Source organism: Phyllostomus discolor, chromosome 2 (genome assembly GCF_004126475.2).
Source record: "Phyllostomus discolor isolate MPI-MPIP mPhyDis1 chromosome 2, mPhyDis1.pri.v3, whole genome shotgun sequence".
Lineage (NCBI taxonomy): Eukaryota > Metazoa > Chordata > Mammalia > Chiroptera > Phyllostomidae > Phyllostomus > Phyllostomus discolor.
The window spans coordinates 102,316,810-102,460,988 of NC_040904.2; the positions used below are offsets into that span (position 1 = coordinate 102,316,810).

The 144,179-nt window shown below is 44.2% G+C and overlaps 2 protein-coding genes across 2 annotated transcripts in view; one reads left to right on the forward strand and one right to left on the reverse strand.

Moving 5' to 3' along the window:
• Positions 1 to 22,501: 22,501 nt before the first annotated feature.
• SEC22A (SEC22 homolog A, vesicle trafficking protein) lies at positions 22,502 to 90,950 on the forward strand. Its single transcript, XM_028505034.2, has 7 exons — positions 22,502 to 22,599; positions 33,104 to 33,304; positions 49,552 to 49,715; positions 50,783 to 50,977; positions 65,757 to 65,872; positions 78,464 to 78,529; positions 88,609 to 90,950. The coding sequence occupies exons 2-7, from the start codon at positions 33,123 to 33,125 to the stop codon at positions 88,807 to 88,809; spliced, it is 924 nt and encodes a 307-aa protein (XP_028360835.1). The 5' UTR covers positions 22,502 to 22,599; positions 33,104 to 33,122; the 3' UTR covers positions 88,810 to 90,950.
• A 9,905-nt stretch (positions 90,951 to 100,855) lies between these two features.
• Positions 100,856 to 144,179, reverse strand: part of ADCY5 (adenylate cyclase 5) — a 147,413-nt gene continuing 104,089 nt past the window's right edge. Inside the window, exons 6-21 of the mRNA XM_028504568.2 lie at positions 144,063 to 144,179; positions 143,086 to 143,227; positions 141,023 to 141,163; positions 134,673 to 134,695; positions 133,566 to 133,710; positions 132,245 to 132,342; positions 129,043 to 129,134; positions 121,813 to 121,928; positions 121,268 to 121,432; positions 118,488 to 118,663; positions 116,968 to 116,997; positions 115,818 to 115,950; positions 109,429 to 109,692; positions 108,161 to 108,365; positions 104,948 to 105,072; positions 100,856 to 103,217 (exon numbers count right to left, since the gene is read on the reverse strand). The exon at positions 144,063 to 144,179 is cut by the window's right edge and continues 42 nt beyond it. Of these exons, the coding sequence (XP_028360369.1) occupies positions 103,089 to 103,217; positions 104,948 to 105,072; positions 108,161 to 108,365; positions 109,429 to 109,692; positions 115,818 to 115,950; positions 116,968 to 116,997; positions 118,488 to 118,663; positions 121,268 to 121,432; positions 121,813 to 121,928; positions 129,043 to 129,134; positions 132,245 to 132,342; positions 133,566 to 133,710; positions 134,673 to 134,695; positions 141,023 to 141,163; positions 143,086 to 143,227; positions 144,063 to 144,179 (2,101 nt within the window). The 3' untranslated portion in view covers positions 100,856 to 103,088. The remainder of the gene's footprint in view (positions 103,218 to 104,947; positions 105,073 to 108,160; positions 108,366 to 109,428; positions 109,693 to 115,817; positions 115,951 to 116,967; positions 116,998 to 118,487; positions 118,664 to 121,267; positions 121,433 to 121,812; positions 121,929 to 129,042; positions 129,135 to 132,244; positions 132,343 to 133,565; positions 133,711 to 134,672; positions 134,696 to 141,022; positions 141,164 to 143,085; positions 143,228 to 144,062) is intronic.

Here is a 144,179-nt window from a genome sequence, read left to right on the forward strand (position 1 = left end):
AGAACAAATACAACTAAGTGACAAAGAGATAGCCAACCTATCAGATGCACAGTTCAAAATACTGGTAATCAGGATGCTCACAGAATTGGTTTGATTTGGTCGCAAATTAGATGAAAAAATGAAGGCTATGCTGAGTGAAATAAAAGAAAATGTACAGAGAACCAATAGTGATAAGAAGGAAACTGGAACTCAAATCAATGGAGTGGACCAGAAGGAAGAAAGAAACATCCTATCAGAAAAGATTGAAGAAACAAGAATTCAAAAAATGAGGAGAGGCTTAGGAACCTCCAGGACATCTTTAAGCGTTCCAACATCCAAATTATAGGGATACCAGAAGGAGAAGAGGAAGAGCAACAAATGGAAAAGTTACTTGAACAAATAATAAAGGAGAACTTCCCCATTCTGGCAAAGGAAATAGACTTCCAGGAAGTCCAAGAAGCTCAGAGAGTCGCAAAGAAGTTGGACCCAAGGAGGAACACACCAAGGAACATCCTAATTAAATTACCCAGGATGAAACATAAGGAGAGACTCTTAAAAGCAGCAAGAGGATAGGAGAGTTACCTACAAAGGAGTGTCCATAAAGACTGTCAGCTGATTTCTCAGAAGACACCTTACAGGCAAGAAAGGGCTGAAAAGAAGTATTCCAAGTCATCAAAGGCAAGGACCTACATCCAAGATTGCTCTATCCAGCAAAGATTTCATTTAGAATGGAAGGACAGATAAAGTGCTTCCCAGATAAGGTCAAGCTCAAGGAATTCATCATCACCAAGCCCTTATTTTATGAAATGTTAAAAGGACTTATCTAAGAAAAAGAAGATAAAAAGAATGTATAGTAAAATGACAGTAAACTCACAATTATTAACAACCACACCTAAAACAAAAACCAAAAGAAACTAAGCAAACAACTAGAAGAGGAATAGAATCACAGAAATGGAGATCACATGAAAGGATAGCAACAGGGGAATGGGAGGAGGAGAGAGGGGGAAAAGGTACAGAGAATAAGTAGCATAGATGGTAGGTAGAAAATAGACAGGGGGAGGGCAAGAGTAGTATGGGAAATGTAGAAGCTAAAGAACTTATGACACATGGACATGAACTAAAGTGGGGGAACGTGGGTGGAAGGGAGTGTGCAGGGGGAGGGGAGTGAAGGGGGAAATGGGACAACTGTAATAGCATAATCAATAAAATATATTTTAAAAATTAATAATGATTGCATCTCAATACTAGAATGACAAGTGATTTTCACTTGTTATTTTTTTTATGTTAACCAGTATTCATAATGGACATTGTCTAATAAAGGGTATCAATAATTACTGTGATAGATCATAAGAGGGCCAGTGAGACAGAGCTACTTAGCACTTGAGAGCTCTGTTGCTGACAGACTTGCATCACTATCCTTGCTCCAGGATACTATTAACTTGTAGTAAGTCACCTGACCTCTCTGAGTTTTAGTTTCTTCTTCTGCACAAAGGTCCTCATGATGACCTCATCATGTTGAGTTGTTTTGAGCATTGACTTAGAAAGTTTGTTAAGTGTCAAGTACAGTGGGTGGTGCATGGCAAGCTCAATAAATGCAAGTCAGTGATAGAAGCAACACTAACACTGGTATTGGTACTCATGGCAGTAGCAGTAAGGAATCCTTAATGCAAAAAAAAAAAGGGCTAAGAACCACCATTCTTGATTGGAAGGCCTTCTCTCTGCAGATTGGTCAGTTATAAGTGAGGACGGCAAGGAGGGTACCTCCCCAACTCAGCACTTTTGCAGAACATATTTAGAGAAGCTGTGTTTGTTTGCTTTTGTTTTTTGTTTTCCATTTCTGGGTATTTTGAATTCCTAATACTGTTTTTTTTTCCTCTGAGTTTTGTGGAAGCCAGAGTGAAGCCAGGCAATGGTAGAGTATTTTTCCAAGTTTTGCTACTATCTACGATCGATCTGTGCATTTTCTTTCTTCTTTTTAAAATTGACGTGCAAATAAATGATAGGATTTTGATTTTTTTCTACTAAATGAAATTATGTTGAGTTGAAACATTACATTTTGAGAGATGAGGAGTAATAGACCTTAATGGAATATGAGGTTGATCAATCACTATTAGATCTATCTCATCAGGAGAATCATAAATTCTACAAACCATGTTACTGAGCTTTTGCACAACAAGGGAAAAATTAGGCTGGACTTTTGATTTTTTACATTTAGATTTTCTGTCAAAATCAATCTGAAGATCAGGATTAGTTGTCTTATCAGTTTTCATTTTGTGTCTATAAATCTCCTAGTATTGTCTATTGTCATAGCTTGAAAAGGTAGCAATTTTTAAAACGCTTTTATTGTTATTCTATTACAGTTGTCACAATTTTTCCTCTTTGTCCTCCTGTACCCATCTCACCCTCTGCTTCCACAGTCAGTTCCCACACTGTAGCCCAGTCCATGGGTCATTCTTACATATTCCTTGACTAGTCCCTTCTCCTTCTTTTCACCATTATCCTCCTCTCTCTCCCTTCTGATCACTGTCAGACTGTTCCATGTTTCCATGCCTGTGGTTCTGTTCTGTTCATTGAAATCCTTTTATAGGTGAGATCATATGGTATTTGTCTTTCACAGACTAGTTTATTTCACTTAGCATAATATTCTCAGTTCCATCCATGCTGTTGCAAAATGTAGGAGTTCCTTCTTTCTTTTTGCTGTGTAGTATTCCATGGCATAAATTACCACAGTTTTTTGATCCACTCATTTACTGATGGGTATGCACTTGTCTATTGTAAATAGCACTGCTATGAACACAGAGGTGCCTAAGCTCTTTTGAATTGGTGAATCTAGATTCTTAGGGTATATTCCCAGGAGCAGAATTGCTGGATGAAAAGGCAGTTCCATTTTTATTTTTATTTTTATTTTTTGAGGAAATTCCATGCTGTTTTCCCCAGTGGCTGCACCAATCTTCATTCCCACCAACGGTGCACTAGGGTTCCCTTTTGTCCACATCCTTGTCAGCACTTGTTTGTTTATTTATTAATGATAGCCATTCTGACAGGTGTGAGGTGATATCTCATTGTGGTTTAATTTGCATCTCTCTGAGGCTAATGATGTTGAGCATTTTTTCATATGTCTATGAGCAAGGTGAGCCAACTCTATGCCCACCTTGGAGAAGTGTCTATTCAGGTCCTTTGCCCATTTTTAAATTGGATTGTTTGTCTTTTTGGTGTTGAGTCATATGAGTTCCTTATATATTTTGGAGATCAAACCATTGTCTGATGTATCATTGGCAAATATATTCTCCCATACCATCAATTTCCTTTTCATTTTGATGATGATTTCTTTAGCCATGCAGAAGCTTTTTAATTTGATGGAGTCCCATTTCTTTATTTTCTCCTTTATTTCCCATGTCCTAGGAGTTATATCAGCAAAAAAAATATTGCTATGTGGGATATCTGAAAATTTTCTGCCCATGTTTTCCTCTAGGACATTTATGGTGTCACAACTTATATTTAAGTCTTTTATCCATTTTGAGGTTATTCTGATATATGGTATAAGTTGGTGGCCTAGCTTCACTTTTTTGCATGTACCAGTCCAGTTCTTACAACATCATTTATTGAAGAGGCTATTTTTATTCCATTGTATGCTCATGTCCCCTTTGTGAAATATTAATTGAATATAGAGACTTGGGTTTATTTCTGGGCTCTCTGTTCTTTTCCATTGATCTATGTGTCTGTTCTTAAGCCAATAGTAGACTGTTTTGATTACAGTGGCCTTGTAGTATAATTTGATGTCAGGTATTATGATCCCTCCTACTTTGTTCTTTTTTCTCAAGATTGCTAGGGCTATTCAAGATCTTTTTGGTTCTATATACATTTTTGAAATATTTGTTCTAGATATGTGAAATATGCCATTGGTATTTTAATAGGAATTGCATTTAGTGTATAAATTGCTTTGGGTAGTGTGGACATTTTAATGATGTTAATTAATTCTTCCAGTCCATGAACATGGTGTATGCTTATATTTATTTGTATCTTCCTTAATTTCTTTACTCAGTGTTCTATAGTTTTCTGAGTACAGGTCATTTACCTCCTTGGTTAAATTTATTCCTAGGTACTTTACTTTTCTTGTTGCTATAGTAAATGGACTTTTTTTTCTTAGTTTCTCTTTCTGATATTTCATTGTTGGTGTATAAAAATGCCTTCAATTTCTGAATGTTAACTTTGTATCCTGCTATTTTGCCAAATTAAATTAAGTAGTTTTTTAGGCGGAGACTATAAGCTTTTCTTTTCTTTTTATTTTATTTATTTATTTTAGAGAGGGAAGGGAGGGAGATAGAGAGAGGGAGAGAAACATCAATGTGCGGTTGCTGGGGATTATGGCCTGCAACCCAGGAATGTACCCTGGCTGGGAATTGAACCTGGGACACTTTGGTTCCCAGCCCGCGCTCAATCCACTGAGCTACACCAGCCAGGGCAAGAGTATAAGCTTTTCTATGTACACTATCATGTCATCTGCAACTAATGAAAGTTTTACTTCCTCCTTTCTCATTTGTATGCTTTTTATTACTTTTTCTTATCTAATCATTGTGGTTAGAAAACTTCCAGTCCTATGTTGAATAAGAGAGGTGAAAGTGGACACCCTTGTCTTATTCTTGAGCTTAAGGGGAAAGCTCTTATCTTTTGCCCTTTGAGTGTAATATGGTTGTAGGTTTCTCATATATGGTTTTTATTATGTTGAGATATGCTCCCTCTATTCCCATTTTGCTGAGTGTTTTTATCATAAATGGGTGCTGGATTTTATCAAATACTTTTTCTGCATCTATTGATATGATCATGTGATTTTTGTCCTTCATTTTGTTTATGTGGTGTGTTAGGTTTATTGCTTTATGAATATTGTACCATACTTGCATCCCTCAGATGAATCCCACTTGATCATAGTGTATGATCTTTTTAAAGTATTGCTGAATCTGGATTACCAATATTTTGTTGAGGATTTTAATATTTATGTTCATCAGAATTCTTTGATGTGGACACCGGCCAGCAGTATTTGCAGCATTGTGGATGAGACAAGACAAATTCACATGGACTACCAAGTCCTGTGGAGGAAAAGGGATGACATGGCTACTCTCTCAAGAGCAGAGCATGCTGACCCTCACCTTGACAAGCTTTTATTGTTTTTCTGGGCACATTACATTGAGGATGGTCCTCATTTACTATGCACGGGTTCGCTTTAGGTGGTTACCTTTTACAGAAAACAAAGGAGAGGATGTTGCTAACTACATCAAAGAAGAATGATATTTGTAAATGCAAAGGGAAAAGTGGTTGAACTGGTTACACTCGTCCTTGGAAGGTTTAGCATAGATTTTAGGAAGTTACTTCAAATATCTGCAGTAAATGTTTGCTGCCTCAATTCATGGTGAGACAGTTTTAGCAAAAACAAGTCTCAAAGTGGCCTAGGTACAATGTGGGCCTGATTCCCCACAGGAGAAACTATCCATGGGCGTGGGTCCTGTGTAGCGGACCTCACTTTCCATTGGCCTTTCTGAGTGGGAACTGGGCCCATGCCATGCAGAATAGTCTCCTATAGTTATTGGCCTATAGTTTTCTTTTTTTGTTGTGTCTTCACCTGGTTTTGTAATTAGGATGATACAGACCTTGTAAAAAGAGTTTCAGAGTCTTACCTCTTCTTGAATTCTTTAGAATAGTCTGACAAGAATAGGGGTTAGTTCTTCCTTAAATGTTTGGTGAAATTCACCTGTGATGCCATCCTGTCCAGGGCTTTTGTGTGCTGGGAGTTTTTTGATTACTGTTTCAGTTTCACTAGTTGTTATTGGTCTATTCAGGCTTTCTGCTTTTTCTTGATTCAATTTGGAAGATTGTATGTTTCTAGAAATTTGTCCATTTTGCCCACGTTGTCCAATTTCTTGGTATATAGTTGTTCATAGTAATTTTTTACAATCCTTTGTATTTCTGTGGTATCAGTTGTAATGTCTCCTCTTTTATTTCTGATTTTATTTATTTGGGTCCTCTCCCTTTTTTCTTGATGAGTCTGGTTAAAGGCTTGTTGATTTTGTTTATCTTTTCAAAGAACCAGCTTCTGGATTTATATACTTTGATTGTTCTTTTAGTCTCTATGTAATTTAATTCTGCTCTGATCTTGATTATTTTCTTCCTTCTACTTGCTCTGGGCCTTGTTTGTTATTGTCCCTCTAGTTCTTGTAGATGTAAGGTTAGGTTGTTTATTTGAGGTTTTTCTATCTTCTTTAGGTAGGCCTGTATTGCTATGAACATCCCTTTTAGTACTGCCTTTGCTGTGTCCCATAGGTTTTGGGTTGTTGTGTGTTCATTTTCTTTTGTTTCTTGATATTTTTTGCTTTCTTCCTTGATCTCATTATTGACCCATTCATTAATTAATAACATGTTATTCAGTCACCATGTATTTGAATGTGGGCCTGATTCCCCATAGGAGAATTTTCTTCCTTGAGCTTGGTTTCTACTTTCAATCCACTGTGATCTGAGCACATCCTGACATAATTTCAATTTCCTTGAATGTGTTGAGGCTTGTTTTGTGTCCTATCATGTGACCTATCTTTGAGAATGTTCCATGTGCATTTGAAAAAAGTGTATGTATATTCTGCTTCTTCGATGTGAAGGGTTTGCATATATCAATTAAGTTTATTTGATCTAGAGTATAATTCAGTGCCACAACATCCCTGTTGATTCTTTGTTTGGAAGATCTATTCATTGTTGACAGTGTGATGTTAAAATTCCCTATGATTGTGTTGTTGTCAATATCTTTCTTGAAGTTCTCCAAGATTTTCTTTATACATTTAGGTGCTCCTATGTTGGAGCATACATGTTTACAAGGTTTATATCCTCCTGTTGGACTACTCCCTTAAGTATTGGGGACCTCCCTGCCTGGTTTCAGAAGCTGTAACTGCCCCCCATGGCTAAGGCTGAGTTGAGCAACCCTCAGACCATAAGCCACTAAGGAGACAAAGGTTATCTCCCTGGAAGAGGCACTGCCTCTGCCCCTTTTACTTCACCCTGCCTGGCCCCCAATGCGTGATGGGTTAGCCAATGATGGGTAAGATTCCTTAAGGGAGGGATGACCTAAGACAAGCATAATCATGGGGATCCCAGGGAAGGGCTTGGGGGGCTATAGCAAAAGGGGGTGATGGGCTCTCACCCCTTGGCTTTGACATAGCCTGAGTCCTTATTCTGTCTGCAAGAAGTCTCCTAATCTCTTGCCTGCCTTACTTCCCCTGCCTGATTGAAGCCTGAAACAATGACAGAGGGCGATGCAGCCCTGAGCTGGAAAGGGTGGGTTTCCCAGGTGATCAGGCCTAAGAAAGAATATGTAAAATCCTGTGAAATCTGCTTTGCCAAGAATGCTCTCAATCAAATGATAAGGGTCCAAGCAGGAAATGAGTTTGTTTCCCCAAGTTTTGTAGCCCTTAGCTAACACACCCTGACTCAGAATAAGCCCTTATAGTTCTTTCTATCTATTGTTTGATCCTTACTGCCTGACAATGATTAATGAGCTTTACCTGTATTCCTGTACAAAATGAACCCAATAAAAGCTCATGAGGGAAAGGCTCTTGGTCCTTCTCCTTTGAGAGAATGGCCACCTTTCCTCCCCCCACCCCCCCCACCCCCACAAGAAGATCATGGCTTGGTAGGCTTATTCTCATCCATGGCAGACAGGGGGCTCTGTGGGCAAAGCTACCCCACACTTAAGTATTATGTAGTGAGCTTCTTTGTCTGTTTTTATAGCCTTGTTTAGAAGTCTATTTTGTCTGATATAAGTACTGCTACCCCAGCTTTCTTTTTATGTTGTTTGCTTGGAATTTTTTATTCCATCTCTTCCCTTCCAACCTGTGTAAATCCTTTGTTCTGAGGTGGGTCTCTTATAGTCAGCATATATGTGGGTTGTGTTTTCTTATCATTTCAGCTACCATATGTCTTTTCATAGGAGCATTTAATCCAGTTATGTTTAAAGTTATTATTGATAGGTACTTATCCCTTGCCATTTTTTCTGTACCTGTGTTCCTTCCCCCACACCTCCTTTTTATAGCAGTCCATTTAGCATGTCTTTCAGTGCTGGCTTGGTGGAGATGTACTCTTTTAGCCTTCTTTTGTCTGGAAAGCTCTTTATTTCACCTTCCATTTTAAAAGAGAGTCTTGCTGGATAGAGTAGTCTTGATTGTAGGTCCTTGTTTTTCATTACCTGGAATATTTTGCACCAATCCCTTCTAGTTTGTAGTGTTTCTGTTGAGAAATCAGCTAATAATCTTATTGGGACTCTCTTATATGTCACTAGCTGTTTCTCCCTTGCTGCCTTTAAGATTCTCTCTTTGTCTTTAAGTTTTGCCATTTTAATTATGATGTATCTTAGAGTAGACCTCTTTTGGTTCATCTTGATTGGAACTCTCTGTGCTTCCTGAAATTGCATGACTTTTCCCCTCAACAAGTTAAGGAAATTTTCTGTCAGTATTTTTACAAACAGGTTTTCTAGCCCTCACTCCTTTTCTTCTCCTGATATTGCTATGATGTGAATGTTGTTATGTTCCATGTTGTCCTGAAACTCCCTTAAACAATCTTTGTTTTTTTGTTGTTTTTGTTTTTAGTCATTTTTCATTTTGTTGCTCTGCCTGGGTATTTCTTTCTACATTGTCTTCCAGCTTACTGATTTGATGCTCTGCTTCATCAAACCTGCTTTTAATTCCTTCTAGTGTATTTTTCACTTCAGATATTGTTTTCTTCATTTCTTTCTGGTTCTTATTCATAGTTTATATGTCCTTTTTCATGCAGCTGTAGTTCCCCTGAAGTTCCTTGTAGTTCCCATAAAGTTCTTTGTAGTTCTCACTTGAGCATCCTTATAACACTTATCTTGAATTCTATGTCTGATAGATTGCTTGTCTCAATTTCATTTACCTCTTTTTTTCTAGGGATTCCTCCTTTCCTTTTGATTGAGGCTTATTTCTTTGTCTCCCCATTTGAGGTGACTTTTTATTTTTGCATATTAAATTGGTCTACTTTAACTCCCTGTCTTTGTGTGGGGAACTTCTGTGGTAGGACTTTTGTGGGACTCAGTGGTGCAGTCTCTTCGACATCTTCATCTGGATGTTCTAGGATTTATGTGGGCTCTCTTGTCCTTGGGCTTTGATTATTTTGGGCTCACTCTTGGTGGGTTCTGTCCCCTGGCTGGCTGACTGGGAGTCACAAACCCAACCATGTCTTTTATGCATCCATTGTGAAGTGTTCTCTGTACTCCTTGGCTTCCAAACTCCATATTAGCTGAGATTTCATTGAATGTTCAGTTTATTTGTTGGAAGACCAACCAAGTATCCAAGTTGGGGGTCAAGAGCAAGTAGACTCAGCTTCCACTTATTTGGTGGCCATCTTCTGGCAGAGGGCCAAAAGGTAGCAATTTTTTATTTCTTTAATCATTTTCCTGATGCCAATTGTTTGGTCTGTTCCTCATTTTGTTTGTTCTTCTTGAGCACTGGGAAAGACTGCATTTCCAAGCCTCATTGCTGTTAACCTTGTGGGCTCCACGGCTGGCTTCTACCCAGCAAAATGTTGAGGAGCCAGGTAAGCCACCTTCAGTTTGGCTTTTAAAACATCCTCTATGACTTTCCAGCTCCCTCTTTCCTCAGATGCTCAGCATTGTGGAGGAAGGAACCAAGATCCCTGAGTCTTCTCTGGAAAGGAGCTGCTGAAGAAATGCCCGAGGCACCAGACTGTGACAGGAGTAATAAGTAAACCATTAATGGATTAAGCCTGTTCTGTCTTTTCTAAACAACTGTATTTTATAAGAAATCCTTGAGTTCTTTTGTAAGAAGCTGATGTCACATCATTTTAACTGTGAATAATTCTGGTATATATATATTTTGCTTTCAGTAATGTAACTAGGATCAGATGTTTTTGCAGCCTGTGTCCTTATGTGTCACATGTAGCATCACTTGGATTTTTGCTTTAAATTTTTTTTTCATTCTGACATGAAAGAGGGCTCCTGTCTGCTCAGGCTTCTCTGCAAACAGCATGCCTTGGTTTTTTATTTGTAGCCAAATGCAATAGTTCAAAAGAGCTGAATGCATAAAAAATGATACTTCCAATGAACATGTTATAATATTCTTTTTCCCCTTTTGGAAAAAAAATTGTTTAGTAATCAAATTACTAATGCATTAAGACAAATAAACTCATGAGTTGAGAAATTATCACACTGTATCTTTTGCCAGGATTCCAGAAGTTCCTAGCACCTTACAAGTTATCACATTTATATTACAAAATCCTTTTTTCCCTCTAATTTAAAAGAACCTCAAAGACAAGGGACCAGCTTTTTTTTGTTGTTGTCATTGTTTAATAGCAAGAGTTGAGAGTTGGGTTACTCTTACTCCTTGATTATTGTAAATTCTCATTATTAGTCCATGTTAGGCCCCTTTCTGGTTTTATATCATTTTATTTTATTTCTACCTATTCATCTTTACTTCTTAGATAAGTCATCCACTGATGTTTTTGATATATGTTGTTAAATATGCATGTATCCTTATGAAATACATGTTATGCTGGAGTGTGTGTGTGTGTGTGTGTGTACATGTACACAAAATCTTTGCTTCTTCATGAGCATTAAATGACATTGTACAAAGTCTGATGCAAAAGTCTGGGCTAGTTTCTGGAATGTTAAATAGAGCACTTCCTCCACAGACTTTTAGATAACATGCTGATGATTAGACTATGCAACTTTATTACATTTATATGGTTTTCAATGCCCTTTGAAATGTGATTAATTCTTTTAAGGATCGTGGACCCTTATGACACTTGGCTCATAAATAATTAAATCCATTTAATACTCCAGACCAGACCAAACCTATCAGGACTCAGGTTCTCAGCAGAGTGGGCTGTCGTTCACTAATTTTGAAATACTATCACTGCTTTATGCTATCTTCACTTCAATTCATTTGAATAATGTAATAATGGGACAAAAGAGGGGAAGTTATGCATGTAGAGTTATTAAAATATGCAACTTTATTAATTTGAAAAAACTTCAAAATCTGGAAAAATAGAACAATACAATAAACTACATGCCTCCAAATTTCTTCTTTTATTTTTTATTTTTTTGAAAATTTAGACATTTAATGATATTAAGAAATTATTGGCTTTTTCTAGGTGTGAAAAGTTTTGTGATTATATTTTCAGCCCCCTTGTCTTGGAAAGATGCATTCTTAAATATTTACAGAACAAATAACTGGATGACTGAGATTTGCTTCAGAAAAACACAGGAAGTGGCAGGACTGGTTGTGGGTAATTAGTGGTCAGAAATGGGTAAGTACTCGAGGTTCACTGTACTATTCCATGGATTGTGTTGTATGTTGGAAATCCTTCCTAATTCAAAATCATAAAAATGGTACTAGGCAAGGTTTGACTTCCTACTCCTGCTTCCAGTCCAACCCCAGACTTCTGCCTCTGGGCCAACCCCACAATTGGAGGAGCACTCATTTTTGAGTTATCCAAACTCCCCACAAAAACAACTGCAGCCAGAGAAATGCTTAAATGATGGTGGTGGGGGCTCCCATTAGCAACGTCATGCTCAATGGCTCAATGTTCTGTAGCTCTTGAGCATGTGATGAAGGATTACCTGGACACTGGCTGGCATGCCCAAGTGCTTGATCCAGCCTCACTTGTGTGTCTGTCTGATGTTGCTTGGCTGGTACTCATTCCTGAGCATCTTGCCACTGCTCGGCTGCTTGGATGCATGGTGGGGAGTCCTAGGCATGGGGTAGCCCCAACAAGGCCTGGTGCTGGAGCTACCTGACACCCTGTATTGCCACTGACCTACTGATAGGACACAAAAGGCAACTTGGGGATATGCCCAAGAGAGCTGCCGATCACGCTGTCACCATGCTAGCTATTCCAAAACCCATCCCAATTTCTTCTTTAAAAAGTAATTTATTTCACATATTTTAAAAACATGAAAGTAATACAAAGAGCATTACTCTGTCCATTCCTCAGCTTAAGACCTTATACAGTTGAAAGCACCTGCCTGACTTCATTCCTCTCCGTTCTTCCACCCCTGAGTCACCATTATCCTGAATTTTGTGTTTATCATTTTTATGTTAGTCTATGCATTTACTACTTGTACACACAACTGAAACAATAGTATTGCTTTGCAGATTATCAGCTTTACATAAAAGATATCATACCCTTAATATCCTTTTGTAATTTACTTTTTTATTTAATTTTTTTTGAAAATTTCTTTTTGTGTGAATGTGTGTGGTGCTAATTCATTCACATTGCCCTGCTGATCATTCTGAGGAGGACAGCCATGTCACAATCTCTGCTTGAATGTGATGCTGAGTGTGAAGGGATGCTCCCTCTGGTCCCCCTCACCTTTACTGTTCCTCTGATGTGCCCTGTCTACTCTGGAACCCAGGTTCTCACCACACCCTCTGGACAAACAGTGTGTGTCCCCTGTGTGTGAGTCCTCTGGAACATCTGGGCATTGCACCCATCTCAGCTCTGGCCTCTTCACACTCGCTGTCTCTCTTCTCTCCCTGCACCCTAACTTCACTTTCCATTCACTCCCTTCACCTGTCCCACCTTCTCACTGACACCGCTCTACCATTGCTCCTCTACCCTCACTTACCTTTTTCCACTCCTACCAATGTCCTTATTTCCTCTGCCTCAAAAACCTCCTTGCTGCAGGGTTCGTTTTATTTTCCACTTATACTTTTTTAACCTACATCTCCAGCTTTTTCATCTTTGTCACCAGCATCTTCTCTATAGCTAGACCTACCTTCCCCAACTTTCTTTTTTCTCCCATTCAATACAGACCTCTCTCTGTCATAATAGCCCCTTTTGTCACCAATCCCAACCACCCTCTTTCTTTCCTTCCTTTTACCTCATCATTGGCCACTTCCCCACCACCAAATCACTTTATTCTGTTGGATCCCCCATTCTTTTTTTTTAAAGATTTTATTTTATTTTTATTTTTAGAGAGGGAAGGGAGAAAGAGAGAAAGGGAGAAACATTAATGTGTGGTTGCTGGGGGTCATATCCTGCAACCCAGGCATGTACCCTGACTGGGAATCGAACCTGCGACACTTTGGTTCGCAGCCCGCACTCAATCCACTGAGCTACGCCAGCCAGGGCTTGGATCCCCCATTCTTAATGGACAATCTTAATGACCTTTGCTCATTAATTTACCATTAATTTGCCTTTTCTTTCCTGTCCTTGGAACACACTCATATCCTAAATCTTCTTCATCAGTTTGATCTCAGTTTCTGTCACTGGACCCTTCCCTGTCATCTGACCCTCAATGTATATTACTTTAACTATGACTCAGTCTGACTCAGTTCCAGTCCCACTGATTATTGTCCCATGGAGTTCATTTCCATAGAACCCCTGTTGGTTGTCCTCTTCTGTCCTCACAATCCCAGGCATTGCTCCCCCAAGCCTGACTAAGAAGGTAGCTCCTCTGTGCCAAGTTTCCATGTGAGGACAAGGCTGTGGGAGATGAACTGAGCAATTCCTCCAGGGGTCAAAGAGTCCAGGGAAATAATCAAGGCCAAGCTCCTCAGCTACAATCAAGAGATGTTCCTAGAGCCAGTAAACTGAGAACACCTCAGAGTAAAATGGATATTTTTGCAATGACCCAGGAACACCCCCCCGCACAAGGAATGTTGGTTGCCATGCCTTACAGAGCAGCTTGTTAGCAGTTTGAAGACCAAATTTGAAATAAAGCCACAGAACCAGTCATAGGTTTGCCCCTTGCTCAGATACTTCTTAGGTCCCACTGGCCCATGTCCAAAGTGTGCTCAGTGGGAACATGGTAGCTTCCCAGGTATGGGGTGTCCATATGGAGGCAAGAGGGAGCTGCTTGGGGCAGTGGGAACATGGTCTCTGAGATGCTAGCCCTAATAAGGATCCAGGACAAGTACTTAATCCCAGTGAAAGAGAGAGAGGACTCTGAGAGCTCTAGTACAGTGAGCAAGGGGGAGGGCAGGCAGAACCGAGGACCTCCCAAGCCAGAAGGAAGATCCAGCTTGCCCACGTCAGGGCAGAGGTTCTTGTAGGCAAGACTCCACAAATTCCTGACACAGAATGAGTAGGCTCCTTCAGAAAGAAAATTGAGAAAAAGGATGGGATGCTTTTTACAGTTAACTTATGCCTGGAAAAAAGGCAATGAGCAAGAAAGTGCCTTTCAAAAATCCAAGTCTGTGTGGGCTTCTGACAGAGCCAGGCTCCAGGCTCAGGTGAAGGGAAAGATGTCTTCGTGAGCAGTGGGGATGCTGAAGTTCAGGGGTGCATCACAGTCATGGGCCTGATCCTAAGAAGAAACTGGAGCTTGGGCATGGACTTCACATGTGATAGGAAGGTTAGGACAAGGAGGAATTCCGGTCCTGGCAGAGCCTGGATTTGGGCATTCCTGCAACCACAAGGTTCCCTTCTTCCCAGAACAAAGGAAAGTGATGAGTGCCACATCCTGTAGCCATCAAGCAGGCTTTAAGGGTCAGGGTTGTCCCAGCAGAAATAAGCAGTAAGTCACCAAGAATAAGACGTATTGACATCTCATACCCCTCAATGCATGGAAGTACACAACATGACTTCTGGAATATTATTGCATATATATATATTGCGAATTTTAGATTGCAAATATAAAATGCGTAAGTTCAACCTAACCAAGAAAGTGCCAATCACATCCTAATTGAGGGATGTTTTACAAAATAACAGTACTTTTCAAAAGTATCAAGGTCATGGAAAACAAGAAAAGAATGAGGAAATGCCATAGGTGGAAGAGGCTAGGCAGATGTAATAACTAAATGTGATGTGGGATCCTGGGTCCAATCCCAAAACAGAAAATCATTTGTGGAAAAACTAGTAAAATTCATTAAGTCTGTCGTGTTCTACTTATTGCACCAATGTTAACTTCTGTGTTTTGATTATTGTACTGTAGTGATGTAAATTAACATTAGGGGAAACTGGGTGAAGTTTATACAGGTATTCTGTACTATTTTTGCAACTTCTCTGTAAATCTAAGATTATGTCAAAATAAAAAGTTTTTTAAAAATCCAGATTTGGTGCTTTTGGTGTTAATTTTTGATCCTTGATTCAATTTCTTCATTAGTTATTGGCGTTCTATTCCTTATGTTAGACAATTTTGCTAATTTTCCTCAAAAGTTTTCCATTTTGAGCCCTGGCTGGCGTAGCTCAGTGGATTGAGCGCAGGCTGCGAACCAAAGCATCACAGGTTCGATTCCCAGCAAGGGCACATGAATGGGTTGCAGGCCACAGCCCCCAGCAACCGCACATTGATGTCTCTCTCTCTCTCTTTTTCCCTCCCTTCCGGCTCTAAAAATAAATAAATAAATCTTTAAAAAAGATTTTCCATTTCAGCTATGTTTGTGAAATGATTCACATGATACTAATTTGTATTATTATTCTTCAATACATTTTGAAATCTCTACTGGGTATATAGTTACATCATCCTTTTCATCAATGATATTATTCATTTGTGCTCTTTCTTGCTCTGTTTTCCCCTTTGATCAGGACTGCAAGAAGTTTGTCTTTTTTACTAGCCTTTCAAAGAATGTTTTGATTTTGTTAATCATTCATTTTTATTCTCATAATTTCTGCTTTTATTTTCATAGCTTTCTTCTGTTTTTAGTTCATTCTACTATGCTTTTTCTAACTTCTTGAATTAAATTCTTTACTCATTAATTTGCCACCTGTCGTGTTTTCTAAGATAAGCAGTCATGAGGAGACGGTTATGTTTCTGGTTCTATTTGACAGCATCCCTCAAGCTTTCATATGTAGCATTTTCATTGCACAATTTTAATGGCCATACTTTCTGTTGTTTTTCCTTTAACCTATGGGTTATTTATAAGTATGCCTTGTTATTTCAAAACATATTTCAAAATTTGTTATTATTACTAATTTTATTTTATTAAACCATGGGCATTTGTAGTCTAAATTATATCATTGTCATTTGCCACAAGGCTCAATACAATTTTAATAAATACAATCTTCACTTTTCCCTCAAAACAGTTACTGGTTGCCAGAAATGAGAAAATGTTTCGAAATAGAATACATGTAATTGAGTGATCTGAGGTTTCAACTTTGGCCCGCCCTCCCCATATCTTTCCAACCATTTTCTACCCTAATGAAGAGTACTGGAGCACACCTTTAGGTTGATTTGTGATTCTGTTCACCAACTTCAAGCAAATTACAGCCAATAAAAGTTTTCGAATTAACCTCTTCTCTCTGGCACTTGCAGGTATCAGTGACATTTGTCTTTGGATAGAGGTTATGGAGATTTGCGATTGTGCAGAAGAATATGGGTTCAGAATCAGTACTTATTATTGCTGGTGTTAAAGTATGACAAGTAATATCCTGGTGAATTTATATATTCCTAGGATTTAAACACTGAGCTAAGCTGGAATCTGAAGACAAGGTCAGGAAAGTCACTCTGTAAAATGGAATCTGATAAGATTCCACAAGGGAAAGGAGTTTTGTAACATGTCTTTTTAAAAAAAATTTTTAAAGCTTTTATTTATTTATTTTTAGAGAGGGAAGGGAGGGAGAAAGAGAGAGAGAGAGAGGGAGAGAGAGAGAGAGAGAGAGAGAGAGAGAGAGAGAGAGAGAAACATCAATGTGCGGTTGCTGGGGGCTGTGGCCTACAACCCAGGCATGTGCCCTGACCGGGAATTGAACCTGCGATACTTTGGTTCACAGTCTGAACATGTCTTATTTTGTGGTTTTGAATGCTCTTTTCTATGAGGCCAAGATGTTAGAAGTAATGGTCCTAACTCATCTAGACTAAAAAGAGAATTTAGTAGTAGTTATCCATCACTGCCTATATTAGTCAGGGTTGTACAGATACAGAACTGATAGGATGTATATGCGTATGTGTGTGTGTGGAGAGAGATAGAAAGAGAGAGAAAGAGACAGAGAGGGAGAGAGACTGAGATTTATTTTAAGTAATTGGCTCATAGGATTATAGAGGCTGGCAAGTCCAAAGTCTGATGTGTGGGCCAGCAGGCTGGAGACCCAGGGAAGAGCCAATGCTGCAGTTCACTTTAAGTCTGAGGGCCACCTGCTGGAAGAATTCCTTTTTGCTCAGAGGTCAGTTTTTGTTCTATTTAGACCTTCTACTGATTAGATGAGGTCCACCCACATCTTGGAGGATGAACTTCTTTTCTCCAAGCTCACAGATTTTAATGTTAATGTCATCCAGAAACATCCAGAATAATGTTTGACCAGTTAGTAAACACTGGCCCAGCCAGGTTAACCCACAACATTAACCCTCACACTGCCCAAAATGGATAGGGACCGCAATTGGTGGCTTCTAGTATTTTAGTCCCTGGGAGACAAGGTGCCCAAAAGAAAAGTGGCCTGACTTTGATTACCAATTGTGTCCCTTCTTAGTTTGGAGATCTTATAAGCAATTTAGTTAATCTCTTGGATCTTTAGATTCTTTTTATCCCTCAAAATAGGGTTGTGAGAATTAAATGATATAATCCTATAAACATCCAATGGTCTCTTTGTAGGTGCTCAGAAATTGTTCACTTTCTGAGCTTCCCCAGGAAGGTGCATTCTCTAGCTGCTGCCTCAGCCTGATTCAAACTTCTCATGAGATGACCCAGGGCTGTGACACTTTGAACACATGGCCATGTTCCGATGATTAATTCCATTTGCCATGTAGGCACTTCATGGACTCTCTAGTCTACCTTCCACATGACATTGCAGCTCCACGCACACAGCCTCTGACCAACTCATTCTTTGTGTTTTTTAGGTCAAATTCAGAGAGTCCGACTAGTTGCTGGCCAGCTCCTTTGGGCAGATGGTCCAGTCAGCTGTGGTTAAGTGGGAATGGATCATGTACTTTGATAGATTAATGCTTGCAGGAATCTCAGTCAAAAGCTTAAACTGAAAGGTTAAGTTGGGTGTGCCAAGCAAAATAGCCTACAATTTAGTCTCTAATGTGGTTGCCTTGTTAGGTTGGTCACTGCATCTGAAAATGTGGCGCCTGGCATCTGCTCCTGTACCTCCAGCCCAGAGTTTGCCATTAACTCCCAGCTAGCCTTCAGGCTTAAGCAGGCTGGCTTCCCACCAAGTGGGAGAAGCCAAGGCTTTCTGTCTCTTGTGGCTATTTGTGTAGCCCATGGAGAAACTTGACCTCTCCAACATATTTTTCCCAATAGACCACTATGATTTCTGGCAAGGATGGACAGGACATTTCCTCTTGTTCTGCTTGTGTATCCTTGTCTCCAATCTCAGTGGCTACGCTGTCTTTGATTCTTCCTCTCTCCACACAGCCAACTCCTCATTTCTGAAATAGGCTTTTCTGTTCACTCCATGTATCCTACAAGGTCACTGCCATATGGGGTGGCAAAGAAATGATGGGTATATTTATAGCAGCTAGGGAAACTGTATTTTGGATTTGGAGAACTTCCCCCACCTAAATCCTCTCCTATAATAAAAGTTTAAAGTCTTTTCCTTGCAACTTGCCTTGTTTTTTCTTAAACCCTAGCAGCAATGTCACACTGAGGTTTCTCTTTTTGTGCAAGCACCACTGTACTGAAACATATTTCTCACTAAATTTTGGCTGAAAGGAAATTTACTTCTAAGTTATTTTTTTTCTTTAGCCAAAAAGTATACAGTAATTAAAACATCATTTGTAAACAGGAACAAGAAATGATTTCTAGCTTATGGGTGATCACTTTATTCTTTCATGACTTACATATTTATGTGTTTGGATAAAACCTATGAATACTAACTGGCTTTTTATTCCAGTAAATGAGACTGGTTGGGAGTGAATTGGAGAAGGAAAGCGTGGGGCACATAATTGAAACATAAGATGTAATGGATGGATTTGAGATCTCTGTCTGCCAGTGAATCATTTTGTGACTTTAACTAAGTGCCACACTGCATGCTCTGAATCTCCACCTGGAAGATTATGATAAAATGACTGTCTGGCAAGTATGGAGTGCAAGTCTATGTTTTTTAAGGGAGAACATTAAAGAGATTATTGGATTTTGGATCCAAACAGGCTAACATTCAAAACAGTAGTATGGGAAATGAGAATCCTTGTTAAGCCTGAAACATTTTATCCTTGGTTAATAGAGTTTGTAATATTTGAAGAAGCTTCTTTTAAATACAGAGTTTCACCAAACTGATAGCACTCATGCAGTTTCGCCAAAGAGACAGATGAATGAGTAATTGACAAACGATGAAAAACATTTGGCCAAGAAACATACAAAACAATTGTCATCCTCACTAATAATATAAAAACTGCAAACTAAACAATGAGGCAACTTTTTTCACTTTTCAAATCAGAAAAAAAGTTAAATAGTCTAATTACACAAGCCCAGCTTTGGTGACGGGGCGGGAGAAGGTACGCTTGGTGAGAATGTAAGTCGGCACAGGACTTTCTCCTTCTCTTTTCCTTCACTGGTGCCAAGAGGGTAAAGATCATTCCAGTTTGGGAGCTGACACCCACAGCAGTTACTACCACCCAGCCAGAACCTTCCATGACATGGATCTCTGTACAAAAAAAGAAAAAATAGAAGGAGTGGTATTTTTTACACCTAGCCATGTGTTGGCATGAAATACGAACTTAGAAAAAAAACCCAATCTGGCTTCCTTGCTCCCCATGAATAGCAATATACTCAGCAGACAGTAGGAAAAGGGCAAGAGTCGGACCTATTTAAAACAGATGAAGAAAATTGAGGGATAAGGAGAAAAATGTGTCTATCTGCTTTAGGGTGAGGCTCCTTCTCCCACAACTCACCCTCAACCAGCAGAGCCCCTCCAAGGCCCCTATAAGCACTTGCTTCATCCATAACCTCTTTTAAGTTACTTGATGTCCTTGTATTCGACTTAATAATATGCTATGGTCCCAGTTGAATCTGGAAGGAAATGGGTCAGGGCCAGAAGAGAAAGCAGGATCTAGATCAGGTCCCTGTGGCCTGGCTGACTGGGGGGAGGCAGAGTAGAAACAGGGTGACCACAGGCCATACCTGAGAGCAACATGGGATCTCTTTCCATGGACTTCTTGGCATGATTCAATTCCCCAGTTAAACAGCTCTCATCAATATTGCGATCATTCTCCTGGATCAGTACTCCACCTGCTGGTGGAAGATCACCTAGTGCACAGAGAGGAAGGGGCTACATGGAAAGAAGGGAGGAAAGAGCCTGGTGGAAGGTGGGGACCACCCAACCCATGTTAGGGCTGCCTCCGTGGCTCGATCTATAGGGTCCCCAGCCCAGGGAGTACTTGGAGAGCCTTTGAAAGACAACTTAAGCTTTGACACCTGGGACAAAACTCCTTTCCAGGTATCATAAATTCAAATAATTAATGATCCCCAAATTCCCTCCCATAGCCTGAACATTATCTATAATTTTAACAGGGCACAAGGCTGACAATCTTTTGGGAGAGTTTCAGTTACTTCTTTCCTTGAACTTCCTTCCCACAACTTCCTTAAATGCTAATCTAGAAGTTAACACTATCTAGGGTCATATCTAGAAGCTTTATTTAGTTCTTTTTATGTTTTCCATTTCTTTCATTATACTTATGTTTTCCTTTAAATCTTGACTATATATATATAATTGCTGTTTTAAAGTCCTTATCTCCTAATTTCATCATCTGTGTCATTTCTGAGTCTGTTCTTATTGACTGATTTTTCTCCTGTTTATGGTTTACATTTTCCTGCTTCTTCACATATACAAGGTGAGGCAAAAGCAGATTTACAGTTGTTCATAGGGAAAATAATACAATCATTAATAAATAAAAGTACAGGAATCAACTCTGTGAATTCATGTACTCATAACTGTAAACCTACTTTTGCCCTACCCTGTATAGTAATTTTTAATTGAATACTGGACATTGTGGACATTACATAGTTTAGTACCTGGATTTTGTTGTCTTTCTTTAAATATTATTAAGTTTCATTCAAGCAAGCAGTCAATTTACTTGCAGACAAGCTTTTTCAGGTTTGTTTGGGTGGGGCTAGAATAGCCTTCACTCATAGGCTACTTTTGCCTTATCTCTGTAACCTGAAAAATTTGAAAACATTTATTTGCAAAGATATATGCACCCTTGTGTTCATCACAGCTTTCTTCACGGTGGCCAAGACAAGGAAACAACTGAAGCGTCCTTTGTTAGATGATTGGACAAAGAAGATGTGGTGCACATATACAATGCAATACTACTCAGCCATAAGAAAAGATGAAATACTGCCATGTGCAACAACATGGATTGATTTTGAGAATATGATGCTAAGCAAAATAAGTCAGGCAGAAAAAGTTAAGAACCATATGATTTCACTCATGTGTGGGATATAAAACTGGAAGCAACAAATGAACAAACAAGAAATGCAAACAAAAACTCACAGACACAGACAACAGTAGGGTGGTTACCGGGAGAAAGGAGGGTGGGGGTAAAGAGGGTCAAATATATGGTTATGGAAGATTAGACTCTGGATGGTGGGCACAATCCAACACATACAGATGATGTATTATAGACTTGTACACCCGAAACCTATAAAATCTTATTGAGCAATATCACCCCCAATAAATTTAAGTAGAAAACAATATATGTGGAACCACTTTAAAATGGAGTCAGAGCTGTCATCCGGAGGAACTGCCTTGCACATCTATCTTATGCCTTAAACCTTTGGAATGCTGTTGAAACGGGGCAAAACAACCTCTGGCCTGCGCAGAAGGCAACATTGTGTTCCAAGGAACTGTTTGCAAAGATAACAAGAAAGCAGATATTACAAGAAGACTGAAAAATTAACTACTTTAGCTTATTGGCACCAATAGCAATGTCGTCATCTTATTGATGTACCCGTGATCGCTTTCCTTTCTCATAAATACCCCTTTGCCTTCTAGTTGTAACGCAATTTGGGTTTCTGCCTGAATCAGTGCTTTCCGATTCTTTTTTATTAAACCTCAAATAAATACTTGTTGTCTCTCGCTTCGGCCTTTTATTTTTAAAATAACATCTCTCAAGCGTGGCCTTTCTGAGATCTCTCTACGAAATGGTCCAGGTGTTTAATAAGGTTTCTCTATTCCGGTTGGTCAAAAACCGAACGTTTCCTGACTCTGTTCAAGCTCTAGTAGTTGTTCAACTTATAGTTCCCCAGTAGTTTTCATTTAATTGTCTCAGGAAGTCTATCCTTAAACCTACACCAAATATTCAAGGAGACTCTTCGCTTCTTTTTTTAAAGATTTTATTTATTTGTTTTAGAGAGAGGGGAAGGGCAGGAGAAAGAGAGAGGGAGAAACGTGAGAGAGAAACAGCAACCGGCTGGCTATACCTCTCGCAGGCGGCAGGAAGAAGATTCGTCTTATTCGCGAGGGACTGCACAGTCCGACAGCAGAGTGGGCGGTCTCCCGGCGCAGGTTCGTGAAAAACTGCCGACAGCTCCTGGAGTGGGCGGGCCTACCACGCCCCGGGAGGGCACAGGTCAGGGAGTCCTTCCCACAGAACCCGATTGGCTTGGGCAAGCCCAGAGAATGGGGGCGGGGCTTGATCCTGGGCTGCAGCCACGTTTTATACGCTGGGTTCATCCCACAATGCACTGCGTGTTACGTGACTTGGAGCGGCGGGTCCCGGCTCCACAGGTACGGACCGGCCCCTCCCAGTCCTCGTTTCTTCCTTCTTGGGGTCGCTCTATCCCCAGGCCGGTAGTTGAGCTCACCCGGCCTCCCGCTACGGCTCTGGACCCTAGGCCTCGTGTCTGCAGACTTATTCCAGGACAGGAGCCAAGCCCGAACCGTGGGGGCGGGAGCTGGGTGTTGATGGAACCACGGGGCTTGGGCGGAGCGGGATTGCGAGGACTTCGTCCCCTTCCACTTGCAGGGTCTATGGGGCCGCGCGGGCGGCAGTTACCCCTCGGCTGGCCTTCCAAGGGTATGGAGCAGCCGGGTCACGGGGACCCACTGGGAGTGACAATCGCTCTGGGCAGTCAGTAACCGAGAGCAGTTCCTGGCGCCCAGGTGTCAGAAACACCGGGATCCACTAGGCTGCTTAGGCGCCCCAGAGAGCTTGACGTCACATTTTCTGTATCTTCTAGGCGGGGTGGAATTTGAACTAGTGGCGAACTTTGCGTTTAGTGGGGGTTGAATGAGCCTTGAGCTCAGAGAGTTGCCCTTGTTGGCTCTCGGAAACCTCATCATCAGGCCCTGTTAATGGCACTTTGGGAACCAGATGGCAGAGAGACCTGATCAGTTGGCTTGACAGATGGAAGAGGTCTTCAAAATAGGAAGCCAAGTCCCAGCTGGCTTGACCCTCTCTGCCAGTGAGAGCAGCTTTGGGATTTGGGGTGCTCTACGGCTTCCTGGGTCATCTATCTGTGGGCAGTTAGCTAGCTTGAGAACCAGTCCTTCCTATGCCTGTTCGGCCAAGGCAAAGCCCTCAGCTTAATGTCAGCCATTAGACCGGAGACGCTGGGATCCCAGCTGACAGGTGGAACAGCCACTTCTAAAACTCCCTGAATCACATTCCACATTACTGGTATTTGCTCGTGTGTTGAGATACAAGGAATCAGGCAGTAGGCACTTAAATAGTACCACAATTTCAGGCATAGGAAGGTTGTAGTTCAGTAATTGGATTTGACATCTGTGACCATACCCTAAGTTATAATGGGACATCTGGGCATTTCCTATGTTGAGAACCCATGATCTCAGTTTAGTGCTTCTTTTGGTGTATAACTGATTTTAAAAAATCTAAGTATATTTTATATTGGTATATAAAAGAAGTCGAGCTTTTATCAAATGGCAGAGGGATGGGGCAGGTGTACCTGTGACCTTGCTCTACATGTAGTTAAGAAACTTGGTTGTGTTGAGAGGCGACGTCTCAGAGGGTGTTTAAAGTTAGGCCTGAGTTTAAATCTGTCACTTGCCAATTTAGGGATTGAATAAATTAATTAACTTTTTTAGTTTGGAATTCCTCAAAGTAAAATGGAATTGATAATACATATCTCACAGGTTATTGGGAGACTTACATGAGGTAATTAATGTATGTAAAGTGCCTAGTACATAGAGGGCAGTCAATAAATAACAACAACAAGTAATATTGTATTTAGTCTGCAAGGCAGTGCTTCAGGTCCTTTACATGTTCCTGTAAGGTAGATACTATCAATATCTTTAAAATAACCCTATGAGATACATAGTAGCCACAGTTTACAGGTGAGGAAATTGAGTATAGAAAGGCTCAGTCAGTATATGGTGGAGCCAGATTTTGAGGCCAGGCAATCTGTTAACTACTATATTGCCTCTTAAAGAAAATGTAAGCTGGTCTTTTATTATTATTTCAAAATTAGTAGCTAGTTTCTGTATCACTAGGTTCTTGTCTTTTGTTTTGTTGGTTTTAGGAGACTGGTGTAGCACAGTAATGTGGAGATAGAAGAAACTTGGGTTCAAGCACCAGTTCTGTCATATATTAGCATTGTGACATTGAGAAAGGGAGCCTTCATTTCCTCGTCTGCAAAAGGTTGTACCTACCCAGTGTTTGTAAACTGTGAGGTACTACACAAATGTTAAGACTGACGCACTTGTGCGTGTGTCTGGGTCCCTGTTCCTAGATGTGAGGATAATGTACTCTAGAGCCTGAGGTCTTACACATACCGCTCAGTGCAAGGACCTATAATAGGAGTGTCAGGCTCCTGGAGAGGTTGCATGTGCTGCAAGGGAGGGGCAAACTGCAAAATAAATTCTGGTTGTCCTTGGTACCCTTTCTGCTTTTGTTCTTCAAACTGTTTCCCAAGTGCCTTCTTCCTATCCTATGGCTGTGCAAAAAACTCCCTTTTCACTCAGTTTTTCCCCCACCCTGTGCTATCACAGTTAGTATAGCTTTCTCCCCAAATACACCCTTCCCAAATTCTCAGATCACTGTTAGCACTTTTAATAAAATAGTATGCACTAAGGTAGTGCTTACCAAATTTTGGAACCATCAGATCATTTTATTAAGTTAGGAGAAAAATATAGATACTATCACTAAGGGTAGGGCAAAAAATAAGTTAATTGAAAGACATATTAGGTAGATAATAATACAGGTGGGATGCAGATGTGATAAGAATTCTGAAAGTGGTGCCTAGATGACTGAAGTTTGGAAAATAATGAACTGAAACAAAATATGAGTGACTAACCCAACATGAATGTTTTTTATCTTTAAAAAAGACATTTATGAAACTGTTGCTAGAAAATAGATAGAAAGTATGCTTGAGTTTTGTTTATTACTTTTTGAGAGATTGCCTTGCTGTTACCTTGGGCCCACAGTCATTACCCCACAGGTTCTTTTCTTAGTACGTTTTAGGAAGTATAAATCTTTTTGTCTTTCAAGTCATGAAAAAAGGAGTAGCTTTGAAGAGTACATGAAAGTCGGTACCCTCTAGTAAAGATAATTTCTGATATTTCTGTTGGGGTCCTAGAAAGATCAGGCAGTTTACTTTTAAATACTAAGTATATGGATGTTTGGAAACTATAGGCCACAGCCCTTCCCTCATTTTAATTCACGGAGTAGACCTTGTGTTGCAGTATATTTCTGTAAAGACAGAGTTTTATATTTAAATTATCAATACATAAGGTATGAAGTAAGATATTTTCCCACTCTCTTAGGCTAAATGTTGTAGCTGTGGTTTAATAATTAAATAAAACATGGCAACAGTTTTAAAAAGAGGATTATAATGTAGCTTTTATCCCTTGAGGAATTCCAGCTTTTTCTTGCTAGTGCTTTTAGAAGAGAAAAGAAACTGATTGAATAGGGGAAAAAATAATTTGGGTATATCATGTTGGAACTTTGGTCAAAGAATCCATTATGGTAAAGGGTATTTTGATTCCTGCTGAGGTTTTTTTCCTTTTAAGTAGAGGACAAAAATATTAAAGACTATTAACATGTTAATACCTAACTATTCCTATCATTTCCTCATGAAAACAGGAAAAGGGGGGAGTAAATTAAATGTGTTAGCATTATCATTTGGATTAGTTTTTATTGTCAGTTACCATCATGAATGGACAGTCAGATTTTGGCTTCACACGGCAGTGAAAACTGGGCACCACTGATTTGCAAACTTGGTGCCAATTTTCTGTGGCATTTTTTGATATATTACTCAATTTTTCATTTTTGGAAGAAGTAAAATTGACATAGCTGAACTGGGCAGATAAGGATTAATTTAGTTTCTGATATATAATATCATGAAAAAGCATATGAAATTGTTTTAGAGACTTTCTGTTTTTACCAATTACTAGTGAAAGAGAAGCATTTAGGGCCTTGTGTTCTGATGGCCTGACAGAAAACAGTTACCACTTAATGTCGCTCTGTGAACATGTTTTAATTCAGTGTTTTTCAAAGTATAATCCTTAGACAGTAGCATAGTAATTATCTGGGGAATTTGCTAAAAATGAAAGATTCTCAAGTCCCATTCCACAGTCAGTGGATCAGAATTTTTTGGAGGTTGGCCCAGAAATTGGTATTCCTAACCAAACTTCCAATGACTTTTATATAAGCTAAAATTTGAAAACTAGTATATATATATTTTTAATCAAAGTTTGTTTACTTGATTTCTTTCAGACCCAGGCCAGTGTAGTCCTTTGATCTATTTTTGTAAAGCATGATCAGAATCTAATAGGACAAGCCATTATGATTTACTTTCTGGCAAAATGATTGAGGATAGTATTAAAACCAGTAATTCCTTTAGCTTTCAGATTTATTTATTTATTTTTCAGTTTATGCTTTTTATTTTTTAAAATATTATTTATGCTGTTACAGTTGTCCTGACTTTTCACCCTTTGCTGCCCTCCACCCAGCCCACCCCCCACTCCCACAGTCAGTTCCCATGCCATCCATTATCCATGTCCAGTGGTCATCCATATGTATTCTTTGACTAATCCCTTTACCTTTCAGTCAGTCCCCACCTCCTCTCCCCACTCTTGCAGCAGTCAGCCTGCCCCTGATTCTCTTTTGTTTGTCAGTTTATTTTGTTCATTAGATTCCACTTATAGGTTAGATCATATAGTATTTGTCTTTCACTGACTGGCTTATTTCACTGAGCATAATAGTCTCTCCAGTTCTATCCATACTGTTGCAAAAGGTAAGAATTCTTTTTTTTTTTTTAACTGCTGTGTAGTATTCCATTGTATAAATGTACCACAGTTTTTTAATTCACTCATCTACTGATGGGCACTTAGGCTGTTTTCAAATCTTGCCTATTATAAATAATGCTGCTATGAACATAGGAGTTCATATATTCTGTTGAATTGGTGTTTTGAGATTCTTAGTGTATATTCCCAGCTGTAGAATCACTGGATCAAAAGGCAGTTCCATTTTTAATTTTTTGAGGAAATTTCATACTCTGTGCTTCCTGAACTTGCGTGGCTTTCTCCTTCATTAGGTTAGGGGAGTTTTTTGTTATTATTACTTCAAACTGGTTTTCTATTCCTTGCTCAACTTTCTTCTCCTTCTGGTACCCCAATGATACAAATATTGTTATGTTTAATGTTGTCCCTAAGTTCTATTATTTTTTAAATTGTATTTTATTGATTATACTGTTACAGTTGTCCCACTTTTTTCCCCTTTTGCTCTACCCCACCCAGCACCTCCCAATCCCTCAGGCAGTCCCCATGCTATTGTTCATGCGTGTCATGCATGTAAGTTTTTTGGCTACTCCATTTCCTATACTGTACTTTACATCCCCATGGCTATTCTGTAACTACCTATTTGTACTTCTTAATCTCCTCACCTCTTCTACCATTCCCCACACACTCCTCCCATCTGACAGCCATCAAAATGCTCTCTGTATCCAGGATTCTGTCTCTGTTCTTGTTTGCTTAGTTTGTTTTTTAGAGTCAATTATTGATAGATGTGTAGGTACTAGTCTATCCTTTAACATTTCATATAAGAAAGGTTTGGTAATGATGAACTCCTTTAGTTTTTTCTTGTCCGGGAAGCTCTTTATCTGCCCTTTGATTCTAAATGATAGCTTTGCTGAGTAGAGCAACCTTGGCTGTAAGGTCCCTGCTTTTCATGACTTTAAGTATTTCTTGCCAATCCCTTCTAGCCTGCAAAGTTTCTTTTGAGAAATCAGCTGATGGTCTTGTGGGAACTGCTTTGTAGTTACCTAACTGCTTTTCTCTTGCTGCTTTTAAGATTCTATCTTTAACCTTTGGCATTTTTTTAACAGTGTGTCTTGGAGTGGACCTCTTTGCATTCACCTTGTTTGGGACTCTCTCTGCTTCCTGGACTTGCATGTCTATTTCCTTCACCAAATTAGGGAAGTTTTCTTTAATTATTTTTTCAAATAGATTTCCAATTTCTTGCTCTTTCTCTCCTCCTTCTGGCACCTCTGTGATGTGAATGCTGGAACTCTTGAAGTTGTCCCAGAGGCTGCTTATATTAACCTTATTTTGGGGGGTTCTTTTTTCCTTCTTGTTTTTTCCAATTGCTTATTTTTGTTTCCTTATGTTCCAAGTCATTGATTTGAATCTCGACTTCATCCAGTGTACTGTTGTTCCCTGTATATTGTTCTTTCTTTCAATTAGTGTATCCTTTGTTTCTGACTGGATCTTTTTTATGCTGTTGAGGTCCTCCCTAAGTTTTTTGAGCATCCTTATAACCAGTGTTTTCAACTCTGCATCTGATAGATTGCTTATTTCCCTTCTGTATAGTACTTTTTGTGGTATATTGATCTGTTCTCTCACTTGTGCCATGTTTCTGTCTGCTCCTTTTGGCAGCCTCCCTGTGTTTGTTTTTATGTATTAGGTAGAGCTGCTATGACTCCCTGTCTTGAGAGTGTGGCCTAATGTAGTAGGTGTCCTGTAGTGGCGCAGCCTCTTCTATCCCCACACTGGGCACTTAAGGTGCGTACTCCATGTGGGCTGAGTACACCCTCCTCTTGTAGTTGAGCCTTGATTGCTGTTGGTGGGTCAATGGAAGAGATTTACTCAGGCCAGTCAGCTGCAAGGACTGGCTTGACCACTGACCACTAACATTGACCCTCCGTAGAGGATCACCTGTGCAGGAGTCAGGGTGGTGGTATTCCGATGTTTTCTGTAGCTGTCCACTGGGTGTATAGGCACTTGGGTTTCCCAGGTGGTTCAGACCAAGGTCAGCCACTACCTGTGTTCTGCCTGGTGCCTCACTGCCTGGGCTGTAAAGCAATCTGTGATGGTTAGTACTATGCCAGGCTGGGAGATTCCCAGGTGAAGACAAGCTGTGAATCTAGGTTGGCTACTCCTAATCCTGGGTTTGGGGTTATAGAACAAGAAGTACAGCAGTGGGGCCTTAATGAAACTGACTGTTGCTTATTGAGAGGATTTAGGAGGCTGTGAAACATGAGCCAAGATCAGCCATTCATATGGAAAAGTCACTGTTAACAGATTGAGTGGCCTATAAATTGGGTAGGATGGAGTCTCAGGAATCTCTAGTGTGGGGCAAACAGTGTTATCCAAGTTGATGAAGTCTCATATATGGTACCTGCCTGCTGACTCTGTGGCTTTGTGGGGAGAGGGTTCCAAAAAGGAACAATGGCTTCTGCTTACCTTTCTGTCTGGAAGAAAGCTGTCCCTCAGCTTTTGTCTTCTTGTCAGGCACTTCAGTTCCTCTGTGTCCGCTTCTGGTGCCTTTCACGTTGCTCCCCCAGGGCTGGAGCTCAGAGGGAGTCATTCTGAGTAGTCCGTGTGTGAGTTCTTTAAGAGGAACTGCTTGGGACTCTAGAAGTTTCTTCCACTGACTTTGACCCACTGGTTTTTGCAGCCAGAAGTTATGGGGACCTATCTTCCTGTCACTGGAACCCTGGCCTGGGGGTGTGGTATGGGGATGGAACTCCTCACTCTAGAGATATCCCTCCAAAAATTTTATCCACCACACATGAATGCGGGACCAGCCCATTCTGCCTCTACGCCCTTCCTACCAGTCTGGATGGGTATGGCCTCTTTAATTCTGTAGTTGTCAGACTTTGCTTCAACTAGATTTCTGATGGTTCTGATTGATGGTTAGTATATAATTTAGTTGTAATTTGATGTGGTTGTGCGAGGTGGTAAGCTGGGTTTGCTTATGCCACCATCTTAACTAAAGTCCCCTTAGTTCTCTTAAACTATTCTTATTCTTTTTAAGTCTTTTTTCTTTTTATTGCTCTGGCTGGATGTTGTTTCCTACCTGTCTTCGAAATAACTGATTCAGTCCTCTGCCTTATCTAGCCTTTCATTCTTCATTTCAGATTTTGCATTCTTTATTTCCAGCTGGTTTTTATTAATAGTTTCTGTTCTTTTTCATGCTGATGTAGTTCTCACTGAGTTCCTTGATCATCCTTATAACCATTACTTTGAATTCGGTGATAAATTGCTTGCCTGAATTTCATTTAGCTCTTTTTCTGAGGATTTGTCCTTTTCCTTCTTTTGGAGTTTGTTTCTTTGTCTTACCATTTTAGCTGTCTCTTGTTCTGTTTCCATGTATTAGGTAGATCTGCTTTGACTCCCCATTTTCTTGGGGTGGCCTTATGTGTTAACAGTCCTGTGAGACCCAGTGGTGCAACCTCCTTGATATCCTGAGCTGGATGCTCTAGAATTGTCCCTTGTGTGGGTTAAGGGGTTTCTCCTGTTGTATTTGGGTCTTGGTTGTTGTTGGCCCGTTCATTGGTGGGATTTTCTCTCTAGCTGGATGACTGAGAGGCTCAGCCCTCACCATGTCTTGTATGCTGTATACTGGAAGCAAAACAAAACAAAAAACAGAAAAAGCAAAACAAAGCAACACAAAAAACAAAACCAAGCCAAAAATCCCAACGATGGTAGCACAATCAATGTCAAAAGAGCAAAGACTAATAAAAGTGGAAAGAGAAATAGAATAGTAAAAGAAAAAAATAAGAGCAGACCATAGGAGAGAAAAGTGATTATGGAAGAAGGAAAAGAACTAATAGAGTAAGGAATAGAAAGAAGAAAATGGGGAAAAGGACAAAGAAAGAGAAAGCATAACAAAAATACAAAAAGGAAAGAAGAAAAAATGCAGTAAGAAAAGGTAAGACTAAAGAGATGTGCAAGATAATAGAGAAACAATAGGAGGATACAGCTCTGATGTTGTCTGAAGCTGGTGTAAGCTGATGTCAAGTGCTGTCCATGTCTTGCCCCCACAGCCTGCTTGAAGCTACCAGCAGTCCGCAGTTTGAGGCTATTTCCTTGAGGCTTGGCAGTGCATTGGATGGGCCAGCACTGGACCCAGGGTTGGGCGAGCAGATGTCCCAATGCACCACAGGATCTGCCTCCGTCTGCCTCTGTTTGTTGGCTTTCTGTCAATCTTAGATTAGTCGCTGACCTGTTTCTGAGAGGGCTTCTGGCAGAATCAGCCGTGATGGGACCCCTGGATCTTCCATGGGAGATGCTGTTCAGACTTCAGGGGAAGACGATGTGTGTGTTCCCCCAGCCCTGAATCACAGGTCTTAATCTGTCCCAGATTATTTACCTGAGGTCAGCAGGGCAGAGCCTCCAGTAGGCAAGTAGGTGGGGCCTCCAGAGCCCAGAGTTTAGTTCTGCCAGAAAACAGAAGGGTGTTTCTGTGGCTCTCCCACGAGGGGAAGTGCCAGTCTGGCTCCTGGCAAAGTGTATGGAATGGCTGCACCCTAAAGCTAGTCTGTGACACCTCTTGAGTCTGCATATGTTGCTGTCTCCTTAGCAAGGCTTAAGATGCAGGATTGGGGAAGAAATAGACACACACCAAAGATGCAGGTTGGGTTGGGCAGGATTCCAGAGAGTGGGGCAAGCAGTATCCAATAGTGTGGGGTAATTGTATTTCCTCTGGGAGAGCCTTGCACTTAAGAAACATGGCCGTTGTGGTATCGAAGTGTGATCCAGCACAAAAATCTCTGCAGCCTCTCCCCCACAGCTCTCTCCAATGCCACACCTCCAGTGTGCCCTTGGGCGACTCCAGTCTGCACTGCCCTCTCTTCACTGGATCACAAGCTGAGTTGCTGCGAATAAAAAACTCCTGTGCTTTGGCCCTTTTTAAGAAAAAAAAAATAGTGGCTTTGTCTCCAGCCCGCTTTGTTTCTCCCCAGCAGACAAATCCCAGTGGCCTTTCACTGCTGGATGGTGAGTGGGCAGCTGCTCTTGGCACTGGTGCCCTGCACTTGAGAGCTGGATCTGGGGTCCAGGTCACTCCTCTCAGGGGGAAGTTCCCACAGCCTTGCCACACCCTCAGAACTCTGCAGTCTGGGCCCATCCCTCTTGTGTCCCCATCCTTCCTTGTGGTCTCATAGTGGTTTCTGCCCATCCTTGGCCAAGTTTCTTTTTCAGGTAGTCTTCAGTTGTTTTTATCAGTTGGCTGTTCCCTTCTTTATTTTTATTTCCGGTTTGGTTCTGAGAGGAAGTGTGAGAAAGATTCTCCTACGCTGCTGCTGTGATGCCAGCTCAGATTTATTTTAAATAATGTTTTTTCTGGTTATAAAAGTAAGATGGGCTCATTGTGAAACATTATGAAAATTTAGGAAATTATATAATGATTATCATCCATGATACTATTTCCTGGAAATAAGCATTATTCTAATTTTGATATGTTTCCATCCCATATCTTTTTCTCTACTTATCCCTCCCTTCTTCCTTTTCTTTATCTTTATGGAAAACAACATTTGGAGTTTTTATCCTGCCTTTTTTTTACTGCCCAACAGATAAGCATTTTACCACATTATTAAACTATTTTTCACAAACATAACTTTTAGTTTCTGCACTATATTCAGTTACATGGGCGTGCTATAATTTATTTAACTCTTCCCCTGCTATTGAGTATTTAGATTTTCAGTTATTTCTGTGAAAGGATGTCTTTCTGTTTAAAATTTTGTCTTTACCTAGGATAAGATTTATAATATTTAAACTTTTCATGCTCAAAGAGCATAAATATTATTAAATTCTGCTGAATATTGCCCAGCTGTTTTGAGAATGGTGTTTATTCCAGTATTTACTTCCACATACATTTATGAAAATGCTAGAAAAAAGCAAGTATTATTTTTATTAAAGCTAATTTGTTAAGGAAAGCATAGTTATTTTAATTAGTATACCTCTGATTATTCATGAGTTGAACATTTTTGCACTCTTTTTCAGCTTTGGCTTTAATTTTTTTAACTAACCCAAGATTTTCATTTTGTTTTAGGTCTTCCCTTTCAGTTGAAATGTCTATGATTTTATCTGCCTCAGTCATTCGTGTCAGAGATGGACTGCCACTTTCTGCTTCTACTGACAATGAACAAGGCACCGGCGTGCAGGAGTGCAGAAAGTATTTTAAAATGCTCTCAAGGAAGCTTGCTCAGTTTCCTGATAGATGTACCCTGAAAAGTGGACATTACAACATTAAGTAAGACTTTAGTTTGCTTTATGAAAATCGCTTACCTAGTGGTAGTCATTTTAATGAAATGTAAGTGGTTACAATAGAAATTAGTGTTTGTTTAGTTTAGGAATATATTTAAGTCAAGATTCATGTGATTGTGAACTTATACTAAATGGTAGTCATCATTTCATCACCCTTTTTGTATCTGGCTTTAGAAAAATTTACAGTTTTGTGGATCTGAGATATGGCATCTTTTTTTTTAAGATTTTATTTTTATTTGTTTTTAAAAAGAGGGGAAGGGAGGGAGAAAGAAAGGGAGACATTTGTGTGAAAGAGAAATATCAGTAAGTTGCCTCTTGCAGGCACCCCAACTGGGGACCTGGCCTGCAACCCAGTCATGTGCCCTGACTGAGAATTGAACCTGTGACCTTGATCTGTACTGAAGGCCGTATGCACTGGCTGTTACGTCTGCCTTGCTCTTCACCCATGGCATCCTTTATATCATTGCCTTCTTCTCATCATTTAGGTCTCTGCTCTCAGGGAGACCTTTGACCACCATTAAGTCACTCTCTATCCTATTGCCCAATTTCACTTTCTTTATATTATAATAAATAGTGATGAATACTATCCCCTCTCACTAGAATGTAAACTTAAATTTTCTAAAGGCAGGTATAATGTAATATTTTTTATATTTCCCATTAGAGTTTGCCTGGTCATGTAAGAACACCATAAATACCTGGTGATCAACTTATGAGATGACACATCTGAGTCCTGATGGGCAAGGCTCAGTTGTTTGAGTGTTGTCCCACAAAACAAAAGGTCATTTTGATGTAATAGGTTATAGGAAGCTGTTACTGCAGGTTTGAGGAAAGTGACTTCATTTAAAAAACAAACAAACAAACAAAAAACAATGCTGAGACAGTGGGATGCAGGTTGAAATGGAAAATCTGAGAGAAGAGAAGTTAACTGAGAATTAGGGTCTGAACTAGTAAAATACAAGTACAAAAAAAAAAAAGAAAATGCCAACCATAGAGACACATCAGAGGAGGAAATGGTTAAACCTGACAAAAAGGAATACCAGAGATGAGGAGAAGGAAGGAACACAGATGACTGAAACCTTGGAATTGGACAGAATGAGGTCTTTGGAAAGGGTTGTTTGTACCAGAGGTTAGGGGTGAGGAAGGAGAGCAAGCTAATGAAGCTCCATTTTGAGCATTTAATTAAGGATATGGCAAGGCAGTCCAGTGAGGTGAGAGAGATTTTGGAATCATTCTTATAGAAGTTGAAACTGAGAGTAGAAATGCCCACTGTGTTTCTGAGAGGCCCAGAACAGAACCTTGGAGAATGTTCATAATTGCTCAGATCACCTGAATAATGATAAGATAATGAGCTGTTACTTTTAGCTGGGTTTTCTGAGAGTTTAACTACAAAATGGTGCTGGTAATGGTGAGTATATCTGAAATGGTGTCTTAGCCTACTCCTATTTTTTTGGAGGAATAAACTTGAAATATTTTAATATTTTATTTAAAAGTCTGAGGCTCTTTTAGTTTTGTAGGTCATTCTGAGTTTTAGTTATTATTATTGTATAATGCTATAGACAAATATCAACTTTATAGAAGATTGGCTTGTATGTGGTGTATTAATTCTGGCAGATATCCTGGACTTAAAAAAACACACACACAGAATTTTGTTTTTGCAAATGTTTTCTGTTTCTCTATCTTATTCTCTTAAAAGTAGAGTAGAATGTAGTATCATTTTTAACACACCTCTAATTCTGTTTAACTGTTGTGAATTCCATTTACAAAAATAAAATAATTCAAGTGTGCAAGTAAAAGAATCATATGAAAGACAAAAATAAAGATAAGAAAATAGTACACTGAAGTAACATTTTTGTTTGAAGATACAAACATTTCCATTTGGAGATATAAAAATTTATTTTTTATTTATAGTCAATCCATTTATTAGAAAGGGCTATAGAATATTGCTTTGAGCCCTGACTGGTGTGGCTCAGTGGATTGAGTGCCAGCCTACAAACCAAAGGGTTGCTGGTTCGATTTCCAGTCAGTGCACATGCCTGGATTGCATGCCAGGTCTCCAGATGGGGGTGCCCAGGAGGCAACCACACATTGATGTTTGTCTCCCTCTCTTTCTCTCTCCCTTTCTCTCTCTCCTACTAAGAATAAATAAATAACATTTTTTAAAAAAATTGCTTTGAGCTACCTTATAGCCAGAACAAAGGGGGATAATGGATCATTTACAGGATTCAGTTTCCATTGGATCAAAATGCTGCTTTTCATCTTACTGAGATTTAATGGACAGAAAAAGGGACAGCATTTAGCAAGCATTCTTTTGGCAGCATAACAGTGAGTTTTTTATGATTTTTCGTATAATATTTTAGTGTAAGCAAATGGCATGATGAAAAAATAATTTTATTAGAAAGTTTAAGAGTGGGATGAAACATCAGAGGTCTAATCTGGACTGATCTAAGAAAACAATTTCGAAATTTATTAAGGAATAAAAAGGTTCCATGGCTGTCAGAACCATGTGTAGAAAAGCCTCTCTTTGTGTTATTTTTGTAGCCAAGTTTGAAAAAAGGATTTAACAACAGAGAATTTTTAGTTCTACTTTTTGACAGGAGCCTAGATTTTATATATTATCTATCATTGATTAGAGGTTTTGTTTGATTTCTAGTTTACTGAGGTTTTGAATGGTATATGACAAATTTAGACTGAATATATAAAATTGGGAACTTATGTATGTTACTTGACTTATTTAAAATTCGCATGTGACACCTCTTTTTTGAACCAGCATGAATTTAGCAGATAAAACTCATCATACTAGTAGTAGTTTTGGAGCAGTGCCTGAAACTGGCCCAGGTTGCAGTGTGCTTTCCTATTCCTGTTTCTGTTTTCCTGTCCTTCAAAGCCTGGTTTGAAGCCTTCCTCATTTGAATCACCTTTTTCATCATCAATACCATTTCTCTAATGATCTCACTTCTTTCACAGATTGTGTGTGGAATGTGTTTGACTGACTTTTTCATCACTTTTACCTTATTTTAATTTTTTTATTTCTGAGGCGTTTATGCATTGTAACTCAATGAGATAATTGATCTGCCTTGACTTATATTATTTTTTATTTCCCTTTTAGCATTGTGGTTTCCAAATTTGTATGGAAATCGAGGTGCTTTTCATAGAATACTACTGAGAACCAAAACAAAATAACCAACTAGATAACATGTAATTATGTACTGAATCACATTAGATTCTGGTTGAATGGATAGAGGAAGACCATAGTTTTGAGAAAAAAATTAGGAGAGTAACATTTAAAATTGAGAAAACTCCTTTAATTTTCTCTCCCTGTGTATTGGGAAAATGGTGAGCTTTATCAGATTGTAGTGATGGGGGGATCCAAGATGGTGGCAGAGTAGGTGGAAGCTACAATAACCTCCTCCCAGAACAAAACTGGAATTACAACTAAATGATAGAAGAACCAACCTGAACAACCACCTGAACATTGGCTGGAGAGAAGCCTTATAACCAAGTATTTAGGAAAGAAACCACATCACCACACGGAGACTGATAGGGAGTATGGAGGTTCAAGAGGGCTGGCAGGGCTCTCACAGGTGGCAGCTGAAGTTTGGAGGGATATTTCAGCAGCTGGAGAGGTTCCACCTGAGGAGCGTGGAGTCTAAATCCCAAGCTGAGTTCCCCAGCCAAGAACACCAGAACTGGGAAAGGAACCCAAATAACATCCAACTGTGAAAAGCAGTGGGGTTTCTGCCCTCCAGGGAGGGATGGCTGGAGATGCAGAGGGTCTCTGAAAGGCCTAACACACAAAATTTTGTTTGCAGCCACTGACCCTGGGCCTGGCAGAAGGGGGCAGAGTAGACTAGAGCCACATGAGGAGAGTCTAGGCTTGGTGGCTCTGCAGAGAGAGCTGAAGGGCCAGCCACCAGGATCCTGGTTCTGAGTCATTCCTCATACTGCAGAAGCCACGTTTCTCAGGCAGAGCACTCCTCTCCATGTGGCATCAGCCTGGGGGGATACAATAGCCCCACCAGTAGGAGTCTTTCTTGCCTCACCCTGTGGAGCTTAAGCCGGGCTGCTGAGGAATACAGCTGGAGACACTTTTCATTGATTAAACCTAACAGAAAGCCTGCAAGATGAAAGCGGATATTTGGGAGCTTCCAGACTTTAGCTGACCCTGCGCAGGGCTGGTGCTGTTAAAAGTCAGCCTTGGTAAAAGTCAACGTTGGTATGCAGCCTGGTTCTTTCTGCACACACCCAGGTCCAGCAGAGGGAGCCACAAGCTGTGGATCACTGATAGCTGCTAATGGGTTCTACAGGGCCAGTCGCAGGCAGTGACTGACACAGGACTGCCCCAAAGTCTTGCAGGTCTACCCAATACAGAGAAACAAACACAAAGAAGCAGCCAAAATGGGAAGACAGAGAAACAGGCCCCAAATGAAAGAACAAGAGAATTCCTCAGGAGAAGAACTGAATGAAATGGAGGCAAGCAATTTATCTGATATTAAGTTCAGAGCAATGATTATAAGGATTCCCAGCAGCATGAAAAAATACATAGAAACCATAAAAAGGACTAGTCATAAATAAATAATGTAATATTTGAAATAAATGATCCACTGGAAAGAATAAACAGTAGGTTATATGAAGCAGAGGATCAAATCAGCCATTTGGAAGACAAGGTAGATTATAGTGACAAATACTTCAGTGCAGCTAATGGAGTACATTGTGCACCACAGCTTGTGTGGCACCTTGTCTGCGCATTTCATAGTAGCTGCTCACTGGGGAATGGTCGTCTTGGAGGGATTGGTTGGGTTCAGAGTACCATGGAATTAAGTCTTCATTCTCTCTCAAATTATTCAATTCATCTCCTTGATTTGGGTTGGGATGTGTGTGCATAATTTAGTTTTGTGCTTCCTTTTAATATTAGATAGTGATATTACAATTCTCTCTGTATACAATTGTAAGGAATTCATCTGTTTCAGAAGTTGAATGATATTTTCCTTAAATTATCATAAATGTTTAATATATAAACATATGTCACTACTTAGGAAACAACAATGACTAAAGCAGTAATTATGAACCATATGAAAACCAAGTTGTATCAAATAGGATCTTAAAACATTGACTGGTTTTGGAGGTTTAAAACCCAAGTTATACATTCTCAGTTTTCTCTAAACATTGAGACACTGATATTATGAAAAGATAACCCTCTTTGGAAGGCCGATCGTACTTGTGAATTTTAATTGAAGAAATAAAATTCCTTAGTTTTTTCACTATGAATTCATTTGAAGTGTGATAATAGTTGTGAGCTTCATAGATTCTCTCCTTACCTGAGGATTCACTTTCTCCATATCTGTCCCCAGACTGCTGTCTCTAGCTGTGAAGGCTATTTTAGGCCTACCTACCTTTTCGTTTTAGTGTCTGGTAGCGCATTTCTTTCACTCCTTGGTGTTATTTTTTGATTACAGGAGTAAGAACTTCAACAATGACACAGTGCCTCCAATTGTCAGGCACTGTATTTATCATTAAATATCACAACAGCTCTGTGAATGGCTGATAAACAGAACCCTTTCTCATTACTAAAGACAGAAATACAACTCATACTAGCTTAAGCAAAACAAAAAAAAAGGGGGTGGTGTATTGTGAAGGGCTTCTGAGTTGGCTGGAGCCAGGGACTAAGATGTTGTTACCAGGGATCTTTCTCTCATTTTTCCAGTCTCCTTCCTTTTGCAGATGGGTATTCTCCATGTACTGAATAACACTGTGTAGGCAGCTCCAGGCTTACTTCATTACTGTTGAGCAACCCTTCTTCTTTCATGTTTCAAGAAAAGGACTTTATTGGCCTTGCTGTGTTGTGGTCCATTCCGGAGTAACGTTTTGGTCAGAGGGCTGAAGTACTCAGAGTTGGGTCCTGGGTCACATTTGATGGGCAGCTTTGCCAAAGTCATATAGAAGAGGTAGTATGGTTGAGATAATTTCCCAAAGGGAAGGAGAGAAAGGATGCTGGGCAGATAGCCGTTATAGCACTACCACCCCTGTTTTATAGAGGAGGAAATTGAGCCATAGGGATATAAAGAAACTTGTTCAAACTCACAGAACTAATAAATAGTATATCTGAACCACAGTTTTTGTCTTCAGCATTCACATTATTCTCTGGTAAAAGTGTTGTTCCTTTTTACACTTAACCTCTGTTTTGACAGTGAGCGTTCCTAATTCTCCTAATTTTTTTTCATTTTTATGGAGATAGAAATTAACTAGGGAAAAGAATTAAGTTAAACTACACCTCTTCTTTTTTTTTTGAGAAATAATGAGGGACAGAATATGTAGGAAGTCTAATTGATGAGACAGCAGTCTCACTGGAGACTAGGTGTTTGGCAGGGGGGTGGGGGGACATAGCAGGGGTATAAAATCCACCATAGCTATCATACCAGCTGGGGGGAGAAAATAGCCTGTGATTCCTACTTTCCTGTTTTGTTTCATTACTAGGATCATATTATTAATTGTTAGGTCGGAGTCACTCAAGAAACCAGAGGGACGCAGCAAGCTAAGGAGCAGGGTTCATTAGCCAGGAATAAGAGGGAAAGTGGAGCCAACCTAGGGAATTTGGGGAGCCAACCAATGGAGGTTAAGACTCTCTTGGTTGTTCTCAGGTCAGGGTTTTTAAGTCCAAAAAACCCTGAAGGGTAACTGGTTGGGGTGTCAGAGTCTGATTGGCTGGAGCTGGTTGCTAGGTGCCATTTCTGCTGACCATGTTCTTGATATATCTTGTTGGGCTCAAGTTAAAGCTGCATCCTGTTATGCCAGATAGGCCAACCCCAGACCCCAATCTTAGCCAGGCATCTGTTTGTCCTGGGTAGGGTCGGCAGGCTGTTTCCCAGGCAGGTATTTTCCCCAGGCTACAGTTTCCCATGGTACAGTTTTCCCGCCTGGTGATTTTCCATTCCTCCTAGGCCTCCTAGCCCATCCCTCCTAGGCCTGCCTAGGTCTGTCATTAGTATTAGTATTAGTATTTTACTGTTTATTGTGGAAAACTGTTCAGCTTTCGGCACCATTTACAAGGGGGATCCCCCCCAAACTGGAATTACCTTCTGGAGGGCAGACCCCTTGTATTACAGGTTTCCCCTGCTAAGTGAGTATTCTGGGAACCCATCTTTATCATCTATCAGCTGGTGTTATTGTGAGAGGCTGTGTTTGTCTTCTATGAATTTTTTTTGAAGACTCTTTCAACACATTTGCCCATTCCAAGATGGGTGATTCATGAGCACACCTGCCCACACTGTGCTAGGTGTTCAGTTTTTGACCAAAAATGCATGACCCCCGTGCCCCACCCTCCCTATTCATCTGATCTCTCCCCAAGAAACTTTTTTTTGTTCCTGCGGATGGAAAAAGTCCTCAAAAGGAAATGTTTTGCCAGTGTGAAAGAGGTGAAATAAAGAATGGCAGAAGCACTAAAAGGCATCAAAATTGAAGAGTTCAAAAACTGTTTTGAGCAGTGGAAAAAACTTCTTGATAGGTGCATTGCATCAAATGGAGAGTACTTTGAAGGTGATTGAAGTTTAAACATATAAGAATAAATACATACTTTGTAATAAATAAATTCCTTTGGTGGGGCAGTTTCCCTCTCGTATGTTAAATAGGATTTTTGAACTGGCCTTGGAACCTAATTACTCTTAAAATATAGTTTCTGTGGGAAAATGATTTCTAGGTACATCAACTTCTGGAATTCTAACCAATAAATAAATTAGGGATTACCTATGACTGACTATCTAAAAAAGCAAGGACCTACCTTCTCTGTGGTGTGAAGATGTTATGGTTAATGGGGAAAGAGTGATGGACTCTGCAGAAAAGGAAGTGAAGGATGTCAGAGGTAAATTTTGCTTCCTTTGTGTTTTATCCAAGGCTCTGATGGTATAATCACCTTTGGACACTTAAAATCATCTGATTCTTTAGCTTACTGTTTTAAGTTGCTGTCACCTGCAATATTGCATATTAATAAATATTTTATTATTTAATAAGGTTAAAATTTTGACTAACATGAGTTTTTTCTCATGGGATTACTTATTCATGATTTAGCTCTTCACCATTGGAGGCTAATTGAAAGTTGGCCACATTAGAGGAAGAAGTGAGAAAATACAAAGTTTCTGGTAGAATGCTGCATATGGTGGACACACAGTGTTACTGAGTTCACTTTCTGGTTCTTACTTCTTCCGTTTCTATTGCATTGATGGCAAAGTCTTGTTTTTATCTTGTTTCCAATAAGACGTATTTGGTTTAGATTTTTAAAAAATCCATAAGGTATACTCACTTTCATAATGTCAAATTTTTTCATATTTAAAGGTTCAAGTGCTTTATTTTAGAGAATGGTATTTGTTGTAGAAGGTTCTATTTTGAAAACAATAGTTTTCTTATGCTTAGCAATTTTAACAGTAGAGTAGAGATAGATGGAGATACTGGAGTGCTTCTCTTCACCCAGGAAAGCTATTCACTGGGCAAATGTGGCTACAAAGGATAAACATATTTTCTATGTGTAATACCACAATTGAAGAATGAATATTGTATTTCATGCAAATATTAATTATTGCTGTCTCAATGTATAGTTTGCTATACACTTTGTCATTTGGTGTGCTACAAAATGCAGTTTTGTTTCCATATCTTGTTTTGTATATCATTGTTTTAAGTGCATTCCCAGTACCCTAATGCATGTGCCTGGCAGTCAGGGACTTTGTCTTTGACATCAGAATCTCTAGAGTAGAATGTTAACCATATGCTGGGCAATCTGTTATTTGCTGTGGGGAATATAATTGCTTTCACTAATTACTTTGGTGCAGCAGGCATGAATTTTGCTAATAATGTCTGTTTTTTTATGTATATTTTATTTATTATGCTATCACAGTTGTCCCACTTTTTTCTCCCCTTTATTTTCCTCTGCCCTGTACCTCCTCTCCCACCAGCATTACCCACCTTAGTTCATGTCTATGGGTCGTATATATAAGATCTTTGACTTCTCCATTTCCTATACAGTTCTTAACTTCCCCATCCCATCTATTTTGTACCTACCATTTATGCTTCTTATTCCTTGTACCTTCCCCACCACATCCCCTCTCCCTGCTGATACCCTCCATGTGATCTCCATTTCTTTGATTCTATTCCTGTTTTAGTTGTTTGCTTAGTTTTTTGTTTTTTGGGTTTTTTTAGGTTTAGTTGTTGATAGTTGTGAGTTTGTTGTCCTTTTACTGTTATATAGTTTTTGATCTTCTTTTTCTAAGATAAGTCCCTTTAACATTTCATGTAATAAGGGCTTGGTGATGATGAACTCCTTTAACTTGACCTTATATGGGGGGCACTTTATCTGCCCTTCCATTCTAAATCATAGTTTTCCTGGATAGAGTAATCTTCAATGTAGGTCCTTACCCTCGCCAAGGCCAGGCAGCAGGCTGCATGGGTAGGGCTGACTTAAGGGGAAACTGAGACTCAGAGTTGATACAAGGGTTGCTACAGTGAGAAACTCCCAGTCTCACATGAGTGTCTGTTGGAAAGTGTGCTAGGGATGAGCAGGTACTGCACTGGCCCCTCTCTGGCCTCTCCCCCACAGGCAGCACCACAGAGCAGCAAGGAGGGTTGCCCTGCCTGGATGAATACCTAAGGCCCTGCCCCCTTACAACTTATGAGGTGCTCCAAGACAAAGAAAGGTGGCCCAAATGAAAGAACAGAGCAAAACTTTAGAAGGAGAGCTAAGTGATGAGGACATAGCTAACCTATCTGATGGAGAATTTAAAGCCCTGTAATCAAAATGCTCACAGATCTGATTGAGCTTGGTTGAAAAATGTAAAAACAAATAAAAGATACCCAAAATGAAATAAAGCAAAATATTCAGGGAACCAATAGTGACAGGAAGGAAACCAAGGCTCAAGTCAACGATCTGGAGCAAAAGGAAGAAATAAACAACCAACTGGAACAGAATAAAGAAACAAGAATTCAGAAAAGTGAAGAGTCTTACAAACCTCTTGGAGACTTAACACCAACTTCTGGTAGGTGCTAAGAACTGAACTGAAACGTTCCAATATCCAAAGTATAGGGGTGCCTTATAGAAGGAGAAGAACAAGAGCAAGAAATTGAAAACTTATTTGAAGAAATAATGAAGGAAAACTTCCCCAATCTAGTGAAGGAAACAGACTCCAGGAAGTCCAGGAAGCCCAGAGAGCCCCAAAGAAGTTGGACCCAAAGAGGAACACACCAAGGCATATCATCATCACATTCCCCAAGATTAAAGATAAAGAGAAAATCCTAAAAGAAGCAAGGGGAAAGGAGAGAGTTACCTACAAAGGAGTGCCCACTAGGCTATCAGCTGATTTCTCAAAAGAAACTTTGCAGTCAAGAAGGGGCTGGAAAGAAGTATTTGAAGTCATGAAAGGCAAGGACCTATATCCAAAATTACTCTATCCAGCAAAGCTATCATTTAGAATGGGAGGGCAGATAAAGTGCTTCCCAGATAATGTCAAGTTAAAGGAGTTCATCATCACCAAGCCTGTATTATATGAAATGTTAAAGGGACTTATCTAAGAAAAAGAAGATAAAAAATATGAACAGTAAAATTACAACAAATTCACAACTCTCAACAAATGAACCTAAAAGAAAAGAAAAACAACAAAAACAAAAACTAAGCAAACAACTAGAACAGGAACAGAATCAGAGAAATGGAGATCATGTGGAGGGATTTCAGTGGGAAGAGGAAGGGAGGAGTGGGAGGAAGGTACAAGGAATAAGAAGCATACTTGGTAGGCATAAAATAGATGGGGAGAGGTCAAAAATGGTATAGGAAACAGGACTCAAAGACCTTATATGTACGATCCATGGACATGAACTGAGTGGCAGGGGACTGCTGGAGGGTTGGGGGACCAGGATGAAGGGGGGATGAAGGTAGGAAAAATTGGTAGAACTGTAATAGCATAATCAGTAAAAAGTATTTTTAAAAAAGTAGAAAAGGAAAAGAAAGGGGTAATCTCCTTAACTAGAGTTTGAACATCTGCCAGTCTTACCTATTCAAGACACACTTGATCCTGGACAGCCAGCCCTAAAGAAGTTCCTAGTGTGTGTGTGGTAGATAGGAACCAAAGATAAAATGAAGTTGGTTAAGTTCCTTGGCCAGAAGAAAGGGAATACCTATAAAACCAAATCCCATTGGTACCAAAGCCTAGAAATGGAAGGGAAAAAGAAGACATTAGAGCAAAGTAGGAAGAAAAAGAATTAAAAATTGTGTTCAACATGGAGAGAAGAGGACTTTTGCAGAGGAGCGGTGAGAATGAATAATGACTGTGAAAAAAAGAGAGCAGACATACCTGTTAGACCTGTATAGCCATCTGGGGGTATTCACTGCAGAGGTGAGTAATTCTACATGGTCCCTGAGAACATTCCTCTCTTTAAAGTAGAAATGTTGAAAGCTCACTGACCTGAAGCCTCTGAGAATACTCACAGGAAGTGCAGGTGAGGTTCTGTTCTCTTCTGTCATTTAGTCAAGTATTTTTTGAGCTTTTGATGTTGTAGATCCTGTTGGGCTGAACAATATTTGTGCACAACACACTCAACAAAGTGTGCAAATGAGTGAATGAATGATGCCATCTTTATACTCATTTATTTACTAATTTATTGAATGCTTATTTTGTCCTAGACACAAAGTATTGTAGGTGCTAAGAATACAGTGGTAAACCACACAGAAATCATCCCTACTCATGGAGTGTAGATTTTAGTGAGACATTACAACAAATAAACACATACATATATAATCACAAACTGGGTTACTTACATGAAGAAAAATAACAGCTGCTGTGATATAACCATGGGGGTGGGATCAATTTAGATTGCGTGCTCTGGGAGGACTTTAAGTCTTAGAACTGAAGTTAGAGTAAAGCAGGTCAGAACTGGGTCATGGTAGAGTGGGGTTGGGAGCATTGCAAGCAGGGAAGACAGACTTCATGAAGCTTCTCAAATTGGAAGTTGGAAGACTGGAGTGGGTTGGTATCTTTAGGATCTAAAACAAGACTGGTGTGGCTGCAGCTCAGAAGTGTAGCTGTATAAGATGAAGTGGAGAAGATGGCAGTGCTTCCCAGACATTCTGATGCAAATTCCAAAATCCTCAAGTTCATTACTTTTAGTTAGAAGAAAAAATAGAGATTGATTTGTGGCTTAGAAAAACTGAAAAAAAAATGTTGGTGAGTTGGGACATAATTGCTTTATCTATACCATAGGGAAGTTGATGTTGTGGAATGAATGTGGTTTTAGTGTTAGAACTAAGTTTGTCCCAGGTCTGCTTAACAGTGTGTGGCCTTGGGTAAATTACTAAGCCTCTGGTTCTTCATCTGTAAAGTAGAAATAACAATACCCTTTTATTGTGAGTGTGAAATTAAATAACATATGTAAAGTATGTAGGAAAGGGCCTTGTTCATACTAAGTGGTCAGTAAAGTGTACTTGCCTGTTACTATTACTGCTACTTCTCCCTCTTCAAGGTAGAAGGACAATGACTAGATTGTCCATAAAATGTGAGCTAAATGAACCAGATGGACAGGCTATAAAGCATGCACAAACTGGCATACATGTAGTGACTTTAGACTATTTCATATGAGTTGTCCTCAGAATGGCTGGGAATCTTTGTGTTTGTCCCAGTGAGAGCTGAAAAAACAGAAATCGTTTGATAACAAAGGTAAATCAACTGAGCTATACACACACACACACACACACACACTCTGCATTTTTCAGACCATAAGACACACCCAGGTTTTAGAGGAGGAAAATAGGGAAAAAAAATTTGAAGCAAAAATTGTGGTAAAATATTTAATAACATAAGTAACATAATATTTCACCAACGTAAATGTACACAGAACTCAACAGCAGCATTAACAACCATTATTCCTCCCAAGGGGTGGGGGGTGCGTCTTATAGTCAGGAAAATAAGGTACTTTTGGAAAACTGATTTTGCATTTCAAAGAAAGAAAGTATTGTAAGGCCAAATTCACTGTTAAAAGCCGTAAGATTATAGAACACTTCATACCCTTTTCAAAAAGAGTATCATGCAATTATAGTAAAATAAAGACTTTGGAGTAAACATTCGTTGAGAATGCTAACATAAGATCTAGGGTTTCCTTTATTTCACATATAATTCTCTAGTTAAATATAGTGCAAGCTAAGAAATCATTTGGGGTAAACTGTCATATATGTTCCTTTGGTTCACTCTGTTATTAATATGGAAATATAGTAAAAACCCTACCCTAATACACATTCCAAAATGGAGTCCAAAAGCTTCAGTCATTATTGGAGGACAATGAAGTAACTCCTAGCTAGCCACTTGGGAGTTCCTATTGTGTGGAAATGAATCACCAGTTGTGTTCTATCCCAATTCAAGTTATTGTTGGGTATATTTGAATGCTGATGACATGTCAGAATTTTTTAAATGATAGTGAAAAATTTTGTTTTTGTAAAGAGAAAAATTACTTGGAAAAAACATTGTTTGGTCTTTAATTATTAGTTTTGTAGAAAAATGTAGTATATCATAGCTGAACTTTTATGACTATGACCCATAAGAAGAGATACATTTTACTTTGTGAACACTACCTATATACAAATAGGAAACTGCGAAACAAAAGTTTTATGAAACAATATTTATTTCAATATTTTCTGTTATAGTCTATTTCAGTTTTAAGGAAAATCTCTGTGTAATTCACTAAGTAATTTTGTGACCCGATGTGTCACAGCTTGTGTAAAATATTGCATCAAATGACTGTATATTAAGTGGCACTTCTGAACGGAATTCCAGTTTATTCCAGAAGCATAAGATCAGCACAATTTCACCAGAAGTGTGTGCCACACAGTTAGTAATTGATGATTAATAGGTGCCAACCCCACATCTCTTGGCTGCCTGGGATGGTCTTTAAAGAAAGAAAGAGGCAGGGGAGGGAGAGTAGGAAGAAAGGATGGTAGGAAGATATTTGCATATGCATAAACTCTTACCAAAAGAATACATGAGAAATTAATAACATGAGTTTTGGGGGGACAGAGAACTGGGTATCTGTGGGCAGCGGTAGGGATAAGACACTTTGAGTACAGTGTTTTCTTCATTTTTCATTCTTTTAAAATTTGAATCATGGGAATATACATATATTCTAAATTAATAAATTCTGCTTCCACATCATTAGAGAAAGAAAGGGCAGAGGGGACTCCAGTATGGATCAGAATTTGCCACTAAAGATTGCTGTGGTAGATAGGGCTTATGGCCAATGTGCTGTGTTTGCTGCCACGATCTAGACTGGCTATGTTGACAGTACTTTAAAAAAATGTTTAAGTGACTCATTAAGAAGGGTTAGTTTGTGTCCCATGCTTGACCTATTATAGGGGGATATATACTTTATTTTAGAAAGTTGTGTTTTCTTTCAATAGAACATGGTTAAATATTTCAGTGCTTAAAGGAGAAGTTTTTTGTTCTGCATTTTTAACTTGTTATTTAGAAATAATTTCAAACTTATAGCAAACTTGTAAAAAGAGGAAAAATACAAATAATACCTGTTCTCAGACTTACTTTTTGTTAACATTTACTTCATTTGCTTTATTGTCTTACTTACCTACTTATCTACTAAAGTATTTACTTTATTGTTTTACTAATTTACTTTATTTACTTATTGGATTTATTTTTCTCTGAATCATTTGAGAGAAACTTACGAATAGCATGACCCTTTATTCTTCACTACTTCAAATTATATTTTCTACAATTAGAGACATTCTCTTAGTTAACTATAGCACAGTTGTTAGTTCTAGTAAATTTTATGTCAATACCATACTTTCTTCCAGTCTGCCTGTTTTCCATTTTTGTCAATTGACCCAGAATTATCCTTTATAGAGTTTTTACCTCCTCCTCTGGCACAGGATCTAGATTAGGGTTAGATTTTATTAAATTTAGTTATGTCTCTTTAGCCTCCTTCAGTCAGAAACATTTCCACATCCCTTATTTCTTTTTTACAACATTGAGATTTATAAAATAGAATGCTTATTCTTATGTTTCTTTGTGGTAAGATTCAGATTATGCATTCTTGTCCAGAATACTACATAACTGATACATCATTCTGAGAATATCTCATTCTGAGACACAGGAAGTTCATCTGCCTGCCCCTCACATTTATATGAGAGTATTTGGTCAACGTGTTGTCTAGTTTCTACTGTATGATAAATATTTTTCTTTTGCAACCAATAAGCAATCCATGGGAAGACATTTAAAGTCATGCAAAATTTCCTTTTCCTCACCAAAATTTTCACTTAGATTTAGCATCCACTGATTGTCATTGCTTAGTTCAATCTTCACGATGTTGGCTGCCAAAAGCTGGTTTTTCCGATCGTAGTGCTACCTCTGCATTTAGCAGTTTGCACTCAGCACTCTGCTGTAAGCAGTTGTCCTCCTTTTCCCCGAACCCTTGTATTTGTTGTTGTTATACACTCATAAATTTCTCTGTCTTTCCCACTGTGGCACATAATTCATTACTATGTGAAGTAGATGATTTAATTTTGGGTTTAGTGGATGACTGCAGGAGGTCAGTAACCACTCTGAGAATGTATGCCAAGTTCTGTGTTGTTTGGCCATCTTTCTGGGGAGAGTGTTTGTAACTTTCTTTTCTTTTAAAAGATTTTATTTATTTATTTTTAGACAGAGGGGAAGAGAGGGAGACAAACATCAATGTGTGGTTGCTTCTCACTTTCCCCCTGCTGGGGACCTGGCCTGCATCCCAGGCATGTGCTCTGACTGGGAATCAAACTGGTGATCCTTTGGTTCACAGGCCTACGCTGGATCCACTGAGCCATACCAGCCAGGGCTTAACTTTCATCAGAATCTATAGAGTTCTTAATGCAAACAGGATTAAGTTCCACTAGGTGGAGGGGTTAAATGTTTAGCTATCTGGAACTCTTATATATTTGTATATTCTTTTAGTCCACTGCTTTCTACCCCAAGAAATAAATAACTGAAGTGTTAGAACTATGGTGTGTGTTCCTCTGTAGATACATTTCTTTCTTCTTTTTTTGTCTACTGTTTTTAAACCACAACTAAAAACAGTATTGTATTTTAGTTTCTTGAATTTTTTTGCTGGACTATATAATGTTAATATCTTCATTTCCACTGTAGCAGCGATTTATGATGTAATAGGACCAGTCTTTTGAAGCAACAGATTACCTTGATTTACTTTGAGATTTTAAAACCAATGTTTTTTATACTGTAGTTTTATTAGCTCTCTGGGAGTGAGCTACATGATGTTGTGCACTGAAAATTACCCAAATGTTCTGGCCTTCTCTTTCCTGGATGAGCTTCAGAAGGAGTTCATTACTACTTATAACATGATGAAGACAAACACTGCTGTCAGACCGTACTGTTTCATTGAATTTGGTAAGGGCCTGATTTTTTTCATTTTCATTATCCTGGCTCCAGCTAGTTATAAGCTATTTTTTATCTAACATTGGTAGGAGGGAGGGGACAAGGGAATACTCAGAAACTTCTGCTACCTTGCTTTTGATAGACTGATTTGACAAATGGGTAATAAATTGTAGCAATGTCTTCATTTAGGTGCATATTAGAAAAAATTGTGTTTGAGCTGTGGAGGGGATTGTCATTATTGACACAAAGAATTAATCCCAGGGGATAGTTTCTCAATGAGATAAGCCAGAGATTCAGAATTTTGTGTTTATGTAATGATCTTTTATAGTCTTCTTAATATAGGAAGTAATTGGCAAACACTTGCTGGAAAGGACCACATAGTACATATTTTAGGCTCTAAGCACCATATGTTCTCTACCACAACTACTAAGCCCTGCCTTTGTAGCTGGAAAGCAGCCATAGACAATACAGAAATGACTGATTGTAGTTACATTCTAATAAAACTTTATTTACAAAAAATAGCAGACTATGAACATTGAAAATAAAATTGGGAGATTATTTAGGAAATATCTTAGAAGATATTTAGGAAATACCTTTAACTTCATTAAATTTACTTTTTAAATAAACATTCTAATGGTGTAAGCAATCAATAAGAAAACGGGTTTATAAGAACATACAATTTACAGTGTATGTTCTTGTGTAATTACAACTGATAAATACAGACACTATTTTATGAGATATGAATTCCTATAAAAATAAGATTTTGATTTAAAGATTAAAGCTGTTATTGTTTTGTTGTAGAAGTTCAAAGTAAGTCCTTAAAGTGGGTATGATAGTAGAAATATTCTCATAGTCACATAATGTTAAATCATTATATACTTGCAATTATTAATTTCTACAATATAACTTCATGATATGGTAACCATTAAACATAAATAATATCAGAGGACTCCATGACAATTGAACAGTTTGGAATAACAAACACTTCATCTGTAAAATTTACAATCTGTAAACCTTATGCTCTCAAATTATCTGATTAATAAATGACTGCAAGGAAATTTATTTTTTATTTTACATAGATAACTTCATTCAGAGGACCAAGCAGCGATATAATAATCCCAGGTCTCTTTCAACAAAGATAAATCTGTCTGACATGCAGACGGAAATCAAGCTGAGACCCCCTTATCAAATTTCCATGTGTGAACTGGGGTCAGCCAATGGAGTCACATCTGCATTTTCTGTTGACTATAAAGGTGCTGGTAAGATTTCTTCTGGTGAGTTCTGGATCTCAGTTACTTTATTTTAAAAATTTGTGTAAGAATTGAGGAACTCTTGAAAATGAATTACTTTAGTATTTCAAAGCAAATACATGAGAAAACGTAGAAGTTCAAAGTAATCCTTTCTCTCAGTAGTCTATGTATTAACCTACCAGATAGGTGACTACGCAGGAAAATACTTTAAAGTAGCAATCTCAGAGGAACTGTTTGGTAGGTAAACATTTAAGAACATTTCTTTGTAAATACCTGTTTCTGGAAATGAATAGTACTTTATTTGTAATATATGTTTATAGGCATATGAAGTACTTTGCATGACATCGAAATGGCTGGCTATACCGAAGGCCCAGTTCTTTGACTGTCACAGAAAATGTGCTCATCTGTTAACACCTCCCTCCCCAAACAAGGAATATAGTTGTGATAGTTTGTAAACTTCTACTTAAAAATGGAGTCTTTATTATTTTATAAGGTAGCACATGCCATAGTTGAATTGATTGTTTAAAAAATTCTTCCTTATATTTGAGCTAAAGTCTGTTGTCTATAACATTTATCTGTTTGTCTATATTCTGTGACCTCTGCCTCCTTCTCTTCAGAATTTTGAGCCAGCAACTCTGTGTCCTTTCTATCCTATTAGTGTGGTCAACTTCATATAAAATATCTTTAATTCCTTTAGCCGTTTGTTTATGACATGTTGAAACCCTCCCTATCCTGGAAGCTTTGTATATCTTTTACTTGTTAGTATTCTTCAACTGTGGCATTCAAGACTGAGCACAATATTTTATATTTGGTTTAATACAAATTATGGGAGCAAAGGGGAAACAGATTTTACTAAAATAATCCAGCCAGTTAGGAAACAAGTAAACAAGGAAATAACAATGACAAGCCCTGGAGGAGAGGAAATGGATGAGTACCTAGAGTTTTTACAATGTTATCTAAAATGTCCAGTTTCCAACAAAAAAAATTACAGGACATGCAGAGGAAAAGTCTAATACTTACAGCAAGCAGGAAAAGCAGACACTAGAAGCTGCCTATGACAATGACCAGATGTCAGACTTAACAAAGACTTCATAGTAGCCATTTTAATTATTTTCATAGAACTAAAGGAAACCATGATTTAAAAATTAAGGAAAGTATGACAGTGAGATTACATTGAATAGGAAACATAAACAAAGAGATAGAAAATATAAAGAAGAACCAAATGGAAATTCTGGAATTGAAAAATACAACTGAAATGAAAAATTCACTAGTGGGGCTCAATAGAAGATTTGAACTGGCAAAAGAAAGAGTAAACCTGAAGATGGATCAATAGAGATTATGCAATCCAGAAAACAAAGAATAAAAGAACAGAACCTCAGAAAAATACAGGACACTATTAAGCACACTAACATGTACATAATGGGAGAACCAGAAAAAAGAGAAAGAAACACAAGTATTTGAAGAAATAATGGCTAAAAAGTTTTCAAATTTACTCAAAACATTAACTTACTTCTCTAAGAAGCTCATTTAACTGTAAATATATGCAAGAGACCTACAAATACATAAATCATACAAAAATTCTGAAAGGTAAAAACAAGGAGAAAATCTTGAAAGCATCAAACAACTCACCACATACAAGAAAACCCCCAAAAGAGTAACAAGTGACTTCTCCACAGAAACAATGGTAGACCTAAAGGTAGTGGGAAAATATGTTCAAAATACTCAAAGAGGGAGAAAACCTGTCAACCAAGAATCCTGTATCTTTCAAAACTGAAGGTGAAATAAAGACATTTACAGATAAGCAGAGGATGAGAGAATTTGTTGCTGGCAGATTTGCCTATAAGAGATACTAAAGGAAGTTCTTCAGGCTGAAAGCAAGTGACCCAGGCTATAATTTGAATCCATACCAAAAAAAAAAAAGGAAAGGAAAGAAAAAAAAATCAAAGAGCAATGGTAAAGGTATTTATAAAAGATAGTAAAAGCACATTTTTCCTTTAAAAAGCAATGTATAAGATAATGTATGTAATGTATTGTTGGGCCTATAACATATAGAAATGAAATATATTTTCTAATAATAGCACAGAGGAGATGGGTGGGAGCAAAGCTGCACTGGGTGAAGGAAATACTCCAGGTGGTAATTTGAATTCACAGGAACAAATAAAGCCAGAAATGAAAATAATGTTAACAAATCAATGAAAACATAATCGTTGTACTCTTAAATTCTTTAAAAGACAGAAAATTGTGTAAAGTAATAATTATAATAATGTATTTTGGGTTTGTGACATTTATAAGTATAATTTCTGTAACAACAATGCCACAAAAGGGAGAGCAAGGCAATTCAGCTACGTAGGAGTAATGTTTCTACAGCTTACTGGAATTAAGTTAGTGACTCTGAAGCTGTTCCTTTTAAGATGTATACATGGTGAGGTCTACAGCAGCTGCCAAGCAAATAACTCAAAATGTAGTGAAAAATAATGAAAAAATTAAAAGACTGAAGTATAAAATCTTCACTTAATGTGATGATAATAAAGGAGGAATAGAGCAAAAAAGGGCATGTGACATAAAAATAAGCAAAATGGCAGATGTAAATCCAATAATATATGTGAATAGATTTATGAAATATGAATGGATGAATCATGCCAATCAAAAGAGATTGTAAGAGTGGATTAAAACAAAATAAAATTCAAAGATATAATTAGGTTGAAAACAAAAGGAAGAAAAAGATATAGTATAACATAAACAGCACCTAAAAGAGAACTAGAGCTATTGTGATAACAGCCAAAATGAACTTCAAGAGAAAAATTGCTATCAGAGACAAAGAAAGACATTTCATGATGATAAAAGTCAGTCCATTAAGGTATGACAGTTATAAGCACATGTACATTGAAGAACAGACCTCAAAATACATGAAGCAAAACCTGTCAAAATGAATGGAGAAATAGATGATTATAGAGTAATAGTTAAAGTCAAATACCCTAAATAATGAATAGATCTAGGCAGAAGATAAACAAGAAAATAGAAGATTTGAACCACAGCATAAACTAACAAAACAGTATTACACTCCATCCAACAATAGAAAATACATTCTTCTGCAGTGTGCATGGAAAATTCCAGAACAAATCTTATGCTAAGCTATAAAAAAACTTCATAAATTTAATAGGATAGAAATTATACAAAGTAAGTTCTGTAACAACAGTGGGATGAAATTAGAAATTAATAAAAATTTGGGAAACTTGCAAATATGTGTAAATTAAGTAATACAATTCTAAATAGTGAATGTGTCAGAGAAGAAATCAAAGGGGAATTTATACTTTTAGATGAACGAAGATAAAGATGCAACACATCTAAGCACAGTAGCTGTGCTTAGAGGAGAATTTATAACTATAATATACCTATATTAAAAAATGTCTAATAAGTAGCCTTCCACCTAAAGATACTAGGGAATGAAAAACAAAAAGAAGGGACATAATAAAGATTAGAGCAGAAATAAATGAAAATACAATATAAAGTAGAAAACCACTAGAGAAAAATCAGTGAAATCAAAAGCTGATTCTTTGCCTATATGGGTCTGGTTTAAGGATAGGCATATAGATCAACAGTATAGAATTGAGAATACAGAAATAAACCTTTGCATTATGGTCAATTTATTTTTAACAAGGACACCAACACAACAGTGAAAGAATGGTCTTTCAACAAATGATGCTGAGACAAGTAAATATATACAAAAGAATGAAGTTGGACTCCTACTTCTCAGGCTGTCTACAAACTAACTCAGAATGGATCAAGGACCTAAATTTAACAGTTAAAACTATAAAACTCTTAAAAGAAAACAAAGGTATAAATCTTTGTGACTTTGTATTAGGCAAAGTTTTTTTATTTAACACCAAAAGCACAGTGAAAAAATAAAAAATAGGTAAGGTGAAAAAAATCACCAAAATTAAAAATCCTTCTGCCCTGGCCAGGTGGCTCAGTTGGTTAGAATGTCGTCCTTATATGCCACAGTTGTGAGTTCAGTCCCCCGTTCAGGGCACATACAAGAATTAACCAGTAAACACATAAATAAGTGGAACAACAAACTGATGTGTCGCTCTCTCCTTTCTATCTCTCTCTCAAATCAATAAATAAAAAGAATCTTTGTTCTTCAAAAGACATAATTAAGAAATTGAAAAGACAATCCACAGACAGAAAATATTTGCAAAATATGTATCTTCTAAGGGATTTGTATCCAGAATATATAAAACTGAACAATTAAAAAGAAAACAACCCAATTTTAAAAAGGGAAAAGGATTTGAATAGATGATTCTACAGAAAAAATGTGTAACTGGCTAATTAGCACATGAAAATTGCTCAACATTCATAGTCATTAGTGAAATGCAAAAGAAAATGATAAAAAGATACTACTTTCACCCACAAGGATGGCTATAATAAAAAAATACAGGCAATAACAAGTGTTAGTAAGGATGTGGAGAAATTAGAACCCTCATATGTTGCTAGTGGGGCTGTAAAGTAATGCACCTGCTTTGGAAAATAGAGTGGAAGTTCCTTAAAAATGTAAACATAGGGTTACCATATAACCCAGCAATTCTGTTCCCAAGTACATAACCCAGAGAATTAAATATGTATGTCTAAACAAAAATGTGGACATGAGTGTTTCTAACATTATTCATAGCAACTGAAAAGGGGAAACACCCAAATGTTCCATCAGCTGACGGATGAATAAACAAAGTGTGGTATTCCATGCAATGGATATTATTAAGCAGTAAAAAGGAATAAATTATTGATACATGGTACAATGTGTATGAACCTTAAAAACACTGTGCTATGTGAGAGAAGCATATAGAAAAGGACACATATTTAAAGTTGCATTTTTACAAAGTGTCCAGAATAGGCAAATCCATAGATACCAAAAATAGAGTAGTGGCTGAGAGGAGCTGGAGGGATGGAGGAAAGAGGCAGTGACTGCTACTAATTGTTATGAGGGTTTTTTTGGAATAATAAAAATGTTGTGGAATTAGATGATTATGATAGTTCAAAACTGTGAATATACTAAAAACTTCTGAATTATGCACTTCAACGGGTGAAATTTATTGCCTGTTAAAAATGTGGATTATATTCCAATTTTTAAAATCACTAGTAAATGGAATTATTACTTTGAAGACTATTTACAGTAGTGATGGAGTAGTTAATTTAGACCAGTAGTTCCACTGAATGCATGTAGAAAAGCTGAGTGGAATGTATGATATTCTGTAGAATGTATAGGTCTGATATATAATGTAGAAGTTAATCTAAAATGTAATCTTCCTGAAGTCTTTGATAACTAAAATATTACTGGGATACAGAGGAAGATGGAGGCCTAGGGAGATAAGCCCGGTGTTTGGAGCAATTTTTTCCTTTGGGGCTTATACCAGTTCTGGAGGGACCAGCTGACAGCTTCTCAACACTTGGGAGACGGGAGACGGATTAGAGAGCAGGGCCCTCCAAGGTGGCAAACTTTATGAGAAACCCTCCCTCCCAGTTTTGGATTAGAACTTTGGATGCCTGTACTCCAGGAATGTGGGTAGACAGGAATATGCAACAGGCAGGCTTTTACTGGGACTGAAGCTTAGTTTTGAATCATGTTGGTCTCTGAAATTGAATTGAACTGATTCCACAGTGTTATCCTCCAAAGATCCTGAAAGAGGCAAATCTCTCCCCTGGAAGAAATAGTCTCATAAACTTCAAATTATGTCTACAAGATTTTGAAAATAGAATCTTTGGCAAATAATGATAAATAGCCAGGCACTGGAAGAGACTAAACTATATGAACACAAACCATCAGAACCAACCTTCCCACTCTACCTCTTCTCTCCCCTCCTGCCCCTCCCTATCCTCCCTCTCTTTCTCCCCTGCCCTGCTTTCCTCTACCTTCCTCTTCCCTCCCCTCCCTTACCCTCCCTTGCCTTCCCTCTCATTAAAACCATGGAAGCCAGAGGACAACTTAATGATATCCTCTAAAGGAAAAAAAGAAAATAACTGCAAATGTAGAATTCTGTGCTCAACAAAAATATTCTGAAAGAGTGAAGTGACAAGAGTAGAAGATATCCTGCTATTGTTCCTGATTCTGGTCTTAGCAGGGAAAGCGTTCAGTCTCTCACAGTTAATATGACGTTAACTTAGGGTTTTTATGTAGGTGCTTTTTTTTTTAATCAGGTAGAGGAAATGCCCTTATATTCCCAGATTGATGAGCAATTTTTATCAAGAACGTAAGTTGTATTCTGTCAGATGTTTTGTCTGCATTTATTGACATGATTGTATCATTTTTCTTTTTGAAAGCTTTATATGGTGAATTGCTTTGATTGCTTTTCAGATATTTAACCACCTTGCACTTCTGTAAAAAGCTCCACTTGATCATGATGTGTTGTCCTTTTTATATATTGTCAGATCTAATTTACTAAAATTTTGTTAAGATATTTTGTATCTGTGTTTATGAGGGAATTAATTTGTAGTTTTCCTGTTTCTCTTTGTCATGTTTTTGACTAGTTTTGCTCTCAGAGTAAAGCTGGCTTCATAAAATAAGTTGGGAGGTATTACCTCTTCTTCAATTTTGAGGAAGTGTTTCTGTAAAATTTTCATTTCTTTTTTAAACGTTTAGTACAGTGAAGACTTTCAAGCCTCTAGTTTTCTTTGTGGGAAGGTTTTTTAACTACAAATCAATTTCTTTGATGGATTTAAGTTTATTCAGGTTATCTGTTTATCTTGAGTGAGTTTAGTAGCAGTTTGTTTCTTTTAAGGAATCAAAGGAATTTGTTTATTTCACCTAAGTTACTGAATTTTTGGCATAAAGTTAGTATTTCCATATCCTTTAATATTTGTAGAATTGTCATTATGCCATCCTCATTTTTTATATTTGTAATTTTTCACTTGCATTTTTCTTATGATCAGTCTTATTAGAGTTTATCATTTTCATTGATTTTCTTAAAAAACCAGCTTTCCTTTTCATTGACTTTATTTTTTAAATTTTTTATTTCCTTGATTCATGTTTTGCTCCTATTGCTTCCTATTGTCAGCTTACATAGGATTTAATTTGTTCTTCTTTTTCTAGATTCTTAAGGTAGAATTTGAGAGCATCTTTTTAATACAGACATTTAGTACTATATTATCTCCCTTTAAATACTGCTTTAACTATATTTCAAAAATTTTAACATATTGTATCTTTACTCTCATTCTGTTCAAAATGCTTTTTAATTTTACTTTTGATTTCTTTTTGTGATCCCTAGATTATTTATAAATATGTTAAATAGTTTTAAATATTTAGAGATTTTTCCAAATATTTTTGTTATTGTTTTCTAATTTAATTCCATTGTGGCCAAATAACAAATTTTATATGATTTTAATTATTTTACATTTATTGAAGTTTTTAAAAAATATATTTTATTGATTATGCTGTTACAGTTGTCCCATTCCTTCCCTTTATTCCCCTCCACCCTGCACACCCTCTCCCACCCACATCCCCCCCCTTTAGTTCATGTCCATGGGTTGTGCATATAAGTTCTTTGGCGTCTACATTTTCTATACTATTCTCACCCTCCCCCTGTCTATTTTATGCCTACCAATTATAATTCTTATTCCCTCTACCTTCCTCCACCCCCATTCTTCCCCTCCACCTCCCTACTGATAACCCTCCATATGATCTCCATTTCTATTCTTGTTCTAGTTGTTTGCTTAGTTTTTGTTTTTGTTTTTAGGTTCAGTTGTTGATAGTTGTCAGTTTGTTGTCCTTTTACTGTTCATAGTTTTTTATCTTCTTTTTCTTTCTTTTTTTAAAGATTTTATTTATTTATTTTTTTAGAGAGGGAAAGGAGGGAGACAGAGAGGGAGAGAGAAATATCAATGTGTGGTTGCTGGGGGTCATGGCCTGCAACCCAGGCATGTATCCTGGCTGGGAAATGAACCTGCGACACTTTGGTTTGCAGTATCTTCTTTTTTTAAGATAAGTCCCTTTAACATTTCATATAATAAGGGCTTGGTGAGGATGAATTCCTTTAACTTGACATTATCTGGGAAGCACTTTATCTGCCCTCCCATTCTAAATGATAGTTTTGCTGGATAGAGTAATCTTGGATGTAGGTCCTTGCCTTTCATGACTTCAAATACTTCTTTCCGGCCCCTTGCCTGTAAAGTTTCTTTTGAGAAATCAGCTGATAGTGTTATGGGGACTCCTTTGTATGTAACTCTCTCCTTTCCTCTTGCTGCTTTTAAGATTCTCTCCGTATCTTTAATCTTGAGTAACTTAATGATGATGTGCCTTGCTGCATTCCTCCTTGTGTCCAACTTCTTTGGGACTCTCTGGGCTTCCTTGACTTCCTGGAAGTCTATTTCCTTCACCAGATTGGGGAACTTTTCCTTCATTATTTGTTCAAGTAAGTTTTCAACTTCTTGCTCTTCTCCTTCTGACACTGCTATGATTTGAATGTTGGAGTGCTTGAATTGTCCCAGAGGTTCCTAAGCCTCTCCTCATTTTTTTGAATTCTTGTTTCTTCATTCTGTTCTGGTTGGATGTTTATTTTTTCCTTTTGTTACAAATCATTGATTTCAGTCCCGGTTTCTTTCCCTTCACTGTTGGTTCCCTGTATGTTTTCCTTTGTTTTCACTTTGTGTAGCCTTCATTTCATCCTTCATTTTGCAACCAAACTCAATAATTTCTGTGAGCATCCTGATTACCAGTGTTTTAAACTCTACATCTGACAGGTTGTCTATCTTCTTGTCACTTCATTCTTTTTCTGGAGTTTTGCTCTGTTCTTTCATTTGGGTCTTATTTCTTCGTCTCAGTGTACCTGTTATGTGGTAAAGGGTGGAGCCTTAAGTATTCACCAGGGTGGGGCAACCCTCCTTGCTGCTTTGTGGTGCTATCTTTGGGGGAGGGGTCCGAGAGGGAACCATGCTGTTTGCTTGGCTCTTGCCCTGCTTTCAGTCATCCCCCCCACTACCCACAAGCAAATGGCTCTTCTGGTGCTAATTCTGGGGTGTGTGTGGGTTTGTGTACATTCTAGGACCCTGTGGGTCTCCCCAACCAACTCTCCTGTGAGGCTGGGAGTTTCTTCCACCACTGAAACCCCCACGGGTTTTTCAGTCAGAGGTTTGTTTGCTTTATTTCCACCATGCTGGAACCCTGGGTTTCACAGTCTGTCTAGCTCCCTAGTTGTTCCTCCCAGTTTATCCTCACAGAAATGTGGGCCTGCCAGGGATGGCCTCACCCACCTGGTCCTCTAGTCACTGCCTTGCCACTCATCCTCTCCACTCCAGCTGCCCCTCTGTGCCCCTCCTACTGGTCTGGATGAGTGTTCCTTCTTTAACTCCTTGGTTGTTGAACTTCCATACAGTTCAGTTTTTGACAGTTCTGGTTATTTTTTGTTTTTAAATTTGTTGACCTTCTTTAGTTGTATGAGGAGACAAAGTGTATCTACTGATACCTCCATCTTGGCTGGAAGTCTTCATTGGATTTTTGGAAGGATGGAATGAGATTGTATATAGAAAGCACTTGGTGCCTGACACAGTGCCTTGTATATTGAGAAGAGCCACTGTTAGCAGGAGGAGTAGAGGCAGTAATAGTAGTAGTAGATGCTGTTAATATTTGCTTCTCTCATTTACATATCCATGTTTGTGTTCTTTTTCTCTGCATGGAATGCAGTTTTTCTCATTTGTACTTGTCTAAATTTTGTCTTCAAAGTTCTTCACTAGTTCTCTACCACAGTGTCATTGCTTTCTCCCTAGGTATCTTTCCTCTTGAGAATTCCTGAACTCTTTTTGTTTAGAATACTTACTACTTTCATATGCTTATCTGTCTGTCCACTTCCCCTTAAAAGGTGAGAAATGCCTTGGGGGCAGATTGCATATTTCATTTTTCATACTTTCTAAGGCACAGCATCTTACATAGAATTGTGCCAAAAAGTATTTGTTGAATAAATAAGTGTCGGCAAGAGTAACACCTGCTTGAGTGTGGTTGATAGGGTAATGATATGGGTGTAATAATTTAAAGTTTTAATTTGAACATTTCACCTAAAATGTCATCTGGTGTGCTTGAGTCTGATATTGTTATGTTATAGAATTACATGCTTATGATTTTATAATAAAAGATTTTGTAATAAAAAAGGGGTATTTTTTTTGTTGGGCATTGTATATTACTCACTATAATCAATAGCCCTTTGACTCCAAGGAGCTTACTCTTACTTCTTTAGGAACTTCTGTAAATTCTTCATTAATCATTGGTACATTTTGAGAAAAAAATTTTTTGTCACAGAAATGACGCTGTTGGGCCCAAGGAAACTAATTAAATAAAGGCCCTGTGGCAGAACACAATATTAGCAAAAACTGACCAAATGACAGTGCTTTGGATTCAGCAGATATTTTTCTGTGTTATCTCTCATTTGTTATTGCTCCAAAGCCACTCTGTTCCTAATGGTGACTATCTTGGTACCAAACTGAACTGTGAAGTAAGCATGTGTGAATAACAATGGATCTAAAATCCATTTTACTGGGGGAAAATAGCCATAAAATATAATACATTAAAAATGCAATTAGCCCTGGCTGGCTTAGCTCAGTGGATTGAGCACGGGCTGGGAACTAAAGTGTCCCAGGTTTGATTCCCAGCCAGGGTACATTCCTGGGTTGCAGGCCATATCCCCCAGCAACCGCACATTGATGTTTCTCTCCCTCTCTCTCTCTCCCCCCTCCCTAAAAATGGATGAATAAAATCTTTATAAAAAAAATGCAATTAAATATCTCATTCAGTTTGTCATAACTGAGAGATTGTCTTAAGGAGTGTCATCTTCATTTTGTATGCAGATAGGTGTTCTCTGGTGACCATTCCCACAAGTTGGGAAATGGGTAGGCTGAGAGGGAATCTCCACTTGAGAGTTTGGCACTGCTCCAGCCTGTCCTTCAGCATAATACATACCTTGTCCTTGTTAAAGGAGGTTTGCCATTTGCCTTCATGCCTTGAAAAATATTTTTGGTCATTTTGAAATAATTGATTCATAAATGGTATACTATCATTATATAGAGAGTGCTCCAAGGCCAAGAGGCAAGTGTTAGAAACAATAAATATTTAATTTATATAGACATATTATTTATTTCTTAAATAGATATTGATCAACACATTAAAATGGTAATATTTTTCTTTTTTTAATATATTTTATTGATTATGCCATTACAGTTGTCCCATTTTCCCCCTTCACTCCCCTCCACCCTGTACAACCTCTCCCACCCATATCCCCCCTTTAGTCATGTCCATGTGTCATAATTATAAGTTCTTTAGCTTTTACATTTCCCATACTATTCTTACCCTCCCCCCATCTATTTTCAACCTACATTCTATTTTACTTATTCTCTGTACCTTTTCCCCCTCTCTACTCCTCCCACTCCCCTGTTGCTAACCCTCCATGTGATCTCCATTTCTGTGGTTCTGTTCCTGTTCTAGTTGTTTGCATAGTTTCTTTTGGTTTTGCTTTAGGTGTGGTTGTTAATAATTGTGAGTTTGCTGTCATTTTACTATACATGTTTTTTCTTTATCTTCTTTTCTTAGATAAGTCCCTTTAACATTTCATAAAATAAGGGCTTGGTGATGATGAATTCCTTTAACTTGACCTTATCTGAGAAGCACTTTATCTGCCCTTCCATTCTAAATGAGAGCTTTGCTGGATAGAGCAATCTGGGATGTAGGTCCTTGTCTTTCATGACTTGGAATACTTCTTTCCAGCCCCTTCTTGCCTGTAAGGTCTCTTTGGAGAAATCAGCTGACAGTCTGATGGGAACTCCTTTGTAGGTTACTGTCCCCTTATCTCTTTGCTGCTTCTAGGATTCTCTCCTTCATTTTTACCTTGGCTAATGTAATTATGATGTGCCTTGGTGTGTTTCTTCTTGGGTCCAACTTCTTTGTGGCTCTCTGAGCTTCCTGGATTTCTTGGAAGACTATTTCCTTTGCCAGATTGGGGAAGTTCTCCTTTATTATTTGTTCAAATACGTGCTCAATCTGTTGCTTTTCCTCTTCCCCTTCTGGTACCCCTATAATTCGGATGTTGGAATGTTTAAAGATGTCCTGGAGGCTCCTAAGCTTCTCCTCATTTTTTTGAATTCTTATTTCTTCATGCTTTCCTGCTTGGTTGTTTCTTTCTTCCTTCTGGTCCACTCTATTGTTTTGAGACCCAGTTTTCTTCCCTTCACTATTGGCTCTCCGTGTATCTTCCTTCATCTCTTTTATGGTAACCTGCATTTTTTCATCTAATTTGCGCCCAAAATCAACCAATTCCATGAGCTTTCTGATCACCAGTGTTTTGAACTGTGCATCTGATAGATTGGCTATTTATTGGTCGCTCAAAAGGATGAGTCCTGTGGGACTTATCTGTTCTTCTGTTGGAGACATGTCTCTCCCTGTCTCTCCTTTTTTCTTTTAAGTCTGGTCTCTCTTGTTACTGTGAGGGGCGGAGCCTTAGGTGTTCAACGGGGCTGGGCACCCCAGTCGCTAGATTGTGACGTTATATGTTGGGGCAGGGGCGGGAGTGGGGGCGGGAGGGAACAATGGCAGTAGTTCCGTTCTCCTGGGATCTCAGTCCCTTCTCTGGGATCTTGGGTTGCGAGCTCTGCCCTGGTCCATAATTGCCGCCTCACTGGATCCACCAGCCGCTGCTTGCATACTCGGGGTCCACAGCTGTGATCTTGCTCGCCCCAGAGGGCTTACACACCGAGTTTGCGCCAAGTTATCCCCGACCTCCGCGCCCTGCTGACCCTCGCCCACCCGGCTCCTCCTCTCCACCCCTCTTACCGGTCTGGATGAACGGGTCTACTTCAACTTCTTGGCTGTCTGACTTCCATTCAGATAAATTCTCTGTCAGTTCTGGGTGTTATTCTAGCTCTAAATTGTTGTTGTTCTAATCTTGGTTGTGCATGGAGGTACAGTGCGTCCACCTATGCCTCCATCTTGCCAGAAGGGTAATATTTTTCTATTCAAGAATGGCCGTACCGTACTTGACCATAAAATGTTGTGTGTGGGTTTTTTTTAGTTATAATATAGAATATTATTTGGGGATTTTTGTAAGGTAAACTTGTTTTGTGTACTGCAGAAGTGTGATTATGCAATCTATTCAGTTGTCAGGTGGTTTTATGCTTGAGGCCCATGTTGAGGATTTCTTTTTTTTGTTAAAGGCCAGTTCTTCCTTATTACTGAGGGAGGACTTTGGGGAGGGATGGAAGAAGATTGCAAAACATGACTAATTAGTAGACCAGTTGGATAGATTTTTAAATTGTGAGATATTTTTCTTTACTGATATAAAATTTGATATCAGCACTTTACAAAGGCATTTAATTTTTTGTTTTCATAATAGAATCTGAAGAAAATTGATTGGGAAACTATGTAGTAAGCTTGGATACAGAAGACATTTTTTAAAATGTTACCCCATATTAGCATTCTCTGCTGAACTTGAGGAATAAATACCTTTTTGTGATGTGTGGGTTTTGTGTTTTTATTAACTATGTAGGGAAGCTTTTCTGCTGAAATGGCTGAATGTAAGTTGCAAAGATTTAAGCCCTTTCTTATATCAGCATTCCACCTCATTAACTTCATTGTTAGAGCCTTCACACTGCAGTGATTTAAATAAAACGATCCAAATGTAGTTCTGTTGTCTTCTCTTTCCATCTGTCTCTTTTTTGAGGTCTGTATGATTATGTATTTAGTTTTGTGTTTTCATGTAGACTTGGTTGTTAATTGTGTTAAGTGCAAGACTATGATGAAGGGAAACTATTGTATAACTAAGTGTCTCACAGTATTGAAGCCCTAGGTGATATGGAAATGTGTTTATAAGGATAAACTGGTCACTTCTTCAGCCAGTGTTCTATCATTTGTATCTTCAGATGGTCCTCAGAGACCAGGTGCTTTACAGCTGTAAGACTCCATTGTATTGTGGAGTTCAGATTGGTGATTGCAGTTGACCCTTGGACGGCACAGGCTGCTGACGCCTGTGCAGTCAAAAATCCGTGTGTAACTTTTGACGCCACCAAAACTTAACTACTAATAGCCCACCATTGAGTGGAAACCTTACTGATAACAAACAGTTGAATAATAAATAGTTAATTTTTTATGTTATATGGATTATGTATTCTTACATTAAAGTGAGCTAGAGAAAGATGTTATTGAGAAAATCATAAGGAAGAGAAAATTTATTTGAAGTACTGTATGTATTTATTGAAAAAAAAATCCAGGTCTAAGTGGACCCACACAGTTTAAATCTGTGTTGTTCAAGGATCAACTGTATATATGAGCTTTCATATGTATCTTCTGGTATTTATAGGCCTGGAACCCAAAAAAGGGAGAGCTTTGCTTAAAAGCAACCTATGTTTGTCCTTTGAAATGTTCTGTAAGCATTTTTGGCAAAAGTAGGAATTATGCAATGAATTAGCAATAAAAGTCACCTTTGCAAATCTTTGCAACTACTTGCAAATGGTTAACATATTTAGGGAGTAAGGCTTTTTCTACATGATTTACTACTGATGTGAGCACTCCTTAGCAGTATATATTCCAAATGCAAGTTTGATGTCTTCATTAAAAATGTAGAGACAAATTAGTTAATATAACCTGAGTTTGGTGATGAAGCTGGCATGTTGTTAGACATTTTGCATTTTAAAAAATAGTTAATTACCAAGATATATCATTAGATAATTTTATGGAGATTAATCTATATTTGACTATTTAAATTGAACGATGAATTTCATTTTACCTAAGTTTAGGTATTGACATCAGATAATGATGATAATTTCTAACCATTTTATTTTCCAGCTCACCAGCGACTGGAACCAGCAACTCTGTCAGGGATTGTGGCATTTATCCTTAGTCTTTTATGTGGAGCTCTGAATTTAATTCGAGGCTTTCATGCCATAGAAAGTCTCCTGCAGGTACTGTACTACTTTTGCAATTTCAGGTGACTAGTGTCCATTGAATCTGCTTGTTACACAGAATTGATTTGGTTTGATTATTAGTACAATCTACAATGTATGCCCAGATATTGTATTATTTATACATGCCTTAGTGTCCCCTTCCTCTAAAAACACTTCAAAAAAAAATCCCACTGATTTCTAGTTGACTGTCTCAATTAACACGTATTTACTATCTATCCCACAAGAGGCACTATTTATGGGTACTTTGGGGGCACTAAGATATGTGTGACATAGGCCCTGCAGTCTCAGAGCTTAGAGTTGAACTTGGGAAGCAAAGAAGCCCACAAATAAAGCCAAGTGCCAACTATACAGAGCGCAGAAGTGGAGCACACTTCAGAGTGTGCAGCTTTTCTTTCCCTTGTTAATACTTGCTTTCTCTGAAGATGTTCTGACACTTCCACACTGTAAATCAGATCTCTCTTTAGGGGAGTCAGCATTAAATTCTAAAACCCACTCCACACGCTTTATATTCTGTTTTAAATTGCTGTTAGCTTGGGAAACACTCAGAGTACCATCCTGAGTACCCTCTGAATGTTCTCAGCTCTGTGACACCCATAGCAGAGGACATCACAGGTACCAGGAAGCTGCGCTGTCCCTTGAGTGGGGGATGGAGGGGAGCATCTCATTACTTCCCGGCTCCTCTTCCAACCAACCTGGGCCTTCAGGTAAAGCTCCGTTTTCATTTTAGGCACAGGACTGCTGGATATCATTTCTTGGTGTTCTTGCCCTTGTTCCCTAGCCAGGTCAGCTATACTCCAGTAGGAGTTCAATTTGGAGCCAGTTAGTCAACCTGCCAAAAAAGAAACAAAGGCAATTTGGAGACTGTGGACTGAAAAGGCTAATAAATAAGATACTCTTTTGCTTAAAAAGCAAACTTGATGTGGTGGGAAGAACAGTAGTGTTTGTGGAAGAGGAAGAGAGCGTTGGCACAGCTCAGCGACTGATTAACTCTGTGACTTTGAATGGCTCACCTTGCTTTCTGGTTCTCAGTTTCATTGCTCATCAACTGAAGGAGAAGGGGTGGATTTGATGAGTATTTCTTAAAACATGGGACACATTTACCACTAGTTATACAATGGATAACTGTAGACCAGTGATTTTCAGCCTTTTCCATTTCATGGCACACATAAACTAATTACTAAAATTCTGCAGCACACCCAAAAAATATGTTTTGCTGACCTGAGAAAAAAATAAGTATAATTTTGATTAATTCACAATGGATGGGTATCCTTGTGTTGGCTGTTGGCATTTTTAAATTTGACAGTCTAAGGGAAAAGAGGTCAATATCCTACCAAATAGGTATTGCGTGTTTGAAAAATTCTTGTAGCACACCAGTTGAAAATTGCTGCTGTAGATGATAGAGGGGTGAACATTTTTAATTTTAAGAATTAATGCATTTAATATATATTAATATGTAGAATCTGCTTGGTAAGGGATACTAGTTTCTATTAATGATAGAGAAATAAAACCTTCCTTTTAAAATAAACACATTTTAATAGTCAAATTTATGAAATTTATTATATAAATGGTGGTATCATTAGTATTTAGAGTTGGCAAAAATTGTGAAGGTGGTACTTTAAGGTTAAAATGTTCTAGTTAAGAAAATTCTCTGGTTGCCCTGGCTGGCATAGCTCAGTGAATTGAGCGCGAGCTGCGAACCAAAGTGTTGCAGGTTCAATTCCCAGTCAGGGCACATGCCTTGGTTGCAGGCCATGGCCCCCAGCAACCGCACATTGATGTTTCTCTCTCTCTCTCTCTTTCTCCCTCCCTTCCCTCTCTAAAAATAAATAAATAAAATCTTTTAAAAAATAAGTAAAAGAAATCTTTCTTTAAAAAAAATTCTCTGGTTGTTTGAAATTAGCAGATTAATAAATAAGGGTTGAAAAAGTCCTGGGTTGAAAAAAGTTTTCAGAAAAGCCACAGACCCTTACCTTCCCTGACACAGAAGAGAGTACATAAGCTGTGAGACCTGAGGCTTACACCACACTACTCTTAAGTTAAAAATCAGACAGTGCTGTCATGTATCACAAAATATGTTAAAGGAAATTATTTCTTTTAGGCACTCAGCTATCTTATTTCTCTTCTTCCCGAGCTGCTGCTTTTCTTCTTCTTCTGATTTACAACTTTAAGACTATGGGATTGGTATAAACTACAACTTTTCATGCTTTTGAGCTGCTACACCTGAGTAGTGTGTGCCTTGATTCGTAAGAGTTTCATGTTTTCCTTCTGATCAGTAATGTCTTAGACTCATTACCGCTGTTTTTGGGTTTCAGAAGAACGATACAGGCATACCTGGTTTTATTGTACTTCACAGATTTATTTACAAAATGAAGGCAAGACCCTCTATCAGCAAAAAAATTACAGATGGTTTTATTGTGATACTTTGTTGCAGTGTTCTGGAATAGAACCCACAATAAATATTTCCAAGGCATGCCTGTAATCTGATTAAACTAATTACCACCTGTATCTGACTTGTGGCTCTGAAATTTCTTAGACTATTTACATTTTAAAAAGACATCACAGACCAATATCTTACGAACATTAATGCAAAAATCCCCAACAAAATATTAGCAAATTAAATCCAGTGGTGTATAAGAATTACACACCATAACCAAGTGGGATTTATTCTAGTATACAAGGCTGCTTCAACACTTGAAAATCAGTTAATGTAATCCATCACATCAATAGGCTAAACAAAAACCATATCATATAAGTAGATGCAGAAAAAGCATTTGACAATCAAACACCCTCATGAACTCACAGGAAACTAGGAATAAAGGGGAATTCCTCTACTTGATAAAAAGAAAATCTACAGAAATCCTGAGCTAACATCATATTTGATGAGAAGCTAGATGCTTTCTCCCTCAGATTGTGCACAAGGATGTCAACTGTCACTGTTCCTATTCAGCATTGTATTGGAAGACCTAATTAATGCAATTAGACAAGAGAGCAAAAGGTATAAATATTGGGAAGGAAGAAATACCAACTGTCTCTATTCACAAATGGTATACTTGTCTACACAGAAAATCCTAAAGGATCAGTTCCTGGAACTCATAAGTGATTAGTAAGGTCACAGGATCCAAAGTTAATGTATAAAAGTCAGTTGCTTTCCTATATATCAGCAAGGAGTGATTGAAATTTAATATTTGAATAATATCATTTATGTTGGCACTCCCAAAATTGAGGCACTTAATAAATCTAACAAAATATATTCAAGATCTATATGAGGAAAACTATAAAACTCTAATAAAAGAAATCAAGGAAGCTCCAAATAAATGGAGAGATATTCTATGTTCATGGATAGGAAGACTCAATATTGTCAAGATGTTAGTTCTTCCCAAGTTGACCTATAGACTCAACACAATTCTAATCAAAATCCCAGCAGTTATTTTGTGGGTATTGACAAAGTGATTCCAGAATTTATTGGAGAGGCAGAAGACCCAGGATAGCCAATGCAATACTGAAGAAAAAGAAAGAAGACATTCTACCCAACTTGAAGACTTACTATTAAGCTATAATAATTAAGACTGTGTGGTATTGGAAAAGCAATATACAGATAAATCAATGGAATAGAGTTCAGAGCCCAGAAATATACCCTCACAAATATGGTCGACTGTGCTTGACAAAGAAGCAAAGCAATTCAGTGGAGAAAGGATGTTCTTTGCAACAAATGGTGCTGGAACAGCTGAGCATCCACAGGCAAAAACATGAATCTAAACACAGATCTTACAACTTCCACAAAAAATGTTTAACTCAAAATGGATCACAGACCTAAGTGTAAAACATGAAACTATAAAAATTATAAAAGATAATAGAAAAAAACCTATGCAACCTTGAGTTTGGTGATACATTTTTAGATACAACACCAAAAGCATGATTTATGAAAGAAAAACTGGTGAATTAGGCTTAATTGAAAAACTTCTGTTCTATGAAGAACATTAAGAAACTGAAAAGATAAGCCACAGACTAGGAGACAATATTTGGAAAACACATCTGACAAAGGTTTTGTATCCAAAACATACAAAGGGCTCTTAAAACTCAAGAAAACAAACAACCCATTTAAAAAAGAACTTGGCAAAAGAACTTAACAGGTACCCCACAAAAGGACAGGAAAAGATGCTTACATCATAGGTTATTAAGGAATTGCAAATCAAAATATTAAGATATCACTACACATCTATTAGAATGGCAAAAATAAAAACAAAAATCCCTTGACAATACCAAGTGCTGATGAGCATATAGAACAATAGGACCTCTTCATGCATTGCTGATGGGAATGCAAAATGGCACTTCAGGAGACAGTTGGCCTGTTTCTCACAAAGCTAAGCACACCCTTACCATGCAATCCAGAAATCATGCTCCTCAGTATATTTACCCAAATAAGTAGAAAACTTATATCTACACAAAAACCTGCATATGAGTGTATATCTCAGCTTTATTCATAATTTCAAAAAACTGGAAGCATCTATGAAATCTCAAGGTAAATGGATAAACTGTGATGGTCTGTACAATGGAATATTATTCAGTAATGAAAACAAATGAGCTATCAAGCTGTAAAAAAGACATGGCTAAACCTTGAATTTATATTGTTTAATGAAAAAAGCCAGTCTTGAAACTACATGCTATGCATTCCAACTATATGATATTCTGGAAAACATAAAACTATAGGGGCAGTGAGTAAAAGGATGAGTGGTTGCCAGGGCTTTGGAAGGAGGGAGGAAGGCTGACTAGTTGGAACATGAGATTTTTAGGGCAGTGAAACTATTCTGTACATTATGTAGTGGTGGTGGTGGTTATACTTTTCTCAAAACCTAAGAACGTACAATGCAGAGCAAACACCGTATTAGTGCAAGATGTTAATAACAGGAACCTGAGCAGGGGAAAAGGTATATAAGCACTCTACTGCTTAAGTTCCTGTAAACCTAAAACTGCACCGAAGATAAAAATGTATTAATTAAACACACCCTCACAGAGCACATACCAACATTCACACAGGTCAGATAGGGACTCAGAGCCCCAGTCAGAAGGGAACATAGGCTCAATAATCTGATTCATATTTCAAGGTCAGATGTGCAATCTTGTGCCCTCTGTAAACAGTAGTCATACTGAGAAAGCCAGTGAGAGAAGGGGGACCAGGTCCTCCGACCTTGCACCTACCAGTTCCCAACTACTCCCACCAAAGATGGACTGGAAAAATAAGTTTATTTTAATTTACATTAATTTTTATAAATGAGCTCTGGAATGATAAGAAACTAATAAATGTGATGGGAACTGGACCGATGGTAAGCAGAGTGGAAATGAGAATCTTCATGATATAACTTCTTATATGTTATTTTTATTTTTGAACCATGTGAACATATTATTCAGATTTTAAATAATAAAACTGAGTATTCAGGGAAAAGACAACTTTTGTCAAACCAACTTAATAGGTAGATTTCAAGTAATGAAAATTTCAGGCAGAGTAAAGGTAAGTATTTTTGTGAGGAGTAAGGAGATCCTGGGTAGTTTTTCTCTTTTTGTAGCTTCTTCCTGACTCTATCTTAGAGTCCATAGTTCCCTAGAAGCTTCAAGGGTTTTTGTGTTAAACAGATTCTTAAAATTGTGGCGGTGAGGCGTGAAAGGAGCATGAGGTAAATTATGGACAGGGGAGTGGTCTTTTTTATTAGATCATTTATAATTTGGGGACAATCTGGATGCTTGTAACTTTGAAGATGTGTCTTTTTGATATTCGATATGGAATTCTTTCATTTTCACTGATGTTCTACAGTAAATTTACTGCAACAGTGCTGCTTTCTCTTGAGGCAAGAAACTGAATTGGTCCATATGGAATGGTTAGCTACCTGGAAACTAGGGACCTGGTTGTGTTGTTCCCTTAGCATTATTTTCTTTAAATTATATGTTATTGATTATGCTGTTACAGTTGTTCCAATTTTCCCCCCTTTGCCCTCAACCACTCAACACCCCCCACTCCCTCAGACAATCCCCACACCATTGTTCATGTCCATGTGTCATGCATGTAAGTCCTTTGGCTACTCCATTTCCTATACTGTACTTTACATCCCCACAGCTATTCTGGAACTACCTATTTACACTTCTTATTCCTCTCGCTTGTTCACCCATACTCCCTCACCCGCCTTCCATCTGGCAACCATCAAAACCCTCTCTGTATCCATGATTCTGTCTCTATTCTTGTTTGCTTAATTTGTTTTTTAGATTTATTTAATTGTTGATAAATGTGTATTTATTGACATTTCATTGTTTATAGTTTTGATCTTTTTATTTCAAAACATTTTATTTTTTAGAGAGAATGGAAGGGATGGAAAGAAACACCTGTGTGTGTGTGTGTGTGTGTGTGTGAGAGAGAGAGAGAGAGAGAGAGAGAGACATTGATCAGTAGCCTCTCGCATGCCCCAAATGGGAAACCTGGCCCACAACCCAGGATGTGCCCTGACTGGGAATCAAAACCCATGATCTTTTGGTCCACAGGCCAGTGCTCAATCTACTCAGCCACACCAGCCAGGGCTGATTGTCTTTTTCTTGAATAAGTCCTTTTAACATTTCATACAAGAAAGGTTTGGTAATGATGAACTCCTTTAGTTTTTTCTTCTCTGGGAAGCTCTTTATCTGCCCTTCAATTCTAAATGATAGCTTTGCTGAGTAGAGCAAGCTTGGCTGTAGGTCCCTGCTTTTCATGACTTTGAATATTTCTTGCCAATCCCTTCTAGCCTGCAAAGTTTCTTTTGAGAAATCAGCTCATGGTCTTAATAGGAACTCCTTTGTAGGTACCTAACTGCTTTTCTCTTGCTGCTTTTAAGATTCTCTTTCTATCTTTAACCTTTGGCATTTTTTTAAATGATGTGTCTTGGAGTGGGCCTCTTTGCATCCACCTTGTTTGACACTCTCTCTGCTTCCTGGACTTGCATGTCTATTTCCTTCACCAAATTAGGGAAGTGTTCCTTCATTATTTTTTCAAATAGATTTCCAATTTCTTACTCTTTCTCTCCTCCTCCTAGCACCTCTATGATGGGAATGCTAGAACTCTTGATGTTGTCCCAGAGGCTATTTACACTGTCCTCATTTTTTTGGATTCTGTCTTCTTCTCATTGTTCTGACTGGTTGTTTTTGCTTCCTTATGTTCAAAATCATTGATTTGATTCTTGGCCTCATCCACTCTACTGTTGTTCCCCTGTATATTGTTCTTTCTTTCAATTAGTGTATCGTTTGTTTCTGACTGGATCTTTTTTATTCCATTGAGGTCCTCACTAAGTTCCTTGAGCATCCATCCTTATAACCAGTGTTTTGAACCCTGCATGTGATAGATTGCTTATCTCCATTTTGTTTAGCTCTTTTTCTGGAGTTTTGAGCTGTTCTTTCATTTGGGCCATGTTTCTTTGCTCCTTTTGGCAGCGTCCTTGTGTTTGTTTCTATGTACTAGGTAGAGCTGCTTCAACTCCATGTCTTGGTGATGTGGCCTAATGTAGTAGGTGCCCCATAGGGTCCAGTGGCACAGCCTCTCCTATCACCCAAGCTGGGTACTTGAGGTGCACCTTTCATGTGGTCTGAGTACGCTCTCTTCTTATAGTTGAACCCTGGTTGCTGTTGGCAGGTCAATGGGAGGGATTTGCCCAGGCCAGTCTGCTGCAAGGATTGACTGTGACCACTTGCCACCAGCCTCTGCCCTCTGTGGAGGATCAGCTGTGTGGGGGGCAGGGTAGGGTGGTGGTGCTCCAATGTGATCTGTAGCTATCCAGTGGGTGCACAGGCTCTGGAGTTTCCTGGGTGGTGCAGGCCAAGGTCAGCCCCATCATGTGTTCTGCCCAGGTCCACCCTGCCTGAGCTACAAAGCAATCTGAGATGGCTGCTATTTGTGCTTGGCTTGGAGATTCCCATGTGAGGCCAAGCTGTGTATCTAGGCTGGCTGCTGCTAGTGCGCTGCCTGGGGCTCACTGAGAGCAGGTATTCCTTGTTTGACAGGATTTAGGAAGTTGGGAGGCAGGAGCTTGAGCTAGACCAGTCATTCATATGGAAAAGTAGGTTGGGTGGGCCTGTAAATTGGATGGGGTAGAGTCTCTAGGGAAACCCAAGGTGTGTTTTAACAGAGTTAGCCAGATTGATAGAGTTTTAGATATGGCACCAGTTTGCCATCTCTGTGGGGGGAGGATTTAGGAAAGAGTTGATGGCCTCTGCTTGCCTTGATGCCAGACTCCTGAATTCCTCCCTTTATGCCACTGGTGCCTTTCAAGCTGCTTCCCCAGTGCTGGAGCTCAGAGGGAGTGAGTCTGAGTAGGGGAATCCCTGTGTGGGTTCTTTAAGAGGAACTGGTTGGGGCTCCAGAAGTTTCTTCCAGGACTCAATCCCCACTGGTTTTTGCAGCCAGAAGTTGTGGGGATTTATCTTCCTGGCACTGGAGCCCTGGGCTGGAGGTCTTGGTGTGGGACTGGGACTCCTCACTCCCCCCTCCTCAATTTTAATCCACCTCACTGGGATGTGAGACCCGCCTTTTCCTCGTCTCTGCCCCTCCAACAGTCTGGATTGGATGTGGTCTCTTTAATACTGTAGTTGTTAGACTTCGATTCAACCTGATTTCTGAGGGTTCTGCGTGATGGTTGCTCTATATTTTGGTTTTAATTTTGATGTGGTTGTACAAAGGGGCAAGCTATGTCTGCCTACGCTGCCAGCTTGACCAGAGGCAATGAAGGCCTGTCACTTTTCTTTACATTACATAATTCTCTTCCCTCTCCTCCTCAGAGTCAGTGAGTGATATTACCTAGAGAGATTATGTTCATATGCTACTACATATGTATTTATATATTTACTTATATAATTATTAATTTAAAATTATTTTTTATGTAAGTGGCAGAACTCTTCATAGTAATTTAAATCTTTTTCTACCCAACAATACATAAATCATTTCACATCAGTATATAGAGATCTATTACATTTTTCTAAATGGCTGCATAGCATTTTTAAATTTGTATTTCCTTCTCCCCTACCACACATTTTATTTGGAAAAATTCAAAGTTACAGGAGGTTTAAAAAACAATGCAATTAACATTCACCGGGATACCAACCTACTTTTCTTTCTCGTCTTTCCCTCCCTCCCTTTCTCCATCCTTCCTTCCTTCTTCCTTCCTTCTTCTTTCCTTCCTTTTTTCCTCCTCCCTCCCTTCCTTCCTTCCTTCCTTCCTTCTTCCTTCCTTCCTTCCTTCCTTCCTCTCTCCCTCTCTCTTCTCTTTTTCTTTTCCTTTCTTTCTTCTTTTCTTTTCTTTTCTTTCTCCTTCCTTCCTTCCTTCCTTCCTTCCTTCCTTCCTTCCTTCCTTCCTTCCTTCCTTCCTTCTCTTTCTTTCTTTCTTTCTTCTTCTTTCTTTCTTTCTTTCTTTCTTTCTTTTCTTCTTCTTTCCTTCTTTCTTTCTTTTTCTTCTTTCCTGTGGAATCGCTTGAAAGTAAAATTATAGGTATCATGACAGTTTATTCCACAGTCACTCAATATGTCTGTTGTAAGGTCTAGGACATTCTCTGCATAATCACAATACCTTTGTTACATCCAGGAAATTTAAGATCAGTGCAGTAGGTATTATCTAATATAAAATCTCTATTCAAATTTCCACAGTTGACCCCAAGTATCCTTGATAGTGTTTTCTTCTCTCCCCAGTCTAGAAACCATTCAAGAGTTAAGACTTGCACTCAATTACAATAGGCTATTCTTTAATTTACTACTATTTAGATGACTACTAAACTAGATCTGTAGGGCAAATTCTTTCCTGAAGCACATTTAAGTATTTTCTAAATATAATTATTTGGATGTTCCACTAGCAACTTTAAAATAGCATGTCCAAAATGAACTCAATTTTTTCTCCTCTCAAATCTAATACTTTTCTTCCTATATTCCCAGCTTAGTGAATGGTATCATTAGAATATTGCCTAAACAAGAAACCTGGGTATCATCCTGACTCTTCCCTCTTTGAAACTGCATGTGCTGTTCCCTTTGCCTGGAATTCTCTTCCTACGTTGTCTGCTTTGTCTACCAGCTCATCCTTCAGGACCTACGTTAAGCCTTCCTCTACCAGACCTTTCCTGACCCCTTTTTTCTCCAGGCAGAATCAGATGGGTCTACACTAGGCTCCCGTAGTACCCTGTACACATATCTATATTATCAATGATCACTTTAGGTGGGAATTGTTGGTTTATGTATCTCCCGTCTTGATTAGAGAGTGAGTTTCTTGAGTTGGTATGGACTTGTTTCCTATCCTAGGTCTAGTAACACAGTACTGGCTCATTAGGGCTTAATGAGTATTTATTGAATGGAAGGATATGTTTATAGACAATCTTCTCTTTACCAAGTAGAAATAAAGAATTTTCAAAGGTCAACCTAATCTAGCATGCATTTGTTGAATTCCTACTATCTGCACAGTTTCATGAAAATAGTAAAGATTTATTTTCTGTCTTGAAGAAGGGTTAAGGTCTAACTGAGAAGATAAGGTTAGTACACTAGAGGCTTAAACAATGCAGAAGGTAATCTAATTATCCAGTGAATGATGTAGACAGTAACCTTAGGGAGAAATGAACTTAATGATTTTTTTAAAAGATTTTATTTATTTATTTATAGAGAGAGGGGAAGGAAAGGAGAGAAATATCAATGTGCGAGAGATACATCAATCCATTGCCTCTTGAATGCCCCCAGCTGGGGACCTGACCGGCAGGTCAGGCATGTGCCCTGACTGGGAACCAAACCAGCAACCTTTTGGTTCGCAGGCTGGCACTCAGTCAATCCACTTAGCCACACCAGCCAGGGCAGTGAATGTTTTTTGAGCACTTTCTATGTGCCAGTTACTGTTCTAGGTGTTTTCAAATGTTATTTCATTTAATATCTACAACTTTTATTTTTCAAAAAAGGAAATTTAAGTTAAATAGTCTAAAGATCATACAGCTGCTAAGTAAAGATTTTAACCCAAATTTGACTGACTCCAGAAACATGGTCTATTGTATTCCAAAGGCAATTAAAAGAACTATAAAGTGATATTGTCAATTTAGGGAGAAAGTAATAACCAACTATAGGACAATAATTAAATTATAGTAGTATATCCCCATAATGAAAAGTTATAAAAACATTACAAATCATGTGGTTGAGGAATATCTTGAGAGTGTTTATATGTTTATGATATAATGTGACTAAAAAGCAGTATATAAAAGTATGATTCTAGTTTTTTTAAATGGGCTTATTTTTATAGAAAATATCAGAAAGAAATACATAAAATGGTTAGCAGTAATTCTTCCAGAGTTGAGGTATTATGGACTATATGAATTTCTTCTTTGTAAAAATCTGTTTTCCAAATTCTATACAATGAAGGTAAATTTTTATAATCAGATAAAAGATGATTGAAAAAGGAAAGGATTAAGAAAAATAATCAGGTAGAACTTGCAGGGGTGGGGCAAAAGTAGGTTTACAGTTGCTCACAGGGAAAGTAATACAATAATTAATAACACAAGAATAAGCTTTCATGTACTCACAACTATAAACCTACCTTTGCCCCACCCTGTATTTAAAGCTTAGAATTGTTAAAGTGGAGGTTTCATGGTGGCCTTCCATGCCTCTGGGGTTGAGCAGTCCCTAAGCATCCCAGACAGACTCATGGCTCCTGTTTTGAGATCATCTCTAGGATAAGCCACTCTCCCTCTGCCTTACCATCGGTTCTGTTGCCCAACAGCAAGTGGAAAGGGAATTTTCTCCATATATTACTTCACGAAGACATGGTCATGAAGGACACTCTCATGTCTTATGGAAATGTTCATTGTATTAAAGATTTTTTTTGGAAGTAAGGGGCAGATTTATGCTCTTGCCTAGGCTTTGCATTCTACTTCGTGAAAACATTGAACTAATAACTATAGACATTTACGAGGAATCAAAAAGGAATAGAGAAGCATGGGCTGTTACATGTTTCTGTTAGCTTTCTTTCAGAAGGAATGTTTAGTGTGTGATGCATCTCTGTGTTTCCTCTGGGTGGCTGTTTTTCCGGCACAGCAAGTGTGACTGATTTTTCTCATTGGGATTTAGCACACTCTAGTGGGCAGTAGCTTTTCATGATTTTCTTTTTTAATCTTGTCAAATTATTGTATCAGACAGTTCAGTGATGTGCTTCCTAAAGAGTAAAATGTGTCAATATTTATTTGGGTTAAGTAATGACCCCAGTGAGCAAGACTAACTTTATAGGGCACTGGGGTGTTGTACATTTTTATCTGGTTTCATCAGGAGAGAGGAGAGACTTTTATATAGAAACTTTTTCCTATTGATTGTCATCTTCTCTTAGGTAAAATGAAATTGACCTGCAGGCCAAAACATGGAGGAACACTGGTGGTTTTCTTCTACCTCACACTCCTTGGACCTTACGATGTTTTTTGGTTCCCTCTTAGGATTCTTGAGAATTTTTACATACCACTTTGTGAAAATTTTGACCATTTGTGCATAAACGTCTTCATAGCCTATCCCAATGGATTGTTTTTGAAAATGGGCTTCCACCAGAAGAAAAGTAATTTTTTGTTTTGTTTTTGCAGAGTGATGGTGAGGATTTTAATTACATCATTGCATTTTTCCTTGGAACAGCAGCCTGCCTTTACCAGGTAAGTTCTCTCCTAGTTTTAAGAAACACTTTCCCATTATTGTTTGTTTCCAGTATCAATTACTACTTGATACTTTACTTTAAATAAATAAACATAATGGTTTTTTTGCCTTCCTTTTAATTTGAACCTCTATTAGCTTTGTGACCTACCTCTCCATTTTGAGTGGACATAGATCCCAGTGAACTTAATGTTAACTCTGTCCAGTGCTGGGCTTCAGTGGTCCATGCCATTTGCCTATAGCAGTAAAGATTACTTCTAAATGTTGTGGTGACTGGTTGATCACTCAGCATCCAGACTCTGCTTATACTCCAGTCTGAGGATTTTGTACTTGTAGGAAAGTCTTTGAACAGGGGACAGCAAAGGCCGGGTTTCAGCAGTGATGGATTGTCAGAGCAGGGAGATTGGAAGCAAGGAAATGAGTTGGGAGGTGATTCCATGACTTCAGGCAGAAGGTAATGAGAGGTGATGGCAGTTAGGGATGTGTGTGAGGGGAAGGACCGAGAAGGAGGACTGCTGGGACTTGACAGAATAGATATGAGGTGTAAGGAGGGAGGCGGTTTTGTACCCGGTGACGGGAGATGGGTATTCATATTTCCAAGAGAGGAGGCACAGGTTTGTAGGGAGGTGTGGGATAACCATGCCAGTTACCCAAACTACAAACTGCTTTCGCTAAAACATATGAGAGCAAACAAGGCCTTTTGATCAAACTTTTACAAGTAACACATTTCTCTGGTTTGCACACAAAGAACATTAGAAAGATTCAAGACTGCAAATATAAGACCACCTAAAATTCAGTAGAAGTCTCTAGTGAAATATTTTGGACATAAGTATTTGACTTTTATGTAAAGATGGATAAAAATTTTAGTCCCAGTGGCCCCACTTTCTTTATAATCCCCTGTTTTTTCATAATTACTTATCTTTAGAAATTATTTTTCTATTAAATTCAACACATTTAATTATAATGAATGACATTTCATGTAGGAAATCTGAAAATTTGTATTTGTTAATGTCACAGTCCTTTAATTTTAAGAAGTATTCTTGTGTAGATTTTCTAAACTTTTATCTTTACAATCCCGCCACACAAGGAATGTTATCTCATTTTTGAAAATAAGAAACCTGAGGCAGCTTCGTTATTATCTAGAGGTCACATAGCCAGTAAGTAAATGGTGGAGTCAGGACTTAACTCTGAGTCTTCTGATTTTATTTTTTATTTTTAAAGATTTTATTTATATATATTTTTAAAAGAGGGGAAGGTAAGGAGAAAGAGAGGGTGAGAAACATCAATGTGTAGTTGCCTCTCGTACGCCCCCTACTGGGGACCTGGCCTTCAACCCAGGCATGTGCCCTGACTGGGAATCGAACCGGCAACCCTTTAGTTCCCAGGCCGGCGCTCAATCTACTGAGCCACACCAGCCAGGGCTTCTGATTTTAAATATTGTGTTCATTCTACTTGCTGTCTCTAAACATAATTTCTACATTTGTGTAATTTTTATAATGTTACAACCTAATGATTCTAAAATAGTGTGAGATAAATATTAACTTTAAAATAATTTCATAATTATTTTTGAAAAATATGCTTTTGACTGTTTTACCTTAATAAAATAATTTTAAATGCTAATAATAATAACAAAGCAAAATGTATTGAGCTTTACTTGATGTTTACTAAGCCCTTTACATTTCTTGTACCATTTTATTCTCACAAAGTCCCACACTCATCTTATTATCATCATCATTTTTCACTGAGGCCTACAAGTTCCTGTAGCCAGTCACTGACTTGAACCCAGGTCTGTGCAACCCCAGCACCCATGCTGTTGCCTGTAGGTAGGCACACCTCTGTCACATCCCCTAGAACAGGGGAAAGTAGTTCTAAGAATTGCCCTACAGAGAAGCAGTGTCATTAGGTGCTCTTTTACTTGAGAAAAATAAAAATATTCAAGCTTTAAAAACAAAAGTAAAAAACCAGTTTTCTTCATATCGACACGCATGAAACTATATGCTTGTCAAATATGCTGGTTTTTCACAGTGAAACTTAAGTGGTTGTGTGTTACCATATAGCATGCTGTACCCCCAGTCGTTGGGATAGTTTAAATCCCCTTTAGATCTGACCTCAGTGGCCACTACCACATGGTATGTTGCCTTTTTCTCTAGGCTGTAGGTCCTTGTGGAAGCACGGAACTCAGGCAGGTAGGAGTAATCTTGCTATATATCATTTTAAGTAGGAAACCAAAGGAACTAGAAACTAGAGACTGTTCCTTTCCCCTCATCATTTTATTTTGAAAACTTGCACATTCACAGAAAAATTGAAAGACTAGTATGCCTAGAGTCACCTATTATAAACATTTTGCAACACTTTGTGTGTGCATATATTGTGTATTTTTAACTGTTTATAATGTAAGTTGCCAACAGAGTATGTATATGTAAAGTTTTCCTATTATAGTTTTTATCACAGCTAGGATGTTGATGTTGATGCAGTCGAGATATGGAGCATTCCTATCACAGGGACCCCTCCTGTCACCCTTTATAGTCATACCCACTTCCCTCTGCTCCTTATTCTCTCCGGCGACCCTACTGTGTTCTCCATTTCTGTAATCTCATTTTAAGTGAATGGAACCATGCAATATGTAACCTCTTGTGACTGGCATTTTTTTACTCAGCATAATTTTCTGGAGATTTGTCCAGGTTGGTGCATATATTAATGGCTTATTCCTAGTCGTTGCTAATAGAATTGCATAGTGTGTATGTATCACGCCATGGTTAGTCATTCATCCATTGAAGGACATCTGAATTCTTTCCAATTTTTGGCTATTATAAATAAAGCAGCTATAAACATTTTTTTTCTTTATTAAATGTATTGGGGTGATATTCATTAATAGTATCATATAGGTTTCAGGTGTACATTTCTATGATATAAGATCTGTGTGCCCATCACCCAAAGTCAAACCATCTTTCATGTGCTAGCTACACTCATATACATGTATCAGACTAGAAGTGTTTTGTGTGACTTATGTTTTGTGTGAACATAAGTCTTCATTTCTCTGAGATAAACATAGCAGTTGCTAGTCATATGGTGGTTGCACGCTTAGCTCTATTAAGAGACAGACAAACTCTTTTCCGGGGTGGCATATCATTTTCCATTCCCACCAGTATGTGCAAGTGATCCAGTTTCTCCTCGTCCTCTTCAGAATTTGGTGTTTTCACTGTTTTATATTGTAGCCATTCTGATAGGTATGTTGTGATACCTCATTGTTGTCTTAATTTGCACTTAATCTAATGACTAATGAGGTTGAACAACGTTCCGTGTGCTTATTTTGTCATCTGAGTATCCTCGTGGGTGAAACATCTGTTCATGTCTTTTGCTTATTTTCTAGTTGGATTGTTTGTTTTTACTGTCAAGATTGAGAATTCTTTATGCATTCTAGACATTTGCCATTTGCCAGATATGCGGTTTGCAGATAACTTCTAGTCTGTAGCTTATCTTTTCATCCTCTTAACTGGGTGTTTTGCAGAGCAAAAGCTTTAAATTTTGATAGAATTCATTATGTTAGTTTTTCCTTATATGGATCATGTTGTCTTGTCAGTTCTAAAAGCTCTTTGCCTGCCTCCAGATCCTGAGATTATCTCCATTTTTTTTCCTAAAAGTATTATAGTTTTATGTTTTACAGTTAAGTTCACAATCCATTTTGAATAAGATTTGTGTAAGATGTGAAACTTGGGTGGGAATGAGTTTGGGGGTTGTTTTTGTTTGATTGTTTTTTTTGCCTGTGGATAGATGGCCAATTGCTCTAGCACCATTTGTTGAAAAGGCTATTTGTGCTCTACTGAATTGCTTTTGCATGTTTGTCAAACATCAGTTGGACATATTTGTGTGAGTCTATTTGGGGGCTCAGCATTCTGTCCTGTATATCTATGTGTCTGTCTCTCTGCCAGTCCCACATAGTTTGATTATTGTTGCTATATACTATATATTAAATTCCATTTTCTTAATACTTATAGAGCTACTCAAATTGTGTGTTTCATAATGGGTGAATTATGGTGGTATGTATGTGTTTTAAGAGATGGTGGTCCATTTCATCTGTTACCAAATTTGTGTGCAGAGTTGGTCAGAGTGTCCCCTTACTGTCCTTTTGATGTCTGTAGGATCTGCAGTGATAGATACTCTTGTTTCATTCCACATATTGGTAATTTGTATCTTCTCTTTTTGTTAGTCTTACTTGTTCATTTTATTAATCTTTTCCAAGAACCTGTTCTTTGTTTTATAGTTTTTATCCTGTTTTCAATTTTATTGATTTCTGCTCTTACCTTTATTGTTTCCTTTCTCTTACTTGCTTTGGGTTTATTTGGCTTTTCTTTTTCTAGGTCTTGAGATGGGAACTTAGATGACTGGAGAATTCCCTCTTTTGTAATATTTGCATTTAGTGTTCTAAGTCTCCCTCTTAGCACTTCATAAGCTGTGCCCCATAAATTTTGATATGTTGTATATTCATTTTCATTTAATTCAATTAATTTTTTCAAAGATTGTATTTATTTATTTTTAGATAGAGGGAAAGGGAGGGAGAAAGTGAGGGAGAGAAACATCGATGTGGGAAACATTGATTGGTCACCTCTTATACACCCTCAACTAGTGATCTGGCACACAACCCAGGCATGTGCCCTGACCAGGAACTGAACTGGTGACCTTTTGATTTGCAGGTCCATGCCCAACCCACTGAGCCACACCAGTCAGGGGTCAATTTTTTAAAAAAATTTTTCTCTTAGCTCTTTTTTGATCTATGGATTATTTAGAGTTATGTTGTCTAGTTTCCAAATGTTTTGAGATTTTCCAGTTTTCTTTCCATTATTGATTTCTAGTTTGATTCCATTGTGGTTAGAAAAACACATTCTTTTATTTCACTTCTTTTAAACATGTTGAGGTTTGTTCTGTAGCCCAGGATACAGTCTATTTTGGTATAGTTCCATGGGCACCTGAACAGAACTTGTATTCTACTGCAGTTGAGTGAATGTTCTGTAAATGTCAATTAGATCCTCATAGTTGATGTTTTTTTTTTTTCCCATATCCTTGCTGATTTTCTGTCCAGTTGTTCTATCAATTGTCAAAAGAGGAGTATTGAGGTTTTCAGCTATAATTGTGTTTCTCATTTCAGCTCTGTCAGCTTTTGTTTCACGTATTTTGCAGCTCTGTTGTCTGGTTCATACACATTTAGGATTGCTGTGCCTTCCTGGTGGATTGATCCACTTATTATTATGTAATATCCTTCTACGTCCCTGGTTATTTTTTTTTTCCTAGAAATATTTTTGTATTTACCTGATATTAACATAGCCACTCTTGCTTTATTTTTACTCATGTTTGCATGGAATATCCTTTTCATTTTTTACTTCAGCTTGCCTATATGATTGAAGTGAATTTTCTGCTAAATAGCATAGAGTTGATTTATGTTTTTTAATCCACTCTGCCATCTCCATCTTCTCCTTGCTATATTTAAGCCATTACAATTAATGTAATTACTGTTGTGTTAGGGCTTAAATCTGCCATCTTACTTTTGTTTTCTGTTTTTAATTTTTATATTTTATATTCCTCCTGTCTTCCTATAACTAACTTGAACGTTTTCTTTTAGAACTTCATTTTGATTTATCAATAGTGTTTTTGAGTGTACCTCTCTGTATAGCTTTTAAATGGTTGCTTGGGTATTGCATTATACATAGTCATCACAGTTTCCTGGTCTTATTTTATGTGTTCAAGTCAGACACATAGAAACCGTGCCTCCTTTAAGGTACCTTTGCCATCCTCTATGATTATCTTAAATATTTCCTCTACATATACTATGAACCACACCAGATGGTACAATATTATAATTTTTACTTCAACCATCAAAGATAATTTAGGAAACTCAAGAGGAAAAGGAGAATCACTTTTATAATTACCTGTATCTTTGCTTACTGTGTTTTTTCTTTCCCAGTGTTCTAAGGTTTCTTTTTTTATTATTATTATTTCCTTTCTGTTTAGAGAACTCCTTTACCTATTCTTTTAGGGTACATATATAGGCAACAAATTCTCTTAGTCTTCTTTCAGCTAAGAATGTCTTTATTTCCCCTCCCACAAGATACTGATTACAAATGAAAGATAGTAACTTCACAGTGGAGAAAACCTATCAGATACCACCTTACCAAAAGATTAGAATTAACATCACCAATAATAAGATATATTACTTATCATCATAGTGGCATTCTTTTTTAAAAAAAGATTTTTTAAATTTATTTATTTTTAGAGAGGGAAGGGAGGGAGATAGAGATAGAGAGAGAGAGAGAGAGAGAGACATCAATGTACGGTTGCTGGGGGTTATGGCCTGCAACCCAGGCATGTATCCTGGCTGGGAATCGAACCTGGGACACTGGTTCCCAGCTCGCGCTCAATCCACTGAGCTATGCCAGCCAGGGCACATTCTTTTTTTTTTTTAATCCTCACAGGAGGATATTTTGTCATTGCTTTTTAGAGAGAGAGGGAGGGAGACAGAGAAACATTGATTCAAGAGAAAAGCATTGATTGGTTGCCTCCCATATGCGCCTGAACTGGGGACCAGATGAGCCCACAACCTAGGCATATGCCCTGACCAGGACAGTGCTCCAACAAGCTGAGCCACACTAGCCAGGGCTAGTGGTATTCTTGCCAAAATTACATATCACTTCACTCTTGAGAAAATATCAGACAAAACGAAATTAAGGGATATTCTACAAAACAGCTGATTGGTACTGTTCAAGAGTGTTATGGTCATAAAAAACAAAGACTGAAGGAGCTATTATGGATTTGAGTAGACATGACAACTTAATGCAATATGGAATTTTGGATTGGACTCTGGACCAGAAAATGGGCCTTAGTGGGACTACTGGCAAAATTTGAATAAAGTCTGTGAATAGTATTGTATCAGTGGTCATATCCTGGCTGGATGGTTATACTGTGGTTATGTAAGAGGATGACATCAGGGGAACAGGGTGAATGGTATATAGGAACTCCTATATTCTTGCAAACTTTCTCTAAGTTTAGAATAATTTCAAAGAAAAAGTTATGTTTTCAACTATTTTTATACTCTGCACATTACTTAGGTAAAGCAAGTGCTTCCAATTCATTTTGCTTGGATAGCAGTCTTCTTTTTAAGTAAGCAGAGTCCTAATTTCTATAAGAATTAAACACACTAAACAGAACATTTCCACAGTCTTTCTGCATTGTTGCAATACCCTTCCTGTACTGACACCTGGATACAATTTCACAGAGAGACTTCTGCTTCTTTATTAAGTCTTTATTAAGACTTTGTGATCACAAGTAATTCCTGTATTTACCAGATAGTGATTTTTATTTGTTTGTTTGTTTGTTTAAGTATATTTTATTGATTATGCTATTACAATTTTCCCAATTTTCCCCCTTTATCCCCTCTCTGCCCTGCACCCCCCAACACTCCAGCATCCCCCCAACCTTAGTTCATGTCCTTGGGTTGTACATACAAGTTCTTTGACCTCTCTGTTTCCTATACCACTTTTTACCTTTCCCTGTCTATTTTATGCAATTATGCTTCTTCCCTGTACCTTCCTCCCAATTTCTCCCCTCCCCCTCCCCACTGAAAACCCTCCACGTGATATGCATTTCTTTGATTCTGTTCTTGTTCTAGTTGTTTGCTTAGTTTTTGTTTTCCTTTTTTTAAGGTTCATTTATTGATAGCTGTGAGTTTGTTGTCATTTTACTGTTCATATTTTTGAACTTCTTCAATTTCTTACATAAGTCCCTTTAATATTTTATATAATAAGGGCTTGGTGATGATGAACTCCTTTAACTTGACCTTATCTGGGAAGCACTTTATCTTCCCTCCCATTCTAAATGATAGTTTTGCTGGATAGAGCAATCTTGGATGTAGGTCCTTGCCTTTCATGACTTGGAATACTTCTTTCCAGCCCTTTCTTGCCTGCAAGGTTTCTTTTGAGAAATCAGCTGACAGTCTAATGGGAACTCCTTTGTAGGTAACTGTCTTCTTTTCTCTTGCGGCTTTTAAGATTCTCTCTTTATCTTTAATCTTGGGTAACTTAATGATGATGTGCTTTGGTGTGTTCCTCTTTGGATCCAACTTCTTTAAGACTCTATGGGCTTCCTGGACTTCCTGGAAGTCTATTTCCTTTGCTAGATTGGGGAAGTTTTCCTCTATTATGTTTTCAAATAAGTTTTCAACTTCTGGTTCTTGTTCTTCTCCTTCTGGCACCCCGATGATTCAGATATTGGAGTGTGTAAAGTTGTCCCAAAGGTTCCTAAGCCTCTCCTCATTTTTTTTTTATACTTGTTTCTTCATTCTGTTCTGGTTGGATGTTTATTTCTTCCTTTTGTTCCAAATCATTGATTTGAGTCCTGGTTTTCCTTCATGTCACTGTTGGCTCCCTGAACATGTTGTTTTATTTCACTTCGGGTATCTTTCATTTGTTCTTTCATTTTTCAACCAAGCTCAATCAGTTCTGTGAGCATCCTGATTACCAGTGTTTTAAACTCTACATCTGACAGGTTGTCTGTCTTCTTGTCACTTTGTTCTTTTTCTAGAGTTTTGCTCTGTTCTTTCATTTGGGCCTTATTTCTTCGTCTTGGCACACCCTTAAGTTGTAAGGGGGCGGGGCCTTAGGTATTCCCCTGCACCAGGGTAGGGCAGCTCTCCTTGCTGCACTGTGACAGTGCCTGTGGTGGAGGGGCCAGTGAGGGAACAATGTGAGACTGGGAGTTTCTCCCACTCCGGCAACCCCTGCTGTAGTCCACAGTCAGCTCTGAGTCTCAGTTTCCTGTTCAGCCAGTCCCACCTGCACAGTCTGCCACCTCACAGGGGGTTCTCGCAGCCAGCCCCACCCATGGTCCGCTGCCTTGGGTTCTCTGCATCCGTCTTACCAGTCTGGTTGACTGTTTCTTTAATTCCTTGGTTGTCAGAGTTCCATGCAGTTTGATTTTCTGGCACTTCTGGTTGTTTATTGACTTTAGATTGGTTGTTATCTTCTTTTTGGTTGTGCGAGGAAGCGAAGGGTTTCTGCCTATGCCTCCATCTTGGCCAGAACTCGAGGTAGTGAATTTTAAATATCTTCTAGAAAACAGTTTATTCATTCAACAAATTTTTAATGAGCATTTATGTGCTAGTCACTGTTCTGGGCACTGGAGACAAATGAATAAACAAGACAGTAAAAAAATCTCTCCTTTCATGAGGCTTAGACTCTTTTGGAAGAATATATATGACAAGCATAGTTTTGAAGTATGTTTATAGTTCAAATTAAGAGAAAAACTAAAGCAGGAGAAGGTGAATGCCAGGGTCTGGGGTAGGGTGGGGGAGTACTTTCTTTACTGTGTCTTCTAAAATGGCACTCGTTGCATCCTCTGTCCCTTTTTTTTAATCTTTTACCTTTTTCAAGACATAACTATTTGATATTATATGTATAAAATGTTTAGAATCTTTCTCTCCTAGAATGTAAGCTCCATGTGAACAAGGGCTTTTTTTGTTTACTTAAAGCTAAAGAATAATGCCTGACTTATTGGCAGGCCCTCAGTAAACATTCCTTGAATGAATTTCTCCCTCAAAATGTTCACTCCTATCCTCCTAGCTTAATTCCTTACATTGAGTGGGGGGGAATTAGGAAATATTTGTTGATTTCAGCACTATTCAGATTCCGGTTATATACAAGTCCATTTTGCTAAATGGCTCACTTGAGCTTTTTGTACTTTCCCTGGGGTGAGAATTAAGATGGATTCCCCCGAAGGCCCTGAGGCATGCTTTCTTAGTTGCCATCACTGTGAGGAATCTGTCCATCCTGTTTGCAAGGGAGTCAATCCAGCTATTCCTCCATTTTAAGGATGATACAAAATGCGTTTTCTTTTGAAAAATGAAAGACAGAAAAGGAAAAAAATCCATTTCCTTCTCATAGCTGAATGCCTTGTTGTTACATTATTTTATCTGTAGATGAAAAATTCCCTTATTCCACTCTCATTATTTTTACTCTGTGGCCTGTTACAGTTTTACAGTAGAAATCTATTTCTTTTCTTATAACCCTAATCATCTTTCATTTTATATTTTCAACAGTGTTATTTACTTGTCTACTACACTGGCTGGCGGAATGTCAAATCTTTTTTGACTTTTGGCTTAATCTGTCTATGCAACATGTATCTCTATGAACTTCGCAACCTCTGGCAGCTTTTCTTTCACGTGACCGTGGGAGCGTTTGTTACACTACAGATCTGGCTAAGGCAAGCCCAGGGTAAGGCTCCTGATTATGATGTCTGACACCACCCTTCAGACGTACTGCCTTGGCTTCGGAGGAAAGAGGAAGGAGGACTTCTTAACTGCCACTGTGATGGAGAGCCTGCTTTCCCAAGAAACAAGAAGCTCTGCTTTCCTTCTCTCCAACTGCACTTTTTGTTTTAAGTCAGCATGGCATGCCTGTGAGCATGCAATACCTGCTGGGCAAACTGTTCTCAGAAGAATGTTGGCCATGAGATGATTATTCGGAGGAGAAGGAGAAGACTGACCTGCAGAGCCGTAACAGTGCAAGAATGGCCAGACGCCAGTGGAACACTGGCCAGTGTTCCGGTCCTGAATCCTTGCTGAAGAGTTCAATCAAAATATATATCAGTCTTTTGCGGACCAAGCAGGAACTCTATAACCTGGGTTTGCCTTTGTGAGGCATTAGTATAGACCAAATAAAAAGATGCCACAGTAAATTGGAAACTTTATGTTTCAAACAAATGACTTGCTACATATAAGATTTTTGCACATATATGGTACAATGAGTTTATGAAGTCCAGGATGGTGCAGAATTGGTTCTTTTGTATTTTATATTTTTGCTTAAATTTTAATTCTGGGAATTGCCTGATTGTAGGAGAGGCTGTGGCAAACTCATCCCTGGGGCATCACAAGTATTGAAAATACAATGACACGTGTTTTCATTTCTGGATTATGTTGGTAGTTTCTTTTGAAATCTCTTTTTAAAAATACGATTTAGACTATAGCCATCATTTCCAAAATTTCAATCATTTAAATATTACATGTACCATTATTTACTTAATATTTTTTTAATTTTAAAATAATTTTTAAAAAATCCACTACTCCAAGTGGAAAACCAGGATCAGTTTCCCATAAATAAAAGGTAACTACAAAGTAAATAAATTAAAACAAATAAAAATGTTAACTAAATTCTAGCTACATGCTAATGCCTGCCAAGGCTCTGAGTCTGAGAGGCCTGCCCTTTCTTCGTTGCAGGGAGAGAGATGTTACCCAGCACCATGGTGGGCGCTCTCTGTGAAATTGTCAGGAGGATAAAAGAGAATTGTTGGGAATGGCATTCCCACTGCGGTGCAGTATTACTTGGTGCAGTGTTGTGGGCCACCTGACGTCACCTTGTGTGCCCCCGGGGTGGGGACCTTGCACCATGGAAACACTGAACTGTACTGAGCAATTGGAAGGTGGCTTTTCTCCCAGCAACTCATTATTTTATGGGTGTTGGGGAGGTGAGCACCTAGTATCTTAGAGATCTTACTTTTGATAACATTATAAAAATTACTAAAGGAGTTATGAGTTAATATAGGAAGAACAGTTTGATTCCATTAGCAAAATCTTCAACTTCCCTGGTTTTGGAAGTCATCTTCCTGAATGATTTTCTTTTGTTTTTTAAAGAATAGATTCCAAATAAGGAATCTATAAGGTATTCAAATTTCATATCTAGAAAAACAGTGGGCCCATTACATGTAACTCATGTTATTCGGCACATTAAGTAGAAGAACTAGTCCAGAGGGTAAAGTCACTGAACGGCCATGTTTGCCCACCTCGTTGTAGTGATGCAGCTGCTTAACTAGAGCTTTTCCACCTCACTCTCTTCTTAGGAGGATGAGGCAAAAGGAAGACAATGAGCTAATGATATCAGGGATTTACTTAAGACAATTCACTCTCATTTTCTGCCTCTGACAGAATGGCACAGAAATTATGTATGTTCCGAGAGATACCCCCACATACCACATGATCCTAAATCATCAAAATAAAATTGATTTGTGTTTGGCATTTTGTATTGACCGAGCCAGGAAAGTGAAATGGTTCAACTTGGAAAGGTTTTTCTAAACTAAAGGTTAAAACAAGACTAGTTTTAAATAGTCATTTTAAAGGAAGTTGGAGCATTCTGGTTAATTGTGATATTGCTATGTATATTGATATTTTATAGCTCAGTTTAGTTCACTTGGTTCTCCTTATCATTGAATTATTGATTTATAAAATTTGACATTTGGATTCATTCAGCAAGGACCCTTGGAAACTCACCAGCATCTTTAAAGGCTTAACTTTTTTGTTTTGTTTTTTCAATAGCTATTTTGGATAAGAGGATGTTTGCATCTCAGTGTAAAAACAATGAAAACAGGTATAAATAATGTTTTATGTATGGAAATGCTTTCCTTCATTATTTTGTGCCTGCATCTCTGAGTCCGTGTATGACTTTCCTGCTTCTGTCATGTTGTTGTTAGCAAAGAAACTGAATTTGGAAAGAAGTTTTTGCCATGGGTGAAAAGAAGTCCTTACGCTCCTGAGAAAGAATCACCTAAGCCTCTAATGTGTATAGTGCATTTATACCACACTTTTACTTCTACAAACAGTCTGCATTTACTTAATGACAAGGAGCTTTGTGGTACAGAGGACGTAGTAGCGGCCCTCCTGTTACGTAGGAGGAAACGAAGTATTCAGTTGCTGGTGATTTACTTAGGGTCTCTGAGCCACACTCAACTTCTAATCTCAGCCAAGAGCTCTCATAGAAACTAGTGAAGAAACTAAAATTATTGTATATTCAGGGAATATGCCTGTTCTTGGTAAAATCAGGGAATTGGGGATTTAATGATCACGGGGCTGTTACTGTCAAATCCAGGTATTCATTATCTGAAGGCAGTCCTGAAATACTGCTTTTTGATTAAGGTGTGCTGTAAAAGCAAACATACTTTCTTTTATATCCTAAAAGTAATTGCAGTATTTGCTTGTTTCTTTTTGGTCTGTATTTGAAGTGTATTTATACCTGGCCTCTTTCCTAAAAGAGTGCAAAGCAGTGTACCAGGAAATGATACATAAAATAATGGCAATAAAATAAGAATAGAAAGGGGAGAAAATCAAGACCAATGAAAATGAAAGGAAGGGTGAACACGTCGCTGTTATCTGGTGTGAAATTTGTCAAACTTCCCAAAAGTCCAGGCTGGAAGGAAAACAAGTTTCCATTGCTCTAACTGTCCATCAGAGCATACTAGTTCCTCAGGGGACTCTGCTTCCGGATGAATTCTGGTTAAGAATGTTCACACTTGGTGATCCAATGAAATGCTAACATGAACAAAATCCTCAGCTTATGCACATTTGCCTGTTATGTTTGTGCCTTGGATCCTCAACTTGTACCAGCTCTCTAAGACTTTCAGAGTGTGTGTGTGTGGCTAATAGAGGATTTTGTTCTCTTAAGTAAGGATTCTTATCCTAAGCTAAGAACAAGTATCATGTTAGAGCTAGAAAATCCATTCGAAACAAATATCTGGAGACTGCACTGTCCTCTGATGATCTTTTTCACAGTGGAATCTAGTCTGGAGAAATACTCAGCTCCTTTTCTCTTAGGCCATATCTGGAATCTCATTAGAGCCCTGGTTTGTCAAGGCTCCGCAGAGACCAGATTTACCCTATGAGCCTTAACCTCCGTGTCACAGACCTGCTTCCTCCCGAGTTGGCTGCCCCGCAGAAAGGCAGTTGCTTGGCCTTTATTTCAGAACATTTACTAAGTCATCCAAGGACCCACTCTGAGCTGTGTGTGTGTGTGTGTGTGTACCTACTTGTTATTTTAACAGACCTTTTGTTCACTTTAAGAGGTAGAGTTATCATGGAGTATATGGTAAAAGTACAAATAAATTATTTCAAAAGTAGCCATCTCTCAGACCAAATTGAACACCTAGCCTTTACCACAACAAATTATAGGTCACTCTTCAGGGCTGCACTCCCTGTCTATGGGCACGCCTTTTTTTGTATTTTTCTGCTTTATTATCTCTAAGGAAATAGAATCTTTCTACCTAAAAATGCTGTGGTAAAATTGAACCCGTTTTTGGTTGAAACTGGCTTTAGTAATAATCTTGGCTAAAAGTTAAACCCCTCCAACTCCAGGAGTTATAAGTGAGTCTGTGTATAAAGGCTGTATCAGCTGAGCATTTAACTCTGCTGGTATGACTGAGTAGGGTTAGAGGAGCTGATATCAGTGTTCTGGGACAGCGTTGCTTGCTGCCATATTGCTGCATCCTGTTTGAGCTTTCAGAAAGAAACAGTGTGTGTGGCTACCACTCTCGTAATATCTCTTCCTTGAGTGGCCAGACTTTCTGGGTTACTCCTTAGCAGATGAGATCACAGGGTGGAAGTGCAGCACGGCTGGAAGCTGCGTGGTTGTGTCCCCCTGGCCCATCAGCAGAGAATGGGGGTGGTGTGTGTGTACATCGCCGGCGATGCTGGTGGGGAATAGTGTTGGCACAGTTGGAGGCTGCAGGGAGCTCAAGGAGAGAACGGGCTTAGTTCTCAGAGTGTTCCTGAAATCAGTACCCTCGTCTTACATATCGTTCATGATGTTTCCTTGGCAACAAATGGTATTTCCAGCCCAGCCTTACCCACGGCTCCCATTTGCCCTTTTCCCCCGCATCCCAGAACCAGCAGTCCGAGCGCCGCCCAGCAGAACGCGTGTTTAGGCTCCAGCAGACAGACACCTGTGTCCTGCTCCCCATTTCCCATGTTGCTGGCAGCCCTCCCCCAGCGCTGCCTTTGGTGGCTTGTCTTACTTTGTGCCCACGCTTTTCTTTTCGGGAAGTTGTCAGGGACTTTGCCTAAATGTGAACAAACACTGCTTTGCTCTCTCACTTTAAATTCCTCCAGTGCCTAGGACTGATGACAAGAATGCTTGTTAGCGCCTTTTGTGGACCCATGCTGGGTCCTCCTACATAGCTCATCCTAATGGCAGGAAGGCAGTGCAGCTCTCGTGCTCACTTGGGGAAACAAAGACTCACATTCAAACCTGGTTCAAAAGTCGGTGCTCATTTTCTGCGTCACAGAGACTTTCGGAATGAAGACTGTGTGTGTGTGACTGATGACCACTGGGGCCTCCGAGTGCTGCCACAGCAGTGCGAGCAGATGGCTGACGTGAAGGCAGGTGGCTCCGTGCATGTACGCGTGTCATACCCACAGAAGGGGTTCGTGAAGGCTTTTTCTGTATCATAGATGAAGCAGCTGAGGCCTAAAGCAGTTAAGGACCCTGGCCACGGCCACAATCAAGCCTTTGTGGTGGCACCAGGATTTCAGTCCCGATCAGTCTTACTCGGAACTTACGCTCTTCACCACCATGTAATATCAAGCTAGGCAACGTGGAAATACGTTAAAACATTCAAGGCATATGTGTTGAGATATGTAGAGGTTTTTTTTTTTTTTTATGAAAGAGATCAGGTCAGTGCTAACTCCTGCGCTGGAGGTGTCCTAAACTGAATAAAATAATTTCCTAAACTTCCTGCATCTGTGGCCATGGCAGGACAGATGGCCCAAGAGATATGGTGAACCGTAAGTGTGTCTTAGATTTTAAGACAAGAAGGTACACGGATTAGTCTTTATAGTAAAACTAACTCATGAACTAATGATTCTTGATATAGAATGTTAAAGCTTCACTGGTGATTCATGTATTACAAACATTTACTTTTTTCTAGCTGAAGTCCAGAATTAGATGAGGTTTTTGATATGAAATGATTTCATGGAAATTCTGCTTTAAGTGGTTCATACATCTGAAAACATTAAAACAAAACACAGAAGGTAACTAATTGCAATGTCAAGTAGTGATTATGAGCTCAGAGGCAGACTCCGACTTTCCCTTCTGGTGGTATTGTGACATCAGCAAGTCGTGTCGCCTCTGTGCTTCAGCTTCCTCACCATAATGTGCGGGTACTGACAGTGCCGTGGGCAGAGGGCTGTAGAATTAAATGAGTTGAATACAAAGCACTTAGAACAGAGGCTGGCACGGTGAGTGTGAGGACTGCATTTACTACCAGGCTGTGGTATTTCTTGTAGCGTTGCTATTCCTTTCAAGGTAGTAAGAGTCATTTTAATTTCAAATGCCCTAAGTATAATAAATCATTGCCCAGAGCTTTTCAGAAGTGCCTAAGCTGGTGAGGATCCTGTTGAAATATCTAGCAGGCAGGTACTCAGGCAACAAGCTCTTGTGTGCAGACTTCTGGGCAGGGCACTGAGGACACAGGAGGGGAGAAGAAGGGAATTGAGGGACTCACACTGGCCACATGGCTGCTCCATATTGGGTGTTCTGCATATAGAAGGTTTGTGAGTTTAACAAAATCTACTTGAGCCCTGACTGGTGTGGCTCAGTGGACTGAGCACAGCCTGCAAACCCAAGGGTCGCCGGTTTGATTTGTAGTCAGGGCACATGCCTGGGTTTTGGGCCAAGTCCCCAGTAGGAGACATGCAAGAGGCAACCACACACTGATGTTTCTCTCCCTCTATTTCTCCTTCCCCTCTGTTTAAAAATAAATAAAATCTTTAAAAAAATCCACTCGAGGTAAGGAAACAGGATTAAGTTAACCATTGTCACACAACATCGAAGTGATGAACTGCTCTTCAGGACCCCAGCCTCCTGGCACTGGACCACTGTTGAATGGGGAGGGTGCCTCTGGGAACCTCACCTGATCCCGTGTGGCCCCAGCATCCTTTTAACATTCTCACCTGATCTATCAGGCCATCTTGGGTGGCAGCCACCTGAGTGCCCACCACTCTGTAAGGACCCCATGAGTGTGAGTGTGTGTGCATGTGTGTACACACATGTGGCTAGTGCATCATGGGTTGAGGAGTCGGGAAGGCAGCCAGCAGCCTTCAACTCACAAAATGGAAGTTTGTGGATGCTGGGGATGGTGAGAGTGCAAGACTCTTAAAAAGCACAGATGCAGCATCGCTTTCAAGAGATTAATCTGAAGCAGGAGTTCCGGCCAAGATGGAGGTGTAGGTAGAAACTTTTCACTTCCTCATATAACCAAGAGGATAACAACCAATCTAAAAACAATAAACAACCAGAAGTGCCAGAAAATCAAACTGCATTCCTACAACCAAGGAATTAAACATCCAACCAGACTGATAGGGAGACAGGCAGCCAGGTGGGCAGAGAAGACCCGTGGCAAGGCAGACTGTGTGAGCAAGTCAGGGCTGGCTGAATGGGAAACTGAGACTCAAAGCTAGCTGTAAACTATGTCAGGGTAAACTAATGGTGGGAGAAACTCCCAGTCTCACATGAGAGCACGCTGGAATGTGGGGCTAGAGCCAAGTAAGTGAGCATTGTTCCCTCTCTGACCCCTCCCCCACAGACAGCACCACAATGCGGCAAAGAGGGCTGCCCTGCCCTGGTGAATACCAAAGGTCTTGCCCCCCTTACAACATAACGGGTGCACGGAGACAAAAATAATAGGGCACAAATGAGAGAACATCAAAAATCCAGAAAACACTAAGCAACAAGGAGATAGTCATCCTATCTGATGCAAGTTCAAAACTGGTAATCAGGATGTTCACAGAACTGATTGAGCTCAGTCTACCCAAAAGGCTACCCAAAGTGAACTAAAGCAAAATATTTAGGGAACTGACAGTGATGGGAAGGAAACCAGGACTCAAGTCAACGATCTGGAACCAAATGAAGAAATAAACATCCAACCAGAACAGAATGAAGAAACAGGAATTTTAAAAAATGAGGAGAGGCTTAGGAACCTCTGGGACAACTTTAAAAATTCCAGTATCTGAATCATAGGGGTGCCAAAAGGAGAAGAACAAGAACCAGAAGTTGAAAACTTATTTGAAAACATAATAGAGGAAAACTTCCCCAATCTAGCAAAGGAAATAGACTTCCAGGAAATCAAGGAAGTCCAGAGAGTCCCAAAGAAGTTGGACCCAAGGGGGAACACACCAAAGTACATCATCATTAAGTCACCCAAGATTAAAGAAAAGGAGAGACTCTTAAAAGCAGCAAGAGGATAGGAGAGAGTTACCTACAAAGGAGTGTCCATAAGACTATCAGCTGATTTCTCAAAAGAAACCTTGCAGGCAAGAAGGGGCTGGAAAGAAGTATTCCAAGTCATGAAAGGCAAGGACCTACATTCAAGATTGCTCTATCCAGCAAAACTTTCATTTAGAATGGAAGGGCAGATAAAGTGCTTCTCAGATAAGGTCAAGTTAAAGGAGTTCATCATCACCAAGCCCTTATTATATGAAATGTTAAAGGGACTTATCTAAGAAAAAGAAGATCAAAACTATGAATAGTAGAAGGTTAACAAACTCACAACTATCAACAACTGAACCTAAAAAAAAAAAAGGAAAACAAAAACTAAGCAAACAGCTAGAAAAGGAACAGAATCAGAGAAATGGACATCACATGGAGGGTTTTCAGTGGGGAGGGGGAAGGGAGGAATGGGGGGAAGGTACAGGGAAGAAGAAGCAAAATTGATAGGCATAAAATAGACAGGGAGAGAGAAAAAAATGGTATAGGAAACAAAGAAGTCAAAGAACTTGTATGTACAACCTAAGGACATGAACTAAGGTACAGGGGCGGGGGGATGTCAGTGCATTGAGGGGTTAGGCAGAGTGGGGATAAAGTGGAAAACATTGGGAAGACTAATAGCATAATCAATAAAATATGCTTTAAAAAATGATTGGAAACACAAAGATTAATCTGAAGTCAATGCACTCCTCCTTTCCCACCCCCATCCCTGAGAAAATCCCGTGTGAGCCAGGGAAGTACCATTCTAGCTAACTGACAAAGTCAAAGCAGAGAAGCAAATTTTGCAGAATTGGAAAATAGTCCAAGTTAAAATAAGCAGACAAACCAGAGATCCTAGGCAGGCCTAAATTAGAAACTGGCTGAGGGGAAAAAAAAAGTGATGAGGTCCCTAATGGATTCCAGTGAGAATTCTTTAAATTCATGGGCCTAATAGACCAGCGATATGAAAGGGGCATTAGGGAGGCATGTGTGCTCACCAAGTGAGGGGGTGGCTCAGCTCCACTCACTAGGAACAGATGTGCGGGTGAGGCCTGGGGCTCACAGGCCAGTGGGGACAGGATGCCTACTTTCCTGTTTGTTATAGTCCTTTTGTCCCCCCTTCCACTGTCTGGACCCTCTGCTTGCCCTGGGAGCCTACACTGATCTCCACCCACCCCTCCCCTCTCCTTGGATAGCGGCTCTTGCTAGGAAGCTGTCATGCATGGCAACTGTGGCTACTGGCTTGGTGTCTGCAGGAGGACAGAGCCACCCCCAACTTGGTTTGGAGGCGGACTTCCCACAGATCGGTCATGGCACAATGCTTTCATCTCATTTGTCTCTGCCTCTGGCTCTAAAATCTTAAAATCCTAATTCAGTGGTTTGTATTTGTGCCATGCATGTAGTCTGGCACTTGAAGATCACATGAAGACTTACATGAATACTTAGAATCAGAGAAGCCCGCAGAGGAGGAGACCTTGGAGATTAGCCACTCCGGCCGTCTCACTTGGCTTTGTTCCTGTGTCTGTCTTGAGCAGCAGTGACCCTACAAGTGGGGAGGGAAGACAGGCAAGAGGACACCAAAGGTATTTTTTAAGACCAAGAGGAAAAACACCACCAGGGGGCTTTTTTTTTTTTTTTTTAATCTAGAAGAGTAAGAAAAGCTCTAGTACTATCATAGTTGGATCTCATTTCATCTACTGTCAACCTCGAGGAGTGGCGAGCCCTCTCTTCGGTCTGCCAAGGTTGTCAGCACCAGATGGGCACACTGGACAAAAGTGCCTGTGGGCTGGTGCCACAGCTTTTGTCCCCAAGGACCAGGGCAGCTGCAGGGGGCACACCAGATCATTCTCCCCCTGCCTCCTAGGCCTGGTGGGGGGAGGGCTGCGGTGGGGGGAGCACGAATGAGAAAGCGTATGTGGAAGTCTTCAAGCCTTGGGAAGTTCACCCAAATGGGTGGGGGTGGGGGGATGGTAGTCTCCAGTCTGCTGTGCTCTCCCCAGCTCTTCCGACTCCTCTCCTGATGCCTTTCCTAAGTGGTGCTTGCCTTGGCCAGCACAGCCCAGCCTTCTCAGTCCCTTCCTTCTGGGGATGACATGTACTGTGTTTATTCTCTTTACTGTAGAGTCATTTCGATGTAGACAAATACAGAAGCTGGGTTTTCAGGGCTCTTCCCAGCCGTGTGGTTCTCTCACTGAGGTGGCAGTGAGTCTGCTCAGCCCACTTTTGAACACTGTACACCCTACCACCCAGGTGCTGACCTGCACTCATAGGGGCTCAGCATCTTGTCCAGGCTCTGGAACCTCATTTTCCACTGATTTAACTATATGCCACTTAGGCGATACGTAATTTTGAAAAAGCTCTTTAACTGTTTGTAACTTTGAAAGTCTTTAACGCAGCCACCAGGTGAACACGGAGCCCCAGCCTCCCCTGTGTGCCGAGGCTCCCCAGGCCTCCTGCTACCTGCTGCTGACTCCCTCCTGCAGTCAAGTCACCACCACGTTGTCTGGGGTCTGGTCTTGGTTTTAGTGGTTTTGGCTGTCAATGAGCATTAAAGAGGTGTTCAAACCTCACCCCAGACATCAATGGCGTCTTAAGTTAACATTTTAGGTATGGGTACATATGTGGGGAAAAAAGCATAACTCTCTACGGAAGAAACAAGTGTGTTCTCTTGTGGGGATTAGCTCAGTGGGGATGTGGATGGAGACGGAAGGGCTGGGGAAGGTTCTGAGTGGTGCCCCGCTGGCGTCCTGGTGCACGTGTGCGTGTGGTTCCCTGCCGGTTTGGTCTCCGCTGGCCACAGCAGGGTGGGAGCTCTTCGGGAGCCAAGGTTCCCACCCAGGCCAGTCGGCCCCTAAAGTTTGGCCTGGCTTATATCATTTGGTCTCCTTTCCTAACTGGTGTACCCCAGCCTGGAAAAACCCTGAGTTAAACACAAGCTCTACACAAGTACATCCTTCAGCACGCACATTTGAAGTCCTAATGATGCCCATTCTCTGGAGCAGGAGGCCCGCCTGTGCCTGAGACTGCCTCATCTATGTCCCCATGTGGCTACTGTTGCAGTGAAGCTGGTGACCCGTGTTCAGAGGCTCCTTCACTCACACCGTTGTTAGACCTAATTTGACCAAGGCCCCCTAGTCTCGTTTCCTGAGCGCTGCCTGTGAGGGGTGGAGCAGGCAGGTGCTGCTGAAAAGGCTCCCGCACCTTCTGCCCCCCTTCCTGCCTCTGGGGCAAGGGGGGCAGTGCTGGGGCACGCAGGAAGTTACCTACATGGGTTAGCAAGCAGGCTTGCTTTGAAGCCCATCTCTGTTAATCACCAGCTGGTTGGCCTTAGACAAACACCGTATTTTGCCGTGTATAATGCACTCCCGTATGCCATGCACACCCATGTTTTTGGCCCAAACTTTAAGGAAAACTTTCTTTTTAACTTTTTAATTCAATTATTTATTTATATTTAGAAACACAACCAGTTATCATATTCCAAGGTATTATTTTACATGTGGATATTATTGCTTTCTAGAATTACACTTTTAATGCATAAGCATAAATGAAAGAATTTAAAACAGTTATATAGGTATGGAATTAGTACTACCCATGTATAATGTGCACCCTTATTTTTCCCTAAAAAATTTGGTCAAAAAAATGTGCATTATGCACGGCAAAATAAGGTAACTCAGTCTCTGTGCCCATTCTGTCTGTGAAACGAGGCAGCCAGGAGATTGGATGCGATGCCTCTGTGGTGCTCGCCCCGAGTCTGGCAGCCAGTGCTCAGTGCGTGGCCGCCACTGTCACTAGCTATCTGGGTCGAATGAGTCACCGCCAGCCTGCATCTCCCCCCTCCCACCTCCTGCGGTCCTTTCAGGGATTTGGGTTCCCTGCTGTTTCCAACTTCCTTTCCCTTCACACAGAAACATATTTGGCTCACCCGTTTTAAAACACGCCCCCCCCACCCAGACCCTGGATGTTTTCTGCTCCATCCTCCATCCCCATCCTCTTCACGCCTGTTCCCCATCCTCATCCCTTCACCGTTCAGCCTCTGCACCGAGACCTCTGCCCTCAGTCCCGTGAACTGGCTCTCACCTGGGTCACCAGTGTCCTCCCACCTGGCGACCACGATGACTGTGGTCTTCAGCTGGCACCCTCCTCACAGCCATGTACTGTCCCCCACTCAGAGGAGGTGCCTGCGCTCCACAGCTCCCTCTCCATCACTCAGCCAGGGGCTGAGTGCCCTGTTCTTCAGGCTGGAGCTAGGCCCCAGGCCCAAGCAGCAAATCAGACCAGGACGCATTACCAGTGAAAGTGTTTAATAGTTAAATTACTTAAATAGACTTCAATTTCCATGGGAAATCATAATCGTATCCATTTTGCAAGAGCAGGAATAAAAAGAGTGCACACCCCTTAGAGGGAATGAAGAGCTAGCACTGCACGTGGTCACCAGTCACTGCTGGGAGGGGGGATGGGCCCCCCACGAGGCCAGTGGGGGGTCAGACGATGGGGGGACACGGGGGGAACGCGGCACACACACAGTACTCAGGTTGGAAGCAAAACGAAGCCCAGCACCACTGGCGGGTGATGGGGGTGGGGGATGGGCAGGGGACTGGAGCACAGTATGTGGAGAAAGCCAGCCCCGGCAAGGGCGAGAGGCCCCTGCAGAACTAAAAGGAGGAACGGCAAAAGCGCAGACAGACTCAGGCTGGCAGTTTTAGGTCCCTAAGCCTTGCTTCCCAGAACTGTGCTCACACCGGGATGGACGGCGTGTGTGGTCGGGGAGGCTGGTGCTAGTGCCCAGTGACAGGCGGTGCAGGCGGGCGTCCGAGTCACGTTCGCCTCCTGGGCCTTGTGTTGGGGGCGGGCGCGGAGCGTTCTGCCCTGAGCAGCAATGAGAAGGTCTGGGCACAGGCCCCAAGGGTTCTGCTTGAACATCTCTCTGATAGCACGTCATTTTCCAAATGCCTCCCTCATTGGGTATAAAAATAGAAGTTTTTTCCTCACTACGTTTAACTGTCCCCTCCTCAAAAAACAAAAACCAGACAAATCAAAATTTCTGCTAGCAGGGCACCACCCTTTCCTCTGGTTTGCAAGTGGAGGGCAAAGCCACCCCCCACCCACCCCCATTCCCTGAACCTGAGGGATCCACATTATGTGCAAAAGTCTCAGGGATCAGCTCCAGAGAGGGCCGCCTAGGCCAACTGAGACAGCCAGGCAGGCTTCCTCCCACCCGCACGCTGGCTGGGCACCAGGCACCACGCGGCTGACCCTGCAGGGAGTGGGGGGTGGGGGGGTAGCCAGACTCCCTGCTGCTGCGGGTTGAGGCTGCTTCCCTTGGTTCCGACTCAGCGCGAGGTGCGAGTGCGGCTTTCTGTTTCCTTCTCATCGTTCCGTGTGTATCTGACTCAGGGGAAGCGGTGTGTGTGTCCGTGTGCACAGAGAGAGGCGGGGTCCTATGTCTATCATCTATCTTCCTACTTAACCTGAACACGCGGTGCCCCGGAAGGACACAGCCACTGCTCTGGCCGGACCTGGGAAAACCCAAAACTGCCGAGTCCGAGGTGAGGGCAGCAGGCTCCTGTAGGAGCCCAGCCCCACAGCAGAAACACACACACACCAGAACGCGCATCGGTGTGCGCGCAGGACAAATGAGCACGCACGCCCCGCGGTGAACAGCCACGTCCTAATATAGAGAATTTACAAAATATAGAATTTGGTATATTAGATCTCCAAGGTTTTCAATAATACAAAATAAAAAATACAAAAAGACAATTTGGGATCCCTCCCCCTCCCCAGCGGCATCCTCAGTTGCTCGTGGGTCTCTTACACACGCACAACTAGCATAGTCTGAGGAAGGGCACAGAAACTTTTGTTTTATTCAATAAATATTTTCCTTTTCTCAGGACCTCCACTCCTTGCTCGAGTCCTCTCTCCTCCCCCTGGCGATCAGCCCTGTCCCTCTCAGCGGGGCGTGGTCTGTGAGTAGGTGTGGGCGGGGCTGCGAGGAAGCCACAGCACTTCCAAAGCCAGCACTCCTGCCCGGGAGCTCCGTCCTCCGGTCTGCAGAGTGGGGTTGACACTTCCTGTGAAGTTTAAAGGCTCTCATAGAAAAGCAGGCCCCTCAGGGGCCCTGGGCTCCCCCCAGCCACAGTCACTCCGCCTCCCCACCCCCTGAGACAGAGGCCTCTCCCTCAGCCCTGCCCTCAAGCGCTGGGTGGCCCCCGTGCTCCTTCCCATCCGTGCAGCAGCAGCACCCGTTAGAAATCTCAAGATTCAGGTCGAGTCTAGCGGAGTCTCCTATAGAGGGAAACGTCTTTGGTCAGCTTGATGCTCGCGGGACGCTGGCACCCCATGGCCTGGGGCTGCTGCCCGCCCACAAGGGCAGAAGCTGCTTCTGGAGTCAAAATGGCAAATCTCATCGGCGTGGCCCCCTGGGCTGGAGCGTGGGCTTCCACCTGCCTGCCTGGCACACGAAGAAGCTGTTTCCATTTCTCTGGAGGCCGGGCTGCCTGGCATCTCTGACTGGCAGCTACTAACTGAGTGAGGGCCCTCCATTGAGGAAGTAGGTCATCATCTCGCCTTTGCCCTTGACCTTGACCACACCCCGGCACTCCAGCTGGTAGGTGTTGGCAGCCAACACCTGGTACATGTCTGTTGTGACCTGAGGAGGCAAAGGAGGAAAGAAGATAGGCCATCAGTGACCTGAGCCGTGAGTCTACCATCAGGCAGCGCTGCCTGGCTGCCTTGGACACAGAAGGGTGGGTGGCACCTTCCTGCCGAGGCTCTCAGGGATGGACAACTGCTTGTCCAGGAACGTGCCTCAGCGATGAGGATGACAGCACCTGCTCCGTGCCAGGCAGTGCGGCGAGCACCTCACACGCGCCATTTCCACGCTACCCAAAGGGTGGCCGTCGCCTGCCCACCGCAAGAGAAGTGCCGAGGCTGCGAATCAGTGCGGAGCTGCTCCCCTAGCAACCTGACCACGCCTGAGACCAGTGTGTCGGCCAAGGTTGCACTCCGGTTTTTCACCACAGAGAGTTGAGAACCACTGCTTACTTCATCTGTAAGCACTGTGACCTCAGGCTGGAAAAACCTAAGTCACTTGCCTGAGGTCACATGGCTAACAAGTGGCAGAGCTCCACAGTGTGTTGCCTGTCTGTCTGTCTGTCTGTCCTTCAGCGTTTGGGACAAAGAGGAGCACTCACAGTGGCTTCAGTGACCACACTACAGTTGTGCAGGGTGAGGGGGGGGAAAGCAGGGGTGATGGAGCGGCAGTGCACACGAATGCCTCGCAAGGCGATCCAAGACCATTTCCGAGTACTGCCAGCCCTGCTCCAGCACCTGCTGCGTGTCCTCTCCAGGCCGGGGGGCCCGGGCAGGAATCCAGGCTGGGCTGCGGGGAGGCTATTAAATGTGTTCCGTCAGCGGTGAGGCCCTGTGGTTGCCGGCAGCAGCCATCACACCTGTCTGGGTGAGGTCAGGCACTCTGCAAGCACATGCCCCTTGTCTGTCCTCACGAACCCCACTCCCCGCCTTGCTGTCCTTTCTCCCCTCAGCACAGGGATGGAGGTGAGAGGCCATCTGGCCAGGCCCCTCAGACAGTGCCCACAAGGCAGCCAGGCAGGGCTGCGCTGGCCCCGGCCATGCTCAGGGCCAAGCCCTTTGTTCAGAGACCCCACAGGAGAGAGAAGTTGGGGGGCATTTGGGTGGTGTCAGGGTGAGCAAAAGGCCATAAAAAAGCACCAATAGCATTTGGGAAAACTGAGGCCAATAGCTAAGTGACCCGTCCACAGCTCACAGGGAATTGGGGGTATGGGGGTGTGCAGGACTAGAGCCCAGTCCAGGGCCTCTCTGCGTCAGACTGGAGCAGGAAGAAACAAGGAGGGCCTGAGAAAAACAAAGGACAGCAGCTGAAGAGTGGTAGGCCTGGGAACTATAAGCACCAGCTCACAGAGAATGCAGGGAGAAGTCTTGGTTCTCTGGCCAGGCCCCGTGGGTGCTGTGGGTCCCATTTGGCAAGACCCTGCCCCCTGTGGTCATCTTTGTATCCCTCTATGTGCCTGGGCTGTGGTATTAGCACTCCTGGCTGGGCACAGGCAGCAGGCCTCTGGCTGTACCTTCTAATTCCTCCTATGGCCAGCATGCAGCTCTCCACAGGGCGGGCGGGGGGGGGGGGGGGGGGGGGGGGCTGTCCGAGGTACTGAAAGCCTGAAACGAATCCTGTTCTCCAAGCTTCCAAGACACTAGTGCTAACTACCCAATCGTCCTGAAATCTGGCTGCAGAAATTCTGCTGGAAACTCGAGGGGTTGCTGCCCCAAAGACCACTGAGCACCAGGCAGAGGCCCCGGTGTGGGGGAGGGGGAGGCGGAAGCGGACGCCCCTGCACTCACCTGGATGCGGTCAGGCACACCGGTGCTGTCCATGCGGCTGGCCACGTTCACTGTGTTGCCCCAGATGTCGTACTGAGGCTTGCGGGCTCCAATCACCCCGGCCACCACTGGGCCAATGTTGAGCCCTGGGGGGACAGAAGTCAGCATGGCCCTCAGGACTCAGACCAACGCTGGCCTTCGCTGGCATTCCTCCCTCCACACACTGCATCACCCAACACCTTTCTCTAATCACCCGTCTCTCAGTGGCATTTAAGTTTCCACCATCAGTTTGGACTCCACACACCGGAACTTGCCCTTCCCTTCCTCACTGCTGTTTTTCCAGGGGCACCACTTTCTCGTCCTTAGAACTGAGCTCCTACCCCACCATCTCTGGCCTCGCCAGGTGACCCTACCCTGAGCCTTCGAGCCAGGGCAAGGGCACCCCTGGGCACCGGCCCTCCGTCCTGCTCCCAGCACTTCTGCCCAGACTCACCGGGGCCACACCGCCTCCGAGCCCACACTGTACCTGTTCTCCATCTGAGTGTCCTCCCTCCTCCTCTCCAGGCGCCGTCCTTCCCTGACACACCTGCCCACCTGGCATTCTCTGGACTTTTTCTGCCGTGTCTCCATGCCCCAGGGCGCTCGTTCCTATTTCAGTAACGCTGGACCTCATTAAACCTCATCACTGCTTAACTGATTCTCATGTGTGAGAGGTAAGACCACAAATAGCAGAAGCTCCCAGATAAGCTCATCAGGCCACTCGCTTACTCAGAAATGCCATCAGTCCTCAAAACTCTTCCCTCCACGATCTTCCTCTGTAGTCCTGCCAGACCACATGTGGCTTTTTACCCCGCCTGCCGCTTCCAGGCTGGACTGTCTAACCCACTGGCCAAAAGCCACGCTCCTCGGTGAAGACGTTCGGAGTCTGGAGGAAGGGCTTTGCCACCCGAGGTTCCCCACTGCCTGCTCGGCTACTCATCTGCCTGCCGCTCAGTCTCCAGCCCTGGTGTGATGAAGGCGCTGGAGGCAGCTTACAAAAACACACATCAGTGTAGGTGGGAAAGATGGGGTGCCGGGAAATTAAGAATGGGGATTTCAGAAAGCCAAGAGTGAATGAAGCTCACAGAGAAACATGGGCTGCGCGTGAGGTGCAGCAGACCCCGAGCCGGCTCTGGTCTGGGCATTCCGGCAGCCCGGGCAGGACGAGAGCCCGGCCGAGGCCACTGGGCGGGCTCCCAGACTGACACAGCAGCCAATGATCACAATACTGATGGGTAGTAATCCAAAATTTTGATCTAATGTGCTGATTTTGAGAATTGAAATACCAGTTTTCTGTGGGTGAATTACTGTTCCTTTTTCAAAAAATGTGAAATCTGAATAATTTATGGCTTGAGACGGACATACTCAGGGAATTGATAATGCATTAACATTTCAAATGGAAGAAAGGTCCGCTCTTTCAGAAAGCACTCTTTACCTCTGCCATCCTCAAGAGGAGGGGGCAGCAGAAGGGAGGGGCCTGGGGACTGGGGGAACAGGGTGCAAGGAGTGAGAAGGACCAGTTACAGCATCGAAAGCGTCGACAACACTGCAGTAACTGTGCATGCACGGTGCCAGGCGGGGACTGGGCATGTGGAGGGGAACACTCTGTAAAGTATGCGATTACCTAGCCACCAGGCCGCACACCTGAAACCAGTACAAAATAACACTGAAAGTAAACTGTAATGGAAAAAAATAAGTAAATAGAGGAGGGCAGCAACACTCAACAAAGTAAAATTTCTACTGCCAAGATTTCTACTCACACTGCCAGCCTGGGCATCCTGGACAAGAACAAAGCGAACTGCAGAAACACCTTGAACTTCACGGAGCAACACATTCAGAGCCACCACCCTGAAACCATCCTGTGCTACCTCAGGGGGAGCAAACATGCGACTCGGTCACTGCTCACGAGTTCTCGCTGTGCTAGTCCTTCAGCTCCTCTGTGGAGCTGCGACTTGTCAGAGTACAAGGTTGGGACAATAAAACAACAAAATTAAATACAGAAAGAGGGAAAATGATCTAGGGTTTGGGTTCAGAGATTCCCTGAGCAAGTAGAATGGGGCCCTGACTGGGAAACAGACCCGGCCCTGCCCCTCCCCCTCCTGCAGTGGCCCTCACCCTGGGGCCCCGCCCTCAGCGTCTGGCGAGCCCCCCTAGGCCCTTCCAACAGGCTGGGGCGTTTGACGAGGAAGCCCAGGGAAGACGCATGGACTCAACTGACTTCCACATCCACACGGTTTCTCCCCCCATGTGTGCAGGTTAGAGAAGCTTTCGCAGCACCTAGGAGATTGTGCTCACACACAGAAACCACGGGGACGCAGCAGTAAACTTCTGCTGAGTCACTTGTTTTTTAAGATGACTCTTTTAAAACATTGAAACAATCATTTCATTGTCAATTTTACGTGATTCCTTCTATGTTTAGTTTTTTAAAAGATCTCACTATATTCATTCTATTTTACTAACGATTTTGTAGAATTACGTGCAACAGTTTTATAAACTTGCAAATGGAATGACTTGTTCGGTGTTTGTTCATTTTATATTTAAAATGGATGAGTGTTTTGCCCTGGTTGGTGGGGCTCAGTTGGCTGGGTCCTGTGCAGGAAAAGGGTTAGGGCTCGGTTCTGGGTCAGGCCGCGTGCAAGAGGCAACCGACTGACGTTTCTCTCTCACATGGATGTTTCTCTCCCTCTTTCTCCCTCCCTTCCCCCTCTCTAAAAATAAAAAATAAAATAATAATAAACTTAAAAGGGATACGTGTTTCATTTTACTCTTCTCATTTTTACTGAATGAACTTGGAACACTTTTAGATCAAGTACTGCCACTTAAGTCAGTGTCACTTGAAATAAGCAGGACTGCCCACCCATGAGGCAGCCCCCAGGAGGCCCTGCGCCCTAGGCACACCGCATCCCTGACGAGGTCTTTCGGGCAGGCATGGCCTGGGTCTAGCCAGGCCTTCCCAACGAGTGGGTGAGGTGGGAACTCAGGAAAAGGGTGTCCTGTGCAAGGGACCCTCACACCGACATGCAGGGGAGGCACCTCCAGGCTCCAGAGGGGTACGCTTTGAGTGCTGGGTGCCCACCCCACCCCCTTGGGCAGGGACGCACTATGGTGTCGGCCTCTGCTTGGCCCCAGGTCACTAATGCAGCATGGGGGTGGGGGGAGCCGCCACAAGCCCTCAGCCCTCCCCAGCGAGCTCACCAATCTTCATCTGGAAGTTGTTGAAGGAGTGCTCGTTGATGTACTTCATTTGGTCCATCAGCTTCATGGCAAAGTCGGCCAGAGCTTTGATGTGGGTCTTGCCCACCTTGTCGTAGGTGGAATCATTAAGGCCGGAAGCGGCCATGTAGGTGCTGCCAATGGTCTTGATCTTTTCCAGCTGCCTAAAGCGATCCTCGCTGATGATCTGAAGAAGGCCACACCCGGTCACCCCCAAATCGGGGACACCGGGGTCTGCAGGGAGTGCGGCAGCGTGGCTCCTCGCGTCTCCCCCGTTTGCACAGTGGGCCCGTCCCCATCACCAGCTTGGTGCAAGGCCCCAGTGCTCCCTGACGGAGCCGGGCCTCGCCCAGCACACTGCTGCAGAGGGGCTGCGTGCCACTGGCCCACCCCACACCAGGAGCCCTGGGGTCAGGGCAGCAGTTGCCTCTGGGTCTCTCGCCCCAACAGGGGCTGGTGGCCACCTCCCCCTTCACTGGCTCACGTCCCCATCCCTCCCAGGAAATCTCATCTTTGTGCAGCTGGACACCCTTCTTCTGTCTCCAGGACCCGCCAGGAGCCTGCCCAGACCCGCTGCAGCCAACTTCAGCCACCCCACTGCCTGGGAGTCCAGGGCTGTTTCCATCACTGCAGGGTCTCACTTCCATCCCCCTTTCCTTCCCATGCCCCAGGCCCAGGCTCCCACTGGGAATGTCCCTCACGCTTACTATGCGGTGGGCTTCCAGGGTCAAGGCTACCCTGCCAGGCACGGTATTCCCAGGGCCTGGCAATGCTAGCTGCTCATCAAGGGTGATATACAAATAAAGAAACAGGCTTGTTTCTGCCTCTGATGATAGGACCTTGCATCTTTGTCCCGCCTCTTCCCTCCACCTGGGGCCCTGTGCAGCCCTGGATGGCAAGAGAGGAATGGTGGGTGATGGGAGTGGTCGGCAAGTCAGCTGGGCAGAGTATCGACGGGCAGCTGGGGTGCGCAGGCTGCAAATTCAAACAGGGTGGACCGAAGCCCCAGCCCTGCCACTTACTGGCAGTGACCTTCGGCAACACACGTCACATCTGTGGGCCTCATTTTCCTCGTCTATGACATGAGGATGGGGGAGAAATGCGTGCAGTATGCCTGCAACAGGTCCTGGGACACTGTGAGCAGGGCTCCTAACGTCGCCATTCACAGCTGGTGACAGTGGCGGGGGCATCGGGCCTCTTCCCATCCCTCCCACTTCAGGGACCCACCGGCCCCTCAGCCCACACCACACCTCGTCAAAGTCGGCGATGATCTCGTTGAGAAGCCGCAGGCACTCGACACCCTCGTTGTTGGCCTCCAGCTCCACGTAGAACTCGGAGAAGTTGGCGATGGAGGCGAACATGACAGCCACGCACTCGCACGATTGGTAGTAGAGCTCGTCGTTGCGCCGCTCGCGGGCCAGGAAGTGTGCGGCCACGTCCTTGGGCAGGATGTTGTGCAGCAGCCGCCGGTTGTAGGCCTGCAGCTCCTCCATCTCCTCCTTCTCCTCCGTGGCCTGGGGCAGAGGGCCCGGTCAGAGGGAGGGGGCAGGAGACGCGCTCTCAGGAAGAGAGAGTGGACCTGCCCAAACACCAGTGTGCGCCTGGGATGTTGACACACACCCGGCTTCCCAGCCTCTCTGCTGCCTCATGTCCATCTTTTCTATAAAGAACAGCTACTGCTTTGATCATCAGAGAAGAGAGATCTGTAAGTGACTCTCCTCACCTGCCTCTTGGCAAGTGACAGGTATGAGAGGGTTGGGCCTAAGGCAGGGACCCCCGAGTGGGAGCAGGGCCCAGAGGAGAGGCCGAAATGGCCTGTCTGCTCCAGACTCGAAGGAGGCAGCCGGTGAGAGGGAAGGCCCCCAGCCACGCCCAGACCGGCCCCACAGCTGCCCCAGTGCCCCTCCACTCCCGTTTTCCCTCGGCAGCAGGATATGCACTCAGGAAAGCAGTTTGCTAAGGATCACTGTAACGGAACGACCCCAGGGCTGACCCCCCTGGTCCCGAGAGCAGACTGGACCAGGGGCTGGTGCGGCCAGGCAGGGCAGGGACACACCTTTAACTCTGGTTTTCCCCCAGTGTGGGTCCTGGAGCTGGGCAGTTGGGGTTTGTCGTCACCCTCCAGGTTAAAGGGGCCGTGCAGAGCCGTCAGATCAAGAGGCCCACAGGGACCCACAGGTTGTACACCGGGAGGTGCACGCAAGGAGTTGCTGCTCAGAGCATCCCCGGGACTGAGGGGCACAGAGTGGAGTCTGCCAGCCTCCTCCCCCTTGATGGCAAACAAAATGTCCCCTTTAACTGGGAGTGACCATGTTGGTCAGGCAGGCTGGGAAAAGATCACTAGCCAGGGCTGCTTGAAAGATCTAGCCAGAGTGCTTGGGCCTTCTGTAACTAAGTGTGGAGGCCTTTCTATTCAACTGGAGCTGGGACCCCCCAGAAGGGCCAGGCCTAATTCTCAGGGCTCTGACCCCCTGGAGGGCTGTGGTGGTCTGTGGGGAAGGAACAGGCACACCCACCCAAGGCCACAGGACCTGGGTCCAGCAAGGAAGGCGGAAAGCTCAGGGACCCCAAGGCTTGGTGGCCGAGCCTTGGCCCTGAGGTGAGAGCACCACGGCCCTCCACTCCTGGAGCTGAGATACATGGCCACAAGGATGGGGCTCATGCCTGAGGAAGAAGCTCCTGGACTCTCAAGGGCCAGGGGGACCCAGTGGGCATGTGCTGTCCCCCTGCCCTGGCCCTCCAGCCCAGGTGACCTTCGTTCCTGTGAAGTGGGGCACTTTAACCACGTCCCTCCCCATAAATCAGAGCCACCTGCTCTTAGCTCTGGGACCGGTGGGACTGGTGTGCTGGGGGAGGCGGCTGGCGTTGGAGGCCCGGGGCTCTCACAGGCTGTCCCAGGGCTGGTCAGCCTGCCTCTGGCAACGCTCCAGGCTGACCACCGTCTGGCTCCTCCTGCCTGCTGGGACCCCGTGCCTGGCGCCTCAGGGGCACCCCAGCCCAGCAGGTGTACGACACACGCCCTTCCCACAGAGCACCTGCCCCGAGTGTCAGGCAGGGTGGCAGTGTAGTCTGGGGGCAGGGACGCCGGGAAAGGGACTACTGATGGAACAGAGGCAACAGGTGCTTCCGCCAGTGGGGGATGCAGCCCCAAGGCACATGGGGCAGCCGCCAACGCGGCCAGATGCTTTCAGAGCCAGACTCTGTCCAGGCAGGAGGGCTCAGAGGTGCACAACTCCTTGCTGGTCCCGATAAAGTCAGCGCTGGGGGAGGGCACAAGAGTGGGCCCTCCCGAGGACCGAGGCCAGTGCTTCTGCCAGGAGGGGCCTGCGGAGACGTGAGTCCTTATGCAGCGGTGTCAGGGGAGCTAAGGGCCCGGGCCTCCCACGTCCCTGTCAGCACCTGCCCACCCACCATGACCTCGGGCCCAACAGCAAAATGGGCTGTGGAGCGGGCCCAGGGCGGGCCGACTGACTGCCGCCCCTCACCCCAAAGGCCTGCATGCAGGTGTTTGCTTATTTGTGTGATGTTGCCCCCACCCCTCAACGCCCCAGAGCAGGATGAGAAATGGAGAGACCTGGAGGCATCAGGAGCCTGTGGGCAGTGTTGGGGAAGAGAGGCTGACACACCTGTCAGGTAGAGGCACGCTCACCCACACGCTCATACACTGGTGCACCGGCCTTCCTAACTGTTCTCAAAGTGGGAGGGGGGGTCCAGCCGCTTCCTTTCCAACCTTCCTTTCCTTCCCTCCCTTGTGCCTGAGGATGCAAAGTGATCAGAGGAAGGGAGCCGCCGGCAGGTTGCCCACCACATGGAGCAGGGTGCTGAAGAGGGGAGAGGGCAGGGGGGCAGAGAGTGGGGCTGGAGTTGGTGGGAGGTTGGTTCCTCGGAGCAAAGGCGTCATTGTATGAGGGATGATGGGAGCCTGGTTTCTCACTGCCAGAGAGGGCATTCGCAAGCGCGGAGGGTGAAGGCTAGGAAGCAGCCTGAGGTGTTGCACTGGCCAGAGGCACTGCTGTAAACTCATGGTTCTGAATATCAGCAGAGAGATACTGGAGTAGTATCCATGTGTCCCCGTGTGTTTATTTGTAAGTGCATACACACACTTTGTCCATAGAGAGGACCTAAAACAGTGAACACGAGAGCGCCCCGACCTTGGTTTCTAAATACTGTTCTCCAGTAAAACAAAAACAAAAACAAAAAAAAAAAAAGAGAGAGAGAAAGAAAATGGGGCTCTTTGCAGAAATCGCTGACTCCCGGACTGGAGCAGGGAGAGCACAGAGAGCCCTGGACACCGGAAGCTGACGCTCGGAGGAGGGGAAGACCTGTCGGAACACAGAAGCCGACTGGAAGGAGCTCACAGACCCAGGGCGATGCGGGCATTAAAATAAGGAGAGCATCCGATTAAAGCCCACGGAATTTGATAGGGATTTATGATTCACTGCTGATACAAACAAACGAATGACTGAGGAAACAAGTGGGTGCAGGACGCTCTTCCTTTCGGCGTCGCCCCAGTGACCGAGTGTGGGTGGAGGGGGCGTGCGTGGGCGCTGCGAGGCGGGCAGGGGCGGACGCTGCCGAGCACCCGAGCACCCGCGCACTGGCGCAACCTCGGACCGTCTTTCCACAACGGGCTAACGGCACGCAGAGGGGAAGACGGAGAGCTGACGGGGAGAACCTGGCGGGCGCCCACCGGGTGGAGGTCAGGGTCGGCGTCCCAGGGGATGGGACAGTCGCCGGAGCGGATCCCCAGTGGGACGCCCTGAGGAGAGGCCCCGTGGTTCCCACGGTTTACCTCTAAGAAGGTGCGACCTGAGTCTGGACGTGGGAACTGTCAACGAACCGAGGCTGAGGGTCACAGAAGAGGATCTCTTCAGGACTGGCGGGGACCGAGAGACAAGGAAGGACCGAGAAGACACAGCAGGCTCATGCGGAGTACGACCAGCCCTGACCGGCACCGACCAGCCCTGACCGGCGCGGCTCCGTGGGCCGGCAGTCAGGGCCCTGGAGGGGGGACTGTGACGGGCGACGGACAGACTGACTTTTCTCTCATCCGTGTTTCTCTCCCTTTCTCCTGCCCTTCCCATCTCTAAAAGTAAATCAATAAAATCTTTTTTAAAATATGCCTATATTCACTAAACTTTCTATCTTAAAAACTGAGTTTCTTCTAAAATGTTTTTTTAAAGATTTTTTTTTGTTTTATTTATTTTTAGACAAAAGGGAAGGGAGGGAGAAAGAGAGGAAGGGAAACATAAACGTGTGGTTGCCTCTTGTGCACCCCCCACTGGGGACCTGGCCTGCAACCCAGGCATGTGCCCTGACTGGGAATCCAACCAGGGACCCCTTGGTTCGAAGGCTGGTGCTCAGTCTACTGAGCCACACCAGCCAGGCCTACTTTCTTTTTTTGGGTATAACTGGATCGAATCCTGGGTTAGAACCCGGACCATCGGAAAATCCTGAACGGGCTCTGTGGGTGCTGGGACAGTGCTGCGCTAGTGTTGATTTCCTGACTGGGGGGTCGAGGACGGTGATGCAGGGGGTGTCCTTGTTTTTCAAAGGTAGGCACTGGAAAATTTAATGCAATGTGGCATCTTGTCAGAAAGGTGGGAACAGGACAACTGAGTGAATGCGGAAAACAGGTTGGGGAATCTGGCCCAGTGGCTGCTGGAGTTCTTCACCCGGTTCTTGTGACTTTTCTGTAGATTTCAAGTTATTTTTAGAACTTCCTCCCCTAAAAAGAAGATAGGAGTGGTGGAGGGAGCATAGGCATGGGGAGGGAGGAGGTCAAGGGAGCAAAGGTAAGTGCATTCCCTGTGTCTGCGGCCACCTGTGGAAAGGAACACTGACAACACCAGTGTCTCTGGGGCTGACGACGTGCTGAGGAGCGACCGAGAACAACCTGGTCTCCAAACCCCCAAACCCTCATCACCACCGGGGGCCAGGCCCCTGTCCAGTCCAAGGAAGCTGGAGGGAATGGGGATGGGGCACATGTGCGGGGCCTCAGGCAGGGGGACAGAGGAGAGACCCCACAACCCTGGTTGTTTCGAGCCTGGGAGGTGCACACCCGCTGAGAGATGAGAGGCTTCAGCTCTCCGGAAGAGACAGGCATCTATTTTACAGTTCACCCAAATCTTCACCTTCAAGCCTCGAAGGCAGCACCTGGCTGGGGGCTGAGAGGAAGCTGCTGTGGCCTGGGCCCCGGGGGGCCCAGATTGTGGGGAAGCTTCAGACTGCTCTGCTCAGCGCGGGCAGGCAGCCTCAGCACGACTCTGTGCACTCAGGTGCCGGACAAAGACGCGGCTGCATGGGGGTGAAGGGGCAGCAGGTCACAGACCGAGGCCAAGTGGTGGGCTCATCCTTTCTAGAGGCTTTTGCAGCATCAGCCCCAGGCTCCACAGAGCCCCTAGGAGAGTGTTTTCCCAAAGGGGAGGAGCAAGGCTGGGAGGCAGCGGGGAGGAGGCAGTGCAGCTTCACGCTGACAGTCCTGAGGCCCCTCCCCCCACAGGGCTTCTGTGGGGCATTTCCACAGAAAACATGTCCCTCTGGCATCACGGTGTCCCCACTGGAGACATCAGGAGCAACCTCAGCCAGACCTCATGCAAAACACCCAAGAGTGGGGCAACCAGATGCCCTCATCTTCGCTTGGCACCCAATGAAATTCCAAGGCCTCTTGCCCCAGCCCAAAGACTTTGATCCAGCATCAGTAAGAAGTTGAAGATAGACGAGGCCTAAGCTCGTTGCAGACGAGCTGCAGAAGCAGTCTAGACACAGGGGCCAGGGCAGGGGAGACAAGAGCCAGAGCTAAGCTATGTCCTGCAAGAAGCTGGGCTGGAACAACAGGTCCATGGCGCCCACCTAGACCAGGCTTTTTCAAGTGAGTGCCCTTGGGCGCCCTCTCCTGGACATTTTGAGGTGCTCTACCAGGTAACAAGGGCCACAGGCATCCTCTCCCTCAGGTGGATCTCCCAGGGTGCAGGGCCGAAAGCCTGGAGGGCAGGGCAATGGCTGGATTTCAGCCCCACCTGGGCACCCAGCACTGGTCAGAGCTGTGGCCCCAGCTCCTTCCTGAGACACCCGTCACCACCAGGGCCAGGACGCAGCCCCTTGGCTGGGCTTCCTGTCAGCCGTCTTCGAGGCCCACTGCCAGCCATCCTGCCCCGGAGAAATCTTCAGGCCATTCCCGGTCACACCAAGCCCTCCTCAGAAGCCTGTGGTGCCAGGTCCTGCACCTGGCCAGGTTCCTGCACAAAGGCCTCTGAGACACCGGGGCTGTGTGCCCCAGCCCCCCTCCTGCCCCTCTTCCCTTCCCAGTCTCCTGACGCCTTGCTGCTCCCACACTAACTGGGCCTGTCCACACCTCCCCTTGTCCCTGACTCTGCACACAGTATTCATGACTTAGGAACACATCTCCTGGGCCCATCAAAGTCCAGCTCTGTTGAGGGTGGGTCCATCCGGAATAAGCCCTGAGGAGAGGCAGCCTGCTGGGGTGTGGGGCGCTGGTGTGTTGAGACAAGGCCTGAGCAGGATACCCGGTCACTGCAGAACTAAGGCCCGGCCCAGCCCTGTCGGGGGCTCGCTCATGCCCAAGGGCGGTGAGGCCTGGGTGCCTCCCCCTCCCAGTGCCGGCCCCAGGGCCACCCACCTGCAGCTTCCAGAGGAAGTCGAGGCGGGCGGTGGACTCCACCTGCTGGGCGTGTAGGTACAGGGCCAGCACGAAGACGGAGATGATGATGGGTGTCACCACCTTCAGCGCCACCTTGGTCGCGTGTTCAGGGCTGGAGGCGGGAGGCAGATGCCCTGGCACCGAGGCCCCCTCAGGCCTTTCGTTGTCCTCCCACCGCACCCCTTTGCTGACCCACCTGAGCTGTGCCTCAGCCTGGAAGCCCCATCTCAGCCCCTGCCCAGCCATCCCTACCCTCCTGATGCCTGCCTCCCCCTCACTGCGGCGTGTCCCTCTGGTCCCCAGAGGGTGAAGGGGGCCCTGGTGAAAGGGTAAGTGCACATCCCAGGTCTTTCTCAGTGGGCAGGACAGGGGCTGTGGGCACAGTGACAAGGGAGCAAGGCAGGCCTCGCCGACCGTCTCTGGGCGACCTTGCGCAGGTCTCTTAACCTCTCTGAACCTCAGCTTCCTAAGCCATGCAGAGGAATAACAATGCCCACATTTCAAACTTGTGGTAAAAGTGAAAGAGACTATATACAAAATCCCTTCTGCCTGAGAAACAGTAGGAACTCCAAAAGTGGTAGGTGTTATGATCTAATTATATTTCTGTTAACACTTTAAATAAATACTCTTAATAAAAGCAGCTCTTCCAAACCCTGCTCCCTGTCCCAGCAAAGAGCCCACACCTCGAAGGCAGCTCCACTAGGGCCTAACCCACATCCTGCGGGCCTCTCCTGGGGGGAGGGGCACCGCTTCCTGCCCTCCTGGGCCTGGGGTCAGGTACCTACTCCTGGAGGAGAGCCTGGGGCTAAATGCCTTAAGAGGAGGCCTGTGGAATGAATGACCTGTGGGTCCTGAGGACCCTGGCCCCCTAGGCTACAGAGCACCTTGGGATGGTGAGGGTCATAAAATAAAGGAGGGCATCTGCCAATGAGGCCTCCTTGGTACCTGGGAGGGGAGGGCCTCCTCACCCCCTCCAGCCTCCTCCTTCACAGCCCACCTTGCCACAGAACCCCCTCCCACCTGGGCACCCCTGCCCTGCCACCTTCGCCTTAGGTGCTGGCCCTGGCTGCTCTGTGCAGAGAGCAGGGAGGGGCGGTACCCGAGAACTCAGAGAACAGCGTTGACTCACCACTGGGAGGTCCCATTGTTGCTGACGTCTCTGTGAAGAGAGTAGGAAAGCTGTTTGTGGCCGCTCCCCTGCTTCAGCAGCTCCAGTGCCTGCTCTGCCCCCACCCTGCTTTGTCCTCCACCCTGTTCTAACCACCCCCAGGACTGCTCCTCCTGCTGCTGTTGCTCCTTCCCACCCCCCGCCCCCCCGCTGACCCCCAGCACCCCTCCAGATCCAAGGAAACTTTCAGGACGGGAGGCTCCAGAAATCCCAGCACCACCTAGCATCTGGTCATCCTGACCGCAAATTACCCAGGCCTTACCTGGGCCACCTGTCCCCACCATAGCCACTTCTCCCACCCCAGCCCTTTGTCGCCATCCAGAGGAGGGGGAAGACTTACACCTGCACTGTCCAAGTCAGGTAGATATGGCTACTGAGCTTTAGAGTAGCACTGAGTGCAAGTCGGAGACTATTGCCTGAGTTGCCTTGTTAGTACAGCTACTAGGAAATGCTGAATTGCCAGGATGGTTTGCATTAGTCACCTACTGGGCAGTGCGGCCCTCGAGCCAAGCTTGGGTCTCCAAGCCCAGAAATGGCCTCCTTTCTCTGTTGCTACTTCAGCAGGAGAGCGGAGCGGAGGGTGGGGGAGGAGCAGGTGAGAAAGAAGAGGCCGTCCCGAGGCCTGTGGGCAGAAAGGCCCAGACCACCTCCCTCTCCTGGCCTTGCAGGACTGTAGCCCGCTGGCTCCCAGTGCGGCCCGTCTCCCTGTCATCTGCTGGCAGCCCCACACAGTCGCCGAGAAGTTCTTACTTGAATCTTCGATCCTTCATCACACTTCCATTTTCTCAGGGGACACTCTCTTCACCAAGTGCCCGTACCTCACTGCCTAGCTCAGCGCTTAAAGCATGGCAGGCCCACGGCAAAGACCTCGGAGTGGGTGGACCCTTCCTCTGACTCAGAGAAGGCACAGTCGACCCTATTTTCTCAGGGGACCGACAGGTCGCCTCCATTATCGGTACCTCCGGATGTGCGCGCTGGGTGGGGACGGTGAGGGGAAGAAAAGCGCGCTCTGCGTCAGGCACTTTGCACACAGGATGTTGCTATGGGCATTACTGTTCCTGTGTCACTGGGGGAAATTGTGAGGTTCGGGAAAATAGCCAAATGTGTATCCGAGGCCGAGACACTCCTGGCGCTTCCTCCACTCCTACAGACCTCGCCATCCAACCCTGCGGCACCTGGACCCCTTGGGCCTGGGGCACCACAGGTGGGAGGAGTCAGGTGAGAACAGCCCATCAGAGGTTGTCCTGGACAAGTTAGGAACTGAGGCCTGAGGTCAGGACTGAGTTGGAAACTAGAGGCAGAGGGACAGTGGGCCAAGCCACCATGAGGCCACCCCCACCCTAGAAAAAGGAGAGAGGGAGAGGACGGAGCCTGCCACTCCCCTGGCAAATGCCCCGCAACCTGGGGCCCCAGCCTCCTGCTCTTCCCACCTCTCTGCAAGGCTCCAGGCCCAGTGGGGACCTGGGGAGGGTGCCACCTACATGGCATTGGCGGTGACCAGAAGGTCGGCATTGTCAAAGAGCGTCACACCAGGCACCTCGACGACAAGCACGTAGATGAGCTCGATGGCTAGCATGAGCACCAGCTTCCCGATGCAGCTGATCTGCAGGAACACGGAGCAGGCCAGCAGGCTGAGCAGCACGCTGTAGGTGAAGTACTGCGGGAGAGAGCAGGCTTCAGGGACCGCCCCCTCGCCAGGCCCCGCCCACCTGCCTCCCAGCCTCCATCCGACTCGGGTGAAGCCTGGTCTGGGGATGTTTCTGCGGATGCAGACTTGTGATATGATGCAAAGAACCCTGATTAGGGACCAGGAGGTGGGACTCCAGGCTGAGCTTGACGGGCCCTGGCAGTAACCCCGATGGTTCGAGCACAGCTCCAGGCTCAGGTTGACTTGAGTGGCGACCTGATTCATTATGGACTATTTGTGGGCCTCGGGCCACGTACGCAACCTCTCTAAGCCTCCGTCCCCCTGTGTGCAAAGCGTCCTAGCCCGTGGGCTCGCGGTGATGATGACGCGAGATGAGGCCCCTAGGCGCAGTGCCCTGTGCCCTCACTAACTGGGGAGAGCACAGGCGGTAAACCCCTGATCGCAACTCTAAATCTTGATTCCTGAAAACTGAAAATGTTTCATAACCGCTGTGGTGGCACAACCTGACCCAGCTGAGGTGTTGCCAATTATCCTCTCCATCCTGCTTCCTGTGACCATTCACACACCCTGCTGCAGAGATGTTACCATGGTTCTCATTATTAGCTGCCACTCACGTTGCACTGGGGGTGTCAGGTAACCTTTTAGAAGCTGAAAAGTCCCAAAGTCTAAAATAATCTGACCTGGGAGGTTTCAGATGAGAGGCTGTGGCCCTGAATGATTTCCTCCGGGGAAATCTCCTCTGGTCTCCGAGCCTCAGTTCCTCAGACAACCGAGGGCTCAGCCAGGCAGTCTCAGAGGTCCCCTTCTGCCTGCTGTCCCCAGTGCTAATCCCAGACATGCCAGCACCTATTATTTTGTTCTTTCTTTTAAATTTGGCATCGCTGTTTCTGAGTCAGGCACTGGGACGCACTACTCACCGCCGCTGCCTTGGGCTGGAGGCCAGACGGCAGTGGCTGGCGGTGGGGGTGGCCCCCGGCTTGGACTCCCTGGTCCTGGGCTTTCCGGAGCCCAGGGAGGAACGGCAGAGGACCCCGGTGACTGGAAGGGGCTGGGACCAGCCTCAAGCCACCACCAGGAACAGGGGCAGAAGAAGGAGCAGGGAAGGCACATCGGTCAGTTCAGCCCCACGGACAAGCCCGTCCTTGGAGGACGGGAAGGGCCCATAGCCAGCCTGGGTTCCCGTCGGACCCGGGGCCCAGGCAACCAGGAGGCTCAGGCTGAGAACCGCAGTCCCCCAAGGGCCTCAGGGTTTGTGACCAGAACAACACTGTGGGGCAGGGTCGGCCTGGAGCCTGGCAGCCAGCACGGGTAGCAGGCTGGGGAGGACTGAGGACTGACAGCTGGACCACCCATCTCCAAAAATGAGGGCCGGAACAGGCTCCACCACCGCCCTCTTCCCCCCACTCCCCTGCTTCCGTGGCACAGCCACCAAGGGACACGTGGGAGACCAAACACAGCTTCTGCTTCTCAGCAAACAGCCCTCAGGCAGCAGCTCCTGCAAACTCTTGGCCAGATGTTGCCAGATGTGAGATGGAGCAGAGGCAGGGAGTGCAGGGCGGCGCCTGCGAGGCCCAGGGCCCGCCACCCAGGTGCCTGCCTGGCCCAGGCACAGGTGTGGGGGAGTCCCGCTCCTCAGGGTCTCCCTGGCCCTGTCTGGGCAGGCAAGGCAGATGGGCTCCCTCCCAGGGCCGGCCCCTTTAGGAATTGTATGAAAACTTGGACCCTCTCTCCAGAAAAGGCAAAACTGCCATCATATTACAGGTTTCATGTGAGCCCCTGGGGGGAACTGGGGTGTGGGAACCGCCTGGTCCATAGGGTGGTTGCCCTGGGTGGGCAGCCCAGCCTGCTGCTCCCTTGAAAGCTGCTCCCCAGGCAAGGTGAAGGAAGGGGCTCGCACACCACAGGCATTTAATTCGTGCTGCTTTCCAAGGGTTCTCAGCACTGTTTTTTAAACCATATAAGCAAGAGGTACATGTTTTCTTCTTGGGGGTGAAGAAAATGTTCTAAAATCGGATTTTGACGATGGCTGCACAGGTCTGCGAGTGCACCAACAGTGACTGAACTGCACAGCTCGCAGGGGTGGCCTCGGCGGCAGGCCCTTTCCCCCAGCCTGCTCTGCGGCCCTCAGCAGGGCGGCTAGCCGGGTTCTCCGGGGCCTCGCTGGGTCTGTGAGGGCCCGCAGCAGCTCCGCCCTCAGGTTCACAGCACAAACCCTGCCAGAGGACCTGGGGAGGAGCTTGGCTCTGCCACTCACTTTCTGTGTGACCTTGGGCAAGTCATGTGACCTCAGTTTCACTCGCAGAAAGGAGACAGTAACAGCACCTCTGTGCCAGGGTTGTTGAGAGGATTACATGAGGAACTGCATGTAAGCACTTAGCACAGTGCCTGGCACTCAGTGAGTGCCAGTAAACCAGAGCTATGCCGGTACTGTTGCTACGGTTACACCGAAGGCTGGCCTCGTTCACCGGTGTCTGGCACGTGGGGTGAGAGACACTGAGGAAACGAGGGTTCTAGAGCGGCAGGGAGCTTGCAGCCCCTGACTGTCCCTCAGAGCAGCCCCGGGCAGGGGGGCGGGGGTTCTCCATCTGCACCCAGCCCCTCCTTGCCCAGTACCTCGGGGAAGTTGCAGTTGGGCCAGGCACTGCCGCAGAAGCCCTGCTCATCCCCCAGGCTGTAGTTGACAGCCGACTCCACCACGTGGCAGCGTTTGACCTGGCTGGCGCTGATGTTATGTTCATCTGCCAGGCAGCCGATACAGGTCCTGGAGTTGCACAGGAACTGGGGGCGGGGGAGGGGGAGGGTCAGCTGCAGGGGCCAGGCCAGGGCAGCCATCTCCATGCGGCAGCAGGTGCCTGGGGTTGCAGCTTGATTCTGATCGGGTGGGGGGACAGGAGAGGAGCCTGGAGGAGGCCAAGTACCCGGTGAGGTTTGCCAGTCACGGGGGGTGGGGCTCCTGAACACCCCTTGGGGACTTCCAGGGTCCTCCTAGCTCCTCCAGCCCTGAGAGGTTTCAGGAGTCAAATCTGATCCCAGACCTGATGTGGGGCCCACAGAATTTCTGGGAGGGAGAACTCCAGACTCTCCTCCCAGCCCATGCTCACGGGGTGCTGGGCTCCCCTGGGTTTTGCCAATGGGGCTGGGGAGGCGGAGCCACCCACCATGTTGACAAAAGCCGACAGGAACACCAGGGTGATGGTGAACACCCCGACCAGGGTGCTGTTCATCTTGGACCGCACGATCTTCCTGGAGAAGGTCTGCAGAGGGCTGGGAACAGCTGGGGGGAGAGGCAGGGAGAGACAGCACAGAATTCAGTGGGCACCCCACAAAACCGCCACAGAACCAGGTTTCCTGTCCACCTTTGTCTCTGGCCCGTGTAACCCTCAGCTCCCCGGACCGCGCTCCTGGTGCGCAAGCCCCCAGCCGGGCAGCGCCGCACCACTGCTTCCAGGCCAACAGCAGCCCGGACCCTGCAGCTGGCCAGGTGTGGGTCTACCTGGGGAGCTCCCAGGTGACAGAAGCAAGATGGAAGGTAGGAGGAAAGATGCTATCTTGACCCCAACAGGGAAACAGGAAAGCAGAGAAAACAGTGCTTGCACCTACTGTGTGAACTCTGAAAGTTTACCAAGGGGACACGGGGACAGTAGGCGGCAGCTGAGGAGTCACGGAGGGTCGCAAGGCTTCTCGGAAGAAGGGATCTGTGAGTCTGAGGTCTGAGAGGGGCCTGGCGTCTGGAGGAAGGGATGAGCAGCACTTGAGCAGAGGACGGGCGGGGACGAGTGAACGCAGTGAGGCCTTTCCAGCAGGGCGCTCACTGACCCTCCTGTTTCCCTCACCTAGCCCTCTCTGCCCTGCCTTCACTGGACAGGCCGCATGCCTGTCAGAGACTCACTACAGCTCTGGTAATTTGTGCTCTGGCTCCAGCAGGTCCGGCGCTGCGGGCCTTGATCCGCAACGACCCTGTCACCTCCAACCAACCTAGGCTAAAAAGGAAGCTGGCGGACCCAGGGAAGGGGAAACATCCCAAATGTCCACCAATTTGATGAAAGGATAACAAAGTGGGACAAATCCACACAATGGAATAATTTTTTTGGCCATAAAAAGGAATAAGGGACTGTTACATGATGGCATGACATGGACGAACCTTGAAAATACGTGCAAAGTAAAAGAAGCTAATGTCAAAAGGCCACCTATCATATGGTTTTGCATTTCTACAGTGTGTCCAGAACAGGTGAATCAGAAAGCAGATCAGAGGCTTGCCGGGGCCGAGGCCAGCGGGGACAAGCAGGGACTGCTGGTGGGTCCCGGGCTCCTTTCCAGGGTGACGACAAGGCCCTGGAGTTAGAGCCACAACAGCCACCCACGCACAGCTTTATGAACACACCAAAAGCCACTGCACGATCTACTTTCATCCACCTTCACAAAGGGGACTTTATGGCATGTGAATTGTATCTGAACACATCCTGCTCGGCCTCCTACCAGCTGTCTGTCTGGTCCTGGGAGGCCATGAGCAGCTCCGAGCCTCAGTTTCCACATCGGTCAACAAGGAAGACCATCTCCCGGGGTGGCTATAGAGACGCAGTGAAATGATGGGTTTGAGAGCGCTTTGTAAGCTGTTAAATTCACTAGAAAATTTAGTTAATATTTGCATTTTAAAGAGCTATATTGCCAATAAGAATGAAAGTGCTTGTTTCCTATTATAGGAATTTTCGGTTTCACAGCTGGGGAAAGTGTTTTTGGCACTAGCACCAGGATCTCACTCTGAACGAATGGGACAGATGGTTCCTAATCTTTGTCCGCTTCGAATTTTGCCACTCCATCCCCCACTACCACCCATGTTGCTTAAATTGTTTTAGTTCTGATTACGCTGTCCCTCAATTGAAGGGCTTCCTTCATTATTCCGCCATCACCCACGACCGGGCAGGATATGCACACGGGATGCCTAGTCAATGAGGACCAGGAGCCCCACTGGAGCCACCCAGAGGCCACAAGAAGAACTGCAGGCTTTTTCAACAAATCCAATGTGGAATGCTGTTCTAACTAGCATCTAATAAATGAATGTTTCTTATCGCACTGGCTTGCTAGAGGCTAATTTTCTTTGTCACCCTTTCAAAACACCCACTCTTGGCTTTAGCATCCAAGCAAAAACCCAGGAATTTTTGTCTTTTGAAGTCTCCAGAAGATGTGACATCCTGCCCTGGTATCAGTTTATATATAGTTTCCCATTTTCTGTAATCAAAAAGCTCATCAGGAGAGCATTTTTCATGGCAGAATGTTGCATCTTTGCAAACCAACTGCTCCATGCTTGCTCCCAGTCAGAACTCAGAAAAAGGATCAATTTAAAAAATCCAAACCAGTACATTCACAGTCTAATTAATTCAAATCAATTCAATATAAAAACAGGAGTGGGGACATAATTAATAATCCATGACCGGGTGAGGGACAGTTTGGATCCTGGCCTCTCTGAAAGTCTCCAGGCAAATCGATGGCTTCCCTAGGGCCTGGGCTCCTGTCTGCACTGTGGAGCTGGGGTGCCGCAGAGATCGAAGAAGGTGATGAAGTCTGATGGCAAAAGTTTAAGAAGACAGATTTTTTGGCAAGGAACTGACAAAAAAGCAGTTGCTCCTACTTCAGAAAAATGTTTTCAAAGGCAGGAAAATGTTGGAGGCCCCACATGGCAGGCAGAAGCTGACCAGGCTCCACACTGCTGCTCTCATCGCCTGGCCTCGCAGGGCCGACCGGACACGCTGCCGAAGGCAGAGGCCCTGAAGGGAAGGACTGTGGGGCCTGGGGTCAAGAAGCCTGTGGCTGTGAGTCCCAGCCGTGCCACTTCCTAGCTCCAGGAACTGGGGAAGCACGTTGTTCACCTCACTGGGCCTTGTTTTCTCCATCTGCGAAGTAGATGCAATAAAAATCACCTTAGAGGCTCAGGAATCACAGCCCAAAGCGGCACAGCTGCAACCTGGACCCCGGACTTCCTGCCTCAAAAGCCACCGGACACGAGCCTGGCAGCAGCACATCCTCTCCCCAGCAGACAAAATGCGCGCCCCCCCCCCCCCCCGAGCCTGCTGGTGGAAAGGCAGGCGTGGGAATTCTCAAGCCCTCACAGGACAGAAGATGCCTTAAGAGGAGCTGGTGCTGTAGCAGGGCCCTGTCTGAGATGCTGAGGGCAGCCGTCAGGTGGAGTGTTGGTAAGGATGGCCAGCAAGGGGAGGCTTAGCCACACCAGGCTCTGGGGAGAGGACAGGCTTTCTGGTAACTGTACAGAGCAGACAGAGCCTAAGAGCTCTGGTCCCAGTCCCCAGAACTCAGACAGTTAAGTCCCAGGGGTCAGCGGGATGCAGCTCAGAGGCAGCCAGTGGCCTGGAGGATGGTGGAGATAAACACAATGCAGAGAAGTATGTGGCTGATACTCCTTCTGCACCCCTCTGTACCGGAGTCCCAAACTGTAGGAAAGGAGTCTGACCCTCTAAGTGAGGATAATCAGCCACAGGAGAGGCAGAGACCCAGATCAGCCTGTGGGGAGAGGAGGGAGCCACCCTCTCCTACCATTTGGGTGGTGGTGGCAAAAGTGGAGGCACTGTCAGGGGTAGGCCTGGGCTGCTTCACAGGTGAGGGGGCAGGAGCTACGGGGAGACCAACGGAGCAGTCAGAGCTGGGCAAAGAGAGGAGGAGGGGCTGTGCCCAGATGTGAGAGATCACTGTCTCTGGAAGTGGTCAAGCAGAGGCTGGCCCACCCCTGGCAGGGCTGTCATAGAGGGAATCCAGCCTCAGGCAGGTGTCTGGGCTGCCTCATTGCTCAGGCCCCTTCCAGTCCAAAATTCTCTGAGTCTGTGGACCACATGTGATGGCAGGGATTTAGGGTGGTTTTCTCTAAGAAAAGCAGCTCTGGGGCCCAGGGCAGCACCGATACTGAGGAAAGGAAAGAGCGCTGCATGCAGGTTTGCACAAGATGGCATCACCAGGAGGCGGTGCTGGGGGGTGATCTTCAGGGCAAGGCATCCAGCACCGGTGGCGGGACTCCGGAGGGCAGCTGACGCACTCTGGAAGCAAGACCAGGACTTTGGGACGAGATGAAGACCGAGGCACCAGATCAGCTTCAGGGAGAGAGCAAGGGCTGTGTGTGTGAACTGGGCCACGCTGTGTCAGCAAAGGGTCGAACACACGCCAGATGGAAAGGCCGTCACGGCCGTCAGAGAGCAGGACGGGACCTTCCCGCAGAAGGGGCTGCACACTCCCCCCGGCAGGAGGCAGGTGGCCAGTGCAGTCTGCACTTCCTTCACATTGCTCTCTTCAAAAATGCCAGCTTGAGAAAGTAAGTCGGAGTTGTCTGGGAGAAGTGGAAAAGTAAATAAAATAGAGAAAGGAACCATGTCTGACAGAACCACTTGGCTTTTATTCTGCGGAGCCCGTACCAGATGCGGCAATTTAGAAACTGCCGCATCTCATAGAAAAGCCGCCAGCTGTGACTTTGAGAAACTGTGGAAAGAAGATGAAAAATTTCCGAGTTCTGGTAAAGGGCAAATGTTTTCCGAGGGAAGAGAGAACGACTGAAAAGTCTAGCCCAGTGAGCATCAGGGCAACACCTGAACAGGTGATCAACCCCCCCGCCCCGGCAGTCCGCCTGCAGGTGTCCACCCTGCCGCACCGCTGTCCATGGGGAGAACTACCCCTTCCATGTCTCACTGCGCAAATGGTTGATGGGCGACAGGAAAGAGGAAAGGGGAATAATGAAATACAAGAGGAGCTGACACGACAAACAACTGCTCAGCTCGAGGTCTACTCTCCCGAAAGTAGATGAATGCTGGGAAGACCACTCATCAAGAGGCAAGGAGAGAAGGACACAGCCAGGACCCCAAGGAGGGCATTAGGGTGTATCAGCAGGTTCCTGGCTTGATAAGCCATGGAGTATTTTCTCCTAAACAAATTCTTTACAGAAATTCTGTATAAGAGGGAAGCAGTGGTCACCTCTGGTTGGAGGGTGTGGCTGGGCAGGGGATGAACTGGGGGTGGGGCGGTGGGCATTCCCTCCGCCAGCCTCCCCCTGAGGAAACCCTGGTCTCCTCAGAACTGTCAGAAAAATCTCTGCTCTGGAAGGAATAGAGAAGAACCTTACTGACTGTGACACTGATTACAAACTAGGCAGACTCTATGAAACATAAGGAGGCAGGAATGATTCTCATAAATAATCTTGAACAGTGGCAAAGAGAATCCACTAGACCAAGGTACTCATTCAAAATGGCCAGTGCAGGTAGAGGCGGAGGTGAGGGTGGGGTGTGAGGTGGGAGGTGGGGGATGGGCCCTCTCCTTTCCCCCCTCCCCCCGCCGAGGTACACATGCAAGCTGGGGAGCATAAACCGAAGACAATCTGTGGCTCAGGTTTACCCGAGCAGCCAACGGAAAAGAGAAATCCAGGTTCTAGCTGAAAAACCGTAGACTGCATACAGCGTTGATTCTGATCTGAATAGACTAAATAAGTGCCTCAAACAAACAAACAAACAATCAATGACTGCTTCAGTTTATAACAAAAAAAAGAAAAGATTCTTTGGGGGGTTAGGAAAAATATTTAAGAGGCTCTTTTAGCTATGGTGTAGTTTTTTCTCAGTTGTCACGACTTTTTACTGTGGTGAAATGCACATGACAAAACGTGCCGTTCAAATCATCCGTGAGTGCACGATTCAGCGGCATTCATTCCAGGAGCAGTGCTGGGCAACCGTCGCCGTCACCCGGGTCCGAGGAGAGCCTTTCATCCTTCCGAACAGACACTCTGTGCCCGTCAGGCAATAACTCCTCACCCCCTTTCCAGGCCCTGGGGCCCTGTAATCTACTTTCTGTCTCTGAGAATTTGCCTATTCCTGATATTTCGTGTAAGAGGAATCGTATATGTCCTTTTGTGTCTGGCTGCTCTGGCTCAGCATCATGTTTTCAAGGTCCAGCCATTCTGCAGCATGCGTCAGAACCTCATTCCCTTTTATGGGTAGATGGTGTTCCACTGTGCGCATGCACCACTTTGCTTTGTCTATTCAGGTGTCGGTGGACACTTGGGTTGCCTCCTGAGGATATGCGGTGTGCTTTTACAGCTGTGAGGTGGAGAGAGTAAGGCTGCCCACTGGGGAAATGGCAGGCTGGCGGATGGGGAGCTTTGGGGAGAGGACTGATGATGAGAGAAAGCACCAAAAGGCAGGAGGTGACTGAACACAGAGCCTTGAGGAAGAACCAGGTAGAGGGACAGCGTAGCAGGATTAACCTCTACGATGCAACAAAGCCACCAGCTTCAACCATGGCTTAACTTGCCAAGAGACCCAGCCCACCTGCCCCTCTCCGGGTGGCCACACCTGCACCAGCTCAGGGGAAGGGCTGCACCACACCAGCTCCTTCATTCCTGAGGCCTTCCTGTTCTGACAATTGGTCCACCAAGACCTTGACCACCAGGTGATTACACAGTTAATAACCTAATGAAGGACCTCATGGAGGGTGCAGAGATAAAGGGCACTTTGGATGTGACAAAGGTCCAGTTCCTCTGGAAGAAGAACGCATGCCCACTGCAGAGTGTGTGGAGAGTGGGGGCACAGCCCGGCCGCCCCATCCCCCGCCCCAGGGGCCGGGCTCCGAGTGAGCGCCAGGGAGGAGCAGAGACACAGTAGCAGCAGGAGCCAGAGAGGGCCTTGACCTGCCTGCTGACAGAATGCTGTCTGGGACCAGGCTGGCCCCGTCAGGGAATACTGAAACCACTGAGGGAGGAAATGGGGAAAGGTTCCGTGGACAAAGCAAATGGGAACCCGAGTACTTTCTACAGTAGACCAGAAGAGGACACAGCTGGCTGCGGGCACAGCATGGCCAAGAGAAGGTGTCAAAGAAAAGCGCAGGACAGGGGTTCACGCCAACAGTCCTAGCTGTGTGGCCCTGACTGAAACACGGAACCCCTCCGGGCCTCCCTCCTCATCTACATGCTGAGCAGCCCAAAGCCACGACTCTACAGTCTTCCCCTGGGCCCATTCCAGGGCACGTGGGGACACTGAAGAGGGCTCCGCGAGGTCCCTTCCACACTCGTTCTTTCACCAAATGTCAATGCTTCATGCCAGGCATTGAACTAGGTGCCCTTCCTCCATCCCACCTGATACCAAGGGGATAGGCAAAGAGGGAGCGACACCATCTTCTTGCTGCAAAGATCTGCAAAGGCCACTCACCACACCCATCCCCATGCGGCTCCACTGGCTGACGGCCCCTGCAGCCTCACTTGCTGCCAATGCCAGTCGAGAGTTGTAACCCAGCATCATGCACCTCTGATCCCAAGCAGCGTTATTAGGCTGCTGGCAGGGCCCCTCTCAGTGGGCTGAGAAGGAAGAGAAGACAGAAACAAGGAAGGAGGTGGGCTCAGGTGTCAGCCAGACTCACCTTCACGCAGGAGTAGATCACGGACACAAATACCACCAAGGTCAGCAGCACAAAACAGGTCAGGTAGAAACTCAACATGAACACGGAGCTGGAAGAAGAGAGGAGGTGGGGAATTCTGGGTGGAGCCGGTGGAAATGACAGGGTTGGCAGTGAAGAGACACCCAGGTAGCGGGGTGACAGCTTTTCCCAGGCCCAACCATGCAAGCAGGCTCAAGTGTCTGTCCTCATAGTTCCCGAGGGCTGGGGCTCTGAGAGCCCCTGGGAGGAAACAGAAGTTGCTCCGTTTCCTCTGCTCCCACCGCCCAGGCTTTTCCAGCCTCTGACTCACTCAGGAGGGCTCACACAGCCTTGCAAATTGATTCAAGACCCAGCTCCATGGCAGCCTGGCCCCTGACCCCCCTTAGCTGCCTGTGCCTTCCTGGGGGAGCACAGCCCACAGGACAACGGGTGGAGAACCGGATGAAACGTGCTCAGCATTTTGCTTTGTTCTCAGCTAGCCCTCAGCTCTCTTCATTTAGCTCGAAAGGGCCCACTTAAGAAGTCACTTGCTTATCCCCTCCAAGTAGCCACTGACGGCCTGGCCTGCTTGATAAGTAACTATGAAGGCTAAAAATTGATTTGATAAACGGTCATCACTTATAGAAATGCATCTGTCAGCAGGTCAACCAGTCACTCTGAGATACAGCAGTCATACGTCCCTTTGGAAGGCAGAGTCCCTAAACCCTGTCCCCTCCCCACTGCCAGGCCCCACAAGTCCTGCTCAGTTTTGCTCCCCTAGTTCCAGCCAGTTCAAAGGAAGAAAAACCCATGTATCTCCCACTGCCCCTCTCTTCAGAGGCAGAGCACAGGTGGTCTTAACGTCCATCATGGGCCAGAATCCTCGGACAAAAGAGCGTCCAGTGACTTTCCCGCTGGTACCTTGCGCTGGCCCTCCCGGGGCAGAGGCTGGCTCAGGTGCAGCACACCCCACCTTACCACAGGAGGCCACAGAAATCCCTCCTCTCTCAGGGAGGGGGAGTGGCCTGGAGACGCCAGGTGCTCTTAGCAGGTTAAAGGCAAACGAAGGACTTGAGGAGGCAGGGGACACGCTAGGGAGGCATTCAAATGGGGTCTTTGTTCCAGGCTCCCCCAGAAGCCAATACTTAGCTGCCTTAGACAAATAGAACAAGGGGAGAGAACTCGCTTCAGAGGCCTTTAAAAAATAAAGACCTTTAAAGTAGCTTTTAAGCTCTCAGAGAGAGAGGACGGCTAGAGAATGACCTCTGCCAGTGCCTTCGCCACTCGGAGCTGTGTGGCCTGAGGAGGGAATGAAGCCGCTGGAGGCAGCGCGGGGCAGTGGGATGACCCGGCCCTGAGCCACGCTGCAGGAAAGGAAAAGGGGCACGGAGGCAGAATTATGCACCCACGCCAAGGGTACTTTTATTGGCAATGGGGCAGAAAGCCCTTACTTACACCTGTGGCTCCACTTCAATTCAGACAGAGTAGGGTCCTATGCCCATAACAACCCCTGGTCCCACCAGCTCTGCATGGCCGCTGCGCAGGGGCAACGGGCACCAGCTGTGTGACCAGGGGCAGCTGGCAGCTGGGGTATGGCGTTCTGACAGAGTCCCAGCAGATAAAGGGTAAGAGCCAGCTCTTCAACGTAAGTGCCATGGAAAATAGAAGGTGTTGAGCAGTAAGACATGTTGACATCATGTATCTCCTGACGTGACCAACCAAAAGGACACGTCACTCCTGTGGGACTCTTGTCAAAAAGCATAACCTCAATCCACTCAGGAGAAAACACCAGACCCACCAAATGGAGAGACAGTGTACACACTGACTGGCCAGCACTCGTCCGAGGTGCCAAGGCCACGGAAGACAAGTAGAGGCTGAGAGAGGATCAGGGAGTGGTGGGGACCAAGGAGAGGTGACCGCCAGACACAACGTGGGGGCCCTGCACTGGCTCTTGGCCGCAGAAAAGGCCATTTGGGGCGACACTGGCGGAATCAGTGCATGGTCTGTGGAGCAGTCAGGAGGACCATCCCAGTGTTAGCTTCCTGGGTTTGACTATTCTACTTGGGTTACGTAAGTGGCCACCATAAGGGAGACTGGATGAAGGAAATAAAGAAACTCTCTGCAATATTTTGTAACTTTTCTATAAACCAACAGTTATTTCAAAATGAAAAACAGAAGGCATTAGGGTGAGGAGACTCTTCTGGATTAAATTAAACTTCCAAGACATAACCAAATGCACCAGGCGGTTCTGCGTAGACCCTGGCCGTGGATACACCGGCAGTAGAGGATGTGCTGGGAACCTGACCACGGGCTCGGTGTTAGACAGCCGTAGGTGGAGGGTGAGGCAAGGTGGCGAAGAAGGAAAACCCCCTTAAAAGAGATGCATGTTGAGGTTTTGGGGGACAAAATGTCCTTGTGTCTAACATTAGCTTTAAAGAAAAACAGAAAGAAAAGCAAAATATCAACAACTGTTATATCTAGGGGATGGGCATTAGTTACATCAATTACTTTTCTGTATGTGTGAAATACTGCATAATAAAAAGCTAAAAAGATGTCTCGTATACGTGCATGCATGCACACATACGTGCACACACACAGACACATGTGGAGCGGTTATCTTTCTTGCCTAGGTGTGACCGGACTATGAATGACCAAACCAGCATTTGCAAAAGCCACTGCCCCCTCAGAGCGGTCCTCTGGGAAGCCATAGCTCTCTCTCAGAGACACAGCCAGTCCTCAAGAGTTCAGGAGCATCTCTTTGAGAAAGCCTTCAGAACCTAAAATCCATTCTTCAAAATATCCAGAGGAGCAAAACAACATGTATCTGTTGAAGAAGTACTGATTTGTTTTGCAAGAAACCAAGGTCATGCAGGAGCGAGCCTGGTGAAGACTCTGGGTGATTCGATAGGCCCAGTGGTATGGATTCAAATGGGATGGTGAGCTGATGGAGTGACAAGGAGCCTCCCACACGGCCTGGTGGCACCCAGCGAGGAGTTTCCACCCTGGAAGGAGCACGTGGCCTCCCTGTCACAGAGAGGCCAGACTCCCAGCTTCCTGGTCCCACTGAGGACACATTTGGAAACTTCTCTCTCTGTTGACCAAGTTCAGCCCAGATTCCCACCTCTGCTCCACTTCAGACCTCCCTCACACCCCTGCAGTCCCTGGAGCCAGAGGAGGGACCCCAGGAGGAAGGGTACTTACTGGGGCACGATGGTGATCTGGACAAAGCAGATGAAGAGGAAGACCAGCGAGGCACACGCCACGTAGGCACCGAATCGGTCATCCACCTGCTTGGAGTACTGAGAGGACACGGGCAGAGTGAGGGGCAAAGGCACCAGCCAGGTCTGCTCCAGCCCCTTCCATCCCAGACACACTCAGGGCAGCCCACTCCCAGCATGTGGAAGACCTGAGAACCAGGGCTAGCCTTAAGCCTTGAGAAACCTGTCCAAACTGCCATTAAGGCAATGCTGGTGGGGAAGGGAGCTGAACTGGGTCAGACCAGAAAGTCGTTGCAGACCAGATCACCAGGAGAGTGATTCGTAAGGATCATGGCTAAATCCCTGAGCACCGTCTGCATGCATCATTGTGAGCCTTGCAAGCACGCCAGGAAGTAGGCACAGGACCGCTGTCGTTTCTGCTTCAGGGATGAGTAAGCTGGGGCTCAGAGAGGTCACAAGACTTGTCCACAATCACACAGCTCATCTCCAAGGTCCTGACCCCCAGCCCCAGCTCCTCCCACAACACCAACCAGCCACCACACAGTGGCCGGCCTAGCACGGAGCCACCCCGAAAAGGCGGTCCACGTCAGCTCCATAACTGCCAGTGAACAGAGTAGTTCCCTTCCATGACTTTCCCTCCGGATTAGGTTTGCTTCCCTCGACGATGACATGGGTTCACTGAGCCCATTTTAACCGAACACCGGGGAGAGCCTGTGACCTGGAACAAAGACCCTGAACCAGGGCAACTGGTCCCGGCTCTGTCACTACTTCACCGGGTGGCCCAGAGGACAGCCACTGCAGCAACCACTCTGAGTTTTACTCTCTCAGTCACAGTTAAAGAAGACAGGACCAGAGATTTTGACTGCCCTTCCAATTCTAATACTTCGAGGTTCAGTGTAGTTGGTGGTCCATTGCTAGTGATAACAATAACACAACAAAAATAATACAAATAGCAACTAACATTTATTGAACACATGCTATGTGGCAGATGCTGTCTTATGTGTTTTACATGTACGGACTTGTCTAATCCTCACTACGACCCCTTGAGGTAGGTGTGCTAAATATCTCCATTTCCCAGTGAAGGAAACTGAGGCACAAGGAGGTTAAGATTCATCCCTTCCAGACAAGGAGGGCTTCCTGAAACCTCCATTCCCCGGGCAGGGTGGCGTCAGAGCTGGGGAAACGGAGGTGACAGGAAGGGGTCTGCCAACAGTGACGGAGACGGGAAGGAGTGCCCGCTGCCTTGTTTCCCCGCCGCAGGCCCTGGCTCTGCCCGGAGCCTCCTTCCGTCCAGGGTGCCGTACCTTCTTCTCTAAGTCAGGCTCCCTGAAGGTCAAGAGGAACTTGCGAACATGCTCCGACCGCAGCCTGTCAATGCTCCTGGCATCAATGGCACGGCCCAGAAATTCGTCCACTTCATCCTCAGGGTTTGCACTTTCCTGGGCATTCCTGGGAGCAAGAGGCACAGATTCAAGACAGCATAACCTCAGCCAAGGGGCTGACCACCAGGGGGCGCCTACACAGGGTCACTCTACCTGTGCACGGGGGCCTCATGAGAGGCCCTGCGCCCCCCAAGATCAGCCCTCATAAGGGGTAGGGAAGCTGAGACTGAGGCCAGGACAGCCGGGAGCCCAAGGCCCCTCTCTAACAACTGCATGCATGCATAGAAAACTGCTTAAGTCTCGGACCCGCTGGCTGGAGGGCCCCACTGACAACAGGCTTTTCTGACTCTATTGATAGATTACTACATCATCATAATAATGAGTTATTATGGAAGGTTTAATTGTTTTCTCCCCACAGGTAACGATATCTGCTCTATTCTCCAGCTGTAGCATCATCCAGAAACAAAGGCTGAGATCAGGAGGGGAGACTTCAGGCACAGGGCCTGTGACCCGCCTGGTCACTTTAACCTGGCTCAGGCTCCCTGGGAGGCAGGTTTTATGAGCTTTGGGTGCTGAACTAAAAACCGTATTTATTAGGGTGAAGCCCAGTCCTTGAGTGGAGTTTCTGAGAGTCCCCGAGAACTGGGAAGTGGAGGAGATGGAGGACATTCCCTCAGGGCACTGGGATGTGGCAGGCGCTGTGTGTGACCACTGTACAAGGTCTGCACTTTTCTGAGTTCCATGCACATGTGCATGTGCATGTACACACACATGTGCAGAGTGTGTGTAAGTGGAGTGTGTGCATGGAGTGGAGATTATGTATGGGCAATGTCGGGGCCCAGCCTCTCCGGTGGGCAGCCTGCACTCCTGGACTGCCCATCCCTCAGCTGCCATGGTCTCCGGACACTCTCAGTCAAGACCACGTGCATGCACTCCTTGCCCATGGAGTGTGGGGAAATAAAGCTATGGGGCAGATCTGAAGCTATCCCCTAGGCCCAGGAGCAGGAATAATGAAGGCACATTACTCACTTGTCCTTGGGGTCTTCAAAGCCCTACAAGAGACAAAGAAAGGAGAGGAGCATGAGAAGAGAGAGGACTGGATATGGAGGCTTCCAAAGATGGGCCTGTGGGACGGGGGCAGCTCATTCCTCTCTACAGTTCACCAAGGAACTTGAGCATAAGGAAGGGTTGTCACTCAATAGCCCTTCCTCCCCTCCCCTCCCCTCCCCTCCCCTCCTCTCCCCTCCCTCCCTTCCTTCCTTCCTTCAGTGAATACAGCTGTGTTCTTCCTATGGGACAGGCTCTGTGCTAGATGCTGGGAGTGCACTGTGCAAAAATTTCATCCACTGGCAAAACTCATGTGTCTAAGTTCTTCCTGTCCCCATACCCAACTCCTTGTCATTTTCTTCAAACCTCCCCTCCCCTTCTGTCTGGACCCTGGGTATGAAGCGTCCACTCCCAATTCTGCCACTTACTCGTAAGAGAAACCTCTAAGCTGATCAGTCCTCACATATGTGCACACATGTGCACACACACCCACTGGCACACTCACCCCCCACCCCCACTGAGCACATATAAAATCTCTTAGAAGGGACTTCCAGTCAAGATGGAGGCATAGGTAAACATGGCTCAACTCCTTGCACAAACGGCAAAAATTTCAATTAGACTACAAAACAACTATCACCCAGAATTGTCAGAAAATCAAGCTGTATGGAAGTCCACCAACCAGGGAATTACAGAAACCACATTCATCCAGACAGGTAGGAGGGGCAGAGATGTACGAAGAGGCACTGAGCGCAGAGATGTGGGATGGGAGGTCCCAATCCCACATGCAATAGATAAAAATTGGGAGGGATGCCTCGGGAGCAAGAGATCCCAGCCCCATACCAGACCATCCAGCCCAGGGTTCCAGTGCCAGGAAGATGAGTCCCCATAACTTCTGATTGTAAAATACAGTGGGGTTTGTGGTGGCAAAAGAAACTGCAGGATTCTTAGGAATCTCCTCTTAAAGGGACTGCAACAGACTTAGGACTTTCTTACAGACTCACTCCCTCTGGGCTTCAGCACTGGGAAGCAGCTGGAAGGACACCAGTGGCATATGGGGAGAAACTGAAATGTCTAGCATCAGGGCGAGTGCCAGGGGACAGCTTCCTCCTGGACAAAACTCCAGAGGCCAGGCAGAGGCACTGCCCCCTCTCTGAGCACTACCACACACAGAGACACAGAACGGCAACACCATATCGGAGACTCCATCAATCTGCTTCACATGGGTTGCCCCTCCCTGGCGACTGACTAAGGCTCTACCTCATTCAACTTACAGTGCCCTTTTCTACACTAGGCCACACTGCTAAGACAGGGAGTCAAGGCAGCTCCACCTACTACACAGAAACAAACACAGGGAGCTGCCAAAATGAGGAGACAGAGAAACATGGCCCAAATGAAAGAATAGGTTAAAACTCCAAATAAAGAACTAAACAAAATGGACATAAGCAATCTACCAGATGCAGAGTTCAAAACACTCATTAAAAGGATGCTCAAGGGATTCATTGGGTACTTCAACAGCATAAAAAAAGACTCAGGCAGAAATGAAAGTTACACTAAGTGAAATAAAGAAAAATTTACAGGGAACCAACAGTGGAGCGGATGAAGCTGAGACTCAGATCAATGATTTGGAGCATAAGGAAGAAAAAAACATTCCATTAGAACAGCAAGAAGAAAAAAGAATCCAAAAGAATAAGGATAGGCTAAGGAGCATCTGGGACAACTTCAAATGTACCAACATTTGAATCATAGGGGTACCAGGAGGAGAAGAGAAAGAACAAGAAATTGAAAACTTCCCTAATTTGGTGAAGGAAATAGACATACAAGTCCAGAAAACACAGACAGTCCCAAACAAGATGGACCCAAGAAGATCACAACAAAATACATCGTAATTAAAATTCCAAAGGTTAAAGATAAAGAGAGAATCTCACAAGCAGCAAGAGAAAAACAGACAGTCACCTACAAAGGAGTTCCCATAAGACTGTCAGCTGATTTCTCAAAATAAACTTTGCAGGCTGGAAGGGGCTGGAAAGAAGTAATAAAGCAGTGAAAGGCAAAGACCTACAAACTAGATCACTCTATCCAGCAAAGCTATCACTTAGAATGGAAGGGCAGATAAAGTGCTTCCAAGACAAGGTAAAGCTCAAGGAATTCATCATTACCAAGTCACTATTATATGAAATATTAAAGGGACTTACTTAAGAAAAAGAAGAAAATCAAAACTATGAGCACTAAAGTGGCAATAAATTCACAACTATCAACAATTGAATCTAAAAAACAAACTAAGCAAAAAATCAGAACAGAAACAGAGTCATAGATAGAATCATAGACATGGAGCTTATTTGAAGGCTTATCAGTTGAGGGGAAAAGGGGAGGATGGGGAAAAGGTGCATTAAGAAGTACAGATTGGTAGGTACAGAATAGAACAGGGGGAGGTTAAGAATAGCATAGGAAATGGAGAAGCCAAAGAACTTGTATGTGACCCGTGGACATGAATAAGGGGTGAGGAATGCTGGTGGGAATGGGTACTGGGCAGAGGGGGGAAAAGGGAGAAAAACGGGAACAACTGTAGTAGCATAATCAATCAAATATGTTTTTAAAAAATAAATAAAATCTCCCAGGAGTTCACAAGACTTGACTTAAGGAAACTGAACTCAGGTTACCCACAGCAGCTTTCTGGTGCCTGAGGGCCAGCGTGTTCCTGGAAGGACCCAGCAGTGAGGAGCCCGCCGGGCCCTCGGGTTGACTGCTGCTCCGACGCTCACAGACGCTGGGCTGGGGTGAGAGTGGGAAAGTCCCTTGCTGGTTGCCAAACTCAAAGTCCGAACACAAGTGGATCTGTAGAGTCCACAGTGTGGGGGACTGGAGGGAGGGTTCCCTGAAACAGGAAGAGGTGGAGTGGGGCAGTGGGGGAGGTGACAAGAGGCCGGCACTGGCAGTTTCCAGTAAGGCACCGGTTGCCGGGACGAGGCCGGAGGACAGCCTCTCACCTCTGTGGCCTGGCAGGGAGCACGCTGCTGTGCGGACAGGGAGGCTGGCGTATGCTGGGTAAACCCAAAGCCCAGTGAACACACCCCTCTTCATTTCCGTGGCTTGAAAATACCAAAAGCAGGGTTTATATTGGTCTCCATGAGCTAGAGCTGCTGGGCACTAAGAGTGATGGGTCCTAATGGCATCGAGGGGCTCTATCTCTGTGCTACCCTCACCCCTTCAGCAGAGGGCTCCCAGAGGCCCCGGCAGCCTCTAGTGGCACCTGCAAGTGCCCGACTGTGGGCTCTGAGCTCCTCCCAGGCTGCCTGGCAGCTGCCTCCCGTCCTCTGAGAATCACCAGGCCTTCCATCCAGGCTGCAAGACCCAGCCCGCCTCACTGCCCGGGCCCCAGGCTGGAGGAGTTGGTGACACTCGGGTGAGAGCTCCGTCTGGTGCAGGCCCCTGCTGGCCATCCAGGGACGCCCAGAGCACAAATGTGAGCAGGCAGTGGAGCCTGGCCGGGCCAGCTCCCTGTGGAACATGAAGGGACGTGGTGGGCCTATGAATCCCAGCCCAGGGGCCGGCAATGATTTTGCTCCAGGGCTGCAAACGACCGAGCTTCACTATGCCTATGCTGCTCTCGACAGGTCAGAACTATTCCTGACGCGTTTCCAATAAACCTGTTTCTCACTGTCTGGCTCTCCTTCGGTGGTCTGCTGGGGCTGGTGTGTGGGCCAGGCCCACCCTGAGCACGCTTGGGGCCACGTTGGTGTGGAGAGCTCAGCAACTGCGTGGGGTGGAGAGCTGACACATCAGAAAACCCTTTGGTCTGTAAACCATGGCAGATAATCATTAAGAACATCATCCAGCAGACTGAATTCAAGTCCCTGAACCTGCTTACTCGTTCTAGGACAACAGTCCTCAGCCAGGATAGGGGGACCCTCAGATGGGTTTCTACGGTTTGTGCCTCAGCACTTCCGGGGAGCAGCTCAGCTCAGGGATTTGTGTGGTTCCCGAGTCCTCCCCGTCAGACCTAAAGCAAAAGCAGAGGTCATGGCCGTCCACACTGAGGCACAGCCTCGGGTTTGGACCACTACAGCGTGACGCTGCTCGTCTCCCCGGGGTCCTGGGGCCCCGCCCGCTGCCCCCTCACCATGCAGAGCTTCCCCAGGGCTGGTCAGATTCTGAGAAGTCTTTCCACACTCACCCCGCCCACCTTACTAGCTAATACTAAATCAGGGACCTTATTACAACTCTTGTGCCTACACACACCAGCGTGGCCATGGCTATGTTTAAAAAGCTGACTAAAAGTTGGAAAAAGATTTAAAGAAATAAACCCCTGACCACAAGTTAGCACCTTTCTGCTCTCAGCCCCTGCTGCACCTGATGCCCACCCCCACCCCGTGCCCAGGCCGTCTTCAAGGGCAGTCAGGGCCGCAGCTCTCCTCTGGCCAGTGGTGCGCTGGGGGACAGCTGCGACCTGTCCCGCCCCCAGCCCAGACACTGCCCGGGCATCCCAGGGGACCAGGAGTGGGCACTCGGATGCCGGCCCCCTGGGTGACTCTGCCCAGCCGGGATGGGGAGGCCACTGACACCCTGAGGCAGCCTTGCCTGCAGCCAGTCTCCGCAAGACAGCTCGTGGTCGGGTCCGGCCCTTGTGCTAACTCTTCCAAGTTCCGTGTCCTAACGCTGAGTAACATGCCTGCCAAACTGGTGTTTATTGTCCAAACTGCCTCTGAGGCTCTGAAATAACCAAAAAGTCTCACTTATACCAAATATCACTAAAAAAAAATTTCCACAGATTTTATACATAAAGTACCCTCAGGTACCTTTCCTGCCTGGTGGTGGCTCCTCCTCTTCACCTTGATTACTCCATCGTCTCCTCCTTCCCCACACTCCCTCCTCTCCTGCTTCTTCCCCCCCTTACCCTCTCCCTGTCTTCCTGCTCCCCTGTTCCTCTCGTTCTTCCCGCAGAGATGAGAGCCTCACTCCTTCCACCCTGCTCTCAGTCTCTCCCCTCTCCTCACCCGCTCTAGGCCACTCTGGTCTTGTGGGCACAGAGTCTCTAGAAGATTACTAAAGGGCTGGGGTGAGAACAGGAGGGCCCACCGACAGCTCTTTGCTCTTGGGAGGGCCCTTGAGGGAAGGAACGGGGTGGCTGGAGCCCTGGGCAACACTGTGGAAGTCCAAGTTCAAAGCTCAGGGGTAAGCCTGGGCCTCTCCCACTCTGCTCCCTCAAAACCTTGGTGTCCTGCAAGTCAATTCTTTACCATCAAAAATAAAGTGGGGGTCTTGACCCAATTCATTATTTTTCCCATACACTTTCCTTAAACCCTTGTCATCTGCTACTTGCTAGCTGGCAAAGAGCAGACTGCCTGGGTCTGAGGCTGTCCCCTCCCTCAGGCCCCTGGCTCAGTCCCCTGAATGCCCGTGGGGTCTGCCTCTCACCCCTACTGCTGCAACTGAAACCCAGTCTGATCCACAGACCCCAGACGAGGAGCTCTAGTGCGTGCACCCCACTCATCCTGCACCCTGCTCCGTGGGAGGTGTGTGGCCACACACCGATCCCTGCACCCTTACTCCTCAGCCAGCCCCTCGGCAGGGCAGGGGCCCTGCTTGGAAGCCAGGCTGCCCTGAGCTCTCGGGGTCGGGAGGGGGGGGGAGGAAAGGAACATACTGCTGTCCCGGACCCCTGTCATCCCTCTTCTTCCCGCCTCCCGGTTCCTTTCTGTCATCGCTGAGAGACCTGAGCAACACATCTCGGATTGGCTCGTCCCTCCTGTATGCAGGGACGCTGAGGGTACCTGTCCCCCAAGGCAGGCAGGGACCCTTGAGATGGGGGTAGCACCCTACCTCGGCCTCCACTCACCCAGCCCGCTCGCACCCACCAGCCAGCTGGAGTTAGCAGGTGTGTTTCTCAGCACAGTGGGCAAAGGCGACCATCACTTGGCACTTGCCAGAAAGTACTGGGATGGTTTCTGAACATCTGAGTCAACTGCCTGGCAAATGCCACAGGTGCTGGAAGACACATCTGACCAACTGATGTCCACCCAGCTCCCCACGGCCTCACCCTGGGTCCAGCCAGCTGGGCCTGCTTCCAGCCTGCATCAGGGAGGAAGGGGCATCACTACTCTGTTCCAAAGCCAAATTTGGCATGCCAGGAGATGGTGGAGCTCATGGGGAGAGCCTAGGGCCAGGAGTCAGGCACTCTGGCTCCTAGTCCAAAGTTGGGGTGAGCCCACTTCCAGTGGTTCCTTCTGTGGCCGTCCGGATTCCCTCGGCAGCACCAGGGGCCTGGCCCAGCCCTCACACCCCCAGGAGGCCACCCCGGAGGGTGCGGCCCACACACTGCCCTGCCCGGCACTCACCATCCGCTTCATCTCCTTGGACACCTGGTTGCCGCCCAGGTGGTTGTAGAAGGGGCGCTCGGCTCCCCAGTGTGGCGGGTTGTGTCCGATGGAATTGGTTCTCTGGCGATTCATCTTGGCGATCATGGCCTTCTCTTCTTTCTGGGAGAGCAACACAGATGCATCAGCCTGTGGCCAGGGCCCACCAGATGGGCCCCCGTGTGGAGTTTCTCCTTCCTCCCAGGTGCCTAGCCAGATGCCCAAGGGTTAAGGCAGCTGCTCCTCTCTTCTCTGCACAGCCTGGAGCCCAGAAGTCTGCTAACATCCTAGAGCTCACCCAAGAAAGCACCCTAATTCCCCAGACTCCCCAGCACTGGCCCTGGCTGGCCCCGGTGGGAGCGGCAGAACGAGGCAATGAGGTGGGTTCTGGGAGAGCACAATGGGCCTGGGAACTTCTGTCACTTACAGGGAATTCTCAGGGGTGGGTGGAGCCTGGGTCTGTAGATGCCCAGGTGACAGAGGGAGAGAAAACCTGGGATTTTCTCTCAACTCCACCCACTTACAGGCATGTCCTGGCAGAGTGGGCAGCGGGGCAGGCCCTGCTGCTCAGAAAGCAGCTGCCACAGGTCAGGGTCATTGGAAGATGAAACACAAAGGCTGGTGTGCATGGTGCAAATGCACAGCAGGGCCTCGGCCAGCCACCCACATGCTGGCCATGATCATCTATCCATCTGTCCACACATCCCTCCAAATAGGCTCCCCTGAAGGTTTGGAGGGCCCCTGAAAAGGCCTGAGGCAACCTCCCCACAGCTCCCTCCCTGAGCCTGGGGAGGGCTTGTGTAGCATTAGGGATGCAGCGAGAAGGGGGCACAGACTGTGTCAGCGGACACTGCTGCGGGGTGGGGGTCACTGTCTGTGCGTCTCTGTGTTTCCATTTCACCCTTTCTGGACCACCCATCAAGCTGGAAGAACCCAGACCCAGAGAACCCAGGGTAGAGGGCAGGCAGGGGGCGCTGCTGGAGGCCTTGTGAAGAGGTAGAGAGGAGGGATGTGGGTGGAGGGCCTGGGACCGTTGTAGTTCTTTTACACTCTAGCCAAACAACAAGCAAATGTTTAACTGTGTCAATTAAGCCCCCAGGAGCTCTCCCCAAAGTGCCCCGCTTCCTCCCATCCTCTTCCTGGTCTGTGAGGGGCCTGACACAGCGCCCCCAGAGGCCCCTGTAGCCTGGGTCCATGTCCTGGGCACCCTGCTGAGCAGAACAAGGTGCCTGCCCTCTGATGTCCCCTCCCGGGGTCGGCATCTGCCCCCAAGACACCAGCCTCCCTTTAAAACCTACTTTTGCTTCCATCCAAGACTTTCCCTGAACTTCTCTCACAGCTTAATTATGGCTTTAGTCTGACTTCTTAGGGGAGAAAAAGGAAAGCTTTTCTCTGTTAGAGGGCTCTGACTAACAGATAAATTCAACTAAAAGATTCATAAGTAAAAGGCATTTTAATCTAGGGCGAAACAGAAAGTGTTCTCATCATTCACTTTAAAAATTAAGAACTTGGAACATGACACTATTAGAAATAGAACACTGCAGTCTGCTGATAATTCAGTTTTATATTTTGGTAAGTGTGGGCTGAGACAAAGGGAAGATGGAGAAAGAAACTAGAAAGTGAAAGAAAAGACTGAGGTTCAAGAAACAGATACGCGAGTACAGGCGGGGTGGAGGGGAGAGAGAGAAAGAGAGAGAGAGAGAGAGAAGGGACAAAGTCTGCTCAGTTCGGGCAACAGAAAAGGAGGGAGAGGAGCGAGGCAGGGGTCTCCGTGAGGCTTCCTCCTGGCTCCCGACCTTCTGAGGCACTGTTGCTAACTGACCCGAGGCCTGAGCATTTTTGCAACAGAAGCCAAGTGAAAACACTCCCTCTTTGCCAGCAGCATTTGCAGGGCCCCTGTAACTCTGATGTCCTTCCCAAGACACAGGAACTGCGACTACATAAGGAATTCCTGACTAGACTCGAGGAGAGAAGGCAGCAGCAGGCCAAGAAACGTCCCTCCCCAAAGACCGAAGCCCCCAAGCCTCCCGGCCCAGCCCCCGGACCCGCTTCTGGGTGCAGCGCAGGATGAGGAAGGTCTCGATGCTGTGCTCCTTGAGGTAGGCGTTGCGCTCGCCCCCGCAGCCCGGCTCCACCTCGTAGTCGCCGTTCAGGTAGTTGAGTGTGGCCTTGGTGATGTGGATGCGCCTGCAGGTGGGGCGGGAAGCGGGAGGAGAGGAGGAAATCTGAACTCTGAACTGTAGCTGCTAGCAGAACCCAACTGCAGCCACACAACCACGGTTCAAAGCCTGGCTCAGAGGTGGACCCCAAGCTCAATCCCCACCTCGACGTCCTGTGTGCCTCCAATGCCACCAAAACGCCCCAGGCAGGGCCCGCCCCGCCCGTGTTCACCACAACCGCAGTCTCACGTCTATGACATATCATTATAAGTGTATAATACATCACTAGCCTGCCAGGAGAACACGGCCTGCAGTCTCAGACTTTGCAAACCTGCTCAGGAGCCAGCAGTGGCTTCTACTGTCAGCTGTGTCCAAATCCTCGCCTGGCATACACGTCCTTCTTAGCGTAGGCTTTTCACCTGTGCCCCTAAAAGGCCATCTGCTCGGCTTCCGTTCCTTGGAACACTGTGTTTCCCTCTCCTGTGTCTGCCCTCGCCCCACCCCTCAGCCCGGGTGATGCTCTCCAGCCCCACTGGCCTCGCCTGTCCAGCCCTGCCCACTGTCCACCCGGGGTCACATTCCACCTCTTCTCTGTCCTGGGGACCCCTGAAGTTATCTGTGGTTCCTTCCCCTCTAGAACTCTGCCCTGCCCACTGTATCTTGGTAAAATTGACCTGATGGGCTCTGCAGCTTGCCATGTGTCATGTAAGTAATTTTTCAAGTTGAAGAATTTCTGCTTAAAGTCTACCAACCCCAGGATTTCAAGCCTCTCCCCGCTGCTCACCCCAGCCCAGATCCTCACAGTCGCCCTAGGTGGGCCTGGGCGGAGGCCACGTCTGGGCCCGGCCGGCGCCCTCACTCACCCAGCCTTGCCTCCGGCCTCCATGTGGTTGGCCAGCGTGACGTCGTTAGACCAGACGTCGAACTGCCACTTCCTGAGACCAAGGACACCGCAGTGTACTCGCCCGCTGTGAATTCCC

Coding starts and splice junctions, on each gene's coding strand:
- SEC22A (XM_028505034.2), top strand. CDS start 33,123: ATGTCTATGATTTTATCTGCCTCAGTCATTCGTGTCAGAGATGGACTG. Junction 49,716..50,782: donor GTACTGTTTCATTGAATTTG/GTAAGGGCCTGA, acceptor TATTTTACATAG/ATAACTTCATTCAGAGGACC. Junction 50,978..65,756: donor TGCTGGTAAGATTTCTTCTG/GTGAGTTCTGGA, acceptor TTTATTTTCCAG/CTCACCAGCGACTGGAACCA.